The sequence below is a fragment of the Neomonachus schauinslandi genome, chromosome 7, assembly GCF_002201575.2.
Source record: "Neomonachus schauinslandi chromosome 7, ASM220157v2, whole genome shotgun sequence".
Classification (NCBI taxonomy): Eukaryota; Metazoa; Chordata; class Mammalia; order Carnivora; family Phocidae; genus Neomonachus; species Neomonachus schauinslandi.
Window position 1 is genome coordinate 120,769,792 of NC_058409.1, and position 110,030 is coordinate 120,879,821.

At 43.3% G+C, this 110,030-nt stretch overlaps 2 protein-coding genes, 1 non-coding gene and 1 pseudogene across 3 annotated transcripts; 2 read left to right on the forward strand and 2 right to left on the reverse strand.

The window, feature by feature from the left end:
• The first annotated feature begins 390 nt into the window (after window positions 1-390).
• LIFR (LIF receptor subunit alpha) lies at window positions 391-71,857 on the forward strand. Its single transcript, XM_021696328.1, has 20 exons — window positions 391-417; window positions 23,736-23,896; window positions 25,958-26,072; window positions 28,750-28,889; window positions 34,423-34,586; window positions 41,035-41,209; window positions 43,036-43,290; window positions 47,843-47,972; window positions 48,396-48,565; window positions 50,410-50,555; window positions 51,766-51,928; window positions 54,432-54,502; window positions 57,155-57,368; window positions 59,144-59,323; window positions 62,100-62,201; window positions 62,789-62,956; window positions 66,627-66,788; window positions 68,137-68,230; window positions 69,870-69,948; window positions 70,540-71,857. The coding sequence occupies exons 2-20, from the start codon at window positions 23,755-23,757 to the stop codon at window positions 71,161-71,163; spliced, it is 3,294 nt and encodes a 1,097-aa protein (XP_021552003.1). The 5' UTR covers window positions 391-417; window positions 23,736-23,754; the 3' UTR covers window positions 71,164-71,857.
• LOC110586162 lies at window positions 38,557-39,632 on the reverse strand (annotated as a pseudogene).
• LOC123325454 lies at window positions 55,364-55,553 on the forward strand. Its single transcript, XR_006540456.1, has one exon. It is a non-coding gene; the product is annotated as a U2 spliceosomal RNA (small nuclear RNA).
• A 16,249-nt stretch (window positions 71,858-88,106) lies between the features above and the next one.
• Window positions 88,107-105,047, reverse strand: EGFLAM (EGF like, fibronectin type III and laminin G domains). The gene is made up of 6 exons (XM_044916944.1): window positions 104,991-105,047; window positions 102,207-102,285; window positions 98,598-98,741; window positions 92,442-92,525; window positions 89,410-89,513; window positions 88,107-88,604 (listed from the first exon to the last, which is right to left on the reverse strand). The coding sequence occupies exons 2-6, from the start codon at window positions 102,251-102,253 to the stop codon at window positions 88,450-88,452; spliced, it is 534 nt and encodes a 177-aa protein (XP_044772879.1). The 5' UTR covers window positions 102,254-102,285; window positions 104,991-105,047; the 3' UTR covers window positions 88,107-88,449.
• Between the last annotated feature and the right edge of the window lie 4,983 nt (window positions 105,048-110,030).

Below are 110,030 nucleotides of genomic sequence, written 5' to 3' on the forward strand. Positions count from 1 at the left end.
CTACATGGATCGTTGGGCGCGGGGCGCGGGCGGCGGGGCGGGTCTGGGGGCGGGGCCGGGACAGCAGCGCTCCCCCGCCGAGCGGCGTGCAGGCACCGCCCCCGCGCGCCGCAGTCCGGGCTGAAGCGTCTCGGCCGTGGCCGTGGCCGTTAGCGTTGCCTCCGGGAGGCTCTGGCGGCGGCGGCGACTCCCGGGGCTCGCGGAGGGCAGCGGGCCGCCCCAAGCCCGTGGCCGCCTGGAGCAGCCCAGCGCTGGGACAGGGGAGGCGAGGCGGCGGAGGCGGCGGGTTGTGCCCGGCCCCCCTCCTCCTCGCCTCCAGTCCCCGGGCGACTGCGGACTCCGGGCAGCCCCCGGGCGGCGGCCGACGCGGCGAAGCGGACGGCGGGGGATGGCGAGATAGCGGCGCGGGAGCGGCCCGTGAGTGCGGAGGCGGGTGGGCGCGGCGCGGGGCGTGGGGAGTGGGAGCCACGGAGCCCGGAGCCCGGTCCCGTGGGCGCGTCGCCGCGAGCGCCTGGAGGCTCTGGCTGGGTGGGGGGCAGCGCTCCGGCCGGCTCTGGTCTGGGGGCGTCCGCGAGGAGTGACGGGGGAGGGGGAACGCTCCGGGTCGCGCCGCTCTCCGCGCGCCCGTGGGCCACCTCGCGTCCCGGAGGGCGCCGACTCCGCGGTCGCGAACTTCTGCCCCACGTAGGGCAGTAAGTTCTGAGACCAGAGGCTACCTGGGGGATGGGAAGGAGCTTTAATTTTTATTTTCCTTTGGAGATGTAATCAACCGATTGATTTCGTGACCCGTACTTTAACTCTTCATGAAACCACTTCTTCCTCTCTTCTTCCCTTATTTATAGTATATGTGATTTACCTGTATTTTTATGTGCTTATATCCGAAAGCGCTAAACTCGAAAACCCCAAAGTTAAACTGTTAGTGATCAAAGTTGGGTTTCATGAAAGATGCCACTTCTGATAGGTTGTCTAAAAGGATGGAGCTGGAATCTTGAATTCTGACTCCGACAGAAAACTTCATATCAAGTGGTTGTGCATTTACTCCTGGGCTTGAAAAATGTGATTCTGGTCCCCACCTTCCGCTACCAAAAAAAAAAAAATATATATATATATATATACATATATATATATATGATCTTTATTCTCAGTTGGGTGTCTGTGTGTGCCTTTTTGTGTGGGTATGTTTAATGCAGTCAAATACTGATATAACGTGTACATTCTTGTGTAGCATTTATATGGAAATGAATTTTTTGCTTTTCTTTTTGTGTTCTTTTAACAACATTTTTCAACAGAAGGGTTTCAGTTTAAGGTTTGTCTTCTGACATGTTCGTTTTCAGTTTCAGATTTGTGTTTCATTAAAAGTTTTGCTTGGAGTAAAATTAATGTGACTTAGTAGTATCATTTAGTCAGGGGTCCACAAATGAATCCTAAGTTTAAAGCAAATTTCCATCCCTTACAAATGAAAAATTAAAGCGTTTGTATAGTGCAAATTGTGCTTGCCCCTCTCCTTAAAATTATTATTTTGCCACAGATCTGAAATCCTATTTCACTAATATCAGAGGGTTCCTTGTCTAAGCCTGGCAGAAGAAGGGAAACCTAAGAATAGTGTGTTTTCAGAAACTCCAGACTCTCCTCTCGTTTTTTACATTGACTTTCTGTTTTATCGCCAGGTGGAAACGGTGTTAATTTGGAGGCTTCATTAGGTAGTAACAAGCTCAATTTAAATACGAGGTATGCTTTCAAGGTGAACCTAGCAGCTAGTTCCCTTCCAAGAATTGAATTGAGGCTTATTTGCTTTGTAATAGGTGAGATCACAAGCGAGCCTCTCTAATTAGTGGAGACTTGGATTCTCTTCTGGGAATTAAGAATCAGGAACTCTGCTGTCGAATGGAACAACTTTTGTGATTTTTGAAAGCCTGTGCTTTTGATGATCATCCTTGAATAATATGTTGGCAATAGTATAAATTATTCTGATATTAAAATTTATTGTATTTGTGGGACAGGCGATCTATGCACACTGTGGGAGATTGAATAGATATAAAAAGGTCTGGAGCAGAAAGTGTATCTCTCTCCCCTCTGAAACACAGCACCCTATTCTCCCCAGGAACCAGGGTTACTGGTTCCTTGTATATATCTTTCCACATATAGCTTATGCTAGTATAAACATTTTATATGTGTTCTTTTTATTTGTCTTTCCACAAATGAGGACTCATTGTATATGCTGTTCTGCACCAGCTCCCCGCCCTTCCCTTAGAGTACTAAATCTTGGCAGTCCCTCTATCAATACTTAAGAGAGCTGTCTCATTCTGTAAGAGCTGCTGAGAGTACTCCAGTAAGGGTGAACCATTATTTATTTAACCTCCTTTTTATTGAGAAATGTGTAGGTTGTTTCTAATATTTTGTTATAAAATTTTTGTAAAACATTAGTTTTTAAGGTTTGTAAGTGGATTTCAATTGTTCCCAAAGGCCCAAAGGCAGTAGTAACTTACTTCTTTGCCTCACATTCCAGAAAACAAATGCCCCTTGTCTCCAATATACACCTTTTGCTTTTGTATAATTTCGTAGTGATCCGTAAGGATCTTTGGTGTCTTTGTGGTGAAGCCTGAGCCATGATGGCCAGGAACTAAAGTCATACACCTTGATTAGTACCCCACCTCTTTGTTTCAAGAAAAGAAAGAACAGACGTAAACTTTTAAGAATAATCGGTAAGAAAAATTCACAAGAGATTAAATATTTCTGAACATGGAGAAAAGGCTTGTGCCTTTGATTAAATTGAAGATGAAGGCAGTTTTGGTTTACCATTAGGCACTAAATGCCTGCCTTCTGTAGATTATCACCAAATTCTCCTATTTTAATGTTGTTACAATATGGTTACAAATTGTACAGTTTGGGAGAAGGGTATGAGTAACTCTTAAGGGGGGCGGGTATGCTTTCAGAAAATATTTGGCTCATTTAAATTAAAAATCGACCTCTCAGAGTGCTTTTAACACCCTACCTCCAGAGGGCAGGCAGGGTCTGGTTGCTCCCCATCCTTTCTCACCCCCAGGAACAGCCTCAGTCAGGATAAGCTGTGAATATTTGTTGAGTTAATAAGTTGTAAAAGTACTGCTAATCCTAGAAATTGTGCCTAATATATTATAAAAGTTGAGTATTAGCTAGTGTTGACCTTTTTATGTTCATTACATTTATTTTTTAGAGTATTTTAAGACTCCTGTAAGCTATAGTTTTTTCAACTGATGAACGCATTTAGCATTTAAGGTGTTTTCTCTTTATTATGTGGCACCTGCCATTGTAGTACAAAACTGCCAATATTGCCTATATTTGCTCTTTTTTTTTTTAAAGATATATTTTTTTAAGATTTTATTTATTTATTTGACAGAGAGAGCGAGAGAGGGAACACAAGCAGGGGGAGTGGGAGAGGGAGAAGCAGGCTTCCCGCAGAGCTGGGAGCCCGATGCGGGGCTCGATCCCAGCACCCTGGGATCATGAGCTGAGCCGAAGGCAGACGCTCAACGACTGAGCCACCCAGGTGCCCCTATATTTGCTCTTCTTAAATAAGTATATATTCAGTATCTGTTATATTGCAGGTAACTTTATAGGGACTACAAATACAATGGTGCACAGGTGGACAGGCCTCGCTGTAATGAGTTCACATCTTACTGGGGGAGATGAACAAAAAGCAGAGAAGCGGTAAAAGAGGTAATACCAAATCGTGCTCTGTACTGGGAAAGTAGTAAGAGTTGATGCTGTAGTAAAGAGGGGCAGGGTGGGGGCCATTGTTTTAGATTGAGTGGCCCTAAAACACTCTCTCTCAGATGGAGAGATTTGAGCAGAGAGTTGAATGAGGGAAGAAGTCTGTGTGTTTAGAGGTCTGGAGGAAGAGTGGCTCAGGCAGAGGGAACAGCAAGTGCAAAGGGCCTGCAGGGGGTCTGAGTCTCTCTTGCCAGAGGAACAGAGGGCTGTCTCTGTGGCTGGGGTTTATGATGGAAGGGAGATGGGGAGAGTGGCAGGCAGGAGCGAGCAGGCACTGCAGTCAGTGTCCTGGCTATTTGCGTGTGTGAAGGAATGTTTGCAGACATGGAATAGAGGCCTTGGATGGTGGCGGTCCTCCACCTCTGGAAGCTCCAGGAGGGCAGGCGGGGTCTGATTGCTCCCCATTCTTTCTCACCACCCAGGAACAGCTTTGGCCAGGATGGGCTGGGAATACCTGTTGAATTAATGAATAATCTGAGAGTTTAAAAAAATAATCTTGCCGGGTTTTGGTCAAACTACTTAGATTCCAGAGTCTCATTTGAGCTTTCCATCTTGCCTCTGGCCCTTGACGTTACCAAATCTGTTATACACATCCTCTCAAAGTATTGCTTTACATTGGTTGCATTTGATTGCTTTTCCATGAAATTAAAGTATGAAGCCTTAAAAACCTACCTGATTTTCCAGGACATTATAGTGATTTCTGAGTAATTTATCAAAAATTTCACCATTGATTTCAGTAGATTTGCTAGTTGCTTAAGTGTAAAATTTTCAAAGGTGCCTTTTTTTTCTTTTTGGATACTGAATGCATTAATTCCTTTGGGCAGAGGACAGGCTAATGAGCAAATAAAATATATGTACTTTATGCAGGTACTTTTATCCTCAGAGGAAGAGTGTGTGCATGTTCTATTTTAGGGACTGTCAGGAACTCTGGTATTTCCTCTTCCCAACTTCTAATCTGTTTGTCATTCTAAATACATGTTCCTTTATATTAATTGAAAGCGTGGGAAAAGAGTTTTGTGCCAAGTAATTGTTATAGATGTCTAATAAGAATCTGTTCTGTTTCTCTTGACTGTGGCTTTTTGGCTTCTGTTTGCCATTAGGAGTTTTGTCATCTTGCAGAATGAGGGTTCTCAATTGTTTAATTTGCTATTCTAATTGGTTGACACCAGAACCCAATAAGTTGTGTCTAGGTTTATCTTCCAACTTTTTCTCATAAGCTCTGCGTGGACACTGGGTAAAGGATAGATTCTGTGACTCCTCTAAGGCTTAAGTAAAGTTGGCTTTGTCCTTTGTCACTGTCCCTGCAGTAAAAGCTCTTCATGTAGCAGGAGCATGTGAGCATCTGTTTTATATGTAACTGCTTGTGGTGATTTAGCGGCTTAGATGTTTGAGTTACTTTTACTACTTCCTTTATATTTCCTTTGTGAGCTATGGAGATGCAGGAATCCCAAATTTGTCTTACATTGTCTAAAATTACAGCACATACTTTCTCACCAATCGCTGCTAATGTCGCTCACGTGAGCAGAGGTGGTTTATCAGATACCGTTTTATGGTTTTATGTTGGACATTGAGAAAAAACTTTTGGTGGGTGAATTTTTTCATGGAATTTTGCCACAGAGGTGAGAAAAATCTTGGCTTTTACCTGTTCTCCTGGTTTGTAGGCGGTACAGAAGACGACTTGGAATCCTCCTCTGTGCCTGTAATTGAGAATCTATCTAGATTATTTAGTGGCAGTATCCTGACAGACCACAAGGAGGCGCTATCACTTCCTGAACGTCTGTGTGTGGCGCTTCCCTAGAGGGGGGCTTGGGAGGCTGAGGCCCCTTGCTCTGCCTTCCTCTGACTGCTGTCTGAAGCAGCCTGCAAGGAGACTCTGGATCTGAGGACACTTGAAATGCTGGTGGCAGGAACATCTGGTGGAAAATAACAAGTGGTGGCAGTAGTAGTGCTTCCCATTTCTAATATTAGAAATGCTAATGGGGCTGTGAGCTGTAGACATTCTGCAGACAGAATCTTGCATGTCTGTTGAGTTGAGGGTGGGCGTAACCTGCAGAGGAGTGAGAAACCACCAGGACTCCATGCTGTATCCCCTGAGGGCGCCAGGTGCCACCTGAAAGCTGGGGTGCCAGCCATTCCTGGCCACTGCCATTCCAGTGAGGTCCTGTTTCACATCCCATCCTCAGTATTTATAGTACAGTACAGAAGGGAAGGACGCAAGGGCGTTCTAGAAACCTCTTCAAAGAAACCGTTAAAGTTGGGAGCATACATCCTCATCTAATTGGAATCTGTCCTGTGTTGATTCTTTGAAGATGGCTGGATCCACCAGAGTTTTACTGTTGATGTAAAATTACCTTTTTTGTAGATCCGACATTCAGATTTTGTGGAACTATATAGAGCTTAAAATGCAAAGCTCTTATCAGTAATAAAAACTTAAACATTCAAACAAAACCAAAGAAAGTCTAGAATTTGAGAGCCAGAAGAGGTCTCAGGTCATCTGGTCAACTTCTTAAGTTTATTGATGAAGAAACTGAGACCTAGAGATGGTATAATTTGCCCAAGAATCCAGTGGTTCCAGACTGGCATTGTAACCATGATTTGCTGATTCTTCCCTGCAGGATCCTGAGGCTCCGCCCCCAGAACAGCAGTTCATTGAAGGCAGGGACTTTGTGGGGTTCACCAGTATGTCCTCAACAGAGAAAATTGCCCAGCCCATAGTAGGCATTCAGATATTTGTTGATAAATGAATATCTACAGGATTTTAACAACTTCAGATTGCCATACTAGCTATAAGATAGTACAGTATTTATAAAATTTGAAAGAATGTACAATTTCATAAGTTTTTTGTTAAAAAAATATGGCTTATTGCTATCAAAGCCTCAAATATTAAGCCTAATATCAGCCAGATGGGCAAGTGAAGATGTGGGGTTTTACTTACTAGCTTGGCACCTTTCTGAGCCTGGTTTCACTAAATTTTCTAATTGTTATTCTGTACTCTCAGTCTGCTGGGATTTGATATCATTAATGTTTTATATTTTGCATTTGAAAACGTATGTATTTTAAAATTTGTTGATCTGAATTGTTTGCTGTTTTACTAATAGTTTCACTGTTTTTAAAACTTAAGGCTATATAGGGATTTGATTGTTTAAAAATAAAAAATAAAAACAAGTCTAGCCAACTGGAAGGTTTGGGGAATTGTCACTTTCAAATGCTGCTGGTGGGTGTTTCAATTGTTACAGCTTTCCAGGAGGGCAATTTTGTATTACTCATGGAAAGCCTCAAAAATGTGCCATGTCCCTTAGTCAGGCATTTCCATCACTGGGAATTTAAACTAAGGAAAAAGAAATAAGCATGTGTACAGAGACCAATCTATAGCAGTGGTTCTTACCTACACAGTGCATGTAGATACCATATTCCGTCAGTGGCTTTCTCCCCCACGGTGATTCTTGGTGGGAAGTCTGCTTAGTGGAGTGTCTCAAAATTGGGAAGAGGGTGCTCTCTGAAGTTTGGGAAAAACATATCTCCAGATTCTGGTGACTTCCCCACAAAGTACACACAAAAAAACAACCTCAAATTTGCAAAAATGGTTTTTGTAGTTTTGTTTATGATAGTTGTAAGCTAGAAACAATTTAAGTGCTCAATAATAGGGAGATTGGCTACATAAATTGTGGTATGTACATGTAATAGAGAACCCTTTATTTATTAGCGGTGAGGTAGGGGAGTAATTTATTGATGTGAAAGAAAATCAGAATTTGCAGACTGAAAAAGCAGATTGCAAAACGGCATGTGTAAATTGATCTGAGGTTTTTGGCTGTTTTGGAGGGTGAATGTGAGAGAGTGAGCTTGTGTGTGTGTTTGTGTGTGTCTGTCTGTATATACAATTTGGTAAAATGCCAGGAAAATTTATATACCAAATGTTAGGTGAGATTATCTCTGTGTTGAAATTACAGGTGACTATTGTTTTTTATTAATCATTTTCCTGATTTCCTTTATATAAAGCATGTTATATAGTTAAGAGAATGGGATTAGATGCTATTTCCCATTTACTGGTTATGTGAACTTGGGCAAGTTGTGTCTTGTGTCTCTTTCCTTATCTGTAAAATGGGAATAATAATATCCAGCTCAAGGTGCCTGCGGGTGTTTGATAAATGTTACCTTGACCTCACCAATCTGATATGATTAAGGCCACTATTATGTTCCTATTAATACAGAATTTCTAAGCAGAATAACTTGTTTTACAAGTTATATCAAACTGTTGTGAAAAGCATTTCGGGACATTCTGACAGAATACTTCATTGCTTTTGGTCACTGGGAAATATTTTGCGAATTTTTATTTACTTTAAAACTGAAATGCTTTGCATTACCAAGAAATTTTATTTTGAATCAAAGACTTTTTTTTTTTTAATTTTTCCTTCTGTGTTTTTGTCTTTTTTTTTTTTTTAAAGATTTTATTTATTTATTTGAGAGAGAGAGAGAGCACAAGAGGGGGGAGCGGGAGAGGGAGAAGCAGACTCCCTGCTGAGCAGGGAGCCCGATGCGGGACTCGATCCAGGGACTCCAGGATCATGACCTGAGCCGAAGGCAGTCGCTTAACCAACTGAGCCACCCAGGCGCCCTGTTTTTGTCTTTAATAGTCCTGTATGGGAAGTTCTTGAAGGTCAAGATCCGATCTTCTTTCCTTTTGTAGAGTTAGAATGAAATGTGATTCACTCATTCCGTAACTGATAGGGACCCTTTTTCCCCCCAGGCAGTGGGTAGACATCAGATACAGACAGTGCCCAGGACAGACATGCCCCCTTCACTTGCACCCCTGGGAAGCGGCCATTACAGAGACCCGCACACACTCAGGAAACCGTGTTGCCACAGTTGACGGTCAAGCAGGCCTTACTTCCTCTCCTGCAATTCTGAGAGAAACTTTGTTGTGATGTTACTTTTCAGTGAATACAAACATTGCCTCCTGCTTATTCCAGGAATGACATGAGGAGCAGACTAGGTTGTTTCCTTGACTGAGGATTTACTGATCATTTACACTATACAGGTGTGAGACTGTCCTAGGCTAATAGTGTTAAAATTGCTGTGTATATCTTCTGTGAGGGACATGCCTTTTTGAGATGGGTTCCTACTAATAAATTTAGGACGAATGGAATTCATGGGTATCCCATTTGAGAAATTCTAGCACATAATCTTACTGAGGATGAGGGCAATAAAGCATGCAGCTTAAAATATGTAAAACGACATTAATTTTGTAATTTCCTAATGTAAGGACAGTTTTTAAGTGGGCAGCAGTGGACAAATTCTGATGTAAAGTAGATGCAGCAGTCACGAAGGAAGCCTCAGAACTTTGGTGACAAGCAGTGACCTTGCATTTCATTTTTTTCCCTCATCCGGCCTAATAAAGAAGATGGTTTCACGAATCCTTTTTTCTTGTGACTGTGTAAAAGGCATGGAAGGTTAAGTCATGTCACAGGTCGGAAGCACCAGCAGAGCCAAGATTTTATTCATCACTTATCTCACGTTTGTTCTGTCTACACTCTTGCTTTCCATGGTCCACCTTACCCCCTCCATCCCGCCCCCACTGGAACCAGCAGTCAGCTTTCTTTTTTGGTTGAGGGGCGATCGCTTTTCCGAAAGAAAAAAACGCCCTTTATCTCTCTTAGTGAGAGGGACTGAGCATGCACTGGCAAGTAGAGAGCAGCCAAGCTGTGTTGACGTGCAGACATGAGGCTGTTGGCTAGACATTGCCCACTTGCCCTTTCTCAGACGCCAGCTTCAGTAAAAGTACAGATGTCTCTGTTTGGGACCTTTTCAGCTCACTGACGGATAGTCATATACTCACACATTCCAAGGGATGTATTGCTGGGATCAAAAGCTCGAATGCTTGCAGGGGCAGTGGAGGTCACGTGCCTTGCTGAGTGGGTCTTATCTGCCCACTGTCTTAGTGCTTTCGGTAGAGACAATAAGAAATATCTTTTACTACAAGGTGGACAGCAGTGATAATCTAGATGGTAAATGGCAACTGAAATTTGTCTCCGTTCTGGAGACCAATAAGGAAAGACAGTGGCAGAGGTTGGATGTGGGACAATGTGAGCTTAGTTTGGAAGGATGGGTTGGTGTCTGTTACATGGACAAGGACGAGTGGGACTGACATTCTGGGCAGAGGGCACAGCGTGTGCAGTGACACAGAGGACGGCCCAGTTTTGGTGGGACCCGAGCACGGGCGATGTGGGCAGAGGTGGGAGTGGGAGTTTGGGTGGCATGAAACAGCGGAAATCCTCATGTCTCATGCTAAAGTTGGCCCCTTTTCCAGTAGGTCAGGGAGAGTGATGGAAAATATCAGGCATGTGAGACCAGCATTTCAGGAAGTTGACTCCCGGTTGTGCCATGGAGGGCTTGGGAATCCAGAGACCAGTGAGGAGCCCCAGCAGGCCCGGCCCCTCAAGTTTTTCAGAATTTTCCCCATCATGTCAAGGTGGCGACACGTGGAGTGGTGAAGACTGCAAGCTCTTCTCGTGCCCGGTGGGCCGTGCCCTTCTTGAAGCTTCTGATTAAACTCAGTGCAAAAGCATTCCGTGTGTTCAGAGCTCCCAAACACAGATCTGCTGGTGCCTTCCCCTTAAGTTGCTAAATGTTCAAGGGGTCCCCAAGTGTGGGTGTAATTGTAAAATAGGGAGTAGGTCAAGTCCGGAGGGGCGAAGCACCTGCTTGAGTTAAAGATGTCGGTCACAGGGTATAAACTTTCAGTTAGGAGATGCGGGAGTTCTGGGGGTCTCATGGACAGCATGGTGACTGTAGTTAGTTGTGTATTGAATGTTTGAAAATTGCTATGAGAATGGATCTGAAGCATGTTTGAGGTGATAGGCATGTAAATTAACTTGATTGTGGTAGTCCCTTCACAGTGTATATCAACATCATCAGGTTGTACACTTGAGATGTATCCAGTTTTGTCAGTTATACCTCAGTAAAGCTGAGAAAGAATCGGGGGTAGGCACACCCACGGAGAGATGGGTTAAGAATATGTGGAGTGAGATTTATATTGAAGCAAGGACTTATAATAATTTGGGCAGTAATAAAGATAGTAATCGCTTATGTTTAATATTAAGAATACCTTACTATTGGATTGCCTACCTGTTAATTTTTCAGACTAAAAGTGAATCCTCCCATTTTAATGCCACTGGAGGATAGGATTTTAGGCATTGTGATAAAATGAAGAGATACAAGAGCTGTCCTCGTTTTTACTGTTTTGGCAGTTACATTCCATTATTGGCCCATTTCACTGATCAGTCTTTTCTGTTTTTCCCACGTGTTGCCACTAAATCATGTCTCTTCCAGCCTATATTTGTTCATTTTCTGCACATGATGCCATTATCAGCATCAGCATCATTTTAGTTTGGACTCTGAAATTATCAGTGTCAAATTTATCTTTTGTACTAGTTTATTGGATTAATTTATTAAAATCCTCATTATTACATGCAATATGTTTGCTATTTTGCCCATTTTTTTAATCCACAGATTTGATGAATGTGAGTCCTGTGTCAGCATCCAGTTCATTAATGAAAAGGTCAAGAAGAACAGAACTGTGCCATTTCTGTTGGTAATTTTGTCCAGGTTGACATCATCCAATAATTAGTACCCCTCGAGTAAGGTTTAGCACATGGTGGTGAGAGAACCCCCTTTACTGTTTTGTATACAACCTGTATCTCTTCATCTTGCTCATAAATATCTTTCGGGCATTTAGAAGAGATCTTGTTCAAACCAAATACCTCCTGTCTGTTTCTGAGGCTTGCTTTCCCAGATCAGCCTCTTCAAGTGAGGGGGTGAGGTGGGGCTGAGGTACATTGGCTTAGGGTTCCTTTCCTGATATGTTCTGTAATCAGGATCAATGTCAAGCTCACACGTCTCTCGTCTGTAGAATCTGCTTTCTTGACAGAACGTCCCACAAAACATCCCTTTCCAGAACAGTTTGGCCAGAAACCAGTTCTTTCTGTTGTATTTTCCATTTTCTATTCCATTCTATTTAGAAGTTTCGAGTGAACGTAAGGTGAAGTACTGTCCTTCCAAATACTTAAGAGATGCTGTTGATTATGGTCGAAAGCTAAAGATTTTGTTTTAATTCTTTTTTTTTCTTTTGAGAAGCATTTGCATTCTAAAATAATGCTTAGGGGCGCCTGGGTGGCTCAGTTGGTTAAGCGACTGCCTTCAGCTCAGGTCATGATCCTGGAGTCCCTGGATCGAGTCCCGCATCGGGCTCCCTGCTCGGCAGGGAGTCTGCTTCTCCCTCTGACCCTCCCCCATCTCGTGCTCTCTCTCTCTGTCTCATTCTCTCTCTCAAATAAATAAAATCTTTAAAAAATAAATAAAATAATGCTTAGGATTTTGAGATCTGGAATTAAATAATACCATAAGGAAAAGGACCGTTTGAATTCTTTCGGAGAAGAGAGCTTTCAGATTCCAATCCCAAAAGAATGCTAAGAAAACATTCAGGCACATTTTGGTCAATATCTGTGCACTGAAATATAAATCTTCAAACAATTTATATTTTAAGATTATTTCAACAGCAAGTCAAGAATTTTTTAATGCCAATACATTTTGAAAACAGGTTGTTAACTGGTGCCCTACGAACTGTACTTAGCCTACAAATGTGCTTTCTTTGGCCCACATAGTGTTTCATAAAGAATTAGTTGCCAGCATTTAAAAATAAGGAGATTTCACGTTACCAAATCAAACCAAACCTGCATCCCTGTCCCTTTTCGAAAACCTGGAAGGTCTGTGACTGTACTGGACCCATGATCCTACCTGGTGGTTGTATAGAAGTGAAGTGCGAGCTGGAGGCTACCCACCTCAGCTGTGCGCGCCTTATTCCTTCCCAGTGGCCAGCCTCGCTCACTTCATCTGGCTGGTCCTCAGAGTGGGTTTGAGCTTGCCTCTGCTGAGTTAAAGAGCTAACCAATTAGGAATCTAGTTCAGAGTGGCGAGGAGAATAGGAAGGTGGTAGCCATTTGCTCTTTTGTTCCCCAAACATAGGTTGTTTGACCTCGGGCATGATGTGATGGCTGGCAGTGCTTGGGAGAGCAGGTGGAATTTTCCCCTAGGGACAGCGTTCAGCCAGCAGCGTCCCTCATGGCATTCCAGATCTGCTGGTTCAAGGTGACAAGCAGGGCGTCCTCAGAATAAAACAGCTCTGCATTTCTTAGCACGTGGAAAGTAGGGAAGGTAGGCCCTGGGTCATCATTGTGTGATTTTAGAGATGTTAGCAGACTTGTCCGAGGTCACATACCTGCCACCTGGGCTGTGATGAACCAGGGACTGGAGCCCAGGACTTGTGACTCTGGTTCAGTGGGTTTTCCACTCCACGTTTTTCATTTATGTGTTATGGTCTAGAGATGAAGTTGGTAATCAGGCCTGGATTCAGATCCAGGTTCTGCCCCTGACCAGCTGTGTGACCTCAGGCAAGTGTCAAAAACCTATCTGTGCCTCATTTTCCTTGTTATAAAAAAGAGGAGTATAATGATACTGAGCTCATCGGGTGGTTATGGGGATTTAATCTGATATTGCATTTAAAGAACTTAAAACAGTGACTGCCTGTAGCAAATAGTGCATCAACAATGCATGATATCTGAAAAATAATATTTGTAAATTCTGTATTATCACAGTAGACTTAGCTGAAACCAGCATTTCAACCACACAAAACTATTATGTAATTTTTTTTTTCCTCTTAGGATTTAGAAAGGGGTTTTAGGATAGTTTTACTCTATGTATTTTTTTTTTTTAAAGCATCCAACAATTTGACTCAATTTTATCTTTTTATTCATAAATTTTTCTGTAGCAGACAGGTGCATTCAAAAGCATACCGTTCAGCTTTCTCTTCAGAATGTAAAGAAACAATTGGGTGTCATCAAAATATTTTCAATCCTCACCAAAGATGCCATTTGGGTGGATTTGTTCAGTTCACTAAATAGAGCTTGACTATATAGTGCATATAAAGCCCTTTTAGGTGAAAGAGAGTTATAAAACTAAATCTCTGCTCTTTAGGAGCTAATAATTAATGGGAAGAGAGGATGGGAGGAAAGGAAAGAATAATCGCCATGATACCTGGTATGCTACAATAAATGCCCGAAGTGGAGATTGAGCAAAGTGCAGCGGGATCATTAAGAGAATGCCAGCTGGGTGTGATGGTCTGCGAGAACTCGGAGGCAAAGATGCCCCAAGGACAGGGAGCCGCAGAGGAGGATCAGATTGTGGGGCCGAAGTTTGAGTTTGGACCTGCAGTCTGAGCAGTTGGTCAGACAGCCTCCTGACCATTGGCCTAGAGCTTGAAGGGACAGTGAGGGTTAGAGATGGAGAAGCTAATAAAAGCCAGGCGAGTCACTGGGGAAGCCAGAGGCCATGAGGTGGATTACTCTGTGATTCAACTGAGGGCCTGCCAGACAGCGGACGTGGAGAGAAGGGTGAGGGATAGGGAGCAAGACAGGTCATGTTTAGGAGGTAAAACTGACGAGTAGGTGGGTGAGCTGGGAAAGAAGGAGGAGTTAAGGGTGACCCAGGAGAAGACTGATTCCACGAACAAGGACTGGGGCATAAGAGAGCAGGTCGGGAAGAGAACGTGAGTGTAATTTTATACCTGTGGAGATTTTGAGGGATCTGTGAGATATCTAAGTGGATATGTAGCATCAAAATATTTTGTCATTCCTGAAGGACCTCATTTGAATTGGATGTGTGTAGATCAGCAAGCAGTTGCCTAGTAGGCAGATGGTTAATCTGTAAATGGGAAGAGGCCAGTCCTGGAAGTACAGATTTGGAAATCATGAGTTGTGAATGATGAAAGCCACAGGATAATAATGCTGTTCAGTGAAGAAATATGGGGTGAAAGAGCAGTGGGCTAAGGGAGTCCCACAAGGACATGGAGAAGGAATGCTCTCTTCGGGGCATCTCTAGTCGATGGGGGAAGGAACGGATTATTTAATTAATGGTGTTAGGATAAGTGTAACTTTTGGGGGCTGGAGGGAGCCTGGGTTCCTGACACTTGTTGTACACCAAAATTAATTTCATATGGGTTAAAGTTTCACATATCAAAAGCCTTCAATGTACTGGAAAACTATATAGGTGACAATTTATACAGCTTTGGCCTGAGAAAGAGTTTATGGTCAGAAACCATAAAGGACAAAACTGGGAAATCTGACTTAATGAAAGTCAAACAGAAACCTCACTGAAAAGTAAGAAAACAAACTGGAAATACTTGGAATGCATGTAACAGTTCATATGCGTACTATGGTATGGTGTTGGGATTTGTTTCTTCTCAAGCAGTGAAGAGAAGATTAACATCTAATTAGAAAAATGGGCAAAAGACAGAATAAACATCTTACATATAAAGCATTGCAGATTACCAGTAGACCTCTGAAAGGTATTTTTGACTCCATAATCAAGGAAATGCCATTTATGGCCTAACAGTTGGAAGAGATTAAAATTAAAAAAAAAAAAAAAAAGTCTTTCCCTTGGTGGGAGTGTGGAGAAGCATGTACTGGGGAATAGAGCTGTTCCTGATTGGCTTTGAAGGTAAGCTGCTCTTGTGCATTTTCCCAACATGTTAAAGATCCCTTGGCAGTTTTTGGAACAAGAAGGAGTGTCCTTCAGGTCGTTTCTTTACTATAATAATAGGGTGTTTCACCCTTGTGAGAGAAGGCAAAAGCAAGTTCATTTGTGTGGTAGACATTGTTAGCATTTATCGAAGGCTGTTGCATGCCAGGCCCTCTGACAGCCCAGCAGAGGGGAGAGGCAAGTGTGCAGAAGTCACTGGTCAGTGCGGTGGAGCGTCCGGTGGAGCGTGGAGCATAGGAGGAGTTGGAGGTGTGGAGAACATCATGGGGCACATTCCACAGCGGCAGTGGTTTGAGGGGAGACCCCGAGGCCTGTGGGGAGTGTGGGGAGCTGGAGGTAGTCAGTCCGCTGCAGGGTGGAGTGGAGAAGACTGTTGGAAGGGTTTTGTCCACCAGGCTGGCCAGGAACTTGATGTTGGAGCAACGGGGAGTCTTCAAAGGATTTTAAGCACGAGAGTGATGTGTTCAAATTTGTTTTGACATGCTGAAGTTGACAGTGAGCAGGCTCTTCAATTAACAGGGAAGTCCTCACTGGAGTGAAGATGACCAAGACTGAAGGAGAGGAATGTCAGGATCCTGAAAAACAAAAAAGTCACAGACCAAAAAGTAACTGCAGTTCTTCTGGGGAAACACTACCCTGCAGAATCCACAAAGATCCATTCTTATAACACAGCAAAGTTACATTCAGGATTATTTTCCTGCGTGCACATTCAGATTAGAGTATGATAATGGGATCCCTGGGCAGTTGAGCTGGCCTCTTAGATTCCCACATTTTTGGTTCACCGTGCTCTTGGCGTTTCATTGTTTTTACAGTGCCCCCAGGTCAAAAGAAATGCCTAACAATTCTTCTTATGAAGTACTAATTAATTCCAAACAACTTAGTATTTATGACCTGACACTTGAGTAGCAGTTTGGAAAAATAATGCATAACAGCTTAAAAGAAAAATCCCATTTTTCTTTTATTCTTAAAAAGCCGCCTGTGTGAACCTGTGGAGCACTGCATAGCCTCTCAGACCTTGGAAACAGGTCGGACACTGCCACCCTCGTTTCCATTTCTACTTTTTTTTTTTTTTTTTTTTTTTGAGTGGATGGTACCTGTGTTTTATCACAGTAACCAGTGACCCTGTCTTTGCAAGATACGAGGTCATTGAGAGGAATGTAGCGTGGGCTGGTGTTGAAACTGAACTACCTTGAGCTAAAGGTTCTGACAGTGATGGACAGTGATGTTGCTTTGTTTCCTTTGACAATTTAAACTATGCTGTAATATCCCAGTTCACTTGCCTCTGTGCCTTGCACGGTTTGGGAACTACAGCTCTGACTTGGGTTCTGGTGTTGGGAGTGTTGGGGTTAGCCATCAGCCAGCTTTGGAGTGTGTCTGCTCAGTGCCAGGCGCCCCGCTGGATCCTGGGGGCTTACGGTGAACCGAGAGGAGGCAGCATCCTCTCACCGGCTGCTGGAGGAATTGCAGAATCGGGCAGTGCTGCAGTGGGTCGGGACCAGCAAGCTTTCTGTATGGGCCCAGGTAGTTACAGGGTTATTTTAGGCTCTGCTGGTCATGCATGTCTCTGTGGAAGCTGCTCGGTGCTAACGCTGTAATGTGGAAGCAGCTGTAGGCAGCACATAGACACATGGGCATGGCTGGGTCCTGGTAAACCTTCTTTGACAGAAGCGGGGCTAGCCCCCCGTCATAGTTCGTGCAAGCCCTGAAATGGAGAGGTCATTAACGTGTTGTGGAAACAGAAGGAGCAGCTGACCTACCTGCTGGGGAATCCCAGAAGGGATCTCAGGCGCTGCGGTGGGCTCTTCCTACTGCCTACCGGGGCTTCCCAGGTGAATAGAGGAGGGGGCAGAGAACAGTACAGAAAGGAATTCCAGGCAGAAGGAAAATTTGTGCAAATGTAAGGTGTCATAACGGGATGTGGCAGCTTGGAAATGGTAAGGATCAGAGGGGAGGGCGCGGGGCTACAGTTTCATGGATCATTTTTCTCGTTTTCTCATTTTTTTTGTTTTCTACCTCACTTTTTTTGGCGGAAGGTATATCTTTTGAGTTGTGGGATATCTTTATAAAATGTATTTTATCCTGTCAATTAGTAGTTTGAGTATAGAATTCAAGTGTGAAAATAATTTTCACGTGAAATGTTGGAGATGTTCTCTTTAGCCTTCAGTGCCAGGAAGTCTGCTGTCCCCTCTCCACTCCCCCACCATGTTTGGGGACCACGCACCCAGGGTATCCTCTACCCCCGCAGCCTGCTTTGAAGATCGCGCTAGCGCTGTCCCTGTGGGACGGCGGAGGGCTTGTGAGGCTCATGCAGCAAGTCCCAGAGTCCTGGTCCAGAGTCCCATGCTGCTCTCATTTCTGAGCCCCGTATGGCTGGCCTTCCCCTCCCTGGAAGCTCTTAAGATTTTCTTTTATACAGTTATTCTCAATGATGTACTTTGGTATAACTCTTTGTAAATTCACTGTACTGGGTACTTGGCTGGCTCTTTGAGAACTAGATTTTTTGCAGCTGAAAATCGATCGTTCTTTGTATGTCTTTGTTATTGCAGTTGTCTCTTAATCCCCTGAAAACACCGCTTTCTTCAAGCTTCTCTCTTCCTGAAAAAACCTTTACTGTCTCCCTACACAGTCTAGTCTCAGTCTGCTTTCACAAACGGGCCAGGTTTGTGTTTTTCATAGGTGTGTCTCACTCAGATCCCCACACTTCACTTTACAATACAGTGGTGTCTCCCTAACTGCAAAGTATGTGTTCCTGAAAAGCCTTCTTCAAAGGCAGTGCTCCAGGAACTGAAGATCTTGTGTGGCGGGGAGATGGAGGTGAGGAATGCAGTTAGGAGAGTAGCTGCAGGTCCCAGTTTTTCAACAGTGTTTTTGTCCCCTAATGAAAAAGAGTATAAAGAAAGGGACACTAAAAATATGAATCAGCAATATGGATACTATTTACTTTCCATTCAGTCTTCCCCGCTAGGGGTAAACATTCCAGCATAGGTTTGGTGATCTGCAGACATGTTTATCTTGCCTTGTAGTTAATGGCTTTTCTCCCTCCAGTGTGCAGTTCCTTTTGTGAATCAGTGACAAAGGAAGTAACTCATTGGGATGACAAAAAGATAGGTTCTCGAGATAAAAGATGCTCTGGGTCCTTTTCATTCATGTCTTCCTGACCCAACAGTTGCTTCTCAGGCCCCTTCCCACTGGCCTTGGTGCCAGAGAGTCCTGCCAGCACAATGCACTAGCTCTCCGCCACATTTCCCCCTCCCTCCCCACCTCCCTCCCCTCCTACCCCACCAAAAAGAAAAAACGGACTAAACAAAACCCATCTGGATCACAGTTTCTGCTCCTCCTCTGCCTCTACTTTCCTCTTTCAGCTCTCTTTTCTAATTATCCTGGGCAGAAAGGACCGAAACGTCACATAGACTGGAACCAGAGTGTTCAAAGCTGAGGAGAAAGTAAAGCATTTGTGATGTTCCGTTTTCACAAGAAGGGACAGAAAGCTCTGCACACGGGGTTGGCCTGTCTTCCCGACATCCTAAGACTGATGAGGTCAGGATACAACATAAAGAAACAAAACAAGCGAAGAGCAGATTTTTTTTTTTTTCTTTCCATTCCAGCAATTTTATAAATTGATTGTGCTTGATCAGTTTCCTTAAAAAGAAGGTTTGTTGACATTTTTTTAATCCTTTAAGATGGTTATATGGCATAGGATACAGACTGGTGGCCCACGGGTGGGATACAGTGTGAAGACATATTTTGTTTGGCAAATTTAGAATATTTAAAATTTTTAGAATTTAGAAATTTAAAAGCTACAAATTAGTTCCTTAACATTTACAAATTTGAGTTTTTCATATAAAATTCCCAGGTTTCTACCTGGGCTTGAAAAGTCAGAAAATCTGGCAGAACAAGGCCCACTGCTGCCCCCTCTAGGCTAGGCTGGCGAGCTCCAGTTTGCACCTGCCTGTGGAGAGTTAGTCACCTGTTTTGCCTTCCAGGTATGTGCATTTGCACTGCTGCTGCAGCAAGTGACAGTGATCCTAATTTCGAAAACTCGCTGAAAATGTGTGCTCCTCTAGGAATAAGGCATCACTTATTGGGGAAAAAAAGTAAAATCTGGCAGTTTCTGTTGGAAGGGAACAGAGACAAGTTTCACATGTCCTTTTTCCCTTAAAGTACGTTAGAAAGCTCTGTTCGTGTCCTGTTCTGGCGTCAAGTGAGTCCATTTGAAATTTTTGCTTAGTAGAGAAGTCGGATCTATTACAAGCGTAAAATGTGGCCTGAGTGACTCGCTCACCGTTGTTTTCTACATAAATGTTAACGACAGAAGAGTTTTCTTTCTCATTCTGCCTATGTTCAGTTAAGCAGGTGTTGGTGACGCTGTCATTGACCCTCCTGTTCCCGAGCACACCCTGCACCCCGGCCTGCCACCGCTGACCTCCTCAGTGGTGTCCTTGATGGGCGCCTGCTGCTGGCGCTGACCTTGTACTGGTCTGCCTGGTTGCCCATGGCCTGCCAGCAGGAGCACAGTATTACACCTGACCTTTGGGAAGGGTGTCCTGTGGACCCCGAGCAGAGTTGGCCCCCGTGCCACCGCTCCTGAGCCTGAGGCCGGGAGGGATTAAGTGATTTGTCTCAGTCACACTGCTCATTAGCCGTGGAGCCAGGATGAGAGTCAGCGTCCACTGGATCTGGTCCAGAGCGCGGCAGCCTCTGTACCCGTCTTGCCACTTCATGGGACACACATCTCTTTCCCGGAACAAGTGCAAACTTGTAGTGAGGGACTGTTTTCATTTCAAGATGAAGTTCAGCCAGTCAGTGAATATGGTTTGTGATTGTTTCAGTTACGGTTTGGTCATGTTCGGGGCTCTGTTATTCAGTTATTCGTGCACATGCTATGGAATTCTATAACTTTAGCAACTGGCATTTCAGACATTCCACGGATACATTTTCATTCTACTGTGTAAGCTCAGGGACCCCGGAAGTGACTAGGGAGTCATTCGGCCAGAAAATAGTTGAACACTTTTGAAATGTGTGTCTGTGCCTGGTGTCTGTTTTGGTTGTAATTATATAAGCTACTCGAGATTTGTCTCCTGAGTTTTTGACAGTACTCAGCAAGAGCCAAGAAGAGATCTTGCCATCTGCTTTTGCTAAGAAAAGTGTTTTCTGAATTATCTTTTTGGGCTCCAGTTATTTAGATGTTGGATCTTTCTTCCTGTGTTAAGTCCCTGTTCTTACATCTCTTCTCACATGTTCTGTTTTTGTCTTTGTTTTTTTTTTTTCCCTGAAAAATTGCTCAATATTTTATCCATCTTTAAAAAAATTTTAATATCAGCCAATACATTTGACTTGTAAGAGCTATTTTTATTTCTGATTATTCCTTTCATTGCATCTTCTTCTAGTTTTTTTTTTTTTTAAGATTTTATTTATTTAATTGAGATAGAAACAGAGCACAAGCAGGGGGAGAGGCAGAGGGAGAGGGAGAAGTGGGCTTCCCACTGAGCAGGGAGCCCGACGCAGGGCTGGATCCCAGGACCCCGGGATCATGACCTGAGCTGAAGACAGACGGGTAACCAACTGAGCCACCCAGGCGTCCTCATCCTCTTCTAGTTTTTAGGGCTATGCCATATTCACTCTAGAATACTGTTTAGAGATGGTTTTTCTGTTTTTTAGTTTTCCTTTTTTCTACATTATCCCTTTTCTCTCTGGGAGTAATTTTTATTTTCCTTCTAGGGATCCTGTTTATTTTGAATTTCCTTTTATTGTTTTATTTAGGCTTTGCTTATATGTTTTATGATCCTTGGTTGTCTGTTCAGTATAAAAATGAGGCACTATGAAGTCTGACAAGGAGTTCTCAGTGCATTGGGAGGACTTGTCAGCTGGCGGGCCTCATTCAGCTGGAGCGGACGGGACATCATTACTCTGAGGAAGCCCTCAGTGTCAGATGTGGAAGCCTTTCCTCTTGGACACTTGTGTCTTTGTTAGCTGCTCTCATTTCCTGGGTAGTTCTTTTACATTCTGTAGGGAATGCCTCTGTTTCTGTTTTGGAAGTAGGAACATGTCAAGGTTGAGGTCCTAAAACAGATCTCTGATATAAACAGACTGTCTATAAACAGCCTATAAACAGTAAATCACTGCCTCCTTCTTTATGTACCCAGAGGGGATTTAAGTGGCACCACCACCCACCCATTGTTGTGTTTCCACCAAATCTGTAGCCATCTTTGCTTCCTCTCCTCTCCCTATAATCTCCCACAACACACTAAATACACTTACACCATTACTACGTGTGTGGCACTCTGCTAAGTGCTTTACACATATTTACTCTTTCAATCTTTACAACAAACTTATGGGAAATATAGTTATCAATCCCACTTTACAGATGAAGAAATTGAGGCACAGGGAGATTAAGGCCTCATAACGAGTAGCAAAGCTAGGATTCAGCCCCAGTCCATTTTTGTTTTGTTTTAGATTTATTTAAATTCAAGTTAGCATATATAGTTAACATACATTGTATTATTGGTTTCACGGATAGAATTTAGTGATGCATCAATTGCATATAACGCCCAGTGCTCATTATAACAAGTGCCCACCTTAATGCCCATCACCCATTTACCCCATCCCCTTACCCACCTCCCCTCCAGAAACCCTCAGTTTTTTCCCATAGTTAAAAGTCTCTTATGGTTTGCCTCCCTCTCTGTTTTTATGTTACTTTTTTTTTCCTTTCCTTACTCTATGTTCATCTGTTTTGTTTCATAAATTCCACATATGAGTGAAATCATACGGTATTTGTCTTTCTCTGCCAGACTTCTTTCACTTAGAATAATACCCTCTAGTTCCATCCACGTGTTGGAGGGAATGCAAGCTGGTGCAGCCACTCTGGAAAACAGTATGGAGGTTCCTCAGAAAGCTAAAAATAGAGCTACCCTACGACCTAGCAATTGCACTACTAAGTATTTATCCAAATGATACAAAAATAGTAATTCAAACGGGCACACACCCCCCGATGTTTATAGCAGCAATGTCCACAATAGCCAAAATATGGAAAGAGCCCAGATGTCCAGTCCATGTTCTTAAATCACCACACTGCCCTGCCTGTAGTGCATTGGGAAGACCCTCCATCTCCAGAACAGATCCTGAATCTGACCATCTCTTCCACCTCTGCTTTTAGAACCCTAGTCCTCACCACTGGTGATCTCACCTGGACTCTGGTTTCCCTACCTCTACTCCATTCCCCTAGAGTCCACCTTCCATGTAGGAGCTAGAGAAATCTTCCAAAGGGCTGATCAGATACGGATCTCCCCCCCCCCCCCCGATTAACGTGGTTGAGAGAAGAATCCACTGTTGTGTTTTAAACTCCGAATCCTTTCCGTGGCCTGGAGGCCCCCATGGCCTGACCAGCCCACTTTCTCTGGGCCGGGCCCCTCCTCCTGACCTTTGAACCTAGTAAGCTTGTCCTTTGTGTTTGCTGCTGCTTCTCTTTGTTCCTCGCCATCTTCTCATTAGTCAGGCCTCAGCTCAGGTGACACTTTGACTCACTTACACTCTCACACACATCGACTTCTTCTGGTTTTTAAAGCACATATCAAGATTGTAAATTTCTTAGTAGTTTATGTATATGTATCTCCCACCTAGATTCCAGGCTCCTGGAGGGCCAGGATTTTGTCTGGTTCCCTGTGCACCCCCAGTGCTGGATGGGGACCCGGCACTTGGTCGGCTCTCTCTGGTCATTTGCTGACAAGTGTCTCGGGAGCTCTTAGGCTGAACAGTGCCCGCCTGCGTTGCAGCCCCCTCCCCACAGCGCACTGGCTTCAGTCCCTGCTGGCCTACGTGTGTGGACATCTCTTATCTACCAGTGGTCCCTTTCCCGTTACAGTTGTAGTGTTTGTTGCACTTGAGTCATTTGTGTGTATTGGGACCTATTTTTGCCACATCTGCGGACCCCCTATACTATTATTTATCCTAATTTTTTCTTCATTTAAATTTACGTGAAATAGAAACTTTTATCACAATGTAAATGAATAAGAAAAATATTACTTGTCATGAATGATTATATTAATTGAAATGTCATTCCATATATCATTGAAAGTTGTCAAAACTTCAGTTTCATGCACTGCTTTTCTATACTGTAGTAGAGGTATTGGAATGGAGAGTTGAGAAATATGTGTTTGGTTATAATCTTGAACTTGAAGCCTGTCATTTGAAAACTTATCCTATAATGGATCCCTAAAGCAACAGTTGTGTTTGATTCTTCACATCTCCTAAAGCCAAGGCAGCTTGAGTCTACAGTCTGCAGAGTTACTAATGTACAGTATGTGTATTTGTCGGTATCCACTTTCCATGGTGCTGTGCACAGTGCAGGAGGTCTCTTTGCAGCACTTTGAACACCATTTGCAATTCTTCTCCTCATCTAGGACTGACTGCTTTGCACGGATGATGAACTTTTCCTTACGTTTGAGAAGACCATCCTGGATGGTGGATAGTAAAAGAATGGGGATGACCACAGATTTCCAGTGGCTCTTATTAACATGTATTCTCCTATACTTAATGAACCAAGTAAATAGCCAGAAAAGGGGTAAGTGCATCTGAGCCTTAGAGAATGAACTGATTGCAATGTCGTTGCTGTTTTTTTTTTTGCCATTACTATCTTGATTATGAGGTGATCTTGTGTCTTTATCAGACCCTTCCTTCAGGTTTTTTATGGTTAAAATCCATTTCGGGGTGCCTGGGTGGCTCAGTCGGTTAAGTGGCTGCCTTCAGCTCGGGTCCTAATCCCGGGGTCCTGGGATCGAGCCCCGCATCAGGCTCCTTGCTCAGTGGGGAGCCTGCTTCTCCCTCTGCCTGCTGTTCCCCCTGCTTTTGCTTGCTCTCTCTCTCTCTGTCTCTTGCTCTCTCTGTGTCAAATAAATAAATAAAATCTTTAAAAAAAAAAAAAATCCAGTTGTCATCTTTTTTTTTTTTCTATGTACTCTTGTTCTCTTTTAAAAAGGCCCATAAAGATAGATCTAAATAGTCTTTCCCCAGAAAAAAAGTTAAGGTATAATTTACATACAATACAGTTCACCCATTTGGGATAAAATTCTGTGAGTTTTGACAAATGTGTACAGTCATGTGACCACCAGCACAATCAAGATACAGAACACTCCCCACTCCAGAAAATTCCCTATGCTCCTCTGTACTCAGCTCCTCTCTCCCTACCTCAAGCCAGCACTGGCCTAGTTTCTGTCTATAATTTTGCTTTTCTGAATGTCATATAAATGAAATCGAAATCTCTTTCTTTAATATGTTGTGTTCATCTTCTTTAAATATATTAAGAGTGTTTGTGTAGATGTTATTACCTAGCTTATTTCTATAAAGAACATTATCATCCTTCTGCCCCTGAGTTTAGTTTTTATCTTATTTTCATAATTAAACAGATCTCCTCTTTTCCCCCAAGATCACTGTTAAATAACTTTAGTATGGTTACTGATGATTTTTAATGTGAGTGCTTCTAATGTTTTTGTCTGCTGTCATGTATAAGTAGCTTTGTAATTTATTGCTACTGTAAATGTCATGCCAGTCGTGTAAAAATTAAAAAAACCTTTTCAGAGACATTTATAGAGAGAGTCTGAGATGGAATAACCTTTTTTACACTCTAATTGCTTTATTTCCTCACTTCTTCCCTCTCCTCCTTCCTTTTTCCTTTTGTTCTCCCTCTCGTATCCCTCCTCCTTTCTTTTTATTCTCTTTTTAGCATGACAGTTTTTCACTGTATGGTGCGAATGTATTCTGTGACCTAGTAGTGTTTTATAGGTATGAATAAATACTATTAGGATTACAATCTTCTAAGTTATTACTTGTCAGTTGTTTAGGCCTACACAAAAGACATATTTTTCAGAGACTTGTGTGAGTTCATTACTATTTAAATATAATATGCTTCATAAAAATTTTTTTAAAGATTTTATTTATTTTTGAGAGAGAGAGAGAGAGACTGCAGCAGGGGTGTGGGCAGAGGGAGAAGCAGACTTCCTGCTGAGCGGAGAGCCCAGCACAGGGCTAGATCCCAGGACCCCCAAGCCAAGCCAAAGGCAGACTCAACTGACTGAGCCACCTAGGCATCCCTGCTTCATACAAATTTAAAGATTGGCTGTGGGGTTTCTATGTAGGTGGCAGTCTGGTAACAGGCAGTGGGGCAGCGTGGCTAGGAGTGCTTAGAAGCTGTGTTTGTGGCATGGGAAACACGTAATTTTTACTTAGAGTTACTTTATTCGGGGGGAGGAATGGGGGCAAATGGGGCTATTGGAGATAAAATTCTTCCAGGCCCTCTCTGGGTCTCGTCCTTGACTCCCTCCATTTATCTTAGTAGCTGAAGGTGGGACTTGGATGGAGGCTCAGTCCCTAAGTGGTCTAGTGGTTGGCCCACTTCCGTTGGTTTCCTCTTATTTTTATTAAAAAATAAGCTACAAAAAGAAATAGAAAACCAGTCCCTTCTGTGACTGCAGGCTCATCCCTGCACAAAGAACATGGATCCTGTGCAGGCGCATATGCTCATACACATGACTAAAGGTGGTTTGATATGTTGGCCTTTCCTGGTGCAGTTAAATTATTAAGCATGTTCTGTGTGTGTTTGTGTGTTTGTGTGTGTTTCCTTCTCCAGGGGCTCCTCGTGATTTGAAGTGTATAACTAACAATTTGCAAGTGTGGGACTGTTCTTGGAAAGCACCCTCTGGAGCAGGCCATGGTACTGTTTATGAAGTTTGCATCGAAAACAGGTAATAGAAATACTTTGGTTAATGAATAGCTATAACCTCAAGGTCTTTAATATTAGAGCATAGAGATTTGCTTCTAGAAATTTTTTAATGAAATTTTAAATCTTAACTTTCTATTTCCTAAAAAATCTGAATCTTATATCAAGGGAAACAAACCCTTTTCCTGGCCAAAACTTTGTGTTATATGAATATTGTATAGAACACCCGTTTCATATGCTGTGGATTCTGATCTACTATAGGGAAGTTTTACTGGTGTGTCCCAAACCAACATCTGTCTAGATCAGTTGGGTTCAAGTTTTGACTCTGCCTAACAGAATACGTCAGGTCTGGAATAGGCAGTTCAAGGCTGGCATGGTTGTTGATAAGAGACCCAGGTTCCTCTCTATCATGGTGCTTTGCCAGCTTTAGCATGTGATCTCATGGTTCAGGGATGCTTGAGGAGTGGCTGTTATGTCTGCATTCCAGAAGGCAGTGAGGAAAAGGATGCTTTTTTTTTTTTTTTAAAGATTTTATTTATTTGACAGAGACACAGCAAGAGAGGGAACACAAGCAGGGGGGACAGGAGGGGGAGAAGTAGGCTTCCCACCGAACAGGGAGCCCTATGCGGGGCTTGATCCCAGGACCCGATCCCAGGACGCTGGGATCATGAACTGAGCCAAAGGCAGACGCTTAACAACTGAGCCACCCAGGCGCCCCGAAAAGGATGCTTTCCTTTAAGGAGACCTCTAAGAAGTCCCACACAACACCCCTGCTTGCATCTCATTGGCAGAATTTAGTCAAATGATGAAGCCTATTTGCATAAGAGGCGGGGCAATGTGCCTGGATAAACCGTGAGTTTGAGTTATTAAGGGAAAGGGGGAAAGGACATTAGGAGGCCAGCAACAGGTTCTATCACCCCACCTTCCCCTCTCAGGTAATCTGGGAGAGGGCCATCAGCTCTGAAGCCTAGAGGTGAGGCCTTTGGGCTCTCTGCAAACTGGAACATTCTCTTCCCTTTCCCCGATTCCAGCAGGGCTCTGAGTGGTTTGGCAACACCTGAGTTGTTGAGCATGGCAGCTCCAAGTCCCCTTTTGCTGATGGGTGGCCCTCATGTAAATGGACATAAGTGCGCATTTAAATATTACTTGGGTGTTGTTTTCCCGTTTGGTATAGGTTTATTGAGCGTTAGTCTAAGCTTTGTGGTATATTTGTCAACCAGGAGGAGCTTGGTTGTGTTGCAGAAACAGCCCTAAAATCCTATTTCCTTATTTTCTGCTGTGAAAATAAAGGATTATTTCCTGCTTGTGTTCTGTGTCCATCTTGGGTCAGCTAGCATCTCTGCCCCCAGCCTCTCCTTGGGGCCCCAAACCTAGGGGTCCCTCACCCTCCAGTGCATGAAGACAGGAGAAGGAGAAGGGAGCACAGCCTACGCTGGCTTCCAGAGCTTCCTTCCTGAAGAGACAGATGTGAATTTCACTCACATTTCTCTGTAAATAAAGTCCCATCGCCTGCCTTGCTTCAGCAGGAAGTACAGTCCTGCCTTGCTTCAGCAGGAAGTACAGTCCTGTTGTGAATCCAGAAGGGGAGAACCTGAAACATTTGGTAAATAGCATGAATGACTACCTCAGGCCACACAGAGAGGAAGTTGTTCTGGCTCTGCAGGAGTTCACAGAAACAAATCACCGTGGGTTAAGTGCTGACGGAAATTATATGTGAAGGGCTGAGGGGGCATTGACTGAGGAGTGTGGGGCCCCAGAGAGGCTGTCCGAGGTGTGATTGTGGAGTATGAAGACCCAGTTTCTCAGAAAAAGGACAGAAGGACATTCCAGCCTGAAAGAATATGGGTTTCATGGCATGAACTTACAAAATTGAATGATTTAGCAAGTTCAAGTGGTTTTGTGTTACTGGCACCTAAGGAAGCCTCCCCCTGTGAGGGTGACAGGAGGCGAGCCAACCTGTTTAAGTCGGAGTCCGGAGTAAATGTAAAGAGGTCTGCGCGGGGTGCTGGGCAGGGTCACACGAGGCACTCCCGAGTCCCTCTGCTTGAGCTCTGATTGGCATGGGAAGTTAGAAATGTACATGAAGGACAATAAAAAGAATGTAAATGTGCTCTGTGAAGGTAGGGCCATGGAACCAAGGGGAGAAAACCGACTTTTGTCCAAGAGATATGGGTGGGGAACTGGAAGAGTTTTGAAAGCAGAGTGGAAGAGAAAGTGTTGTTCACATTGAACCTTAGACCAAAACAGAGGAGCCGCGGACAGATTGAGGGTGTGTTTGAGGGCCACAAGCAGCCAGTTTCATTTCTGTCCTCAGTATCTGTGGGGCACCATCTCAGCCTGAGACCGCATGATGGTCTTGTATAAAGGTGCAGGGCTGTAGCCGGGCAGGGGTGCGCGGCGCCAGGTAAGGCTGCCGAGGGAAGGTTGGTGGGAGTTTGAAGGGCATGCTAAAATCCCGAGCTTCTTGAAATAATCATCTCTGCTTATCACTCGACTTTCTGGTACAGTCTGGTTATTCATCCTCCGCATTGATGCACTTACATTACCCTCTCTTTTTTCAGTCTTTAGATGCAGTATAACCTATCATGTTTTTGTACGGAAGAACATACTTTCCAGCACATTTTGTGCTAATCATGTTTTTGCGAAAGTTGCACTATTAATTTTATCTGCTAATTAAAATTTGATTTTTTTTTCTATTGCAGGTCTCATTCTTGTTATCAATCAGAGAAAACAAATACTCAAATCCCTGCTCTTTTACCTGGTGATCATGAAATAACAATAAACCGTCTGTATGATTTTGGAAATCTTATAAGTAAATTCACACTAAATGAAAAAAATGTCTGTAAGTATTTGAAAAGAAAATTGACTTGAAAATAACTCAGCACCGGGGTGCCTGGGTGGCTTAGTCGGTTAAGCGTCTGCCTTGGGCTCAGGTCACGATCGCAGGGTCCTGGATCGAGCCCCAGGATCTACTCAGTGGCGAGTCTGCTTCTCCCTCTCCCTCTGTGCTCTCTCTTTCTTCCACTCTCTCTCAAATAAATAAAATCTTAAGAAAAAACTCAGCACAGTGCCTTTGTGCTTAGTATTGCAGTGCTTTATAATTGGCAGAAATTTACTCTTCTCTTGAATGTCAGTTATTAGACTAATGCTTGCATTTCCCCAGCAACCATACTGTGGCTTATAGAGCGCAGCCAAGATTGGGAAGGAAGCCGACTGCCGTCTAGTCAATCAAAAGTAGATGTCACAGAGTTCACGATCTTTTCCACATTTGGATACTTTTCTCGTCACCTCTTCGCCTCATTGATTCCTCCATACCTTTCAGAATTTCTCAGGTGTCCCGTGCTCTACGAAGTGGTCTTTGACCATCCCTATTCCTTTCTTAACGTTCCCTTAGGTAATGTGTATTTCTCCTTCGTGGCATTTCTCACAGTTGCATTACTAATGTATTATGTCATAAGGCACTTACTGTGTGTCGCTTCCGCAAGAAAATAGGTTCACATAGGGCAGGGAGTTTCTCTTCCACACTTAGCACCTAGCCCACTGCCTCCCACGTGCTGAGCATCTTTTACAGATGTGTTGATGGAGTGCCTACGACCTAGGTTACAGGCTGAGTGGAGTCATGAAATAGACCCAGGCTGATGGAGATGGAAATTTTGCTACACAGTGAGACCTTAGAAACCCCAGGAGCCTTGACTCTTAATGGTGGGGGAGGCAGGTTTGTTCGCTCCTGACGGCTATTATGGTGTGGCATCAGAATGATATTATAATGAGTCTTATAAGGATGACTTACTTTGAAACAAGGGGAAAAATATAATTAACTTGGTGACCTGCCCAATTTCATAGATGAGATGCCTGTTTGGAGTGGTCTGTGTCTGAGATAGAACAGATTCTGAAAGGGTAATAACAAAGCAAGCTTTCCAGGAACTTCACATCTGTCTCACTGCCTTTCAAGATAAAAAGGGGAGCCATGTTTGTTCTTTTCTTTGTATAGCTGGTTGTGAGATCCGTGTGAGAATGTTTTGTACAGATCAGCCATGATCTCAGTACCCACAGAGAAATACTGCTAACACTTAAATTTATTTTCTATGCGTATACATATAAGCAGTGAGCTTCATATTACTTTATAACCTGCTTAACAGAAGACATAGATTTTTTAATTTGTTATCTAAATCTGTATTATTTTTATAGGCTGCATAGTATTCCACTGAATGGAGGTACCATGATTATGTTAAGTGATTGATTGTTAACATTGAGATTTTTATTTCTGGTTTTTCAGTATTATAATCAATGCTTTAATGAGCCTGTTTTGCACACGTATGTTTCCATTTCCTTAGGCTAAATTCCTAAAATTGGGAATGCTGCATTAAGGATAATCCCCTCGTTAGGACTTTTAATATCCATTGCCAATGTTTTTTTAAAACTTCCGAGTCTCTTTGCATTTCCACAAACATCCTATTAGAGGGGTTCCCTGTTCTTTACTTCTTGCTAAGACTAGGTATTGTCCATTTCTCTTAGTTTTGCCATTTCAATCTGATGGCCCCCCAATTATAGCACTTTGTTTTTGCATTTCTGTGATTACTTCTTTTTTAAAAAGTTATCATTTTTATTCTTTTCTGAACTGTCTGTATCCTTTTTCAATTTTCTCTCGTGTTGAGACTCATCTTTTCCCTCATCGGTTCATAAGAGCTCTCTATATTATGGTTATTAATTCTATCATATTTGCTACAAATAATTTTCCAAGTTTAAAATTTAAACTTTCTGGTTTTCATTTTTATATAAATAGAATCTTTCACTATTTTTTCTTTGAGCTTTTGATTTTGTTATCATGCTCAATTTAAATCTTTTACTCATCTGGAATTATTTTGTAGTAAGGTATAAGGAATCTAACTTAGTTTTATTCCAGATTTTTAAAAAATTCCCCAGGACTCTGTGAGAGAGCCAGATTGTGTTGTTTGATTTTTCAGCAGGTACTGAGAAGGTTCTGCCTGGGAAGCTACTTGAAGATGACAGTGTTTGACAGAAAGAATTAGAAGGGCAAATCAAGACAGATTCTAGATGACTTACTAGATGAATAGTTCATTGTTTTTACATATCATGTAATTTGTTGATAGCATTTTTAATAATACTGGGTTTGATTATGATTAGAATATTAGATTAATAGTATCTCAATAATAAGATATTACTATTACTACTATGATAATACTGATAAGAAAATTGAAAAGCAAACTAGATAAATATAAAAAGGAGGTGGATGCATCAGCAAATCTTTTGAGTACCTACTGTTTGGGAGAAGGTATGAAATGATAGTGTACCTGTGCCTTAGAGGATCTGGGATTTTGGCAATTTGCTACTGAATTAAAGTTTGAGAAATTAAGTTTTCTCCAGATGCTTTCAGCACTATACATATAAAGCAAACAAAGTATTTCATCTTCTAATTGACAAGGGCAAACACAGAAATAAGTCTTTGTAAGACTTCTAGTGTCTAAGTTTCTTAAAATAACCTGAAAATAAGATCTGGCTGAGACAGAATAAATAATGTGGATCCTATAAATGAGCTGGGAAAGCTCCCATCCTCTGATGTTTAAGCAAGAAGAGAATGGAGGTTATGAGTAAAGATGTACTAGCTTTAAAAAATAAACAAACACAAGTGATTAAATTTATTTCCCAGCTGAAAAGTGTCTTCTAGAAAATATTGTCCTCAAGTGTCTATTTTAGCTGGAAAGAAATGCAGATAATAGTTTGTGGGATCTTAGGGAAACTTTCCATTTTACTGCGAGGAAGTATACTATGAAGTGTACTATGTGTGTGTGTTTAATCCTTTCGTTTGCATAATTGTGATTGTTACTGTCTTTTGGCTTGAAATATTTATTGGCTATGACTTGTGTTTTGAAGAATAGCTCACTTCTGTTTAGATAAAATGTAAATTACGTGTACTTTCCAGGGAGGGAGCATTTTGATAGATAAATATTGCCTTGGTGTAAATGCTCCCATGTTTCATAATTTTTAAGTTACTGTATCATGACAGCCTGCAGCATTTGAAAGAACCGTGTTCTCAGAAGCCTTTGCTCTGTGGTCACACTGGCACCTTGAATTTTCCCTCTCCTGGCACTAAGGCAACTTCTTGCTCCTTCTGTTTTTGTTCATGTTTTACTTCCAGTCAGTTAACATACAGTGTTTGTTATATTAGTTTCAGGTATACAATATAGTGGCTCCTTCTGTTTTAAAAGCAGCTCCTACTTAAAACTTGTGCTATAAAGCATCCTCCACTGTCCTTAGGTAGCTGTGAAACCGTTGACTTTGCTGTATAGTGTTTAGTTGAAGCCACAGGTACTATTTCCTGTCCAGCCAAAGATATTTTACACAGATCCAGTATAGAGCACTGTGGCCAGCACATTTTAGTTAAATTTAATAAGAACTTGTTTTTAATTTCCAAGACTAATTTATATTGGTTTGCTCTGCCATTGTTGTTACTTAGCACACTCAGCTACCCTACCTCTGTAAAGTCCTGCAGTCTGGGCTTGCCATGACTCCTTTAACCGGCCCTTGTGCTTCATGGGGCAGTGCTAGGATAGGGATGGGCCAAGAGCATGTGTCTCTGGAGTTGTCTTAACTTACCTTCACTTACTGTGATTGGAAGAGAGAACATGCAAGACAGAGTCCCCATCTTGTCTGCCCTTCATACCAGAAAGCCTATGTTTCATACAATGGAACAGGCTCACACCTTCTGTGTTTCTCATTGAGTAATTTACTCATCCCTTTTAGGTAGGGAGACTTGAAGATTTTAAAGAATACCTTACTTTTTCTGCCCCCCTCCTTTTTTTTTTTTTTTTTTTTTTTTTAACCATTTCTCCCTGTAAACTATATCTTTGAGCATGGTTTTTTTCTTTACCTTTTGTATTGCAGCTTCAGAGCCCTCTGCCCTCCCAGACTTCTTTATCACCAGTGACAGGGCTGGTGGTCTTTTCTCACTTTTCTTCTATGAACTCTTTGATTTGGCCTCAACGACAACCCATTTCTTTTAGCCTCAGCAGTGCCGGGTCTTCTCTGGTTTCCTTCTGCCTCTCAGGATTCTTGCTGGAGTTCTCTGGTTCCTTGAAGGTGTGACTGTCTATTGGTAGTTCTCAGCTCTCAAACAAGCTTTGGCTGTTTTGAGTCGTGCGTTCAAGCCTCTTTCTTCAGCTACACTCAGCGAGTTCCTCTTGAGTCTGTGTCCATGGTGCTGATGGGCCCCGTTCTCACTCATTGTCAGCAGACCCCTCCCCTGACCTTCTGTCCCTTCCCTGACGCTTGGTCATCAGTAGCCTGTCTCTCGCATTTCTTCACAATGTCCGTGATTCCTTTTGCCTGCTTTCTAGGCTAGAAACTTGAGGATATCTTAGATGTTTCCCTTTCTTATTATACTAGTCCTTCATTTCTTTGATCCTGTCATTTCTTTGGAAATGCCCATCAGAGTTTTTCCTTTTCCATATCCTTCATGCACGTGCTGATGTGTCATGATCCGTATCCTTGCTACTCTGGTCAGCCTTTCCCCAGTGGTCTCCCACTTAATCACCTTATCTCTCTCAGAGACCTGCACGCCACAGCCTACCTAGCCTTTCTGGTGGACTTCCTATCCTGCTGAGTACTCCCACCTCTGCACAGTACCCTGTTGGCTCCCTCACTCAATGCCGTGGTCATTCCTGTGGTCTTGCTGCTGTTTACAGATACCTATGCCAGGAATGGCTCATAGCATCCCCAAGTGGGTGACTTCTGCCAGCATCAGAGAAAACAGATGGAGATCTCTGCGAGAGCAGGCTTTCCGCATTCCTTCATTTTCTTAGGCCTGACCTACAGTCATACAGAGGAAGCTCCTTTACTTCTCTCTCATGTTGCCTCCTTATAGATTCCAGACTGATGACACTAGAGTTTTGTAGGAACCCAGTGGCTATTTGTATTAGAAGACATATTAGGATTTGATAATAATTTTCTCAGATTTGACGGATGAATCATTGGGAACTGCTTATGCAAATAAATATATTCTCTTTTTTCAGTAATCACTTTGAGAGTTTACTTTTTTTTTTTTTGAGAGAGAGAGAGAGAGCGTGCATAAGGCAGGGGGAGGGGTGGAGGGAGACAGAATCTTAAGAGGGCTGCATGCCCAGTGCAGAGCTGGATGAAGGGCTCTGTTTCACGACCCTGAGACCATAACCTGAGCCAAAATCAAGAGTCGGATGCTTAACTGACTGTGCCACCCAGGCGTCCCGAGAGTTTGCTTTTAGTTTTTGATTATTTTTTGATCAAGAAGGAATAGAGTTTTAAATTAGTTGATTAATGGAATTACAATATGAAAAATCATTACTTTACTGAATCATGTCTTTTGTTTTCTTTTTTTCAAGCCTTAATTCCAGACACTCCAGAGATCTTGAATTTGTCTGCTGATTTCTCAACTTCCACATTACACCTAAAGTGGAATGACAGAGGCTCTGTTTTTCCATATCATTTAAATGTCATCTGGGAAATTAAAATTCTACGTAAAGAAAATATGGAAATTGTAAAATTAGTAAGTTTGAACCAAAATAGATTTTTTTTTTCCTGTGACATGAAACCAAGTAATTTTTAAAATATTTTTAAGGTGGTATCAGTGAACTTTTATATTGTTAAGGAAGTAGATCAGATGTCCTTTCAGGGTTCATTAAAAACTATGTGCTATCACTCCAATCACCTATTAAAATAATGTATAACTTAAAATAATGTATTACTTACCAATTATAGTAAATTTAGGAAATTAAGGGAGGAATAATCCATGATTCCACCACTTGACCACAGTAAATGTTATTTTTGTGTTTCTGTCCAGCTTTTTTTATGTGCATGTTTTCACATAAATGAAATAAATGTATACATATAATTTACTATTATTTTTACTTTTGTCTAATACTATAAACATAAAAACGTTTTGAAACATTTAGTCATAGTAATTGTAGAGAAATTTTGTATAAGCTAAGTTTGAATTTATCTGAATCTGAAATAACGTTCTTACTCTTATGCTTTTTTTCTCTTATTTTTTAAAAATTTTGTTGCTGAATGGATTCCTTATGATCTGTCTCAGTTTTCTCTTAATCTAAAGGAGAATGGGGAATAGTAGTGAAATGTTTTGACAGCGGGTATGTGGGAATTCCCTTTTTTGTCCTTTTACTCTTTTCCCCCTCAATGGATTTGAAATACGCTTAGTTAGAGATTTAAGAATTAGAAGACTATCTCATGATTTTACGGTTATTTGCCCAAGTACATAGGTAAGCCAGATTGTAAAGATAAAAAATAGGATGACTGTATTTCACAGTTGTTGTCTCGGTTTTCCTGTCTGACACTGTGTATTACATTCCCAAGTGAGTGGCAGCCGTAACTGTAGCTAGCGTGCACGTGCACACAGTGCTTCCGTTGCTGATGGTGCTCTAAAAGCTCTGTATGTGGTCGTTCCGTGCGTCCTCACCACAGACCTGCGAGGGGGCCGCTGTCGGCATCATCCCCATTTTATAGATGAAGCTGCAGAGACACAGGAAGACATGAAGTGGTGGAGCCAGGACTCTGTGCTCTTTCTTAACCACTGCAGTTTCTGTTACAAAATAGATATATTTGTTTTTGTACAAGATGCCTTCCCTTCCTTTACACCTGTGCAAATTGAAGGTACTCTTCAAGACCGAGTCAAATCTTACCCTTATTTTAAAGCCCATCCTGATTTCCTCAGCCTAAAATGCCCTCTCTTCTCTTGAATTTTAATGGCAGTTCTTCCCTGTCAATCTAATTTGGAGTTAGCTTTGACACAGCTCTGCCACAGGTGTCTTAAAACTTTTGCTTATCTAAAATTGTACTGTGTAGCTCTTTATGATGGCCTGACATTTTGTGCTGGGTGGGTTACCACTTAGTGGCTTTGGGTAACTTCCCCAAACCTCCTTTTTCTCATTTGTGAAGTGGTGTCAAGTATTTACTTTAGTAAATGATACCGATAGCTATAAAGCTGCTAAACACCTACTAGTTGTCATTACTTCCTTTGGGGGCTAAGGGATGCTAGAATAAGAGGGCTACTCTTAGAAGTGTAGGTGAAATTAAGCATAAAGAAATGGAAATACTATTTTTAAGGTGCTGTAACTCATTGCCACAAGATGCATCACAAGATGGCAGTGGCAAAGTAGTACTTTTGGGGATCTGATCTTTGAAGAAGAATCTTTATATGGGGAAATACAGCACGAGGCCAGAAAAATAGAAATAGAACAAATGAATTTTTAAAAAGTGAAACATGAGAGGGCAAGTGATGCAGGTCTGTAGTAAAATGTGACCTTTCTGTTTGTAATTATATGTTATTAATACCATTATTTAAGGCAGAGTTGCTTATGACCTGTCACTCGCTATTATTTTGTGATTGTGTAAGAATCAAGAATGCTACACGTTGGTGTTTCAATTAGAACTTGACGGTTTCTGCCCATCGCCTCACATATGGGCATGGAAGCTGTACACTGCAGGGACCAGGATAGGAGTGACACCTGGGAGCTTTGCAGCACCCTCAGCCCCTCCCATTTTGCTCTCCATGTAAACAACAAGTTTCAGTTCTTTTAGCTGTTTCTTTTATTATGTATTTCCATTGTCCAGATAGCATGCTTATGTTGCTCTTCCTTAATTTTTCTTTTCAGTTTTGAGCAGCGTTTTATTGTAACAGTGGGAGATGAGAATTTAGTCCCCTCACCTCCTGGCCTGGGCACGCACACTTGCATGCTGGCGTGCTTGCGCGCGCTCTCTCTCTCTCTCTCTCTCACACATTTCCCATCTTTTTCGTGTATTCTGTCATTCTGTGATAATGTTTGGTAGACTGGCATTCATTGTATTATAGTTATATAAACACTATCCACAGCTAAACCAAGTAGCATATGCTATTATTTTCCTTTTTGGGGGCTACAGCTTCTTGTATTGTCTTGTATTTTTAGTTTTATTTTTGTGCCCCATTAATTCAATCCTAAATTCTCTCCAAGTTGTATGAATCTCCTGTTGAAATGTTCAAACACACTAGTATTTTATCAGCTAAATGTTTGTGAATAGCTCTCTCTGAGGCCTTCTGGCTTACCTCTCAGCCCTGCTTACATAGAGTTCACATAGGTATAATGTTGGTAGAGCAGGAGTGTGGTAAATAGCTGAGGACTCTTGTGGCCAGAGGTTTCTCAGGAGCTCCAGCTGTCTCCACTCCTACCAGCCAACCCTAGGTTTGAAGAGATTAATACCTAGGTCTACCCATAAGCCATTTAGGACAAATCTCTGTGTTTTCCTGGCACATTTCTTAGGAAGCTGTGGACCAGGGGGTCTCCATCATCATCCAGGGGATTCCTTTTACCTTTTTCTTGTGATGGATCCTCTTTTTCCTGAATTCTTCCTCTTTCCTCATTTTGGTGGAAGCATATGTTCTAGTAGGTATTTGCTATTTATTATAAATATTCTGTGCTACCTATAATGGTAGCTTGCAGATATACTTTATTTTTTTTTTTAATTTAAATTGGTTGCTAACAAAATTTAAAAGACTGTCAATTCCAAATATTGAGAAGATGCAGAACAATTGGAACTTTCATACACTTCTGATGGGAGTGTATAATGCTACCTGATGAATTTATTAAGATGTGACATTTCTAAAAATGTCTATTTTGCACTCATTCATGATTGCTACTTTAGCTGGGTATACAATTGTAGGTTGGGGAATTTTCTCAAGATGTGGAAGACATTGTTCCATCTGCTTCTTCTTGTGGGTCTGTCTTCCTTTGTTGTACTAGACAGTCATTGGGCTCCTTTCAGTCTGAAAACACATGTCTGTCAGCTTGGGAAATTTTCTTATTTTATGTCTTATGTCTCTGATTTCTTCATATCTGTTCTCTCCTTTTTTTATTTTTTTTCCTTACAGAAATTCTCCAGAAATTGGACCTTCTAGACTGGTCCTCTAATGTGCTTAATTGTTCCTACTTTCCATCTGTAATTTTATTTTGCTCTATTTCCTGAACAGTTTTTCTTAAACTTTATCTTGCTGCTATTGAATTTCTATTAATAGATTTTTTTTTAAATGTACAAGAGATCCCTTTTGTCTGTTCTGTTTGTCTTATGGATGCAATATCTCATCTCTGAGGATATCAGTTATTTAATTTTTTTTCTTTCTGTATAGTCTGTTTCTTCGAGTTGCTTTTTTCTTTGTTTTGATCTTTGACTCTCATATTAGAACTTTTTCCCCAATTTCTGGTCATCTTCATTGCTGCTCACATTTAAGTGAGTGACTGTTAAATTTTTTTTTTTTAAATCTAATTGGAACTTTTGTTTGCCGTCCAGGGACTTTTGACTGGGGCTTCATTATAGGTGATTAGGATGGGCTATCTAGTTGACAAATCTTTTTTTTTTTTTTTTTACTTTATTAAAATACTGAGTTTATTTCACATGTATATTTTTGTCTCCCCACCATTTCCATTTGTTTGACCACCACCACTACTACTATGTCCTATCATAATATTCCATACATACTTAAAACCAAGCAAAGGGTGGAGTTCCATCTTTAAAAACTAAACAGGCATTTTGGACAACACATTCTTGGCAATGGAACCTGGACAACATTTATCAGGCACGGTAGGGAAAGTTCTCACTCTGTATTATAAAAAGGACAGCCAGATATCAACTGTTACAGAAATGAAATAAGACGGAAAATTTTAACAAACTGTTTAAACTATTTTCTTAAAGAGACTTCCTCCACTGCCAGAGATCTTGAATAGCCTCTTGGTCAGTCATCCAGAATCAATTCTTCACATAATTGATGAACTTGGCTTCCACTTTGGGAAGAGAACCACCTTTTTCTATACTTGCTTGCATTTTTGCTTTAATGTCTTCTACAGAACTAGGTCCTTTCGGTGTTTTGGGCGTCTTTTCCTGTTTTTTGAAAGATTCTTGACGTTTTGTTCTTGGTGTTGATGGTTTTGAGCCTTTTCCATTCTGGTTTTTGTGCATTTTTGGCTGGAGTATTTCATATAGATTTCTTTACTGGAGCCTTTTCTTCAGCTTCCTCATCATCAGAATCATCATCATCATCGTCGTCGTCGTCATCATCTTCATCATCATCTTCAACAACAGCAAGTTTTACTTTTTTCTGTGGAACCTTGCTGCCACTTTAGGGGCAGAATGCTTTCCAGATATACTAAGGAGTTTCACGTCCTCTTCATCTTCTGACTCTGCATCTTCCTCCACAGCTACTAAGTGCTGTCCACTAATATGCACAGGCCCTAAACCACATTTCAACCGTAAGACCACAAGTGGTGTTATTTCAAAGCCCCCAAGAGAAACCGTTGGCTGTACAGACATTTTCAAAGTTGCCAGTGTGACTTGAATTGGACTGCCTTAATTCATTGTCTCTGCTTCAAGAATGTGCAGTTCATCCTTTGCACCAGCTCTTAAACTGACCGTTCTTAAAGATAACTAACTGGTGCTCATTTTCACCATTATCCACCTTAAAGTGATAATCCTTGTCAGCTTTTAGTTCACAACCAAAAAGATAGTTCTGGGGCCTCAGGGGGCTCATGTCCATGTCCATCGAATCTTCCATGGGGTGGTGGCACACACTTAGGTGGGAGGGAAGGCGGACGGAGATAAACGACTACTGTTGCCCAGAACAGCCGTGCAGGGCGGAATCACACCAGGCTAGTTGACAAAATCTTAATACTATTTTTTTAGATTTTTATCTTGACCTGTTCATATGCCCCAGAAAAGTTGATTTAGGTTCCTACCTGGTAAGTAGCAACTCTGCCATCAGTATCCTGAGGGCTGAGTAGGAGAAGAAGGCAGGAGCACCCCAGCCTTCATAGTGCATAGGTTAGTAATCCCCTTGTTTTGGGTACAGTATTTCCCATTCTCTGCTCTTTCTGAGATTCTTCATTCCAGAGGTATTGTTTTACTTTTCCAGATCATAAATCTCCATTCTGCCAAGATGAAGAAGGGTAGTCTTTTGGTAGCACAGAATGTGGGAGGGAAATCTGGGTACCTAAAATCTCTTCAACTTTCAAGCAGTCTTCTGTTCTGCGCCTCACCTTCACTGCATTTCTAGAGGAGTCTGGTACAACCCCTTCCTGAGCCCTTTGGCATTTGCATGAGAGAAATCAGGTGGTTTCTGCCTTTCCCATTGGAGGCTTAAGATTCAGCTTTCTCGGGTCTTCTGAGTCCATTAGTTGTCCATCAGCTCTCCAGTATCCAGAATTTCATTGGTGGTGTTTCTTCTGGTTTTTGCTTTTGTGCATCTATGCCTTAGGAAAAAAAAAATCTGTACTTTCATTTTAGAAAGATTTCAGAAGATAAAGGAAATACAGTTATTTAATCTGTTGTCTTAACTAGAGCTCCCAAGGTTTCTTTTAGTAGATCTTTGATATTTTATTGAAATCCTCCCCATTTTTCACAGTTGAGATTAATATTTTATCCTATTATAAGCTGCGTATAAAAACAAATCTGATCTGAAACAGTTATTTTGTTGAGGTGCTGTTCCTTTCTTTGCCTTTAACTCTTGGAAGTACAAACCCATTAATTTTTTTTCTTGATGAAAAATGGAGGTCATTTTTGGCAATGGTACATTTCTCTGTGAACTGTGTTGAATGTTTTGGAATATTAACATCATGTATAATCATGCAGTGGAGCCTAAAGCTGAAGAAGTAAACAAGTGCACTGGTCGTGATGAGCACCGGGTGTTGTATGGAATTGTTGAGTCATTATATTGTACACCTGAAGCTAATATTACACTGTTAACTATGCTGGAATTTTAAAAAAAGAAGTAAACATAAATGAATCATGATTATTGTTCCTGTAACTCTCCTATTACGCCTTATAGAAAACCAAGATGGTTGTACAAAAGGGCAAGCCTTTAACTTAGTGGTGATTGTATACAGTCTATTGTGTTTTTTAAGGAAGCAGAACATATCACTACTTAGAAATCTTATTTTGTGTTTGTGTTCATTTTTTAGGTGACCCACAACACAACTGTGAATGGGAAAGATACAGTTCATCACTGGAGTTGGACCTCAGACATGCCCTTGGAGTGCGCCACTCATTCTGTGGGAATTAGATGCTATGTTGACGATCCTCATTTCTCTGGTCACACAGAGTGGAGTGACTGGAGCCCACTGAAGAATGTTTCTTGTAAGCTTACATTTAAAAAGCTTTCGTTTCTCAAATGAATTAGATTAGTCTTGCTTAAGGATAAGGTTTAGTGTAAGCTTTCCGTTCTCCACATGCCATTTGGCTTCATGTGGGTCACCTGGGGATCTTCCAAGTCTCTGTCCCAGAACGTTTTGATTCAAAAACTCTGAGATAGGATTCAGGAATCTGTATTTTTAAAGATCTTCTGAAGGGATTAGATAAACATCCAGGTTTGAAAATCACTGTGGTAGGCATTGAAGAACATTTAAAAATTTTATGTAGATGTTATTGAGATCAAGTCTATATTTAAAAAAAAAAATGGCTCCTAGTTTCTTGCCCACAGAGCAGATCCCTATGAGCTGCAGAGAAATGGGGATCTATAAGTATACCCCAAATCCCAAATTGTCTGTAGTTGAATGAAACTCATATGCAGGTAGAATGTTGGCAGCGTGAGAGAGGCCTGAAAAATTGTTGACGGTGTAATGAAGTCCTTTAGAAGGCTGGTTATCATTGTAGATTCTCCACTCTAGTGCCCACATGGAGAAATGGGTCAAAGGAAGGAAGGACTTTCAGAAGCACGTAGATATGTAACGGGGATCTTATTGCCATTCAACAAAAGACAGTGAAAGCGTAAAGTAGGGCACTTGGGTCTGGAAAGGAAAAGGGGCAAAAGGTATGAAAACACTGAAGAGACAGAATTAAAATTAGTGACTGTGCATTTGGTAACCAAGAAATAGAGCCAAAGGTGACTATAATAGTTTGGACAGCTGAGTAGCTGGTGATGCTTTCCACTGAAACAGGAAATACATGAATGACTTAGGTGGGAAAGATAAATTCATTTTTAAAATGTTGAGCTTGAGGTACTTATGAAGTTTCCAGGTAGGGATGTCTCAGGCAGTTGGAAATACAAGTCTGGCATCCAAGGGATTACTAGGAGCTGGAGATGTACATTTGAGAGTCATCAACATACATGGGATAAGAAATTGTTTAAATCTAGAGGTTACTGTACTCAGGGAAAGAGAAACAGGGACCAGGGACACATGTCTTACAAGCATGTATGTCTAAGGGTAGGATCGAAGAAAAAGAGCCAGCAGAGTGGAAGACAGGAGCCAGAGGGTTCAGAGTAGCCCAGGTGAGTAGGGTGGTGTAGAGAAGGGAGTTTTGAGATGCTAGAGTTTAGGCAACATATCGGATGCTGTGGATGTTGAAGGCAAGGGTTACTGAGAAGTGGCCATTGGACTGAACAAATAGATCAGCGAGCCACTTTAGTAGAATGGTCGGGGTAGAAGCCAGATTGTGATAGATTAAAGACTTTTAGATAGAAAGGAAACTAGAGATAATTAAAAAGATTGGACATTTAGGAAAATAAAAGCAAAGCTGTGGCTTTAACCTGCAGAGTTTGAGGTTAAGGAAAAAGTGCTCTTTAGGATGTGGAATACTTAAACATGTATTCAGGCTGATGGAAAGTAAGAAGTCTGCCTTAAATACATAGAAATCATTTCAAAGGACTGGAATTGTTGAGTGACTTTTTCTTGGTATGGATTTTTCACATGGATATAAACCCATTTTGTTTGAACCTTCAGACTTCTTAGACATTAACCTGTGACCTTGGGCATTGGCCTGAAATCCCCTCCGCTCCCCCATTATCAGCCATAAGTAGATAAAACATACCTGGTTTTTATTTATTTCTTGTATATGTCTTGCTCTTTTGAAGGTCCTTTGGGCCGCCATTATTACAAAACACTTTATAGTATGTTTTATATGCACTGGGCTATTTAATGGTAAAAGACTTCTAAAGTATTTGTAATTCCTTTTATTCTTTCTAGGGTCACCTGATTCTCAGACTAAGGTTTTTCCTCAAGACAAAGTGATACTTGTAGGCTCAGATATAACATTTTGTTGTGTGACTCAAGAAAAAGTGTTATCAGCACAGATTGGCCAAACAAATTGTCCCCTTATCCATCTTGATGGGGAAAATGTGGCAATCAAGATCCATAATATTTCTGTTTCTGCAAATAGCGGAACAAATGTGGTTTTCACAACAGAAGATAACATATTTGGGACAGTTATTTTCGCAGGATGTAAGTATATAATATTAAAGAGTACCTATTGATCTGTTTTGGGCCTCTTTAAAAGCTTTAATGCTACTTCCAGGGACATGGACAGTTCTATTTTTTTTTTTTTTTAATATGAAGACACCAGAATTTTTGCTTGTTTTAAGATGAGTTCTAAGCTCGTTTTCTATATATTTGTATTTATATAACTTGTAGCTTTTGTAGTAAGATTTGAAACATCCAGCTGCTTAGTTTTAAATTCTTAGTTAACAGTTTTGCTGAGTCAAGGGTAGTTTGTGTATAATATTTCTTAATCCTACATTGTTTAGGAATTATTTCATATACGTTTGACCCTTGAACAAAATAAGTTTCAATTGCATGGGTCTGCTTATACATGGATTTTTTTTTTAAGATTTATTTATTTATTTTAGAGAATGGGTGTACAAGAGGTGGGGGAGGGGCAGAGGGAGAGAATCTTCAAGCAGACTTCCTGCTGAGCGTGGAGCCTGACATGGGTCTCGATCTCACTATCCATGAGATCATGACCTGAGCCAAAACCAAGAGTCAGACGCTTAACTGAGCCACCCAGGTGCCCCTACATGGATTTTTTTTCCAGTAACTACAGTACAGTACTATAAATGCATTTTTTCTTATGATTTTCTTAACATTTTCTGTAGCTCACTTTATTGTAAGAATATAATACATTATAACATACAAAATAATATGTGTTAATCAGTTGTCTATGTTATAGGTAAGGCTTCCAGTCAACCGTAAACTAACTAGTAGTTAAATTTTGGGAGAGTCAAAAGCTTATGTAGATTTTTTTTAAGTTTATTTGTTTTAGTAATCTCTACACCCAACGTGGACCTCAGACTCAAGACCCTGAGGTCAGAAGTTGCAGGCTCTTCTAACTGAGCTAACCAGGTGCCCTGTATGTAGATTTCTGACTGCATGCGAGGTCAGTGCCCCTGAGCCCTGTGTTCGAGGGCCTACTCACGGTCAATTTCCCACCTAAAACACACCTCTTAAAATTTTAAAACATCCCACCTAATATAAACATACATGTCTTTTTAAAAGTAAAATTTAAAAACATATTTAAAACATCCCCCAATTAAAGAAACCGTAATGATTTTTTTTTTTTTAAGATTTTATTTATTTATTTGAGAGAGAGACTGAGATAGAGCATGAGAGGGGGGAGGGTCAGAGGGAGAAGCAGACCCCCCCACTGAGCAGGGAGCCCGATGCGGGACTCGATCCCGGGACTCCAGGATCATGACCTGAGCCGAAGGCAGTCGCTTAACCAACTGAGCCACCCAGGCGCCCGAAACCGTAATGATTTTTACACAAAATCTTTTGACAGCATAACATGTGCTTCTCTAGCTTTTAAAGGAGTATATCTGAGAAGAAGAGGGTTGCTGGAGGACAGGCTCGGAGAGGGTCCCTCTCTCACTGTGTCCTCTCTGTAACAGAGGCTTCATAGTACAAGGGCTTCTTTATTAACATGGTCATTCCCACAGTTCTAAAATTCCACATTTCCAAAAGTTGTCATGAGGGACTGCCCTGTTTATGTAGCTTGTGTTTAATGTCCACAGGGACTTTTGTGTTTGGAGTGTTTCTGTCCCCTCTCCTGTGGTAACTGCCATGTGGTGCGCGGATGGCTTTGCCCCCAGCAGCGCTGCTTCCCTTCCTACCCAGCATTCGGAATCAGAGGCTGAGTTTGGTCTAAAGGGTCTTATGATCAAAGGGTGGGGAATGTACTGAGTGGGTTTTGTGATTTTTCTTTGGATCGTGTGGTGATTTTTCCTACCCTTTTCTGGATTCTCAGCTGTGCTCTAGACCAGCAGCTCTCCACCTCTCTTTTCCTTCCAGTGAAACTTAGGATGAATTATGTTGTATTGCTCATATATTCCCAAGGGAATAACCAGGATTAGATGCACTTCTGTTTGATGGCTGTAACCTTACTCTCTTTTTGTCTTCCCAGTAATGCATTTTGGAATTCAAGTGAGAGAGAGATTATGTTCAAATTTAAACTTTAGAAAATTTCTTTCCTAATGGAATTTTAGGGAAGGACTTACAACATTCCTCACAAATGACCATGGAGTATAAGTTAAAAACCAGTGGTATATGGAGGGAGGCTACCTTATGATAAATGATACCAAAAAGTGAGATATCCACTTAAAAGTATGAAAGAGAAAAATTAAAAATCAGAAGATGAGACTATTCATTAGGTTTTTATTATTTCCAATAGTGTCCTGCTCTTTTTTTTTTTTTAAAGATTTTATTTATTTATTTGACAGAGAGAGACACACAGAGAGAGGGAACACAAGCAGCGGGAATGGGAGAGGGAGAAGCAGGCTTCCCGTGGAGCAGGGAGCCTGATGCGGGGCTCGATCCCAGGACCCCGGGATCATGACCTGAGCCGGAGGCAGACACTTAACGACTGAGCCACCCAGGCACCCCAGTGTTCTACTCTTCTATCATAATAGTAGAACAAGCCCATTTAATTCGTAATTTAGCCTTCATTTATAGCATTTGGGGTTGAACTCTTCAATACTTGTTAACTCAGAAGCAGCGATAGAATTTTCCTTCAGAGGAATTTCTTTAGGAACTTAACAGGAAGGGCAGTTTATGGTGTGAGTTAGGGATTAAGATTCATTATTTTCTTTCCTTTATGGATATCCTGTTAACCCACCATATATTGAAAAGACACAATCAAAACCTGCCAGGATTTTGATTTGAGTTACATTAGATTTATTAATTTAGGAGACCACTTTAGGAGAACTTTCATTCTCACTATACTGAGTTATCCAAACCAGGAATATGTATTTATTTTCATTTAGTTAGGTCTTCTTTGATTTATTTTAGTGATAGGAGGTCTTATATATCTTTTAGTAAATTAATTCCTAAGAGTTTGATGTTTGGTGCTAGTAAAAGTGGCTTTTTTTCCTCTTCAGTTTATTATTGTAATTGCAAATACATTTATTATCCAACAGATAGGATATTTACCAATATTTTTCAGTGTTTATGCATGAGCTAATTTAGTTATAAGCAAAATATTTTATAAACACTCTGCATTCAATGATCACTCAGAGTTATTTTCATAGATAGTGCCACTTCAGCATTAAAAATTGACTTATTAATCTTTTAGCATACTCAAGAATTTTAAAATACTACATTGTGACATAGAATTAGAGTGTGTAAATATTATGTCACATGTCAAATTTCATACTTTCTCATTTGAAAATATTTTCATAAAAATGGCTTTGTTTTTTAAATTGCATTTTCTATTTGCTGGTAATATAGTTGATTTATACCTAGTTTTTATCCAGCTTCAGCTGATCCCTTGGTAAGTTAATTTCTTTGAGAAGGCAGTCAGTACATTACCTTTCAAATACTGCCTTCTCGTATTTTTCCTCCCTCCATCTTTGCTTCCACTTCTTTCTAATTTGCTTCTGTTATTTGGATTTTAACTATTTCACCTTAACATTAATCTGCCGAATACTAAAATAATCGGCATTTTAAGTATACCCAAAAATTTGGTATGTCATTTTAATAAAATGACTGAAAGTTTAGCCTTAGATTTAAAACTATTTTCAAAACAAATATATCAGTGTTATCTGATTATGCAGTTGTTAGACTTTAAAAACTCATGACTTCTCTTAATATTACCTAAAATATCATTGACGGACATTACAGGAAGGTATGTGAAATTCTCTATTGTCCTTCTAAGTCTCTAAAACAGTCAAAGAACTGTCTTTAAAGATTAGTTCTTAAAAAATAAAATTATTTTACAGAATTTGCAACAAGTAGGTAATTGCTTTTTAAAAACTTAGTGAAAGATAATTTGGTAGATAAGGTAAATATGACTGAGAACACCAGTTTCTGTGTATGCTTGATTAAACATGAGTACAGAGATACCAATTTCTATAATTAGTGTCCATCTGCAGAATTTTGCATTATTACTTTAAAGGTCTAAGACACACAAAAAAACCCCATTTTTCTTTTTTCTAGTTTTGCCCCTGCAAAACCAGAGGGAGTGTTCCATAAGGAACAAAAACAGAAGAGCAGTAGTCACTTTGAACATTGGAAGATGCAGAATTTTACCAAGAGATACTTTGAAATAATAATCATTGTAACTTATTTAAGAACTCTGAAACTTGTAATATGACCTGTGCTGATCTTTAATCCGAGCTGGTACTTCTTTTCAAATCACAGTATTTACGTGATAATACTTTTAACCTGTAGATTTTTCTGATTTGTTGGATACAGCTTCCTTTGAAAGATTTGGTAGGATTTAAGGGGGAAAAAATGTCTTCAGGTTGCTGTTGGGAAGTTTCCAAATGAGCTAGTAGTCATTCTGCAGTGTATTTTTGTCCCATCATTTCTAACATAATATGAACTCCAGAAAAACATGCTACAGAAAGCATGACAATTCCTGCATTGTTCAAAAGGTAAAATCTAAACAATACATTGTTTCATTTCTAAAGGAAATTGTACAATATAGTTAACATTATGAAACATGTTTTCCGGGAAAATATATGTAACCCATAAGATGTTAACTACATTTTTTTCCTATTAGATCCACCTGATATTCCTCAAAAACTGAACTGTGAGACCTGTGATTTAAAAGAGATTGTCTGTACTTGGAATCCAGGAAGACCAACTGCATTGGTGGGCCCACGCAATACAAGTTACACTTTATTTGAAAGGTAAAAGTCACCAGGGAAAGATGTCAGCGAGGAGCACTTTGGAGGGTATTAAATGACATAGGGAAATGCGATATCTCATTTATGTTATGAGTAAGATATAAAACCTAATATGCTGTATAAAATTGGATATACCATAAATACTGCAAATGACATGCACACAGACTAGATTCGTATGCTTTTTCTAAAAATCCTAGAAGAACCCTCAAATATGAACAGAGACTGTTTCTAGGTAATAGGCTTCTGGCCAGTTATTTTCATCTATTTTCTGAATCATATACATTTTCTTTGCCAAGTATATAGTGCATCTAGAATTAGAAATAAAAACTTTTAAAAAAGATTAATTATTAGAAATTTACCCATTCATTTTTTTCCTGAAGTATTTATCTCTCTTTTAATATTTCTTATTGCTCTCTTAATTCATAGTTTTTCAGGGAAATATGTTAGATTTAAAAGAGTTGAAGCACCAACAAACGAAAGCTATCAGTTATTCTTTCAAATGCGTCCAAATCAAGAAATATATAATTTTACTTTGAATGCTCGCAATCCTCTGGGTCGATCAGAATCAACTATTTTAGTTAACATAACTGAAAAAGGTAAGCTGCTGCATAAACCAGTGTCTTAAAAATAATTTTAGAAGTGGTAAAATGTTTTGAAATTAATGAAAAGTGCTTCTGGGGTTTCCTTTTTATAATTTTCTTTAGAGTTACTTAATATTAATTTTATAAGTTTTATTTAAAAATCCTTAAAATGTATTAATTTCAAGTTTCACCATTTTATTGAATTCAGATAAAGATTTGTATGAGTCATTTATATAGAAACTTTAAGTGGCTTTATCTAATAGTTTTTGATTCTTGAAAAATTTTTGCCCAGTTTTTAAAAGCTTTTTATTTTTTTTTCAGTCTTTTTATTTTAAAATAATTATAGACTCACAAGTGGTTGCAAAAATAATAAAGCCCCGTGACCTCACCCGGCTTTCTCTGCTTGTGACGTCTTACTAACTACAGTACAATTTCCAAATGAGGCAGTCGACCCTGATACAATACCACAAACTAGACCAGTGAACTGGACTACTGACCTTGCTCAGTTTTCTCAAGTTTCTGTGTGTGTTCAGAGGCATGTGTGCGTCCATGTGCTTCTGTGCAGTTGGATCCATGTATAGATTCACGGAACCACCAACACAGTCAAGATACAGAACTGGTCTGTCTCCACGAAGAGACTTCCACTTGCTGCCCCGTTAGCAAACCTCGCCACACTTCCCCGCTACCCACCCCCTACCCCCATGCTCCTGCATCCCTGTCCCCAGGCAACATCTACTCAGTTCTTCATCTCTGTGTTTTGTCATTTTGAAGTGTTGTATAAATGGAATCCTACAATACCTAGCCTTTTTTCACTAAGGGCAATGTCCTTGAGTTCCATCCAGCTTGCTGTGTTTATCAATAAGTGGTTTGTTCCTTCTTATTGCTGATGATTCTGGGACTTTTACCGGCCCTAGTAATATGTAGTTCAAAATAGAAATAAAATATGGTCCTTCTTCTTAGCATTCATTCCCGTGGGCATTCCACGGCGTCGGCTGCATGCAGGCTCTGCAGTCCAGAGGCCTTCTCTTAGAGCCTCTCGGTCAGTGGAGAAAGGCTTAAACCAAATGCATTATAACAGAGCCTAGCAAGTGCTTAGCGCAACTGATCTTGTTGCCCTATTTGTAGATGTAAGTACACTTCTGTTAATTATTCCTTCTCATCATTTTTGTTGTTTCCTGGTTTTTCCTAAGGTCAGAAGAGCTACATTTTGTACTTGAGTGGTAGTGTTTGTATTTGTCTGCCCTCCGCCTTTCGACCTTATTTTCACACGGTTCCTTCTTCCCACTCACATGGGCCTGTGTGCTATCACCAGCATCGTGTGCAGTTTGTTTCACTGTTGTACTGTTCTTGCCAAGACCCAATCGGAAATGCTCTTCTGCATCCGTTTTGCCAATTTTAGTCAGATTCTTCCTTCAAAGCTCATCTTAAGTCCCATCTTCACTCGAAGACTTTCCCTACCACACTTGTATCTCAATTCCTGTAGCCGCTAAGAGCTGTACCACACATTTCCAACTTAGCATATATACTCTTGTTCATTCTCTTTCTTTTTGTCACTCTGCAAATAAATTAGGGGTTCCTTAAAGGTAGAGATGATGATCCTCCTACCTTTTAGTATTCCTGATGCCAGTCTAGGAACCTTGAGTGTGGTTGGTCTGTAAACACTGGTGGCACGATACCAGCAGTGAAAGTGAGGTCTGTGTATGCCATGGGTACTGAGTGGAATATTGTTGATCGGTACTAATGCTACCTCTCTTGTTTCTTGTTGTTGGTTTTTTTTTTTTTTGGTTATTTTTTTTTAATTGTCATTTATTGTATTCTTAAGTAGCTTTCAAAGTAATCTTTACAAATTATATTTACAGTCTATCCTCGAATTCCTACTTCAATCAGAGTAAAGGATATTAATTCAACCGCTGTTACACTTTCCTGGCATTTACCAGGCAACTTTGGAAAGATTAAACTTTTATGTCAAATTGAAATTAACACAACTAACTCAGTCCAAGAATTGGTAAGATTTTTCTATAAACTTCCTTTGAGGTTACTTTGGATAAAATATTTTTCAAAACTAATTAAAGAAATTGATATGCAGAAGCTCTCAGATGATTTATTATAGAAATTTACTAAGAACTAAGACATTATATATCAATGTAATGACAGCATTATATTTAGCACTTGAAAACAGTTAAAATCCTGGGAATTGTAGAACGTGAGTTTGACTTTTACTACTCAGAATGTTACCAGGTCTAATATAGTACCTGGCACATGGCTGGTACTCAGCAAATTTGTACATGAATGAATAGTTTTTGCTATAACCTTTAGCATCATTTAATGGACTGATAAGCACCAGAGAGAAGATGCGATTTCTAAAACTGCCAAGTGCAGCAATAGGAGCAAGTTCTAAGTCAGAATGTGGTCGTTATAAGTCAGAACATGACTTTTTAAAATACATTTCAGATACTTAGCTTGACTTTTGTAGTGTACCATCTTGTAATTTGTGGTAAGTCCAAAATAAAAGATATTATAGTGAAAATACTCATTTGGAAACTTACTGATGATTGCTAGAAAATCAGTCAAATGCCAGAATATAATCCGAAAAACTCCTTTATAATTCGTAACTGGGAGCTCAGAGGATTTCCTGAGGCATGCAGATCCTCAGATTTGTTTAAATTATGTCATTTTAATTTTACATAATTTAAATAAGAATTTGTTGAATATTCTACATGTTTAGCACCATACTAGAGGTTCTAAGTGCCCTATTAAAAAAATGCATCAGATGATGCCTGCCTCAAAGAAGCTTCCAAATATAGCTGACTAATGTACTTAATCCTCAAGGTCATCTTAGATTACTAAAGTATATTAAGGCTTGTTGTATTACCATTAGCCATTGACCAGTGAACAAGATTATATCATCCTTTCTGCATAATTTAATTGATCATTATTACTTAGACCCAGTATTTGAATTAAAATGATACCTAAATATATTGTTACTACAGGGCATAATTCCACAGATTTGGTATTTATGTAAAAATTAAAATATTTTGGTGGATGAACTGTCGTTAGTCTTACAAAGGTAAACTCACATGGACATTTAGTCAATTAATGTTATAAATTTGGGTGGTTTATCAAAAAAAGTGTGTGTTTATGTGTTATATATATATATATGTGGATTCTTACATGACATTACATATACATATACATATTGATTTGCTTTCTAATAGCGGAATGTCACAATCAAAGGAGTAGAAAATTCAAGTTATCTTGTGGCTGTGGACAAGTTAAATCCATATACTATATATACTTTTCGGATTCGCTGTTCTACTGAAACTTTCTGGAAATGGAGCAAATGGAGCAATGAAAAAAAATATTTAACCACAGAAGCCAGTAAGTTAAGTCAGTGGTTTATAGCTGATTATTACTATGGATCTTGACATTTTACAACTTATTTTTAAAGAAAATGTCACCAAAGTGAGTAAAAGGAGAAAGCTTGAATTGCATAATTGTGTAATATCTCCTCGTAAAATATCATCCAGACATCTTAAATGGTGGCTCTAAGGTTTGTGCTCCTACGGGCAGCCGCTTGGCCTGTGTTGTGGGGAAGACCAGGCCTGTCTGCAGGATGTTTACAGCTGTGTCCTAAGATGATGCAGAGGAAACAGACTCAAAACTGTGATGAGATTATGGGTGATTTCTCTGACACTCTTTCCTCCTTTCCTAGAATTTTGGTAACCTATTTAGATGACTTTACTGAAGACAATTGTTAATAAAGAGAATTTGTTGGAATTTTTATTTGTGACCTAGGCTTGAGAAATGGATGGGGCCAGAGGTCTTGAACTTAGTTTCTGCAGTACACAGAGGTCAAAATAGGTACAAAATTAGGTAACTGGTTTTCTGAGTATGATAATTCCCAAAGATGGAATGAGATTCTATCCTTGAATAATCAGATGTCAGCTTTAAAAGTCAAAAACAAAAAAACTTAGAAATAGGTATAATTTTCGGGAGTCATTCAACAAAGGATAGCAAAAGCTTTATTTGCACTAGATAATATAGGGAATATGAAACTTCTTCGAGGGGCACCTGGGTGTCTCAGTTGGTTAAGCATCTAACTCTTGATTTCAGTTCAGGTCATGATCTCAGTGTCCTGGGATCAAGCCCCACTTCGGGCTCCACACTCAGTGGGCAGTCTGCTTGAGGATTTTCTCTCTCCCTCTCCTTTTGCCCCTCCCCCAACTTGTGTGCATTCTCCCCCCCCCCACAAATAAACGAATCTTCTTAAAAAAACTTCTTCCAAAAAATTAATGAACAACAAAACAAAAAATGATAGATGTTAATCCAGATTTTTGCCTCTCCACATGAAGGAAGGTTAGAGAGGTGGGAGAAGCTTTGTGATATATGTAAAAAAACTATTTGGATCATCAAAACTGAATGCTGTGCACGAGTCCAGTGTATTTAGTTATCCATTGCTACCTGGCAAATTACCCTAAAATTCAGTGGCTTAAAACAGTAAACATACTATCTCACAGTGAGTATAGGTCAGAAATTGAGAAGCAGCTTAGCTGAGTAGCTCTGGCTTATAGTCTCTCGTGAGGCCACAGTGTGGACATAGATAGGGGCTGCAGTCTTGCCCAGGGCCAGAGAATCTGTTTTCAAGATGGCTCACACAGTGGCTGTTCCTCACCATGCAGGTCTCTCCATAGTGCTGCAGAGTATCCTCATAACATGGCAGCTAGCTCCTCCTAGACTTAGTGAGTAGAGGGAAAACATGGCAGCCTCCACAATGCCTTTTATGAATTCACCTCAGAAGGGAGCTACCATCGTATCTGTCACACCCTATTGGTCACACAGGCCAATGCTGTTATGGTGTGGGAGGGGACCACACACAGGCAGGCTTACCAGGAGGTGTGACCAATACTGATCCTTTGGAGACTGGCTACCACAGGAGCTTTTGCCTTCAGTTGATGAGCTGCTGTTGCCAAGAGAAAATATTTTATTTATACCTCACTGAGATTACAGCATTAATTCACTTAACAAATATTTACTGAGGGACGCCTGGGTGGCTCAGTTGGTTGAGCGGCTGACTCTTGGTTTTAGCTCAGGTCATGATCTCATGGGTCATAGGATTGAGCCCCACATTGGGCTCCACGCTTAGCAGGGAGTCTGCTTAAAGGTTCTCTCCCTTTCTCCCACCCCATTCGCGTGCATGCTCTTTCAAATAAATTAAAAAAAAAAAATAATGGGCACCCACTATGTGTCAAGAACTGTGGTAGTCACCAGGGATATAGCACTGAATAAAACAGTCTCTGCCCATGGAGTTTATAGGAATAGAGAATTAGAAATAAAGTTTTAGAAATAGTTTGCTGGGTACTGCCACAGAGAAAAATAAAGCCTAGAAAGGGGACTAGGGAGAGAAGGTGACGGGAGGAGGGGTTGCAATTTTAAATAGGGTAGCTAGAAAAGACCTCACTAGTAAAGTCACATTGGAGCTGAGATACGGAGGAGAGGAGATGATCCCGGGGAAGAGAGTTTCTGCGCTCAGGAAGAGCAGTCACGGAAAGCACAGGAAGCCTGAGGCAGGTGGTCCAACACGTCTGAGGAGCCCCCGGAAGCCTGTGCTCGGCCCTAGCTGACTTGAGCAAGGGGAGGTAGGAGGATGTGAGACAGAGCAGCATCCCTTAGTCCATTCTAAGGGGCCTCTTGTTTTGTGGGCATTGAGAGCTCAGCTTTTTCATTGTTTCATTTCTGAGTGGCCACTGAACTGCTTCACATTTTTACGGAGAATTCTAAAAACGTAGGGAAAAATCTCAAGCACCACTGTCTCAATTATTGATATTATCAGCTGACATACAATACACATCTTCAGATGCTAACTTTGAAATCTCTTTCCTAGTTCCTTCAAAGGGGCCAGATACGTGGAGAGAATGGAGTTCTGATGGAAAAAATTTAATAATCTATTGGAAGGTAAATACCTGATTTTTCCCTGAATATTTACATAACGATATTGGGGCTAAACTACTTAACTTAAGAATGGTACTTGAGTGATCCAGAAACCCGGATTTCCGAGACTGGCTCTTCACAGTCCTGCTGCAAATCTAACCTGGCTCCTCCCAACCCCCCGGACTCCTCATCACGCCCCATTCACCACAGTCAGTTTGGTGAAGATCTTCTCTGACAGCTCTGAGCATTCTTCAGTTTGATTTCATGAAGCCTGTAAAGGACCTCAGGATTTCATGAATTCCATCTCTCTCACTCAAGCCGGAAACATAGCAAGAAGCTACAAGTTAGAATCTCCGTTGTGTTGATGCTATGCTTTTTTCTTCAATGAGTAGGAAACTTTTTACTATCTCATATGTAATTTGTTTTCCCTTAGTTGTATTATTATATGCCACTTAAAAAGGTTTTCATGGTTTTGTACAATTTTTAGATATAAATTGCATTATGGTTTCACTAGTTTTTCTCTACTAGAGCAGACATTTTTGTTGCTATAATTTTTATCTTATTTGCAAGGATCAAACATCAAAACATCAAACATCAAAAACAAACATTTGTTTTCTATATCAGATTTTATAAGAGCAGTCATAATTGGATTCCTTTAAATAGTGAATTTTGTTATTGATAGTAAAACATTTTTATAAAAATTTGACAGCAATACAGCTTTGAGTAAAGTCTGTGTGCAAATTCATTGTGAGTTCCGTTGCTTTGTGATGGTCTGTATATGGCTGTGTACCCCTCTTAATCTTGATTAGAAAATCCACTGGCTACTCACAGTTGTCTGTCAGATTTCCTGATGATGTAGTAACAATTATACAGCCACTTCAGTGTGTCACTTCTTAGCCTTTCGGCTAAGATCAAGTGTAGTATCTGTTCTTAACGGTTTAATGCCTGATACGTCCTCTATCCGAAGACAATATATCACATGGGTTTTTGGAATTAGGAGAAAGGATAGGAGCTCACTCTGCCCACTCCACACATCAGCCTGGTGTTGCAGGACCATTACTTCAGTGTAGAGAAAGTTTGGGATGTTGTTTAAACTAGATGAATGCCTAACCAAAGATTAAAAATACTGAGGTGATTGTAACTTCAGAGACTAGGTTGATGGTTCTGCTGTTTGCCAAGGAGGAGCATATTTGGGTGGAAAATGAAGTTGTTTGGGGTTGACTTTTTCAAAATGTATTCTAAAAATATGTGCCACTGGGATGTCCAAGTAGAGTTTAATAGGTGGTGGTTTGTAGTGAGGCTCTGGAGTTCAGGGGAGAAGTCGGAGCTAAAGACACAGCTTTGAGTAGCATGTAAGTGGGATCACTCAGGGAGAGCATGCAGGGTGGAAAGAGGCCAAGGATGGACCCCTAGGTCTAGGTGATAGCAGCGTATAAAGGACCAGCAAAGGAGGAGGATCCAGCAGAGGAGAGTGGGAAGGTTAGAGGACAGGAAGACCAGAAAAAAATGGTAAAGCAGAAGCCAAGGGTGGGGATTCTGTGAAGGAGTGAGCGGTCAGCAGCGTCACACGAAGCCTGTGAGCCTTAGGATGGTAATGGGTCCAATAGACCAGGCCATCAGGGAGTCACTGTTACGGAGCAGTGTTTTCAGCAGAGTATTAATATCGAGGTCAGTCTGGATCAGAGGGTCCCGTGCATTGTCGTATAGTCTTGAAAAGCAGTTCAGCTCCACAAATAAAAAGGTTTGAATGTTTCCTTATATCCAGTAAGTCTACTTTGGAAATCCACATTAAAGAATTAATCCTAACTATGAAAAAGAAAAAAGTGGCATGAAAAGGTACACCAAAGTATTCTTTTAGTATTGTGAAAAGTTGGAAACAACTTAAATTTCATTTATTTAAGGAATATTCAAGTAAACTACTAAAAATACTACATAAAATATAAAGCCATTAAAGTGTATATATTATGAACAAGTATAGAAAGGTGAAAAAAAGATAAGGTTGTATGATTAAAACAATGTTAATTAAAAAAGCTACATCTTAGAAAAACAACTTGAAGAAAATATCAAAATGTAAGAGTATTTAAGAAATGGGAATATGGGAGCATTTTACAGTTTTTTTTTTTAACTTTTGTATCGTTTCCAAATTTTCTGGTAATGGGCATGTACTATTTTAAGAAAATAATAAATATTTTTTAAAAACTATGATGCCATAATTTTTTTTTAAGTTTTATTTATTTAAGTATTCTCTACCAGCATGGGGCTCAACTCACAACCCTGAGATCACGAGTCACATGCTGCACTGGCTGAGCCAGCCAGCTAGCCACCCTGATGCCATAATTTTTTATGTTTTGTTTGATAGAGCAGTCATTCTGTTACGTTTTTTGTTTTGCTTCTGAAAAATGTGAGGCTAAGACTGGTTTGCATTTCCTTAATTTTTAAATTTCTCTGCGCTCTTATTGCTTACGGTAAGTATAGTTTTTCTTTAGCGTCACTTCCCTGATCGGTCCTGGCCTCGGTGCCTCTTAAATCTGTTTGACACTGTTCACAACTCCCTTGATTCTGCTGTTAACCTTGTCATGATTGACGCAGTGCCTGGTTTAGACTTGATGGTCTTGCCTCATCACACGGCTGGTTTTGCAGGTTTCTTGACAGAATTTATTTTTCTGTTTCTCATAGCCTTTACCCATTAATGAAGCGAATGGGAAAATACTTTCCTATAATGTATCATGTTCACTCGATGAGGAGACACAGTCCCTTTCTGAGATCCCTGATCCTCAACACAAGGCAGAACTACAACTTGATAAAAATGACTACATCATCAGTGTGGTGGCAAAAAATTCTGTTGGCTCGTCGCCACCTTCTAAAATAGCTAGTATGGAAATTCCAAACGGTGAGTACTTAAGATAATGTAGTATATAAGAACAGGAAATTAAAGTGAAACATTTTAAGGGGTGTTCGCTTGCTCTTATAAAGTCAGCTCTCTTCTCATATCCCCTGCTGCTGCTGATCCATGAAGAGGAAGAAGCTGATTAATGTCCAGAATTCACTGAGAGACAGCAGTTATTCATCCTTAGGGATGACTCCAGACTCTGTGCTGTTGGATAAAATAATGAGTGTACCCAGTTACTTTAGTGCATAGTGTTGGAGAGTTGTGGTGGTGGATATTACTCTTAGTAGGAAATGTTTCAGCCATTTATTTCTCCTAAGACCACGGGAGCTGATGCTATATCAGCTGGGCTGTTTTACAAATGTCAGGCAGGAAATATAATACATATTTTTAATGGTGGCTTTGTTGACAAGACATTCTTTATTAATAGGAACCCTTTATTGATAAATTCTTTTTAAAGTCTAAATTAGATCTTCAATATAAGCTTTAAAAAGTCACCATGGTGTAATTTTAAAATTAACTTAGTGCCTTTCTTTAAATGTATTACCAGTAATCCATAATATTTAATCCATAGCCACTTCTGCCTCTTAGGTCATTCCTCTTCCAGGTCATTCCCTGCTCCCCACCCCCCATTTTGCTGTCCTCTCCCAAAATGGGGGTGCCTGCCTATGACCACCCACTCCTAAAGGAAGAAAAGTTGGTGGATCTGGGGCGCCTGGGTGGCTCAGTTGGTTAAGCGACTGCCTTCGGCTCAGGTCATGATCCTGGAGTCCCGGGATCGAGTCCCGCATCGGGCTCTCTGCTCGGCAGGGAGTCTGCTTCTCCCTCTGACCCTTCCCCTCTCATGCTCTCTCTCTCTCTCTCATTCTCTCTCAAATAAATAAATAAAATCTTTAAAAAAAAAAAAAAAAGTTGGTGGATCCGGTCAGGGTCCTCCAAGTATCTTTTCAACTCTTTTTTTTTTTTTTTTTAAGATTTTATTTATTTACTTGAGAGAGAGAGAGAGAAAGAGCACAGTGGGGGAGGGTGGGGCAGAGGGAGAGGGAGAAGCAGGCTCCCTGCTGAGCAAGGAGCCCAACACGGGACTCGATCCCAGGACCCTGGGATCATGACCCAAGCCGAAGGCAGACGCCTAACTGGCTGAGCCACCCAGGCGCCCCTGGTCCCACAGCTTTTTGATCCCGCTGCATGTCAGCCGATTCTCCATTCCTCAGCCCGTCTCCAGGAGCCCCTTCAGCCCACCCATAGGCTTGAGAGGAAGAGGAGGGCTGGTCCATCCACTTGCTCACCACTCGTTATTGTGCTCCTACTCTGTAGGTCTGGCCCCGGGGTTGGGGTTGCAGGCACAGGCCCCCGCCCTCTCTCACAGAGCTCACATCCGTAGTGGGCGAGGAGAAGAGAGATTGGGACTGGCCACTCATGTTCTGCTCCTGCCTGCCACCTGTGTTGCTACCCTCCTCTAGTGCCCGCATGCCCTCAGCCCCGTCCGTCCTGGCCCTGACCTGCACACCCCAGCATGCTGCGTCACCACCTGTCCGAGGTGCCCTTGCATTACTTTTTCCAGCTTCTGAGTTTATCTGTACATCCGGGTAATTACCTTTTTACAGCAAAAATAACAGAGCAACACTTCTAAACTTTGCTAGAGGTTTATCTAGTTTGAGCACTCTTTTAAAATTTCTGTCCAATGAAGTAGTTTTTCTAACTCCTGCCCATTTTCATGAGATTTACTTCTGTTACTGTTTTTAATACAAGTAACATGTACTTCTTTCTTGTTGAAGATGATCTCAAAGTGGAGCAGGCTGTCGGAATGGGAAATGGAATTCTCCTCACTTGGAATTACGATCCCAATATGACCTGTGACTATGTTATTAAATGGTGTAACTCATCTCGGTCTGAACCCTGCCTTATGGACTGGAAAAAAGTCCCTTCAAACAGCACTGAAGCTGTAATAGAATCTGGTAAGATGAACTCAGAGTTGCCTCTCAGTGAAAGCTGTTACAAAATATTTTTAAAAGAGCCATACATGGTGTGACTGGGTATAATGAGTGATCATTTTCCCCCTTACCACTGGAGTGGGTGTGAATTGACCTTTCTGGAAAGTGCTTTGTAGCAGTGTGTGTATCAAAGGGTTTGTATCTTTTTAATCTAGTAATTGTCTAGGAATTTATTCTAAGAAGTAATCAGAGAGCAACACAGGATTGCATCTAAGAAGGTTCACCGTAGTGTTATTTATAATCACAAAAATTGAAACCCCAAATAGCAAATAGGAGAATGAGTAAATTACAGTGTATCTGTAAAGTGGAATGTTAAGTAGCAGCCCAGATTGTGACAAAGCAATGGAGGAATGCTCCTGAAGAAAGGAGACCATGAAGCCCTAAGCAGTGTGGTCTCACCCCTCGTCCTTGGCCTCTGTTGCCCAAGCGCAGGTTACTGGGCAGAGCCGAGAACAAAGGCCTTGCTTCCATCACCACTGATGTCGGACAAGGGGCATCCGTGTGGCAGGGGGCACAGTGTGTGGTGGGGCGGGGGGGGTGGCGGTGGGGAACAGTGCCCAGCGCCTGACTGTTGACAAGCCAGGAGTCCTGTAAGGGGAGCTGCTTTTGCTAGGAGCAGCCTAAAGTTCAGCCATGAGGAGTCTGTAGTAACCTGCAGGCTAATGCAGCCTGGTCCTTGGATATCACAGCCCTGTTTCCACCATCATTGTTCCTTCTGAGTAGCTGGTGAGTGTTTTGTGCCTCTACCCTTGGGAATTCTGGGCTGGTCCGAGTGCAGTGGTGTTTACCCTTGGGAATTCTAGAACCTGCTGCCTTGGTGGTGATGCTCCTCGGAGTCATTCCTCTGTCCTGGTTCTCCCTTATGTTGAGGTGAAGCTCAGGAGAGCAAGCAGCTGCTGATACTTCTCTCCCAGGAGCCAGTGCTACCCACTTATTTCACCATCAAATGGTGAAGATGAGTCCCATCCAGTAGATTACTCCAAGTGGGTTTAGATTATTTGCCAGTTCTACTTGAAATACTTGGTGGTCCCTTTATCCTTTCTTAGAGCCTGCCTCCCTTATCAGGGTGCCTGGCACACCCCACCCTCCTCTCCTGCACCTCCCCTTTTCACTCCCCCCACCTGTAGCTGCCTAAGCCTTATGCCAGCCTCGTCAACACCATGTGAATTCTCGTCCCTTTTCCACCTCTCTCACCTGGGCTTTGAGAATAACCAGGGTGGACTGGGGCAGACTCGGTGGTGTGGAGAGGGTTCTCCTTAGACAGAGTGCCTGGGGACAGAGATTTAATCTGAGACCTGTAGGATGAGCGGGAGAACCTCCTGTGTCACGGCAGATGAGCGGAGGCCCCACAGTGGTTGAGAAAGGCTTGGAGAAGTCAGGTGACTTGCCCAAGTTCACAGAACCAGCGTGTGACAGCACCAGGATTCAAATTCAAAGCAGTTCAGAGCCTCAGGAGACCAGGAATTGTCTCTCTTATTGACTGCTGCTGGGACAGCGCGTAGCTACAGGAGACACTTCTTGTCCCTTTCTCAACCTAGTCATCTATTCATTCAACTGTCCTGTCTATTTATGACCTCAAAACACAGAAGTAATGCCATAACCCCCACTCGGGCTCTTTTTCTTTTTAAGGCAGCAGAACCCTATAGAATATTGATATATTTCATTGTGACACTAGGTACAGATTTACTAACCTACATGCAGATTAAAATAACCTCAGGCATGCCTGTCCCCAAAGAAAAAAGTTACAAACTGATTTTAGATGTTGGCCATCTCAACTTTCGAGCTTGTAGAACCACCGGTGTTCCGTGGGAACGTAATTGAAGAATAGGTGCTCTGACCACACCAGAAGAGTTGCTTTCCACTAATTAAATGCAATTCCACATGCTGCCATTTTCTCCCCTGGCAGTATGTTCTTCCTGGACCACCACTGATGAGCTCCTCATTGCCTTTTAAGGCCCTGTTCAGATGTCACTTCTTGGTGGCTTTTCATGATATTCTTAGGCTCATTTGGTCCCATGGTAAAGGTGCCCCAGCCTGTGATAGGTCCCTGTAGTCTAGAACATTGTGTCTTGGTTACCCCCATTCATCTGTCTCCCCAGCACTCTGCAAGCCTTTCCAGGCCATGGGCCACACTGTGTCCACCTTTGTGTTCCCAACATTTCAAACGTTGCATTGTGTCCAGGTATTTCTAAAGGGGCTTTTTGAACTGAAGTTAAGATGCTTCTCTTGCGTGTCTTGTGAAATTAACTCAAGGGCACTAAATAGCAATGCTATATAGAAAAACAGACTTTATGGGCCAGCATACCTTGAAGCAGCAAGGTAGAGTGGAAAGGTTGGTATCTGCTTTTTGGCTAGGGCAGGAAGGGCTTTCCAGAGGCTTGACATGGACCTGGGATTGGCTAGTAAACTGACCCTGGCCCAAATCTGGAAAGAAGTCATCATTGCTCGATCTAAAGAAACAAAATGAAAGCCTTGACCGCTGTTTTCTCCCTTCAAGGCCACATCATGTTATAATACTGTTCATTACAACAGAAGTGAATTTGTTTAATTTTTCTTCAGTAATTTTTCACTCTGAATATTTATCAATTTTGAAAATATGGCTGTATTTTTTTATGATAAGAAAACATCTTTAAAATTAGCTTTGGAAATTTCAGAATAAGTGACTCTAAGTTTGATATTTCTAAAATAGATGTTCATAGTAATATGTACTTAACGAAAGTTAATTGTGTTCCTCCTGTAGATCAGTTTCGACCAGGTGTAAGATACAATTTTTTTCTGTATGGGTGTAGAAATCAAGGATATCAGTTACTACGTTCTATAATTGGATATATAGAAGAACTGGGTAAGTTAAGTGGGTAAGTTTTCTTAAGAGTCCAAGGTAACATGAGAAATTAGAAATCAACAGCAGTTGCAAGATTGAATTCTAAAAATAGATTGAATTGACATGTTTAGTTCAAGGAAGGAAAAGTAATTTGTATGATAAACTTAAAATTACTCGTGATTATGTAAACTTAATTTCTTTAATGTTTATATTTCACAATTTTACTGTTGTCATTGAGGAAATGAAATCCTAATTTTGATGTCAAAGAGATTTAATTTGCACTTCAACACATTTAATAAAACCATTAACTTCAAGACTGTGTACAGAGGGGAAACACAATTCTGTGTGAGTAGCCGCTTACAGATTTTGCCGAGGGTGCTTCCCCGGGTGTGTATGTTGTGAGACCCCCCTGTGTGCCTCTGGTCATTAGCATGCGAGCTTCACAGGAGCAGGGCTTATGAGAGCATCTCTGAAAGTGTGACTTACTAGAGAATAAAGGTCTCATCCCAGATTCAGTTATTTTTGAGGATACAACTCTCATTAAATGTTGGTGTCTTACTCTGTACCCGTAAGCTCTCCTTTAGCTGTGGATGCTTTTCCCTTTACAGCTCCGATTGTTGCGCCGAATTTTACTGTTGAGGATACATCTGCAGATTCCATATTAGTAAAATGGGAAGATATTCCTGTGGAAGAGCTCAGAGGCTTTTTAAGAGGATATTTATTTTATTTTGAAAAAGGAGAGAGAGACACATCTAAAATAAGGGGTTTGGAATCAGGTAAGTCACTTACTACAGCAAGAACAGTATTTTCTAGAAGTTCTCATTAACCCCCCCCCACACACACACAAAAAAAGACAGAAAACAAAAACAAAAACAAAAAAAACAAGGAAAGAAAAAGAAGTGCTGCTGAGTAATGTAATACCGGTTTCTAAAACTGAAAAATAGGTAAATGAAAATGTATGAATATGAGAATTTTAGGATTTTAGTATGTGATAAATGACATGTACTATCTTTCATTTAAATTATTTTGCAGACTGATTATAAACCCCGTAGGACAGAGACCGTCTCTTAGCAATCTTGTTTGATGCATAAAATAGCATCTCACATAGGTTATTTAAAAAAAAAAAAAAAAAGTCTTTCTAAAAAAATTCTAATAATGGAGGAGAAAAGCTCAGGAACCCAAAGAAGGGCTCCGGAGCCTTGCTATTATCTGATAAAGAGCCGTCCGCACAGTTAGCTGTGGACTTGATGAGCTGGCAAGCTTAACTGACTTAATCGGGGATGTGTGCATCTATTAGATCTTTAAAAGTACAGTCAATCGTTGACAGTTGGTAAGCGTATGTCCAAAAGACCATAGAGAATTTTCAGATTTACATATACAGAAGTGTTTATGCAGACTTCTGGCCTCTCCTTAAATTATATTTCTGTTGGGAGTCAGATGTTTCCTATACATAGCCACATAACACAAGCATATCATCTTTTCACTTTGAAAGCTCTCCTTTCCCTTAATGACCTCACCTCAGAAAAAAACCATTTTAATTATTTAATGCCTGTCTGACAAGCGGAGACCACAGTGCTGCATGCAGATGCTGACTGGGCTTTAGCTAAGGCACTTCCCTGCGCAGCAGCGTTAGATGTGCCCCTCCCCCACACCGCTAAGGTCTGCATTTCCTGAACCTTCACAGTTGCCTGTGAATGAGAAAAACCCTACATACAAAGTTTTACAAATATCCAGAGTCTAGTGAAATTTTTCTCCAGATGTTCAGAAATTTTACACTTGTACCAGTTAAAATTCTAGCACCTAGACTTCCATTTAGACATGATGGATTGGTCACTAAAGTTAAAGAGGAAAAAAAAGCATAAAGCCACAAAAACAAAGAGAACCAGACAGGCAAGAGTACACCACATTTGGACATTTTGGGTGTGATGGAGTGGGACAGATGACCTGGAGGATGGTGAAATCTAAGTGGACATTCAGGCTTTGGCGAGAAATAATTTGACTCATCCTATGGGCCAGGATTGGAGGCTGGTGGTTAGGATGGATATGGGCTGAACAGTGAGGGCTGACTGAAAGTCTGTAAGGAGCAGTGAGAACCCCCAAGTCGTACACGGACTTCATGCGGCTAACGTGAGTGCTTGCTCCCCTGCCTGAAGACAAACTGAACCAGAGAGCCTCCAAAGAGGGGGACAACCTAGTGAGCAGTGTGACCTTCCCTGCCCCTCCTTCCTCTAAAGGAAGCTAATAGGACATCTTCAGCTAGGCCTATTTCCCCGGATGAGATTAGGGGGTCTTTCTTTGGGGAAAAAAATGGTCCCTGAGGAAAGACATGAAAGGTGCTGATACTGGAGGGCTGTCCCAGTGAAAGGCCAGAAATTGACTGGTCATTCCCCACCAGTGGTAAGTGAAGCCCACCAACCAATAAGCTCCACCCGTTCACAGTGACCTTTCAGTGGCCCACTCTTAACCGTGACTAGCAGCCAGGGATAACCACATGGTTGAGAAAGATTCTAACATGGGGACAGAAACCAGAAGGAATTAGAGAAAACAGATTCAGCATAGGGAAACAAATTTAAAACAAAACCCAAAACTATCCTCACATAGTTGGGATTCCCTGTATTTATTGAAAGGACCTGATGTTATAAAAAAGAACAGAAGATAGGTAAGAACTGATCAAAATTAAAAATACAATCAAAGAAAATTTTAAAGAATTAAATAGAAGATAGAGAAATTAAATGGGAGATGGAGAAATTCTTCCCCAAATTAGACAAATGCTGAGGAGAAGACTTGGAGTAGAAAGATGAGGAATTTGGAGTACATGGAGACCTGTGCTGTCATGGGGTTCGGGGGAGGGGGAAATAGAAGGAAATTAACCGAAGAAAGAGCGTGAGAATATTCCCCAGAACTTAAAGACTAGGATACACAGAGTAAAAACACCCATTAAGTACACAGTAAGGTAAATAGAAAAAAAGTCTGCACCAAGGTAGGTTGTCATGAATTTCCCGAGCACCTCATACATAAAGAGTAAGTCCTAGAAACAGAAAAGTCGCTCAGGTGCAAGGCCTCAGGGATGGAAGGGGCCTTGGACTTCTCAGCAGCACAGCAGATGCCGGAAGATAGCACGGCCATGTCTTCAAGATACTGAGTGAAAATTCTTTCCAGCCTAGCAGTCTGTTCTGTCAGTGGAAGCCAGTGAGAGAGCAGAATGAAGGCATTTTCAGACCCGTCGAGCTGCAGATACTTCCTTCCCCGTGTCCCCTTCTCAGGCGCTGGCTCTAGAACAGTGGGTCAGCCTGAGGAAGCAAGCAGGACAGGGAGGTCCGGGAGGGCGGGAGCTGGGAAGGCCTGGGTCTGGAGCGGATGCCCTGGGGAGGGGGCCCTGGGAGGACGTGGGCTGGGGTGGCGTGGCCAGTCATGGCCCGGGGATTTTGTTGCGTTGGGCCGTGTGGAAAATCGCACTGAATATTCACAGGAGGATGTGGGAGGAATTAGGGATTGGTACATTAAGCAAATGAGGAAAAACCATAATTAAAACAACAGAAAAGTAAGGGAAACATGAGCAGACCAAGCAATTTGTCTAGCAGGAATCCACACTTTTATGATCACAGTAACGTAAACACTGCATTTCCCAAACCTTGTGGTGTGTCTGTGAACGATGTGGGATGGGAGGGAGACGGGGTGTTGAGAACACTGAAGCTGCACCTTCTTTGTAGGACATGCATACATAATGTCTAAAAGTTTTAAATCAAGGCACTGCCAGTGTGAGTTTATCTCAAAACATGGAAGTTAAATACGCAAAGAAACAGGCGATGGGGTTTGGCGGGGAAGGTGCGAGCAGGGAGCTGCTACTTTGTGGTGTTAGCCATTGAGCATTTAGTGCTGTTCAGTTTTTCAGACTACTGTCTTCCATTATTTTGATTAAAACTTTAAAACAGTAGTTCAAACAGTTCTTCATACTTCTTTTGAAATGATTCAAAGGCTTCCCGGCTAGCAGCTCATTTGAGACTCGGTGTGCTCTTCTCCCTCGGGTCTCTCACTGCACTCAGGCAGGATGGGCCCCAGGCCCAGCAACCCCCACCCCAGCCGGTGGTGGTGCACTTTCATGCCCTGAGGAAGAGAAGGGACTTTGATTATCTGCCATATGCCAGGATTATTCTAGGGAATGTGTGAAAACTTCACACAGCGCCAGGGAGGGAAGTTGTGATGGTCTGTGTCATGGGTTAGAGAAACTCAAGTTCCGAGTAATTTCCATACTAGGTCCAGACCACATGGCTACTAACTGGCAGAGGTAGAACTTGGACGTGGGTCTGGCCGACTCCACAGGCCCTGGCCGCGAGGGTAGCCAGCAGCCACTCATTTGAAAGGGATGTGGGTAGAACAGGTATAAATAACTAGGGGTTTAAAAAATGGTGTAGAGATCAGTAATAATAATCTTCCCTTTAAAAATAGGTCGGTCCGACATAAAGGTTAAGAATATTACTGACCTATCCCAGAAGACACTGAGAATTGCTGATCTTCAGGGTAAAACAAGTTACCATCTGGTCTTGCGAGCCTACACGGATGGTGGCATGGGCCCAGAGAAGAGCATGTTTGTGGTGACGAAGGAAAACTGTAAGTTAATTATTGCTGTTGGGGTGCTTTCCGTACTTAAATGCATAAGGTTTGAGCAAGTTTTGTGTATGTAGGAAGCCCCTTTTTCTAAAATTTCATGTGTTCCATGTGTATAGCGGGTAGCCAGCAGTGTTAAAAGGCCACGGGATGAGTTCATGTTTATTCTTGTCAGTTATTTGTAGCTGTTTCCTAAGAGTACTTAAGAAATTAATGCATGAAGGATATATCTTCAGTCCGGAGTTCTAAATTCATGTTGAATCTATATAAAGCTGACCCACTTTAACATTTTTTTTTGTAAGATTTTATTTATTTGAGGGCGCCTGGGTGGCTCAGTTGGTTAAGCGACTGCCTTCGGCTCAGGTCATGATCCTGGAGTCCCGGGATCGAGTCCCGCATCGGGCTCCCTGCTCGGCAGGGAGCCTGCTTCTCCCTCTGACCCTTCCCCCTCTCATGTGCTCTCTGTCTCTCTCATTCTCTCTGTCTCAAATAAATAAATAAAATCTTTAAAAAAAAAAAAAAAAAAAAGATTTTATTTATTTGAGCATGTGTGTGTGCAAGCAGGGGGAGGGGCAGAGGAGAGAAAGAATCTCAAGCAGACTCCCCACTGAGCTGGGAGCCTGATGCAGGGCTCGATCTCACAACCCCAAGATCATGACCTGAGCCGAAATCAAGAGTCGGCCGCTCAACCGACTGAGCCACCCAGGTGCCCCCCACTTTAACATTTTTTCGCCCTATTCTAAATGTGATTTTTAACGTATCCAGGGAGGAGTGGAAGAAATACCCTTTAAAAAACTATAAACCCCAGCATTCACAACTTGGAGACGGAGAGTAGGGAAGATGGGCTTGACTGTCTGCAGTGAAGAGCTTGAGTTGGATCACGCCATATTCTCTAGCCCCAAGTTGGACTTCACACACACTCTTAAATAAAGCACCATGAGGATATGGTTCTCAGCAGGAGGCCATTATGCCTCGTAGGGGACACTTGGCAGTGTCTGGTGACAGTTTTGGATCTCAGAACTGTGAGGTTCTACGGGGATCTAGTGGGTAGAAGCCCAGGGTTGCGGCTGAACTCCCTACAGTGCGCACAGTAGCCCCACACACAGGGAAGAAGAATCCGGCCTCACGTGTCAATAGCGCTCAGCCCCGTTCTCAAGAATTTAAGTACTAGTGTAAAAATTATTAAAATGCGTGAAGGTCATATTTTAATAGTTTTTCAGTGTCCCCGGAGCAGGTAGGATTTTTTTTTTTCTTTAAATAATCTTTCAATTTAAGTATCTTCTAATACGAATTTATTCTGTATGTCCTGCTTAAAATGCTGATTTGAATATATCCAATATTCTCTTTTCAGCTGTGGGATTAATTATTGCCATTCTCATACCAGTGGCAGTGGCTGTCATTGTGGGAGTGGTGACGAGTATCCTTTGCTACCGGAAACGAGAATGGTAATGGTACCTGCATTTCCTCTTGCTGTTGTGTTCTGAAGAGCATGATTATTCAGTTCATGAGTTAAGAAAGAAGTGCGTGGTCGAAACCAATCGGTAAAAAATGTTGGCTCAGTCTGAATTAATATTGGATTTAATATTAAGCAAGAATTATTGAAAGGTTTTTAAAGTAATAAAGTAAAAGGTAAACTTTCTCCTACTGTATTTACTTACTCATGATTTAAAGTGATAGCAGATGTATTAAAAATACTTATAGGCACAAATATGGCAATAACTATGTGCAAGATTACTGATTAGGATCACACTTGTCCTGGTGACTTACTTAGAAAATATTGTCATTTACTCATTTATTTAGCAAATATGAATGACTCCTCCCACGTGAAGAATAATACAGTGGGTGAACTAAATAAGTGTGATCCTTATAGACATTGAGCATAGTGGGGAAAGGTGGGCATTAAACCCATAATCATCCAGTAAACACATGCTTATAAAGTATGTGTGTACCAGGAAGGTCACTGGGCACCATGAGGGGAATAAGAGGGGGAACCCTGTCACCGAAGGTGGCCTACCACATCTTCCTTATGGGAGTTCCATTTACCACAGGGTAAGGAGAGGAGAAAGAGTATTCCAGGGAGAGAGAATCACTCCTGTGAGGGCCCAGAAATTGGAAAGAGCTTGGTCATCAGGAGACAGTGAGAAGGACTGTGTCTGAGTGAAGCTAAAGAGGCAGGTGGTGAGGTGAGGGGAGGGGAGGAGGTGAGCCAGGACCCAGTGGGAGAGAACACCTCAGGGTAAGCTGGCAGGAGCCATCCTGGGCTGGGCTCGGGGCAGATGGCTGTGTTCACGTATAGACGGCCCTCACTGGCATTAGAAGTGCCATCCTTTATGATAAAGAAGAGAATGTATTCTAGTAATCCTGGCTTATAAGTTAACATAGTAATAGTTTAGAACCATAGAATACCCTGTTTTGGTGACCATAGTCTCATTACCAAAAATCACATTTTAAAAATTATCTTAATACAAAAGATAAAATGAGAGAGTTTAGAAGCTAGAGCATTTCAGACTTAGATTAACAAAGTTGTTTTGTTTTTTTTTTTGCAGGAATTTCGAATATTAAACTTCTTTTTAACAGCTATACATATGCTATGGCACTGAGCAAATCTCCTTTTTGTTTGCATTTCGTTTTTGCTCATGATTAGTAGCCTTTTCCCCTCAGAGTCCAGACCCTGTTAGGAGCAACAGAGAACTGCATAACACACATACGCCCCTGAAGTACTGGACCATGCATGATCCCACCCGCACTCTGGACATTCGATTAGATGAGCGGTGACCCTGTTGTACTTTTGACCTGAGAGCACAATCACCATTTGAATCCTTTGCTTCCATTTTCATAAGATCCATAAGATATTGTGGTTCTAGAAATAGAAGTGGTGCTTGTAGTTTTCAAATAGGAGCCTCTCGGTGCGTTGTACAGAGAGCTTAATGACTGATCACACTAAAAATGGTCTTGCATTGTTGTCTCAGATGTTCACTGAAGCGTCACATGAAATTTCAAAATAAGCCCAATGATTTACTAACTTATTTGTTGTCTGATTGATAATCGTGATTATTAAATGTACTTAATCATCTCTATTTAAAGGATTAAAGAAACCTTCTACCCTGATATTCCAAATCCAGAAAATTGTAAAGCTCTACAGTTTCAAAAGAGTGTCTGTGAGGTAATCCTTTCTTTTCTTAAAACGTTTATCTTTTAGTACTGGCTTCCTTTTTTTAGTCTTTTGGGAGAAGTTTTTAACATGCAAATATCATCTGGAGGACAATGTATTGAGCAAAGAGCGTCTTTAACATCTGCTGAACTGCACTGATGAATGTTAATGTGTTTTTACCATGCTCATTTTTTCCACTGCTATTAATAGCAGGGAACATGTTGATAGGTAAAAAAGTAACTTTGGGGGCGCCTGGGTGGCTCAGTCGTTGAGCATCTGCCTTCGGCTCTCGGCTCTCGGGGTCCTGCGATGGAGCCCCGTGTCGTCAGGCTCCCTGCTCAGCGGCAAGCCTGCTTCTCCCTCTCCCACTCCCCCTGCTTGTGTTCCCTCTTTCTCTCTCTCTCTCTCGTCAAATAAATAAAATTAAATTAAAAAATTAAAAAAAAAAAGTAACTGTTCTAGTATGCACTACAGAATAGTAGAGACTCATTTTGGTAAGTAGCTGTGAGAAAAATATTTGAGATAATGCCCCTTTTTGTAGGAAGGGCATTTGCAGCAGCTTTTAGCGCTTTTCTTAATCATTGATTTATAATTTATTTCTAGGGAAACAGTCCTCTCAAAACATTGGAAATGAATCCTTGTACCCCAAATAATGTTGAGGTTCTGGAAACTAGATCAACAGTTCCGAAAATAGAAGACACAGAAATAATGTCTCCGGTAGCTGAGCGGCCAGAAGAAAGCTCTGATGCAGAACCCGAGAACCACGTGGTCGTGTCCTACTGCCCCCCTGTCATTGAGGAAGAAACGCCGACCCCGGGCGCCGATGAAGCCGGAGGGACCTCTCAGGTTGTTTACATTGATATCCAGTCTATGTACCAGCCCCAAGCGAAGCCAGAGGAAGACCAAGACAATGACCCTGTCGGGGGGGCTGGCTATAAGCCACAAATGCACCTCCCCGTCCCTGCTGCTGTGGGAGACCTCGCGGCGGAGGACGACTTAGACAAAACTGCAGGTTACAGACCCCAGGCCAATGTAAATACTTGGAGCTTAGTATCTCCAGACTCTCCCAGGTCCACAGACAGCAACAGTGAAACTGTCTCTTTTGGAAGTCCCTGCTCCATTAACTCCCGACAATTTTTGATTCCTCCTAAAGATGAGGACTCTCCGAAATCGAATGGGGGAGGGTGGTCCTTTACAAACTTTTTTCAGAACAAACCCAACGACTAACAGAGTCACCGTGTCACTTCAGTCTGCCATCTCAGCAAGCTCTCCGTTCTGGCGTTCCCGGGCCAGCACTGGGCATCTTGGAGGGATCCTGTGAAGTATTGTTAGCGAGGGGGACCTCACTGCGTGCAAGGCACACTCCAAGTGTTCCTGTGCACCTAATGTAGTCTCACAGCCAAAGTCGAGTAACTCAGAAATTCAGTCCATGCCACTCAAGTCTTGGAGTGATCCGTGACTGGAGCCAAAGAATTCTCACATGCTCTACCTTCAGGAAGCCCTTTGTGGCTAATCCTGTCTGGTCCACACATGCAAAACAAGTCCCCCAGCCGCGTGTTCTGTTCTGCTAGTGGTTTTCTCATACGGATGCTTTATGGAATCGCAAGCCGATTTACAGGCACAGGAGAAAAATGTCAGAGTAACAGATGATGGTTATTTGCCTGACCCTTGCTCCATTCTAGACGAAAACCAAGCACAGATTTCAGAACTTTCAACATTAGTCTCCTCTGTCCACAGCACTTACAAAAAATTAATATAATTTCTAACGTAGTGACAGCTATTTAGTGTTTTGTTTGATAAAGTATGCTGATTTCCGTGCCTACTGTATAATGGTTATCAAACAGTTTTCTCAGGGGTACAAACTTTGAAAATGAGCGTGACACTGACCAGCCCAAATTAGAATCATGTTGTCTTGCTTTGGGAGGTTTTGCAGACCATCCCCTTACTCTGTAGCTTGCATGTGAACTTCCCTTCCTGCAGTTGGTTGCCCTAATATTTAAGATCGAAATTTCTAAGACTGGAGATCTGAGGTTTTTTTTACATCTGTTTTTTTTTTTTTTTTTTTTGTAACACAGTGTCAGTTTTATAAATACAGGAGCAAATCCAGTATTACCGATAAACCTAGAATTGCAGTGGTTTGACTATTTGAGGTGACTCCTACGCAGACGCTCGCTGCATTAGCTCTTTGTACGGTTCTGACTGGCTTCAGCGCCTCCCGAGAAGGCCGTGTCGTGGAGCCCCAATCACCCGGGCAGCGGTGACCAAAGGTTCCTCCTGATCAGGCATTTTGGCAATTTCTCCTTGTGAAATGATCATCAGTCTAGACTATTTGACCCAGTCCTCAAATGTTTAAATCTAAAACTAAAAAGATCATGCTTCCTACAGGAACAATTCCTCAAGGGCTATTGCATGTGAGCTGTGGCAAGGTCCGTTTGAATCGGTGGGCGTGCCCGTGTTAAAGGTGTGGTGGTTGATGTGTGAGCTGTCCCTGACTGCCTGTCTTCACAGCCTCCCCGCCCGCCCTTGCTTTTTGTAAGTGATGTCTAGGATGAATGTGGGTTTTGGAAAAGCAGAATGAACTAAAAAGTGTACCTTAACATCTCCCCCACCCGCAGGTCGTCTTTGTATTTTGTCTTTTGAGAGTTAAGGCAAAGCACCAGAAAAATTGGAAATATCTGAATACATCAGGATGTGCCTGTTTTTCTTTTCTTTATTTAATCATATGAGCTTCTGTGATGATAATGGATTGGTTATCCTTTTTTTCTAGGTCCTCATGTTTCTTTATAAAAACCATGTCATGGAAAAAAGCCACAAGGTGACAAGGGGCAAATCTCTTTGGGTACTCTCTGAATCCTGATGGTAATTGCTAGAATTCAACTAAATTCTAGAGCTTCATGATGTATGGACGCATGGAATGAAACAGAACTAGTTATGTACACAATTAGTATATGTTAAAACCATGGAATACCTCCTAGAGATTTTCAACAATGAAAAATGTCTCAAACCAGAGCCATCCCTGACAGTTTGCTGCTTTTATTTATCCTCTTGGGCTCCTCTCCTCAGCTTGCACCCCAGACACTCAGAACTGGGGCTGCCTGCATTCCCTGCTGAAGCTTGTCATTTCCATCCCCGCCTCTTGCCCCCAGCTCCTGCCTTGTTCACCACTGAAACCAGTGGATCCTGTACTTCATCTCTTTAGGATAAGTGTTGGCCAAGGTAAAAGTTTATTGGTCTGAGCTACACTAAGCTGAGAACGGGGAAAAGGCCAGAAGCAATTGTTGGATCTCTGTCATCAGTATATATGCATTGCAGCTGTGGCCATCTGGATGCGGTGCCCTTTCTAACCTATATAATGACTCATTTGTTTGGCTTACGGTGAATATCACTGGGCTCTTGAGTCCTTTCATCCTCTCCAAGACTTCAGTGCTTTTACTGCATGAGAAAGGGTTAGAGTGCTGCTCACCTCTCACCTTCCCCTGGAGTTCCATACACAGCGATCACTAGGTGAATGGGAAGCGGAGCAACACTGTTAGTCTGGGCAAGCTCTTTGTAACGTGCTATATGCCTACAAGTATGTGGTTTAGGGCTGAGGCCAAAGCAGGTTGCTTGTCTTTCCCCACTGCATTGAAGACAGCCAGACCCTCTGTGCAAATCCAAAGTCATTACCTCCCGCCCTCCCACCCCCGCCCCTGCTGCCCTACCTGGGCATGTGGGGGCAGCCTCAACACAGGGAGAGAAGACACCTCCCTTTGTCACATACCCGGTTGTTCATGGCACCTGGTAAATAGGCACTCTTTGTCAGTGTCAGGACCATGCTCAAGTGTGAAAAGCATTCTTGTAGTTGGTCACGCACTGTTCCAGTCATTTTAGCCCCTCTCCCTGGAGGAGGGGACACTAAAGGCTAGTTGGAGGGGGAGGCTAGATGTGTTCCCTTCAGCCCTTCCCAACTGGCAAAATAATTGGGAGATCCCTCTTTCCTCAACTAAAGCCTAGTCATTGGTTAGAAAACTCTTAAGTATTTGAACTCATTTATGCCCCACAATGTCTGTTTAATAATAGTCCATATTAGGACACATTTTCCTATCTCGCATAAGCCAGTTCACTTACAAACCAATTTCAGATCAAGCCTCCCTTGTGAGGAATGATGGTCATTCTGGTGGTCATTATGACTGCATTTCTCTTGTGAGTGGCCCTCTTAGATAAACAATATTTAGTATAAAAGTATTCTTAGAAGACTTAGCTAGAATTTTGACATTAGGTAGAGCTTGTACATTATGTACTGCATGGATTAGTACCCATATACAGTTGAAGTCATCGATGTGTTGAACTATAGAAGCCTGGATTTGAGATTGTGGCCCCGGTATCTGGATAGTTGTGTGTTTATGTGCTTAGGTGATAGAGGTGCTGTGTTCCTACAGCTTAGACTCAAGCAGCCATTCATGGAAAAGGTTAAGGGCGAAAGGATCAGCCTCGTTTTCCATACCAGCATTACTTTCACGGCTCATGGATCTGAAGGACTGCATTTAGAACGCCTAGTACTATTGCACTCAGAAACTGTGGTAAAAGTCACATCGTTAAAACTTGAGGCAACTTGTATTCTTGTTGGAAATCATTAGTCCTGTAATTTCTTAATTGTCTTCATGTGGTTCATGTATAAAGAACTTGGCAGTCCTTTCTGCGTTTGAATAATTAGATGTAGGTTAGTGAAGGAGATTAGGGAATATTTTCTTCCAAAAGGAATTTGAAATCAGTTTTATAGTATTTTGAAATTAAAGTACTCCCTAACATATCAAAATGTGGAAAATGTTATCTCAAATTTTTTGACAGCTCAGGCACATAATCTGATGAGACTTTTTTTTCTATTTAAAGTAATTTTTACTGTTTTCTGTGTTGAACCACTTAAAATTTGCATACCTTTTATAAAATGCCCTTTTTTCTTATCTTGAAAGTCTAAAATTAGGCATCCCAAAAGTCAAATGTGAGATCATTAGCTAATTCCAAAGAAGACTAGGTACATGGTGGAAATTCAATGATTGTTTATTAACAGAATCCCATTCCAGAATGTGCAGTTTTCACGAAGGGTGGTTTATACCAGGATCTAGCTTGTGTAGATCCAAGACTATTGGCTGAAAGATTCAAATCTACTCAAGAAGTAGCTCCAGTTTGAGTGAAAACTTGGGAAAGACTCAGGCAAAAGCATCAATAGATATCTTATTCCTCCCTCATTGTGAGAATCCATAGCGTCTTTTTATTTAATGGGTACAAAACTTGGGACGTGTTTGTACCAACCAGCATTGTTCTAGCAAACCAACAAGACATTGATGTGTGAGCTTAACTAATTATAAGGACTCGTGCATTCTCTTGATAAACTCTTTCTTCAAAGCATTTATTTTAAACTGGTATTTCCCGCTGAAACAAAATTCCATGGTACCATGCCCATCCTACCTTTTATATCCAGAAGAAAATTTTTCACAGAAAATGATTTTCCAAACTTACTGGAAATGCATCCTTTAGACATGACCTTAGAATATCATTGGAAATCACTTGGTTTAAATTTGGTCTATTTATGTCTTTGTGGATTATGTACCAGGGCTATTAATATTTAAACCTCTTATTTTGATAGGGTGGTGAGATTTTTCTTTTCAGTTTGTGCCTTTGTCTTAACTATGACATGATCATATTCATGCCAGTTATAATGCGAATGAGCTATTTTTAGTGCCTGTATGGAGGATTAAGAAGAACATTCAGTTAATTGATATGTCAGGCTGTAGTGTGTGTGGTAAAATTCCACAGGATGTGATTTGATCTAGAATATACTCAAATTCTTAAAATTATGATACTGAGTTATGACAAGTTTCTGTTTTTTTTAACCATGAGAAGTGCTTGTTTTTCCCTATATTAAGACTGTTAATATTTTGGATTATAAGTGTCCAAGTTGCAGACAGAATTTACCTATGCAAGATAAATTCTAACTGTGCAACATTTTTATGAAAGTTAAAAGTAGTGTTTTAAGAGGGAAACCTTCTGAAAGTTTTCGTTACAAGTGCCTAGCTGAAGAACCATAGAAAAAATAAATTCAGAATCTCTCATTTATCTCTCAAAAATCATTTAAAAATACAAAACAGTAGTAACTTACATTACTTTTTTATTGCTGTAACTGAACACCCTAAAAAATAAGAGATGTGATGGGGGAATGAATATTTCATTGATAAGGAAATTAATTGGTATTACATTTACATATATTTTCTAAGATTTCCTTTGCACTAGCCAGTCAGATCTTTAAAAAAGCCAAACAACTAACAACAAAGACCTTATGCTGCCCTTAAGCCAAAAATACTTTGTATACCTGGTTGAATGGCTTATTTAAATGTATTGAATTTCCTTACACATTTACAATGTACTTCCCTTCAGAATTACTCCATTTTAAACATGGGTAACTTTCAATTTCTGAACTTCCTTTTCCTCCTAAACATTCCATTATAAGACATCAGAAAGATTTCTAGGTGGTAATACAATTTTCATTGAAACATGGACAAGTTAACTGTTAGGTTCAACAGTATTTTGGCAATCGATCATACAAAACAATACTAAATTTTCATTAAAAAATGTTTCAAATATTTGATTTGATTCCAAAACTTTTTCCCATGATTTATGATACACCCTTCTATTTAATTTATTCCTTCCGACATAATGTTTTGGAAAAAGATGAATATGTTATGAATAGTTGAAGACAAAACACAGTAAGAAACACCTATTCAGGTCGTTGTTGTGGCAGGGTAGGTATTCTATGCTACCTTGGCGTTTGTGCTTTCCTATTATTTTCTCAAAAAGGAGCATGGCTTTTTCTTAAATACATTTCAATTCAGAATTGCTTGAAAAAGATTGGCCTGGATAGAAAGACATCCAGAATTTGAGATGGTACCACCTTTACAAGTATGTCCAAAGGCTGAAAATCATTTAAAAATACTCAACTATCCCAAAAGAATGTGTTGCCTTTTCTTCTCTCTCATTAGCTGGCCATAAGTCAGAGGTCTTCTTCACGTTTAGGAAATTGCCATTTTTTTACTCTCAAAATTGCATTATAGTGAATTACTGTTTACAAAATACACATACTGTGAACAGATAGAAGTTTTTGTCTTTTATAAGGTTGTCTGTAGAATGAGTGTCTTTTTAAAGGGGTTATATGTTAAATATTTTCATTTTTTTTTTTTTATAAATACTAGTAACTGTTTACTAATTTTTGTTTGGTCAGGTGTGTGCAAATGTAGCTGAAAGATAGGGAGAAACTGCACATCCAAAATGTCCCATTTTCGTTTCTTGAAATGTTAACCACTACAGACTTTCTTTGTTTAACCCAAATTATCATTTGTGATGTTCTGTACCTAAAATCATGCTTAATCGTATAAGGAAACCTTTAAATACACACACAGAGGAAGCAAACTATAGATTGCAGTATATTGGTGTGATTCAGTCTGATTCACAGAATTCCTAGTTTAATATGGAACAAAACAACTCCACTTAACAGAGATGACAACTGAAGTATTTTCCGCCTTGCGAAAATTTGAAGATTATGTTGCTGTTAGAATGGAAAATTTGAACATTTTATATCATCGTATAATTTCAGAATTTAGTTTCCATATCTTTTGGAGAACATGGTTATATCAAGAACATAGAATATAAGTAACCTATTACTAAGACATCTTAAACATAAAACTAGTATGCTTGGCTGTTAACTCTAAAGATGTTACTTATGTTTGTTTTTAAAATGCATGTATTTAACAATTTTATCATAGTATTGTCATGGAAAAATAAATATATTTTCTTACAACTTACACTGACGGATTTAGGCATTACTGTTTGTTTTTTCTCCTGTCTTAAGCACTTAGGAAAAAGTAGCCTCTACTTTGTTATTGTTAATACTTTTGTGAATTCTCATAAGAATTACAGTGGTTTATGAAGCAGTAACACGGGGCTCTAACTAAATTTTTAATAATACGTTGGTATGCCATTGACATAATCTTCCGTTTGTTCCACTAAATCTATATTCTGTGTCCCAGAGAAGTTAGCATAAAAATAATCAGTGGGAATCCAACATCATAAAACAAAAAATGAATACTGGTCCTGAAAGTATGGTTTTTAATTTTTTTCCTCTGAAGACAACCTAAACATTTCTGGAGATTCTGGGAATACAGCAAAATCAGTTTAATTTCAAGTCACTGAATTTGGAAATACAGTCATTGATTCAGCAAAACCTCAGCAATTTTAAAGTATAAGGTGATCTTAAGTAGCATTTCATAAGGGGAGAAATTAAGTCTTTAGTCCTGTGTAGCCTGTGCTTTACCCAGAGTCACAACTAAAATATGAATGGGCTACAATTTAACCTGAAGAAACCGTAGACCAATTTTGAATTAGTTGAAACACATGTTCGTATTTAAGTCCTAGAAGAGTGCATACATACGACCGGTCTGTCCTTCGGGGAGATGTCAGTGCATAATTTGTTTCCCAGATGGTGGATTCTTGAGCCAAAATGTGTAAGCACCATCCACCCCAGGAACTTTGAAAAGGTCAGAAAGAGAGGAATGATAAAAGTATTAGGGGAAAGAAAAGTAGAGCTGTATGAATTTTTTCTTTAATGTGTAGAATTCAACATCACTAAAATGTTAGTTTATAAACTCAAGTTCTTTACAAAAGAGCTGTGTAAGAATTAGTTTTGAATGGCCTATAAATTTGATCCATTACCCTTCCCCTGGAGTGACTAACAGAAATACGGAATTGAAAGCATTTATCCAGTGTCTGAGAACCAGCAAAGTTGATTTAACAAGAGATGTCTTGAACTGATTTGGAATTAAATTGGAGTGGATTTTATCCCAGAGTGATTAGTCTCAGATTAAAGAGAAGAAAAGCTTTTGAGGATGATTTTGATAAAAACTGGGAAGTGGAAATCATGTTAAAATGAGTACAAGTGGAATGTACTGGGCCGCTCCGACGTCTCTCAACTTCCCAAAGGTTAGAGCAAGGCTGAGGTCCTGGTTCAGATGTAAATCTCTCTCCCCCGGGGGCCCCTTTCTCACTTTCTCACTGCCCTGGAAACATGTCTTCGCTGCAGACAGCCTTCCAAGGCTGGAGCCAAGCCTTCAGCTTCCTGTCCCTCGAGGTGCTTGCACACACCCCCACTCACCTTGTCCTGGGGCGGGTTCCGATTCGAGAGGCCACACTGCCCAGTTACCAACAGCCAGCAGCACACACCCTTCACAAACAGGAGTCCAATTTTCTGTTCCCGTTGGTGGCTCCCTTCCTTTCCTGGGAGGCCAGGTGGATGCCGCCTTGCCTGAGCTGGGCAGGCCTGGCTCCAGGCCGCGTTCACCACCTAGTACGTGGACACCCCACCCCCCGCGGGGGGAATCAGCCAACCTCTCATTCTCCTCTGCTCAAAACAGTGGGGCTTGAGGACCTCGTTTTGCCAAGTGGTTGTGAGGATTCCGGAGAGTGTACATGACGCTCCCAACAGGGTAGATGTGGGATTGTTACCCGTGCCTCGGTCCCTCCGGGAACCTCAGGAATGCCTCTTTCTGACCTGCACCTTAAAGGTGTAAATGCCTTCAACTCGGGTTAGATGCCCCTGAGGTCACATCCCACGGTTACCCAGAGGGGTGTTACATGGCAAGAGGCCTGCTTAGATGGACCGCGGGACCTGTTCCACCTGCTGGAATGCTGGACTCGATCTCTCTCCAGCCGGGTAACTTTCTCCATCCTCACGTCTCAGGCTAAGCATGGCTGGCTGAGAAGTCTCTTCCGGTGTCTCAGCAACCCCACCTCTCCGTGCACCCCACTTCTGTGCAGCTCCCCCCCCCACCTCTCGGAGCACCGAGCACAATTCTAATGCTTTCTTTGACACAGAATTTGAGGGGCGTCTCAGGTGCCACTGCATCCACGGGGCTCGGCACAGTGTCAGCCACATGACAAGGGCTTGGTCCCTACTCTTGAAATAACGACCTTGAAAAGCCAATACATGACAATGTCTTTCCTGGATGTAGGAACTACGTTACGGTACAGAGAGGTGACCCGCCTGGGGTCTAGTCTCCAACCATGGAAACATAAGGGATCCCCGCTGAACTCGCATGCCTCAGACAAGGACCAGAGGCTCCCTGGGGTGGCCCAAGACGCTCCTTCCCACGTCCACTGGGGGAGACATTGTTCACCCCAGGTGCTCAAGTCTTTGTTGCCTGCCTTTGTTCTCCCTCAAGGAAATTCGCCTTCATCCTCAGACCTCTTTGACAAGCGCAGGTAAAGGATAAATAGGCTTTACTGAAGTGACCACAGGTGAGAGCCCTCCTCCTACCCACCGTCCAACAACCGCACCTCCTCCCCGCTTCGAAATTTATGTCATTCTCTCTGGGTCTGTACCCTTCCAAGTGACCATGTGCATGACTAAGTCGTCTATTTCTGTCGCCACCTCTCTTCCCCCGTTGCATATCTGCTTCTCCAGAAGACAAGCCTTGCCTCAGGTCTCAGACAGTCACTCGGTGGGGTAGGTAGGTCCTGGTACGTCGCACAGGCCTCCACCGAGGGGCTAACACATCTCTTCTCTACATCGCAAACTTTCTTCTGGCAGGACAGGCCGCCCCAAAGAGCTGGGCCCGGGGCGCCAGCCTCCTCCAAGCTACAGCCTGAGCCCTTCCTCCCAGCGCCCAGGGAGGAGGCCTCTGGTGGGCGTGGCCTGGGTCACGTGTCCGTCCCTGGGGGCGGTCACGTGGCCGGACAGAGGTTCTGTCCACCGGCCGCTTGTACAAAAACTACACGTTCCGAGTCAGAGGACAAACAGTCCCCCGAAAGAAGAGGGATGATATTCTGAGTGAACAAAACAGTATTCACTACAGCCTCGCTAAACTAGAAAATAAGGAAAAAAAATCACGCTGTCTTCTTATACAGCATTAGCTGTTTTTAACACTTTGCCTTTTACCCTTTCAGACGTTTTTCCTGTGTGACGGTGTGTATATAAATATTTACACATTTCCATAAATATGTGTGCACATACATGAGGGTTATATTGTATATTCTGTTTTCAAACCTGATTCTTTCATTTAGCTTATTTTGAAAATCTTTTTTATAGCAATGGGATATTTATATGGCATTGTTCTTTCATGGATATTTAACACTCTCGTGTATGGATATATTATTTAAATTTCCTATTCCTTATTCCTTATTGAATTCCTTCGTTCTTATTCATTTATAAAACTGTTGATACTTTTCATTAAATAAGGGATGACTTTGAAAGCCAGGCAAAGATGTTTGGCACGGATTTGGTTGGGACTAAAAACCAACACTCGAGCTTCACACAGGGAGTCACTGGCACGCTCTCCTCAAGCACTCTGCAATCGACTTTTCTATGCCATTAAACGGGTCTTTTCCTACCAACTAAGGAAGATTCCAACCTCAAGCGGAGTTTTACTGCTCACACGCTACTTCCTCTAGGATGCGGTGCCGGCGGGGCCAGCAGGAGCTCAGAGAGGGGACTGCTCAGGGCTCCTGCTGGCTGGCCACCGGAAAAGGCAGCTGCCGGCTCAGGGCACCCACACCAGCAGTTGAACTCCATCCCGTGCCCTCAGTCCTTGGTAAGGATCATTAGACCCAAGGGAAACAGGATTTTCAGGAACTATAATAGGGATTTTGAAATATTTTGACACTCTCTGGGAACAGAAGTCCCTTTATCCCAGGAGTCTTTGTCGGACTCCTAGTGTAGGGAACTAGAGACAGTGGCACATTCTTTAATGGGAGACACATGACATGAAATGTGTCTTAGGCAAACAAATCTGGTTTCCGGTGAAGTACTGTGTGGAGGTGGGTTGATGAGCTGTAGTAGGCAGAAGTCCAAGACGGTCCCCAAGATCCTCAGCCTCTGCGGCACAGGCCTGCTACCATCCCATTCCCTGGAGTGTGAGCCCGACCCTGAAGGAGACAAGATGTCACTCCCATGATTAGGTTACTCATCAGTCGACTTGCGTTAATAAAAAGGAAGATTATCCAGGGTGGGCCTAACCTAATCAAGAGCTCTCGCAGGAGGGACCGGGCTTGCGGAGAGTCTCCTGCGGGCTTTGAAGGAGCAGGTGGCCCTTGAGCATGCCAGACGATACCACAGCCCCAGCCGACACCTGGATTTCAGGAGCCGAGTCTTCTCTATCCTTCATCTTCTCCCCAGTGTCTTGTTCAGGGGTTGGTTCCCACATAGCAAATCCTCGGGAAATGTTCACGAAGCCAATGTGTGTTGGCACGTGTCTATGAAAGGGAGCGCCAAAGCAATGCTTGGGAGGACCCAGATCATTCTGCATCCTTCCATCCTAACCACCCCAAAGCCTCTGAACAAACCCCAAGGGCTTCAGGCTGCCAGGCAAGAGGCAGTCATGTCACTGTGAATAAGATCCCAACACTTGGCAAATCATTTTACCTCCCCAGCCCTGTTTGAGAGGCTAGATCAGGCCATCACTTAGCTTCCTTCATTCGAGAGCTCATAGATATGTGGCCCGGGCAACTAGTGGGCCCATTTTCTGCTCTGACAGTCCCCCATATCACACCCACACTCCCCCAGGTGCCCTGTGAGCTGAAGTCCAGTGGGAACACAGGACATCTGCAGCGAGGGCCCGGGTCACTGTGCAGCAGCCTTGCATCCCTACCTCTCTCCTCCACGCTCTCTGGGTCTGACAGCTCCCTCCCCTGGCCTCTGCCTTCCTGAAGCCCATTTCCTTACAGGGCTTCCTGCAGCTCAGGCCTTGGCCCGGTGCCTGTTACTTTTGTTGCTAAATGAGGATATTTGAGCAAATTTCTTGAGCTCCCTGGCCTTCCTTCTCAGAGACATTCCAACCCAAGTTGTCTTTTAGCAAATTCAGAGCTGCAGCCCCGTCACCGGGCTGTCCCAGGAGGCTGAAGCCCTGGGCTGGGCCCTTGCTTGGAGGCGGGCAGCTGGGACACTAGGGGAGGTCACACCATGTGCTAGAAATTTCTGTGCCTTTGTACACCACTTGGAGCTTGAGCAGGTCTGCGAGACAAAGATAGCCAAATAGCAGCCACCTCATCCCAAAGACTGAGGCATAGTGTTCCTCTCACATCCTTCCAGGAAAAGACAAATGCTCCACGAGCCATGCACTTTCTAGGACCAAAGATGTCTCCGCGAGGGCAGGCAGGAGGAGGAGGAGCAGCAGGGAGTTTTTTCTGCTGCCTGCCCTGCGCTCTCAGTTCTTGGCTTGGCCGGGGCTAGGCAAGGGCCCAGGGAGCACACTCTGCTTGGAAATAATTTGCAACAACTCCCCTGAGTTCTGGAGGTTATTTGTGGAGGGGAAGGCAAAAGAGAGAAGAGAAAACACATCAAACCCAGACCTCATTGCATACTGTGGGTCCCCGAATCCCACTCTGACCGAATGGCTCTGGTTTCTGCTTCCAGAGTCCTTGAGATAAGAGAACTTAGGAAGAAGGCAGACGTGGAGCTCTGACGAGAAACTGGCAGGCAGACACCTGGGTACTGGCCTCTGCCCAAATCCCCTTACCCACAGGCCTGGGCTACCGGTCACAGCCAACCTGAGGAAGCCCCAGAAGGCCACTGAACAATCCTGGGGTCCTTGGGCCGGTCGTGTCTGACTGCAGGCCGGGGTGAGGGGTAGGAAAGGTCCACAAGGAAGCATCATGGTCGTGTCCTCATGGTAGGACCACGGCAAGTCACCCAGTCTTTCTGGCCAGCTTCTGTCTTCCCAAGCCAAACAGGCCATGCGCATCTGCTCTGGCAGTCATCAAAGGAGGGCTGTTACTAAGCTTGAACATGTGAACGTGGGGCTGGAGCCTAATGACTCACAGGGGCTATCCCAGAAGCCAGTCCATGTGGTCGCCTGAATATAGCCTCCTGTAAGCTGGAACTTCCGAACCATAGCCTGTCACTTCCACTAAGACCCACCAGCATAAGTGCCTTCAGACCTCGTACTTCACGGCCTCGCTGGGCTGAGGCAGGGCCCTTCTACTTCCCTTCTCTGTTTCATGTGTGCAGTAGAAATACCCAGTGACAATGCAGCTGAGTGACCCACGCTCTCCATCTTGGGAAAAAGCCACTTGGGAGTGGGCTGAAGCACCACAAATCCCTTGTTTGGGATTCTGATGTTGATGCCTTTCCTGCCTTTGATGAGCTCATCACACAGCCTGATCAGCAAAGGGTCCGGGCTGGTGCCGGGCACAGCCCAACCCCACCTCCATCCTCAAGGGCAACTACTGTGCGTCGGCTGGACTGGGCCGGAGCTGCAAGAGGCCATAAAGGGAACAGGGAACGGCTAATGCTTTGTCCAGACGTCTCTCCTATAAGATTGATTGTCTTTCTACTTGGAGCTGCCTTTATTTTTCCCCAGCAGCTGGGCCGCTGCAGGCTGCCCCTGGCGCTTCCCTCCCAAAGAAGAGCAGCCTTCTGGGGCAGGGGTTTGGCTGTCAGAGCTGAGAGGGGTTGCGAGCCGCTCCTACTCCCAATTCCTCTTCCTTTGGGAACTCGCAGTGCTAAAAACAAGCTTTCTGAGAACCATATTTTTCTGGGTTAAAGGTGAAAAATGCAGCATTTCCTCCAAGTGCAAAGCGCTGGGCCTGCCAGCTCTGGGCACATTTCCGAGATCCTTCCTCCCACTCAGGGAGGAGGCAGCTTGCTTGCAAGGGGGAGAAGCCATGAAGTGGGTGGCGAGGGGAAGGCGAGGAGGGAAGTGGGAAGGAAAGCACCCGTTACTCTGAAACCCGGGTGGCTCGCGTCCGGCAACCTGAGGCCTGTTTGTGTTGGCACGGGCCCGGAGGCTGGAATGGGCCCGGGGCCGGAAATGAAGAGCAAGTAAGAGGGTGGGAGAGCAGGGCAGCCATTCCGAGTGGTGCCCGACGGCCCGGGGTCGTCAAGCTGCCACTCACGGGCTTCTGGGACAGTGTGGGGACTGAGAATCCTGCAACCGGGCTTAGAGGAAACGTGTGGTTGTGAGAGTCAGTTTTAGTAGGAACGGCAAGAACGCCCCTGTCCTCACCCCCTCCCCTCCAGTCATCCTTGCTTAGGGCACATGGAAGTCTGGGGGATTTTCTCAGATCCTGACCAGGGGACAAAAGGTGGTTTTCAGGAACCCGGGCTTCACGATAGCCCTGGCGGGCAGGACAGGGATGCCGTTAACCTCCGAGCTCCCTGGCTACTCAAACCTCTCTCAGGAGCCCAGGGCCTAGGCAGCTTCTTCACGATTCTCTCAACAGAGCCGCTACCCAAAAGCTAGGGCACAAATCCTGTCCCCCTCCTAAATCCCCGTCCTCAGAGTAAGTATCAGGCGGAAAAAGGTGGAAAAAGGAGGGAGCACAGAGCACAGCAGGTGTGGAGGAGGGACGGATGCTGCCCCGTGGGCACTGCCTGGCCGGGCGGCCGCTGACAACTTCACAGACCTCATCCCCACTCTCAGGAGGACCGTGGCCTGGGGGGCCACCACCCCGCACCACACCACCTCTCTCAACAACCTATGACTTGCTGTGAGGGACGGATGGCATTAATGGCCCGGATCTCATACCCTTGCTGTGCCTGGCCCTTTGCTGGGTGGCTTTCTCTCCCCTGCAGGGGTGCAGTCTGTTTCCTCATCTCTTCGGTCGATGGACTTTGACTAATGGGATGTGGCAGAAGGGACACGCGCAGTTCCAAACGTAGGCTGTCAAAGGCCTTACACCTTTACCCGAGTGTCTTCGCCTTCCTCTCTAGTGACAAGAGCATACCAGCCTATCCTCTGGGCCCACGAGGAGGAGAGCCACACGGAGGAGACTCGAGTCACCTCACCATCCCAGCCAAGGCCATCCTAAATGAGCCAACTACCACACATGTGAACGGGTCCAGCTGAGACCCAAAGAACCACCTGGTCAAGCTTCAGAATGCCGTTTGTATCCCCACAACCACCTCCCCTATAAATGCATCCCGTATCTCCTGGGTTTTGTCCACCGAGAGGGTGAAAGAGCCCTGCTCCTGGTTTGGGATATACTTACCATGTTCTCTGATCCTGAGCACCCAGGTGATCCGCTCCTCTGGGGTCACCCTACTCTGCTGCCCTCTTGTCAGCAGGATCTCCCCTGCCCTCAGCCCACCATGGGGTCACCCTTTCTAACCCCTTCTGCATCCCACCCAGAGGGGAAGGTGGTCCGCAATTCTCCTCAGCTTCAGCACACACTCCCAGGTCCCTGTCCCCGAGTCACCGCATTTTTGTCCAGATAACACCTGCAGGGAATAGCGGCTCATCTACAACACAACTCTCCTGGCTTCAGCTCAGCTGCATATTTTGCCAAAATCACAATGTTTTATTTGTTTGGGGTTGTTTTTTGGGTGAGTTTTTTTTGTTTTGTTTTGTTTTTTGGCTGGAGACAATGGATTGAAACTAGACTATGAAGGCAACCCCACTCTCTCTGGGGAAGCACGGCTCCTAGCAGTCTCCATGGAAGAGCGCTGGAGGTGAGGGTGTTTGGGAGCTGGCAAAACCCACTTTCTAAGACATCCTGACGCAGAACCTTCTGATCGATTCCCTGAAAGGGACAGAGAATACAGACATGTTGGATTAAGGAATGTAACATGCTGGGCTGAGGAAACAGCATAAAAAAATTGTGCAAAGACATAAAAGTCCATGAAGAGTTCAGGAAACCGTGTAGGCTAGAAACTGAAGGATACAGGGATACATATAACAATATGATAATTCTGTATTTTCTAAGCTGAATGCTAGCAGGAAGATTTTGCAATTCATTAAACCAGGGAACAAAACAAACAAAAAAGACAAAAAAGATAAAAAACAGCCCCCTTTCTACCACGTGGCTTTCCTGTAAACTGCACTCCCCAGCTGACACCCGGAGGAACAAAGGAATTTCCAGGACTGTCGCTGCTATAATCACTGTCCTTATTACCATCGTTGTTGTTATTCCTCCCAGAGGGAGGATCCTGGTCATCGGAGGTCCCAAAGGTAAGAGGTAGAAGGCTGAAGCACGAGGGGAATGTCTCTAGTTCATTTATTCAGTTTTCAGAATTCTCAAAGTGCTTACCGCTGTGCTTCACCCAAAGCTCAAAGTCTCTGCTGAACGCAGGCTGCACACACCAGAGTCAAGTCATGACGGACTAATTATAGGCTCGTACGTGATTCCGATCCTATTTCCCTCCTCTTTGGGGACAGTGTTCATCTCACCTTTCCCTTAGCAAGTTCCGTCCTGGGGATCTGCCAGTGAGCCAGCTGTCTGCCGGGTCCCCGCCAAGGGCTCAGAGGAAGCACCCGCTTCTCCGGTTCTTGCCCAGACACTCAGACCATGCTGAGGACACCCCCTGCCCCAGAACAGCCTTAGAATCACCCACTGTGAGACTCTACTTGCAGGGATTGTGTCTACAGATCATGAATAATTGTATCGGTGTCCATTTGTGGACACGGCTTCTGCAAGCATCAGCAACATCTCCCCCAAATGAATAAAAGACTGAACGCATGATTCCAGCCTTCTTCATCTCCTTTATTCAGGTTCACTACAGACGTTCCCCCTCTCTTAAAGCAAAAATGACAGTGACCCTCCTCCGTAACACATGTACCTGTTAATCTGCTTATGTGGGAAGCTTCATGTTCATCTCCTTGAGCCATCAACATTTACTGCAAGAGAAGAGTCAGCTTCCCCAAGCTGCCCACCCCAAGATAACTATCCCACTCTGACAGATGTCACGAAGGGCCCAAACAAGTCTTTTCTGGGGGAAAATTTTTAGGAAGTGTGCAAAGAATTCAGGGTTGTCCACACAAACTTGCAAAAGTATACTGTGTGGACAATCTGCAGCTATAAAAATATACACATACAAAAAGACATCTACAAAATCATGGTGCCCGTTTTCTTCGATTTGCATTATAAAAAGTAGGGAGTTTTCATTAAAGGTAAACTTTGGTGGGGGCAGCATTCTAACTGTGACTCCATGCTTAGTCTCCCCTCCTCCTGATTTTCATGGAATAGTCAGAGCATACTGAACAGCCACTGAGGAGTGCAAGGAATTAATCCTAAATAATGCATGGGCCAAGGTGAGAAATTCAAGGTTCAAGGTCAAATAGTCATTCTGCTGTCAGTAAAAGTGTCATGAGTCAGGGAAGGAGGGAAGTATTTTAATACTGCCCTTTGGGTCTCTATTTTTTTTTTTCTTTCTGTTTTTATTCACTATGAATCACAACACAGTCACTGAGCTACAGCAGATAGGCTCTGGAATTTGCATTGAAGTGTGATCTCTGGCAGCCCCTGCACATTCAATGGACAAAGTTCGACGCTTCCTACACAGAGTATTCCATTGGGTTTGGCCCACAGAGTGTCAGCAGGAAGGGCCACACAGGGACTCCTGTCTTGGTTCTAGTTTCTCATCAGGGGGTACTTTCTCCTTGATGGGAAGAAACGCACCTGGCCGCCGTGCCTCCGTGCGTGGCATCAGGCAGGGTCGCGGGGCCCCGGGGATTCTCAGCAGAGAAGGCTGTGTCCCTTGGGCAAGCCCAGCTGGGCTTACTTGGCTCCACAGGTGTTGATGTTTTTCCCATCCACAGCGTCTTCGACGAGGGAAATGTGGTAATCGGTGGACAGGGTGAAATGAGAAATACAGCCCACGAGGCCTCGCATGTATTGCCTGTTAGTGTGCAGAGCGATTTCCTTCATTCCACCTGCCAGGAAGCAAGAGGGAGACGGGGTGAGCCAGAGGGGAGCAGGTCTCGTTAGGACACTTGAGTCTTCGCTGACCAAGGTGTCCCTCAACTGACAGGATGGGTGAGGGCTGTGAGCCCCTCCAACTGCTCAGTGCAGAGCATCTGTCTAATTAATAATAACCCTTGAAGGGACAGACGGACTTGTATCGACCTGACACACAACCAGGGGCTATAAATACCCACCTCACGTGTGACTGCTGACCCAACTGACCACTTAAAACCAAACAGTGCCTGGTAAATTTTGAAATGTTGTATAATGTCAGTGGAAGGCAGCAGATAGTTAAAGGTGATGTCATCTTAACCCGAAAGAAATACACTGATATTGAAAGCTTTCAATTAAGTTCACTTTTAGGAAATATCATTTGGATAGAGATCTATTTTCGTGTTTATGTGTCTGCACTAGTGGTTTCTAAACTATTTACAGAAATACTACTCATTCTAATTTTGAGAGGGGACAAGAAAGATCCTCCTTCCTCAGAGGGAACTGTCGGAGCTATATTAGGCAGGTTTTTGTTCTATAAACAAGAAAAGCATGGTTTTCCTGGTGGATCGGTCCAAAGCACAAAAGCATCTAAGTGCTTCCTGCCCCTTCAGCCATGAGTCAGAAGTTCAGAAAATGGAACAACAGAATATATGGCAAGCTTCCCAATTTCTAAGTATTTGATCTGGTGAAGTGCACCTCTTTGGGGGAACCCCACCATGACAACTGGAGGCCTAACAAGAAGACGCCAGCGTAATTTAGATTTGGTCAAAGGCCACTTACCCACATACAGAGCTCCATTGATGTTGAGCTGCCTCATCATGCCAGGTGATTTGCCTGTTCTGGCCCCATAGTCATCCACAGTTATCTTTCCGGATTGGCCATCCCTGCAGAGACCACCATTTTCGGAGCTTAGTTCAATTATGCATTCATTTTAATAAAACTCTATTCAAGTACTTACTCTGTGCCAGGCATTATGCTAAATGATGGAGGCGCAAAAATGAAAAAGAAAAAATTCCTGGCCCTCAGGAATTTACAAACAAAAAAATTCAAATTGTACATGACAACACCGTGTCACCACTCCTCAGCAGAAGAATGCCAGGATGGTGCAGAACACAGGAGGAGAGAGGGTCAGGGAAAGCTTCAAGGGACACTCTGTCTGAGATGAGCTTCGAAGGCTGGGTAGGTCAGGGGAAGGAGGAGGGTAACGCAAACAGGAAGTGGCAATGCTAAAGAGAGAAAAGACAGGGGGTTGGTACAGGCTGGGCATACAGAATTCTGGAAGTGGGAGGAGAGTGGCCACAAGCATTTCTCCTGAAGGGAGCCAGAGAAGAACAGAACCATAAGGGGAAGTGTGGTGGGGACATGGGGACACGTGATGAGTTCAAACAGTATTCTAAGCAAAATGGAAAGCCAATGATAGCAGGTAGAGGATTACTTTGGGGGAGGACAAAGAATGGCCGAGAAGTTTCTAAAGGGCCTAGAGAGTCATCCAAAAGCGACTCTGGGGACAGTGGAGTGGAGGTGTTCATCTGTGGCAAGGGCTTTGCCATTTTCTATGCTGGTTCCCCAAACTATCTGGTCCCAGGGACCTTCTTCAAAAAACCACCTGTTTGTACAGATCTTGGAGGACTGTACCAACCCAGGCTGCACTTTTTTTTTTAGGAGTTCCTTATTGATCTTCTAATCTTTTTTTACAGCAAACTGTTCTTGTTTCTTGGATTACTGGTCTCTCTTATCTCTCTGACATAGTAATATGCTTTATCATTTTTTTTATCATTTATCATTTCTTCATTCAAGTCTTTGTTTCCTTCAAATTGCTTTGTTATGTTGATTTGTTCTGCTATCCATCTTTTACATCGGAGATTTTTTCAAATGCCTAGTGATTCCTGACGGCCACTTCATAGTTAAGTGAAGAGAAAAAGCACTGGGCTGCCTGGGTGGCTCAGTTGGTTAAGCATCTAACTCTTGATTTCAGATCATGAGATCAGATCATGATCTCAGGGTCGTGAGATTGAGCCCCACTACAGGCTCTGCACTCAGCGGGAAGTCTGCTTGAGACTCTCTCTCTCTCTCTCTCTGCCCCTCCTTCCACTTGTGCACTCTCTCACTCTAAAATAAATAAATAAAATCTTTAAAAAAGAAAAAAGCACTAAAAGGCAGATTGGAGGCTCTGTGTGTAGATTCGGTTCTGCTGCCTGGGGCTTCATAGTGCTGGGATCTGGCTCAATCATTTTCTTGGGGGACACCTGAATTTTCTACTTTCCTTACTGTGGGGGATAGGCCTGGCTCCCAGCATTCTGGAATCACACTGGGGGAAGAATTATGGGGTTCTTAATATTCAACATATGAGCTTGCCCACAGTCCCTAGCTTTAGTTTATATAGTTTATACAGTACACAGTAGTCCAGTATTTAGTTATGCCTACTGCCACCAGCTCAGAACCTTATTTCACTTTCTCCAGAGAAATGCCTTTTCCTTATTTACCCATGGGTAGGGAAAGAGCAGTGTGCCAGCTAGATGAGGCAGAAAAGGGGCTTGGGTTCTAACTCCTCAAGTAAATTCAAGGAAAGCTTTTAAAACCAATCATCCCCCTTTTAGCCCCTCCTTCACCTTCCAGAGTTTCCCGGCTCTACTCTTTTTTGGGGGATACAATAATATAAATCCGGTTGGCCAGGCCTCACGTCTTGGTAGAAACTCTTCTAGTAATGAGCTTTAGAGGTAATCCTGTTCTGTCCTCACCCTCAAGACCATACACTGCCTCCCCACTTTGGATATGCTTCTTTAGAATCCCATACCTGAATGCTATGATGAGCAATGCCTCCAACAGCTTATCTTGCCTGACCAGCCTTTCCCACCCCCCTCACCATTACTCTAAAAAATTCCATTTTTCCTCCCACTTTATTTCATCTAAGAATTTTTCATTTTTTTTATCTCTGAAATGAGGCTATGTCGTATAATCAGTGGCATCTTAGGTTTGAAAAAACATGGTATCAACTTCTAAGGTAATAAGTAATGGACAGGAAAGTGGAGTCCAGCAAGGCTACTCCCACCACAGCCTATATGTGAGCTGAGGAGGAAACTGAGCATGGTAGCCCCATGGTTCCCAGCCTCGCTCTTGGCCTCACCCATGGACCTCCCCAGAAAGGGCTATGGTAAATGCTCAGGGAACCTGAACCACACACTCTATTCAGCTCAACTCCTAGAACCCTCATCTAACATGGCAAGACTGACATTTTTTTTACAGAGCTAAGTTTGGGCCTGCTCTTTGGTTTCTCAGAATATACTGTTAAGAATATGGACAGAGGAAGTAAAACTAATTTTAAAGGAATGATTCACCCGGAGTTAGTCAGAAGTCAGGGTAGTGACCTCTGTGAGGGGGGAGATATGTAATTGGGGCAGGGTGCACACAGCTTCTAAAGCTCAGGTAATGTAATGTCCAAAAAAAAAAAAAAAAAAAAAAGTGGGTGAGATGTGAAGCATTCCTCAAAGTCCACAGGCCCTGAAATCTTATCCCACTAGAGAGATCTAGATCTCGCAAGATAGCAAGGCCCTCTTCCAGGTTAGCCATCAAAAAGTTCTTTCTCTGGGTGGTCTCTGTTGAGTGCAGACTTGGGAGGTCAGGCCCTCTGGCCTGTCAGTGTTAGGGAAAAGCAAGGGGGACCTTAGTAACAAAACGCCCTGGATGACCCGGGTCAGAAGCAGTAGGATGCCAGGCAAGGGTGGGGAGCAGGACTTTGGGGCCACAGGCACGTGGACAGCACATCTGGCTCTTGCTGAGCTCCAGCTCTGTCTCACCCTGTGGTGGGGACTCACCGGACAGCCTTGACTCGGTGCCACCGACCATCACTGAAGGAGCCATTAACCATGATGGACGCCACGCCACTGCCCAGGTTATAGCTAATGGCATAAGAGAAGAAGCGGACAGAATCAAGTGAAATACAGATAGGCAGGCAGCCACGAATGATTCCCATTGCAAAAAGTCCTTGGAACTCAGAATGTACCTTCCTTAATACAAAATACAACGATGTCATAAAAAGCATTAGGTTTCCAGGCTAGGCCATAAATGATCCCCCCACCCTCCAAAAAAAAAGTTTTTCTTAAAATTCTAATCGTAGTAAAATATACGTGACATAAAATTTACCACTTTAACCGTTTTCCAGGGTTAGTTGGGTAGTGTTGAGTGCATTCACATTGCTGCGCAAGCCATGTCCAAAAGTCATTTTATCTTGCAAAACTGAATCTCTGCACCCCTGAAATTACCACTCACCATCCACCCTTTCCCTGGCCTCTCACCGTTCTGCTTTCTGTCTCTGTGACTTTGACTATTCTCGATAACCTCATACAAGTAGAACCATGCAGTATTTGTCTCTTTGTGAATGGCTTCTTGCATTTAGCATAACGTCCTCAAGGTGTTTGTTGGTTGGTTTTGGCCCCATGTACAGAAGCATCAGTCCTATAGTATCAGGAACAAGAAGGGCTTCATCATTTGTAATGTGTTTACTAGGTCAAATACTGTCTCCCCCAAACCTCAGAATGTGACCTTATTTAGAAAGAGGGTCTTGGCAGATGTAATTAGTTAAGATGAAGTCATCCTCGGTTAGGGCGGCCCTAAATCCAATACGTCCTCATAAAAAAGGGGAAATTTTTGGACACAGGGACAGAAACAGGTAGGAAAGAATGCAACACAAAGATGCAGGCAGAGATTGGAATGGTGCATTTATGAGCCAAGAAACACCAAGAATTGCCAGCAACCACCACTACCTGGGAGAAAGGGATAGAACATTCTCCCTCAGAGCCCCCCGAAGGAACCAACCCTGCCAACACCCATGTGTCGGATTTCTCTCCTCCAGAACTGTGAGAGAATACATTTATATTGTTTTAAGTCACCCAATTTGTGGTAATTTGTTATGGCAGCTCTCAGAAACTCATACATGTGTTTTCACTTTCTGAAAAACAAAACAAAACAGAACACAACACGGCAGAGTGGGCTAAGCCCCAAAGAGATCAGGAGGATCTGCCCCAAATCCCAAAGCTTATGGATAGGACTTAACTTGGTGTCTGATCTGCTCCTCCCTCCCAATTTTACTCTGCTATCAGGCCTACTCAGTAGCTTTGTATTTTCTATTTCAGTTTCCAGATACCCTTATACCCTACAGGTCTCAGAGGACGTGCACATATTGTTTACCAGAAAGAAATATCCCTCTCAGTCCAGTGCTCATTTAATAATTCTAGTTTAATTCAATTCAACAAATATTTCGTGAGTGACTACTCCAGGCTGGGCACTGGGCCAACTGCCTAGACCTCCCCTTGATAATGTAATAAAGCCTAATGTAATCACGCTTTTTAAAGAAAATGTGTTCCACCAGGGCACCTCTCCTCAGTTTATAAGAGGACATGTCTCTCTGTGACTTCACTGGCCAAGAAATAGGAATGTTGAAAGGAAACCTGGATTAGTAACTGAGCTCTTGCATGCACTCACTCTGAGAAAAGAGCAAGAAGAGAAAGCACTTGGCTTTCCCCAGGGAACGCACGATGGGTCATTTCTGTAATCACGGAGGCTCCAAGGAGTCCTCCAGCCCACTGACACTGAACCAAGCACACAACTTGGGTGACCTGATGAGCTAGGAGACATAGCTGTCACTCTGATCCTGAAAAGTTTACGGCTTCCTAATGCATTTTCCCACCCCCAGTGTCTCCTTGTAAGAAGCAGCCTGCAGGTGGGATTTTCAGATTTCATTATTTAGTGGCCAAATGACTTTTTGAAGGAATGAATGATGATGAAGCAGGGCTGAGAGCTGATTGGCAGAAACTGAGCCGAATCACCAGGTGTGGCTTTAATGAAAGGCAGTGAGGGGTAACAGAAAGGGTGTGGGCACTTGGATTGGACTAGCCTGCCTTGATTCCCAGGCTTGCCAATGACTAGCTCTGTGACCTTGGCCATTTGCCCGATCTCTCTGAGACTGTTTCCTCCTCTGTGAAATGGGGGAATTAATACCTTCCCTAAAGGACTGTAGGGAATATTACATAAAAGAGCATGGCACATAATAAGATCCAAACAAATAACCCCACCATCCCCAATACACGCAGTCCTTAATGCAGCTCATATCCGAGGTTGACAATATATCTGGAGGAACCAGGAGTAAATAGAAAGTTGCCACCAAGAGTTAAACTCATCAAGCCTCTCCTGGGAGAGTAGTCATGTGTGAGAGTGAACCAACAGGCTGTAAATATGTAACGAAAAAGGTCAGGAACACCCAGATCTCAGAATCAAGGTGACTTGGAGATAATCTCAGGGACGCTAGACTGGAACGTGATTGTAATCCAGTGAATGGAAACCTTTCAGCTGTGTTTGGACAAAAGACGGGCTTTCTTCTCCTGTTCTCCAACCTGATAACGCTCCTATTCATGCAAAGAGCCAGAACGTGCTCAAGGGAGTCAACAGTGAACCCAGCAGCCAGGACTCCAGCCTCATTGTGAGGTGGTGGTTGGGGAGGCAGCTCGGTTGGCCTCTCCACGGCCTGACTCTCCCACGCATGCACCCGCTCTATCCCACCCTCCAACTAACCTCCTGCTTCCCCAGATACCCTGTCACCCTCTGTTGTTGTTGTTTTTTACAATAATAAAAGACCAAGAATAGTGGTTAGCTGCTTTGGGAGAGGGCATGGGGGAGCTCTCTGGGATGTGGGAAATGTTCTCTATCTTGTTCTGGGTGGTGGTTACACAGGTGTCTACGTGTTTAAAAATTTTTCAAAGTCATCAAGCACTTGACATTTGTGCACTTCATGGAAGTTATACCTCAGTTTAAAAAGAAAAAGTAGAAACATATGAATGAATGAATCAATGAACAGACGAATGCATGTCTGGCTTCTCTATCAAGGCCTTGTGAATCTGGTTAGCGGGACTTGGTTATTCTGATCCAAATTTACCTGCTCAATTTGCTGTGCCCGGGAAGCTATGAGGCTGAGCACCGAGGTGGGCCACCAGGAAGAGCCAGCAGGTGAGGCCTTTTGGAAACCACGCGGCTGCTTCCATGCCGTGACTGCCCCCTACTTAGTTGTACCCCCTTTGAACTGCCACACAGGGCGTTTTACTAATGTCAGATCTCTTCCTTTTCTCTGTTGCATGAAAATGTTATCAAGGTCACATGGAAAGAGTGGGAAAGCCTGTCAGTCAGGTGGTTTTCACAAACCTGTTCACTGGGCTTTATGCCCCATACACAATCATAAAACATAATGAAACAAAACCACCAAAAACTATACTCTTAGCCAAACACTTTGATTCCCTTTCTTCTACTTAATCTTGTACATAGAAACCCAGAAAACATTTGCTCCAAGATAACAATTTTAATAATCAGTACCACCAACAGCTAGATAGGCCAGACCCTGCACTAAGCCTTCACATGAATTAACGCATTCAGTCTTCAGTCCTCACGACTGTTTGCTTCTCGCTTCTACAGAGGCAGGGTAACTTGCCCAAGGTCACGTGGCCACATGTCTGACTCTGAAGCCCAGGAGATTGACCATTTCAGACCCTGCTTCTTAGGGCGCAGTTCCTAATCGTTTCCAATCGGATTCTGGCCCCCACAAGGCCCTGGGCCGTCAGAATCTCTGGGTGGTGGTTCCAGGAATCCACCTCTGAGACCAGCTCCCCCCACCCCGCTGACTCTGTACAATGACATTTTCAAACCACTGGCCTGCACTCTAATTCCTTTCCATGCCCAGCCTCCCGCGGCGCTTCCTATATCTGTGCTGGGTGAATGGATGTGTGAAGTGACTGCCCAGAGGAAGGAAGGGAGGCCGAGGCAGCGACGTTGCAGCTCCAGGCCCAGGGACGGGTGGGAGCAGACGTCCACCTCTGTGGGGGGCCAAGCGGGGCATCCTTCACGCAGAACACAGCCACCACTCCAGGCTAAAAGAAACACATCGGGCCCATTTTCAGAATCCGAGGGAGAACTGGCAAAAGAAGAAAAATGCAGGGATGCAGGGGAGCCGTCAGAAGGGTGTCCCAGGGGTGAGGGAAACGGGGGCTGGCCAGAGCCGGTGGGGAGCTGCGGGGCAGCCCTGAGCACACTTCCCCTGTCCGGGGCCAGCGGCTTAGGGGGGAAGCTGGGCCTCCCACCCACGGCTGAGCTACTGTTTCAGTTCCTTTTCTGGGCACAGTCAAGTACTTGAGGCCTTGGTGAGGTTAACCACAGGAAAACCACAAGAAAATGGCTTCGCGGCAGCCAGCCTGAAACTGGGGTGTGAAGAGCTCTGTGTTTGACCTCAGGGCCAAGGGGGGAAAGGGAGCCGAGACGGTGCTCCCACTGGCCGGCCTGGAGCCATCAACCACACACTCTCTCCCAAGTCCCCGACGATCACAGGATGGCATCCCTCAGCACGCTCTGCTGTTTAGGAGCAAGTGTGATGTTGGACAAGTGACATTTCCTCTCAAAATGCCTTTTATTCAAACTGAAAGGACTTAACATTATTCTACTCGGGCTGTCAGTAATCCCTGTGCACGATCCACAGAAGCCCCAGAATTAAATCTTCATCTTCTCCACAGGTCAATCATCTTTGTTTTGAGTCCAACTGAGTCCATATCACTTAGTGACTTTGTGCTAGTCACCAGAGGGGGAATTAAAGCAGGAAAAGCCAGAGAAATTCCTCCCCCCATAGAGCAGATAGACCATCCAGAGACCAGGCAGGGGTTTCAAACCTTAGCGGACACAGAATCACCTGGAGAAACAGCTAAAACAGACTGCTGGGTCCCACCCCTAGAGTTATTCTGGTTCAGGAGGCCAAGGGTGGGGCCTGAGAATTTGCATTTCTAACAAGTTTCCCGTGACAACTGATGCTACTGGTCCAGAGACCATGTTTTGAGAATCATGGGTCTGGACAAGTATTTCTTTTTTTTTTAAAGATTTTATTTATTTATTCATGAGAGACAGAGAGAAACAGAGGGAGAAGCAGGCTCCCAAGGAGCGGGAAGCCCGATGCGGGACTCGATCCCAGGACCCTGGGATCATGACCTGAGCCGAAGGCAGACGCTTAACCATCTGAGCCACCCAGGCGCGCTGGACAAGTATTTCTAACCTCAAATGAGGACGTACCACCACAGTCTCTACTGAAGCTTCCGCATGTCACACAAGCCAGTGCCGGCCCTGGGCAAACCCAGCTCCCACCCACTGTGGTGGGGAGGAGTGGTCTAGGTCATCCTTTAGCTACTTCACAGCTACATGTGACAAATCTGAGAACAGTCTCAAGTGACTCAAAAGAGGTAAGTACTTCCAGGACTGCCTTATCAGTATCACCCAAGAAGCATTTGCAAAAATCCAAATGTTGGGTTGATCTACTGACGCGTGAATCTGGCTTTGCAGGGGGAGACTGGAAGGCAGGCAATCTCCTTCCCAAGGCCACACAGCTAATAGGGAGCAGAGTCAGAATTTACAGGCAGGTCTCTCGACTTTAGTTGGTCTCATCTGTCTGAGCTAGTTGGAGCTGAGTACTCATATCCATGCTCAGCACTATCAAAGTCCTCTTTCTACTACATCCTAGTTTGCAAGTGGGGAGCATACGGCAGCAACATTCTAGAACAGGGGTCAAAAAATGTTCTGTAAAGGGCTAGATGATAAATAATTTAGGCTTTGCCATAGAGTCCCTATTGAAACTACTCAAGTGTGACACCGTAGCATGAAAGTAATCAGATAATATATAAGTGAATGAGTATGGCAGAATTCCAACAAAACTTCATTTACAAAAATGGGTGATGGGCTGGATTTGGCCCTCAGGCTAAAATTTGCCAACTGATGCTCTAGAAGGGGATGCTGGAAAGAAACACCAGGAGCCTCAAATAAGCCTGGTCCTTCAGGCAACAGTCCATTCCAGCAGACTGGGTCCTGGCTCATTTTGGCATCACTCTGTTTGGCATGATTGGCACTGTCTGAGAAAAATCACAAGGTGATGCTGAAGACAACTGGAGAGCGGTTACCTGAACACCAGGGCTCCATCTCGAAGGCCCAAGGAAATGAAGTCACTGTTGGGTCTCATGGGGCTGTCTCCCCTCCACATCAACAGACCATCTTTGGCAGTTGTCTTAAACCTCATGAATGCATTTGATCTTGATCCTGATACCCTGGGGAAAATACACAAATAATTGCAACAGATCAACCAGTGTCCACCAACGTCCATTCTGAATAGTCCCAGTTTTGTCTGCCAGCCCCGAGGAGCCAGGTGTAAGGGCAGTCTGGCATTTCTGACACGTACTACCAGGAAATGAAAAATGGCATCACCACCACAAGCTACACGATGGGCCTAAAATTCTGGATTGCTCATTTTGCAGCAGTGTTCCCCTCCCCACATGTGGTGAAATTCCACGAGAGGGCACTTGATGAGTCACAGATTAGCCAGACTCTGGCCAATGCCAGCATCGAGGCTGTACCCTCAATATACACCTCAGTCTTCCCTCCTTCCTGTCCCACCCTCAGGGGGCTTGGAATAGTGTTCCCCATTCCCCAACAGAAAGTGAGCTTCATAATTGCCAAGAGGTTCAAGTTGGCAGCTCTCTGGGCTATGATCACGGCTACAGATATCTCGCTCTGGCAGTGACTGTCCTTGAGGGCAGAGGAGGGGCGACCGGACAGGGGGCAGAGTGTCAGTCAGACAAGGAAGGTGGCTCAATGGGATCATGGTCTTGAGGCTGCTGGGGTGGAGGCAGGGTGGAGAGGAGCAGGAAGCTGAGAGGAACGGAGGGGTGCTCAGACGGGTCAGTTCCTGCCCCTACAGCCATGGCTGGGGAGAGGATCACAGGCTTACGGGTTCTTGCCAATTCCTGGGAATAGACTAGTTCAGAAATCTAGTCTCACTAAGATGACCAGGGTTTCATCTGATATAAGGAGAAGGGCAAGCATGAGGTCTTTAAATAAGAAGTGAGACAAGAGTAAACATAATTCAGTATTGCTCCTAATATGGCACTATTGGGAAAGTCTCCTTTTCTATTTCCCTATCCCTTGTACCATCCCTCTGTCTCGCCTACTTGCTCAGGAGCTGTGGAGTGTATTCAGTACAGACCCTCCTCAACTTACCGTGGGCTTACACTCGGATAAACCCATCATAAACTGAAAATATCCTAAGTCAAAAATGCATTTAATAAACCTCAGCTACTGAACTTCGCAGCTTAGCCCAGCCTAACTTAAATGTGCTCTGCACACTTCCACTAGCCTACACTAGAGCAGAATCATCTAAAACAAAGCCTATTTTCTAGTAAAGTGCTGACTGTCTCAGGTAACTTACTGAACAACATACGGACAGTGAAAACCAGAACAGTTGTACGGGAACAGAACGGTTGTAAGCACATCGGTTGTTCATGCTCGTGATGGGGTGGCTGCGTGGGAGCAGCGGCCACTGCCCAGCCCCATCAGAGAGGATCCTATCACACATCGCTAGCCTGGGAGAAGATCACAGTTCAAAATTCAAAGTATGGTTTCTATGGAATGCACATTCCTTTGGCACCATTGTAAAGCTGAAAAATCATTAAGTCAAACCGTCATAACATGGGGACTATCTACAGCGAACAGTGGAGGGGTATCTTGTCTAGGCTTCCCAGAGCCTGACCTAGACAGGAAGAGATCAAGTTTACCTTCCCCATGCAGGGCCTCAGAGTGAAGCAGGGAGAAGCAGGGTCCATAATGGTGACTTTGCCACCAGGCCCGGTGCAGAGAATCCAGCCCTGGCCCACTCCCTAGAGATCTGCTTTTTTCCATCTTTAACTCCGGGTTCCTTCCTTCCCTCACTTGCTTTGGATACATTGATTAGTGTAAGCCAGTCATAATGGTTCCATTTCTCTTGCAGTGATTGGTTTAGGGGTGGACACGTGACCATATTGTTCGATGACATAAAGGAAATTTATCAGAAGGATTCTAGGAAAGATTCTTTTCTTTTAAAAAAGTGTTGCATGAAAAAAATTTTTACTTCCACTGGATATTGCCCTGATGTATAGCCACTTTACGAGTGTCTTATGGACAGCTGTCTTATAGCCATGGAGGGAGTGCCCCTGGAGAATATCCTGAGGATAACAAGGCAGAAAGATGGAAGAGACTTAGGTCTTTGATGATAGAGTTGAATCTCTGAATCAATCAATCCAGGAACCAGTCTAAGTCTGCACTGCTTGTTACATGATCTAATAAATGCCCTTCATGTTGAAGACATTTGAGCTGAGTTTCCTGTTACTTGCAGCCAAAGGCATCCAACGGAAACAGACCCTGATCCTGACTTTTACTTGCAGCTTCACGCACATGCATATGTACGCACATGTACCCACATGTACACAATTGTTTTGGTTTGGGGCCCTGCACCTCCTATTCTCACCAAACCCCTCTACTCCCCCAAACCACCTGGTGCCTTGTACTAAGCCCCACGGGGCTGAAGACTTGGGCCCCTTTCACAAGGCCTTGTTTTCTGGGGACTGAATGCCCTTGCATCTTAGGGGAGAAAGGGCTAAAGAAGGAAGAAGCTCTCTCTGGGCCCCATGCCAAGACAACCTAGATAAATACAACATGAGATTAAAGAAATGAAGTGATGCCTGTCTGGTGTGCGTTCAGAGTTACCAGGTCCATCCAATGCCCCGGAATTTCTCTCAACCACTTTTGTCCCTTGAAAAGCTCCCAAACTCATCTAGCCTAAGAACTGGGTGCCTTTAGCTTAAAGCTTTGCCTTAGTCTGTTAAGATGTAGTCAACCTGAAGAGGAAGGAAAATTCTAGAATGATGGTGCTGGTGGCAGGGTGGGGGATGGCACCCTGTAAACTACAAAGAACTAGAGGAGGAAAAAGAAAGAGAGAAGGGCAAACTGAAAGCACCCCATATGAGCTTGGCTAGGGTGAGGACTCTGCCTAGGACCAGTCTTTCCCTTGTGAGCATACAATTCCGAACCAGGAGCTTGGACTCCAGAGCAGGGCTGGAGCTTCTGTCACTGGCATGAAAAGCCATGGCTAGGACTTGGGTATCTCCTTGGACCAGGCTCTTGTATCCACATGAGGAGAGCTGAGAAGCCCCTCACCGAACTGGCCAGAGCCTGAAGAGGACCGTGGAGCTTTGCTGAGGAAGACACAAGGTAGCACGTGGACTCCAAGACTGTCTGGTGGCCACGGGGGCACTTCCGCTGCTGGCTCCAGGCAGGCTCCAGGCAGGGCTGCACATTGTGGCCACAGGGCAGTGTGGAGCTAACTGCCCGGCCTGGGCAATCACACTTAGAACCCTGGCTTGGGGTGTGCCAAGTTCTCACTGCTTCTCAAAGCCCCGATATTGGAAATCCCAGGGCTGGGCATGCTCGTCTCTCCAGGCCCTCTGACCAGAAATGGTTTGGGTTGTTTGTAACAGGGTTGTCTGAAAGGCAGCACTTTTCAAGTTGAATATTTTTGTCTGTTTGTTTTGTTCTAGTTTCTATGTCTATGTCCACCCCCCGCCCACCCGCCAAAAGGCCATGTCTCAATGGCCTTCTTTGAGAATTATCTTCTGGCAAGTAAGATAAGGAAAAGTCCTGGGAAAGACTTTGAGGAATCGACCCCCACAGAGATGGGGAAGGTGCCCACTGTAATTTATTACCTCTTGAGGATATCTGGGTTGTCGTAGATCAGATAACTGTGGCCCATAAACTGCGGGATCTCGATGGCTTCTGTGATGGCTGAGATAGAATAGAAAATGGAGGTTACGTGGTATTCGGCTCTCTTGACCCCAGCCCTCAACCCCAGGGCAGGAAAATACAAAGGAAGCCAGTTCCTGGAAATGGGACATTTAACAACTTGTCAGCCCCTTCCTCTTGTCTGCACACACACTTGGCCAGGTTTGGAGCTGCCTGTCATGGCCTGGGGTTGGTGTCTCCCTGTGGTCGCCTCCCTGGGGCTGGCTGTCACTGTTATTGGCCTCAGCACTACTGAGAAGTCTTTGCAGTATGTTGAAACTTGAACTGTGCCCAATTATTCTTGGAAGCCAAAGAGCAGGTCGTGGGCCATGTGGGGAACAGCTGGGGATAACCCTAGATATTCTCCAAGGGAGGCAGAGAAAACAATCCCCAAACAAAGCCCACCAGGATTTCATGATCTGAAGCCAATCTGCCCCAGGACTCCTACTTCTTCAGCCATGACCTCAAGAGATTGGTGAAGTAGGCGGGATAAGGCTTTGGCTCGTTTTTTTTACAAATCACCTTCCAGCGTCATGTTTTACAGGATCTTCACCATATTCTCATGGAGTAGCAGGGAGTACGGAGGAGGGCTGGTTATTCCCATTTTACAGAAGAGGAAGATAATGCACAGGAATCATCAAGGATTTGCCCAAGATCACACAGCAAAGAGAGCATAAGACCATAAACCAGAAGGGCTCTCCTTAATTCTGGCCCTCAGCCCACATTTGACTTTCCAGTATCTTAGAAGTGTATTTCCTTCTTCCTAATGTCTCATCCCCTTGTTTTCCTAAGGAATCACCCTTTTCACACAGCAACATCTTTCTCCTCTTTAGAAAGACATAGAAGTGACCGTTGAAGGAAATTAAGATAGAATGAATCTCATTTTCAAAGAAATGTGCAAAACGAGAGAGAATAAATCAGCTTATAAAACCAGTTAGAGTTTCACAAAAATATGTGGTTGAAGCAAAGAAGACACTGAGCTGACTCTACACCCAGGGGAGAAAATGTATAATTATTTGATACTATGAACAGTAGGAGAGTTTAAACTTAACTTCTAATTATGAAAAGAGAAAGAGAGAGACAGAGAGGGAAGGAGAGAGAGAGGTAACAGCAAACCCCCAAACCCAGTGACATTGAGTCCCAAGGATAACTTCCTCTGTTGGCAGGTCACCCACAGCAGGTTCCCACAATGTTTTCAAAAAAAAAAAAAAAAATTAAAAAAAGGAAGGAAGGAGGTAAGGAGGAAAGGAAGGAGGGAGGGAGGGAGGGAAGAAGGAAGGAAATAAAAGCAAAGAAAGAGAAATGGAACTTTAATAATTTCGGAGGTAACTCTGAAGAAATTGCTTTAGTGCTGACACATCTCAGCTCTGATCAGGGGGCTGCCAGCCCAGGGGGGCCTACTGGAACCAAGAAAGGCTCTATCTAGTGCAGCAGCCCCCACCTATTCGTGGGCTTGCTAGCCACGCTTTCAGTTACTTGTGGTCAGCGGTGGTCCAGAGGCAGATGATCCTCCTATTGTCAGAAAGTCAACAGAAAGTCACCATGCCTGCGTCACTGCCCACACTTCATCCCACCGAACAGGCATTCCATCTCACAACATCACCAGAAGGGTGAGGACAGTCCAATAAGATACTTTGAGAGAGAGAGACCCCAGTGACATAACTTAGATTCCATATGTTGTTACAAGTGTTCTATTTTATCATCAGTTATTGTTGTTAATCTCTTACTGTGCCCAATTTAGACTGATCGTAGGTAAGCACGTCCAGGAAGAAACATGGAATATATAGGACTGTACTGTCTGTGGTTTCAGGCATCCGCTGGGGGTCTTGGCAGGTTCCCTCCCCGCAGATCAGGTAGGGGAGCGTGACTGTAGCTTCAAATTCTGGCCACCCCACCAGCCTCTCTCCCTTCTGGTTAAAGAGGGTAAGAGGAAGAGGGGAGGAAAAGGAAGGGAAGTAGAGAGAGGTAAAAAGAGTGAGATGCAAAATAGCAGGAGCTGAGGAGAAGAATGAATGGGAGGAAGGAGAGACAGGCGAAAGGAGAAAAGAAGCTGCCAAGTAAGGAAGGGAGAGCCAGGTGCCTGGGCAGCCTTCGGGTGGGGGAAGGAGCGGGGGTGGGGAAGCAAGGCAGGGAGGGAAGGAGCCAGAGGAGTAGAAGTCGAAATGAGAGGGGGAGAGAAGAAGAGGGAAAAGGGGGCTTGTAGGTGGGATGCAGGCCCCTAACTTCAGGATAGGAGTGCCCAGGAGGGAAAAGGAGAGGATATCCAAGCTGTCAGAGTGGCGGTTCCCAGAGCTAAACATAGCCAAGGCTCCCCCACTGGGTTTGGCTCACCCCCAGGGTGAGAGGCGCAGGCCCTGCTGTTACTGGCCATGGGTGTGGGCCTGTTCCCCTGGACTCCTTGAAATGGTAGGATGTGCTTGTCACACGTCAGCGAGGCACACAGAGAGCCTCTGCGGGGTCTGTGTGAGCCGGGCCCAGCTGCCTGCCAAGCCGGGCTCAGGCGCTTCCCGAGCTCCAGCTGGGAGGCGAGCGCCATCTCAGGGCTGGTGGCTCTAGAGGGAGGATTCCCGCCTCCTCCCCGGTAGAGTGGCCGAGTCCCCCACCACTTACCCCGTTCCCCTCTGCAAGCGCTTGGCCTGCACGGGGTGCCCTCCCTGGCAGGAGCCCAGAGCGCTTTCGCAGTGTCACCTGGAACGTCCTGTACTTACTATTGAGGCAGTGGTTCTCGCACTCTGCCAGCCGCCAGCATGGAACAGAAGAGGGGAAGTCGGAATTCCACAGGTCACCGGAAACCAGCCTTGTTTCCCCCATAAAGCCCTGAGAGGGCCCAGCCGGTCCTCTCAGGGGAATGGGAATAGGAATCCCACAGGGATGGCTGGAATCTCTCTCAGCGCACTTAGCACCAACTCCCCTCCCTAAGTCTCCACTGCATAGTGGGGGTGGGGTGGGGGCGGACAGAGAAGGGATGTGTCCGTTGTCTGACACTTCTGAGGCTCCCCTGACCTTGAACTAACAATCCCCATTTATTCTAAACCTGGAGAAACAGTTCTTTGCTGAACAGTTACTTACCTTGTCAATGATTATTACTTTTCTTGCCTCTAGGCTATGCGTGAAAGAGGAATGATAAGCCAGCCAGCTGCCTCTTTTCTCTCTGTAGTGGAAAAATATCCCCCCAATTCCCACCCCACCGGCCCTCTGCAAGATTCCAGAGCCCTGCTCACTCTGTGATTAACAAAGGGCGGGGGAAGGCTCCAGAAAGGACCCGACTGAATATAAAATGGTGAAAATATACAAACTGCAGGCAGTATCTATGGATAAATATGAATTCTGTACTAGAACATTAGAGCTGGAAGTGACCATCTAGCCCTTTCCGGCCCTTTGTAGTTTATTTAAATATTGTAAACATGATGATATTTTATCCTAACCCAATTTTTTCTACATCATCTTTTCTTCTGTGGCAAAGGCACTAATCAAAAAGTGTTTTTGTCACGTCTTCACATTTATACCTAAAAGACTGTGCCAATCTGCTGACACAAAAAAATACCCCAATGAATAGCAGCCTCCAAGCCAGGGAAAGCAAATTTTCCACCTGAGGGACTTGAAATTCCCAACAGACTATAAGGAGCTGATGGCGCGCTGGCTCGTTCTTAGAGTCACAGGACCCCAGAGAAGGAAGGACCTGGGCGGGGGGGCTGTAACCTGACTTTCCCAGCAGCATCCTGATGGATGGCCACCGGGCCCAAGCAGCTCCTTCATCCACAGGGTAGCACCCTCCCTTGCTGGACAGTTCTACTTGGTCCAGAATTCTTGGTTCCATGATGCTGCCTCGGTAGCCAGAGTAACAACCACCAAATACCTTTCCAGGACCAGCCTTCAACTCTCTCAAGATCAACATCCAGGCTGAACATACCCACATTGTTCCATTGTTGAATGATACAACATGCTAAGGAAGAAACAGTCCCTGTAGTCTGCATAAGGAATATGCTGTATTCATTTGTGTTTTTATATACTGAGTTTTCTTAAATTATGGCCTACGTTTACTGAAGCTGTTTTTTCACACACTAGGACCCCAGAAAAAGTAACATCATCTAAATCAGACCTCCCAAGGTGCTGTGAATTGACTAAATACTATAGAAAATGTTCAAAATGTTGTGTTTGTGGAAGGTGTGCAAGGTGTCAATGATGAGGCAAGACCGGATTCTGCAGGACTGAGAACTGTGTGCCCAAGGCCGGCTCGCTGTCGGTTTTGAGCACGGAGCAGCTCTCCTCCACAGAGAAACACCCCCATCTAGCGGCCTGACGGGTCCTGCACGCTCCGAGTCCAAACTTGTCAGTAATGCAGGGAAGGGAAGGGAGGACCAGGGCTCAGAGTTCTTTCCCAAATGGCCTGTGTGCTATTGGCTGGGAGAAGCCCTGGGAGACAGCTGCATCCTCTATCCTCGTCTTGGGACACTCAGATCATAGCCAAGGCGCCAAGAAGTCCCCCAGAAGAGAGAGCTGTTTAAACTGGGGTTACTCAGGATTACCCAAGCTTACCTGACCACAGACCCCCACACCCATTTTGTGTCTGTGAACGTATGTTGTCTGTCTTTGCATGTGTGCTCAAACCAGCCATTAATATTTCTTAGAACCTACTCTTGTACATGAGCTTCGTGAAATTCTGCTTTAACTTACTAGTAACTTACTTAGATACAAGAACTCTGAGGGACCGGATGCAAGATGGGTAAATTTGGATGAGAGTAGAGCGAAAGAGAAAAGAAATCTCTAGGGATGGGGCGTACCTTTTCCGAGGAGGGAGGCCCTGGTAACACCCCTCTGGGGAGATGAGAAGGGGGTCTCAGTATTGGGGTGCTCCATAGGGTGCCTAGATTTAAGGTAGCAGAAGGCACCTAAGAGTGAGAGCCCCTAAACGGGAGGTCAGGGGACCACTGAAGTCAGGCCTTATGATTTCCGTAGGCATCTGCAGTTAGAAGTAGGAGAACCGGCTTCTCCTGGCCTGGTGGGTTCCCCAGGTTGGGGCGGAGAGGTTCGGTTTTCCGTAGCTGCTAGTGCAATAGGGAGCCCACAGTGCCCCGGGAGCAGTGAGGAGCTCAGTGGGAGCTCGATGCCCACTTCTGTCTGGGCTCAGCCTTGCAGGGACAAAGGGGGAGGTCCTTAAACCACTGTGATGGTCTGGGTGTCTAGACCATTCCAGGATAGGCCAGAGTTTCTGGTTCCAACCCTCCTGTGCCACCAAGAGGCGAGAAGAGGTGCCAATCTCCCAACGAGGGCCCTAGTGGAAATCACCTGCGTGCCACAAACTCCCTGACCAGGTTAGAGAAAACCAGACTCACCAAGGACCCCTAAAGCTAAACTGCTGGTGGAGAAGGTGGCATGGATTGAATGAGGCCTGGAGCTGGTGACTTCAGCAGTGTGGGCTGCTCAATGTAAAAGGACCGCTTTAGCTTCCGGAGGGGATACTAAGAGTAGGTTCTTGCTTTTGAAAGATGATCTGGTTATCAGGGAGAAAAAAAAAATCCAAACTTTTAAATATAGGAAGCTACGCATCACCTTGCTGGATGAGACAAGACTGTCTCCTGTCTACCTGTCAGGATTCATCCTGACAACCAAGGATGGCTTCTGAACATTCTTGGTCTCTCCCACCAAGAATCTAACCAAAGTTTAAAAATGTTCTTCTGTGTTTCTGTGGAATAGTGTAGCTGCCCACCTCTCTCCCTTCTCTTTCCAATCCTCACTCGGGACTAGATGCTCACCCCGATATTACAGCAGTCCGTGTGACAACTGCATGCCACCGCGTGCCCGTTGGGGCCTGGAAAAAATTGTCCTTAAAAATTGTCCCATTAATGCTGTCAAGCCATAAACAGGAGAAGAAATGACTTGCTACGGGCCACGCCCCCCATACGGAAGCCTTCCTAGAGGGGTAACAACTGCCCTTAGGGCAGGAGCACTATTTTTATTTCAAAGCATAAGGAAATACTGATACAACACGAGGGGAGCTGATAGTCGGCCTGGCTTTTACTCTGGGCTTGAGCCTCGCATGTTCCAGAAAAAGAGGCCTAAACGCCCCCCAGATCCCCCCGCCGCTGTCCATTCCCTTGGATCTTGCCAGGAGGCCCAGGCCCTCCCTGGAGCTCTGACTCTTCAAGCTGCTGAGACTTGCTTCTCACTGAACCTGAACGCACAGTTATGGAGCTATAAATGTGAGCACTTTATATCTGTTACGGCTAATGTTCTGCAGCAGAAAACGAGGGTTAACAAGATCAGAAATTATCCTGTCCTTCCTCCTCTAATTCTCAAAGCTAAACGTTCATTTAAGCCTTGGGCTTTATATATTGACCATTAAGGTGAGCATTTGAGGCAGGAGCAAACCTGAATTGCCTGTGGTAAAGTTGGAGACCCAGGAAACTCAAACACTAATGTGTAAAATCCAAACTCAATTTTCCGAATGAATGGGCTACTCTTGAACTAAATCTCTGCAAGTACACGCTATTAGCCAAACAACAATTTGCTTGTTAGAATTATAATCAGGATCTTTCAGAAATGGATCCATCACTCTTCTTCGGAGGTTCATCCCTAGGGTGAGCTACGTTAATAAACATATTTCTTATAATTTGCCATGCAGTTTTCAAAATTCATTGAAACAGAATACTACGCAGGCTTCCAACCAGCAAATTAGCATTCATACTTCCCAAGACTGTTGCAAAACAACTTCTCCTACTATTTCATACCCCACAGCATCTACCTGTAACTGACCATCTTCTCCTAAGCCCTAATTCTGATAAAGTTCGGGAACCTGGAAACAGACGGGAAAGAGAGAGAACACATCCCTTCACTTAGGCTCACTGCCTTATTTCCTTTGACCTGATGCCTTTTTTTTTTTAGTTTGGCCTGATGCCTTTTTTTAGTTCCCAGGCTGGTGAGGCCATACTGATACTTGAAACAACAAGAGCCAATGGCCCAACATGATGACCATATACTGGTAGACCTCTTCCAGACACCAGGTCCGTGGCCTCTGCCTCCCGAGGGCAGGTGTGGAAAGTTCCACCCAGTAGGGACTCAAGGCCTGTGACCTGCTCTAGCTTTCAGACAAGGGCGGGTTGGAAGCTGAGTAGCTCACAGCAGGTGTAGTGGATTTTCTTTTTCTCACCAGCGACAGTAACAGTGAGTACTGGCTGAGTACTTAATAGGCCTTCTCCTCAGGAGTATGCATCGCCTCATTTAATCTAGGCTACCACCCTCTGTGCCAGACGCTATTGCATCATTATTTGCATTTTACTGATGAGGAAACCCAGGCACAGAGGAAACAGCATGAAAAATAACACTTTCAGAAGGTTACTTATACTTTAGTAGAATTTATATTTTTCTGTATTGGGCAAGATTTCTCAGATTTCTCCTTATTGCCTTCTCAGGTACGGGTCAACATAGTTATCAGCTATAAAGCCCAGGCATCCACCTATCAGGATAGGCTCTGGGCATGGCTCAGAGGCAGGGGTCGCGCGGAAACCCCCCTACACTATGATTTAACCTTTCGGCTGCTAGACCATCAGGGGATTCTCAGGGAAGACGCCCCACTGTTACCGAGGTACTTCGGCGCTGTAATTCTTCTTTAATAGAATGATTAACCATGTGACATGCCATCTAATACGCTCCTGAACTCATTACCCCAAACAACGCACATGGCTGACCCGGGGTTCCCAGACCCTCCTGGAGGAGTCTGTCCCCTGTGCTCCCGGAGACCGCCCCCCCCC

Coding starts and splice junctions, on each gene's coding strand:
- LIFR (XM_021696328.1), top strand. CDS start 23,755: ATGATGAACTTTTCCTTACGTTTGAGAAGACCATCCTGGATGGTGGAT. Junction 43,291..47,842: donor GACAGTTATTTTCGCAGGAT/GTAAGTATATAA, acceptor TTTTCCTATTAG/ATCCACCTGATATTCCTCAA. Junction 48,566..50,409: donor AGTTAACATAACTGAAAAAG/GTAAGCTGCTGC, acceptor TTATATTTACAG/TCTATCCTCGAATTCCTACT.
- EGFLAM (XM_044916944.1), bottom strand. CDS start 102,253: ATGGGCCACAGTTATCTGATCTACGACAACCCAGATATCCTCAAGAG. Junction 98,742..102,206: donor AACCCAGATATCCTCAAGAG/GTAATAAATTAC, acceptor TATTTTCCCCAG/GGTATCAGGATCAAGATCAA. Junction 88,605..89,409: donor CAATGGAGCTCTGTATGTGG/GTAAGTGGCCTT, acceptor GCTTCCTGGCAG/GTGGAATGAAGGAAATCGCT.